This window comes from Canis lupus, chromosome X (assembly GCF_011100685.1).
Source record: "Canis lupus familiaris isolate Mischka breed German Shepherd chromosome X, alternate assembly UU_Cfam_GSD_1.0, whole genome shotgun sequence".
NCBI classification, from domain to species: Eukaryota; Metazoa; Chordata; class Mammalia; order Carnivora; family Canidae; genus Canis; species Canis lupus.
This window is the reverse complement of record NC_049260.1, coordinates 91,219,906-91,356,422: the sequence shown is the minus strand read 5'-3', so window position 1 is coordinate 91,356,422 and position 136,517 is coordinate 91,219,906. Positions and strand designations below refer to the sequence as shown.

Genomic DNA, 136,517 nt, shown 5'->3' with positions numbered 1-136,517 from the left:
TGTGCAACTTTGCAGCGCCATCCCACCCAGTAGAGTAAGTGGAATCTATTTCCCCTTTCCATGGACTTTGGGCTTCGTCATATGACCTTTTTTGACCACTGACTCCATTTGGCCCATATTCAAAGTTTTGAGCAGAGGCCTTAAGGGGTGTTGCATTTTTGTATTTTTGCTGTTGTATTCTTGTATTTCTGCTTCCTTCTCATGTTCTTGCCATCCACTAAAAGATGAGTAGGCTACTGGTAGCTGCTGCTCTTTGGCATGGGTCCTGAATCAAGGAACAGTCCTGAACTCATGCCTAAGAAGTTAGGCTCACTAAGCCTAGGAGGCCCACAGCCAGCCCACACAACCACAAGCAAGAGAGCAAGATTTGTAAGTATCTGAGATTTGTGAGCTTGCTACTGCAGCAAAGGAAAGAGTCCATCAGTTTATGAATATTTACTGAGTACCTACTATATGCCAGGCATTGGGCTAGAGGCTGGGATTAAGTAGTTAGCAAAACCTGACCATGTTCTCATGAAAATCACAAACTCCCTCTTCCTCTTGTTTGGCTCATGTATTTGTTTCTCATTCGTTCTGTTTATTTCCTCCTTAAGGTGGAGCCAGCACAATGTATCAAGAACATGCCTGAGATCCCAATGCTTTTTGGTCTGGTCTTGAGTTTCCACCTCCTACCAATTCCTCAGTATTTTTTTAGCCTTTCTTTGGGCTCCTAGAACAGAGGTATTACCCTCACATTTTCATTTCCAATGGCATGGAAAATCTGTCTTAAGTGGTAAAAAACTTGCCAGTAACTGAGTGCCTTCAAGATGTTTCATGATGGAAGCAGAGTATGCCTAGGGCCTGGCTGTTTTCCAGCTGATCCCAAGCATGAAAGTTAGAGGCCTTCCCACCTTTGTTCTGTGAGGAGACATTTCCTTACTCTTGAAGCTTTGATAGAACTGATAGGGCCTCTGCTCCAAAGTTGTGAACTCGTTCAAGAGTTATAGCAGGGGAGCCTGGGAGGCTCAATCCCTTAACCGTCTGACTTGGTTTTGGCTCAGGTCATGATCTCAGGAGGATTGTGGGATTAAGCCTCATGTTGGGCTCTACACTCAGCATGGAGTCTGCTTGCCCCTCTCTCTCTGCCCCTCTCCCCACTCATTTTTTTCTCTCTCTAAAAATAAATAAAAGTCTTAAAAGAAAGTTACAGTAAAGAATATCAAATGTTATTTACATCATCTTATTTAATCTTCCCAGTACTGCTAAGGTGTAAGTCTTCATGAAAAACATTAACTGAGCGCTTACTATGTGCCAGACATTATTTCAGATGCTTGGGAATATATCATCGAATGAAACAGACGAAGATCTCTGCCCTTGTGGGCAGTGGGGGAAGACAAAAAAGAAACAATTACCATGTTTAATAAATTAATTAAACAATATGTCAGAACATCATAATTACTACGTAAAAAAATATGACTAAGTATGATTACCTCCTTTGGAAATGGAGTATTAGTTTTAGATCTGTGTTCAAATCTAAGCCTGCCACTTAATAACTGGGTGATTTTTTTTTAAATTACTTATTCATGAGAGACACAAGACTAGGAGAGAGGCAGACACAGGCAGAGGGAGAAGCAGGCTCCATGCAGGGAGCCCGAGGCAGGACCTGATCCCAGATCCGGGGATCAAGACCCAAGCTGAAGGCAGGCACCCAACCACTGAGCCACCCAGGTGTCCCAATAACTGGGTGATTTTGTGTAAGCTGTTTAACTTCTCTGAGCCTTAGTTTCCTAATCCATACAACCAAAATAGAACCTCTCGTGAAGTGCTATTTTATAAAATGTTTATTCATTTAAAGATTTTTAATTTATTTATCTGACAGAGCACAAGCAGGGGGAGAGGGAGAAGCAGGCTCTCGACTGAGCAGGGAGCCCCATGTGGGTCTCCATCCCAGGACCCTGAGATCATGACCTGAGCCGAAGGCAGATGCTTAACCAACTGAGCCACCCCGGCACCCCTTGAAGTACTATTTTAAGAACTGAGATAATGCAGGTAAAATGCTTGCCGTAGTGCCTGACCCATGGTAAGTGCTCAGTGGCTGGTAACTGCCTCTGCTGTGAATTCATATATGTTGTCTGTGGTCAGAGAGATCTAAGGTGCGTGGTTAGAATTGGCAACCACGTCTTCTATTTTAAGCTTTGAAGTATAGAAATAATTTCAAAATTACCAAAAACTTGCAAAAATAAGAATGGAAATACCTATTATTGTTGTTATAGCTCATTTGTACCTGCTCTCTTTCTGTGTATACATATTTTTTTCTGAGCCATTTGAGAATAAGTTATATAATTTTTGACCTATTAACCCTAAATACTTCACTGTTTATTTCCTAAGAATAGGGATATTATTGGAGAATCCTGGATGGCGCAGTCGGTGAGGCATCCAACTCTTGGTTTCATCTCAGGGTTGAGCCCTGCATTGGGTGGGCTCCATGCTCAGTTCTGAGTCTGCCTCTCCCCATTGCTCTTTCTCTCTAAAATAAATAAATAAGTAAGCAAACTTTAAAAAAAAGAGTAGGGATATTCTTTTTACTTGACCACAGTACAGTTACCAACTTCAGTAAATTTAATATTAATACAATTTTTTTTACAATTTTATGTAATCTGTCATTGTATTCCAATTTTGTCAATTGACCCAATGATGTTCTCTTTTTTAAAAAAGATTTTATTTATTTATGAGAGACACACACAGAGAGAGGCAGAGACACAGGCAGAGGAAGAAGCAACTGCCAAGCAGGGAGCCCGACGTGCGACTCGATCCCGGCACTCCAGGATTACAACCTGAGCCGAAGGCAGGCACTAAACCTCTGGGCCACCCAGGTGTCCTCTCAATGATGTTCTGTAAAGAACTCCTCCCATACAGGTTCCAGGCTAGGATCAGGTGTGTATTTAATCGCCATATCTCTCTTATCTCCTTTAATCTGGAAACATTTTCATAGACTCTCTTTGTTTTTATGACATTGACATTTTTAATGCTTTTAAAAATTGTTTTAAGTAATCTCTACCCCCAATATGGGGCTTGAACTCACGACCCCAAGATCAAGACTCTCATACTCTACCAACTGAGTCAGCCAGGCACTGCATGACATTGACATTTTTGAAGAATACTGTCCTCATGCCCCCCCCCTTTTCCCTCTTCAACAGAACATTCCTTATTTGGGTTTTGGTTGAAGTTTCCTCATAATTAATTCGGGTTATGTGTTCTCAGCTGAAATACTACGGCAGTGATGCTGGGTCCTTCTCGGGGTCTCGCGTCTGGAGACACATGTCCATCTGTGCCACATTAGTGATGTTAATTTTGATCACTTGGTGAGAGTATTGTCCAATTTCTTCCCTGTATAATATTTTTCTGTGCAATGAACAAGCACTTTGTAGGGTAATACTTTAAGACCATGCAAAATTCCTACTCCTAATCAAAAGCCATCGATGATCCTTGTCTGACTAATATTTAACATGATGGTTGCAAAATGCTGATTTTCTAACTCCCATACTCCTTCACGTCACCAGCTGCATATTCACAGTAAATAAGATCTCTCCCTCCTCATCCATTTTATTGTTGTTATTTAGTTATGTTTCTTACTGGTATGGACTCACAGCTTTTCTATTTTTTCAATGTTTTGTAATTTATTACTGTACTTATTATTTTGATTCTCAATTTGTCACAGATTTGGCCCACGGCCCTGTCAAGCTGGTTCCTGTCCTTTTGACATATTCCAGTCATTTATTTTGAGCACTTCCTTAATTTCTGGCATAACAGTATGTTCCAGGCTCATCTTATGCCTACCTTGCTCAGTCCTGAAATCAGCCATTTCTCCTAGGAGCTCTGTGCAATACAACCCTTTGACACCAGTTTGCAGTCCCTCCTTTTTTTTTTTTTTTTTTGAAGATTGACTTGTTTATTTGGGGGGGAAGGGGCAGAAGGAGAGAAGCAGACTCACTGCTGAGCACAGGGGCTCAATCTCACCACCCTGAGATCATGCCCTGAGCCCAAACCAAGAGTTGGATGCTTAACCAACTGAGCCACCCAGGCACCCCTGTTTGTGGCTCTTTCTATCACACAACAGCTGGGTCAGCCCTGCCAAAAGCAAGGTGATGTTTGTGAGATTTTTGTGGAAAGATGTATCTCCAGGGGTCAGGATAATTTCTGGGGAGTAATGGGAAACAAAGTTGATTAGAAAGTTGTCTAGAGAGCTGGAACTTCTTGTGGTAAGCAAATGGAAATAAATGAAGGTCCCCGATCAAAATTCTCAATTGGAAATCCCAGTAAAAAGAATGTAAAAGGTTGATTTCATGAAGATTGAATTGTTAACTTGGGGATAGACTGTACATGGCATTATCAAACAAGTATATTCTTTTATTTTTCTAAAGAGTTTATTTTTAAGTCATCTCTATACCCAACATGGGGCTCAAACTCACAACCTCAAGATCAAGAGACTCATGCACCACCACTCCACCAAACTGAGCCAGCCAGGTACCCTGACAATTCGGTATATTCTTGATTTCCTTATTTGAATAAAAAGAACATTATGTAAAACATCTCTCTCATAATTTCCTTGTGTAATATAGGAGCACAACAGCTAAAATAAGTGAAACCAATAGAAATCCCTATTTTGTTTTTGTCCGTGTAAGATCATTTTTTGTGCCAACTGCTTTGGGGGCTGGGGTGGGCTCAGGACTAAACACAAAGAATACAAGTAACTGTTTGGAGCCTCATCTCCTTTCTCTGGCTACCCTCTAGTGGAGGTGAACTGAAATGATACAATGGCCTGAAAATCAATTGCTGGAGGAAAAAGAACCAACTAGGTGAACTAGGTGGTGCAATCATCAGTTAGACCTGGGGGGACTTAAAATATCACTGCATCCAATCCCTTATTTTGCAGGTAGGGAAATTGAGGTCCAGGGAGGGAGGAAGCTACTTACTTGCTCAGTCAAAAGCTAATGGCAGAGCCATAATATATGTTGCTTCCTCGTATGCACCATCATTTTAAAGAAATCCTTGAAACTTTTCTATTAAAAAAAAAAAAAAAACTTAGCCCATTTGGAACCAGCAGAATTGATTTAAATGTTGTAGTACTTTGTCATCCAATATATATTTTTCAGAAATTCAGTTTTAATTTTTTTTTTTTAACGTAGGCTCCATGCCCAGCACAGAGCTTAACATGGGGCTTGGACTCACAACCCCAAGAACAAGATCTGAGCTGAAATCAAGAGTTGGACTCTTAAATTGACTGAGCCACCCAGATGCCTCCAGAAATTCAGTTTTAGGAATGGGGGGGGGGCAGTCAGTAGTTATTCCAAAATACTATACATCTGATCCCATTCCAATTTTTTCTTCAATAACAGCTTTTTATTTTTTATTTATTTTCTTTTTTAAATTTTTTTTCTTTAATTATTTATGATAGTCACACACACACAGAGAGAGAGAGAGAGGCAGAGACACAGGCAGAGGGAGAAGCAGGCTCCATGCACCGGGAGCCCGACGTGGGATTCGATTCCGGGTCTCCGGGATCGCGCCCTGGGCCAAAGGCAGGCGCCAAACCGCTGCGCCACCCAGGGATCCCCAATAACAGCTTTTTAAAAAAGATTTTATTTATTTATTCATGAGAGACAGGGAGAGAGAGAGAGAGAGAGAAAGAGAGAGAGAGAGAGAGAGAGAGAGGCAGAGACACAGGCAGAGGGAGAAGCAGGCTCCTTACAGGGAGCCTGACGTGGGACTCGATCCCCAGAGTCGGGATCACACCCTGAGCCAAAGGTAGATGCTAAACCGCTGAGCTACCCAGGGATCCCCCAATAACAGCTCTATTAAGATATATTTCATGTACCATAAGATTCATACCATAACAGTTTGATAGCTACCACCATTTCTTTCAAAAACACATAGACAAGCTTCTCTTTTAACAGTTGAAAGCTATGGGGCGCCTGGGTGGCTCAGCAGTTGAGTGTCTGCCTTGGGCTCAGGGTGTGATCCTGGGGTCGCAGGACAGAGTACTACATTGGGCTCCCTGTTAGGAGCCTGCTTCCCCCTCTGCCTGTGTTTGTGTCTCTCATGAATAAATAAAATCTTTTTTAAAAGCCAGTTGAAAATTATTAGTTTTCTTTTCTCCTTGAATATATACAGCAGTTCCCCCCTTATCTGTGGTTTCGGTTACCTGCAGTCAACATAGTCCAGAAGCAGATGATCCTCCTGATAGGTCATCAGAAGGTCAATAGTAGCCTAACGCTGTCACCACACCTACATCATTCTCCTCACTTCGTCTCATCACGTAGGCATTTGATCATCTCATATCATCACAAGAAGGGCGAGTACAGCAGAGTAAGATAATTTGAGAGAGAATACATTCATATAACTTTTATTATAGTATGTTGTTACCAATTATTCTAGTTTATTCGTTATTGTTTTTAATCTCTTACTGATCCCAATTCATAAATTATACCTTATGATAGGTATGTGTGTATAGGAAAATATAGTGTATATATAGGGTTCAGTAACTGCATTTTCAGGCATCCACTGGGGGGTCTTGGGATATATTCCCCTTGGCTAAGGAGGGACTAACTGTACTTCCATTCCTCTTATCTCAGATTTTTCTCCTAATGCAATATATTTTTATTCTTGAAAGTGTTTATGTTGATCATCCTGTCATACCTCCTTGCAGCACATATAGATACACACATTAAACTTGTATTTTTTATTTTCTGTGACCTTAATGCTCTAAATGTTTAACACTTCTCTTCTGAATAAGTTAGCCATACAGTTATGTTGCTGCACACTTGATCAACATAAATGTAACAATTTTAATAAAAAATTAATAAACATGAAAAGAAAATTTTTATTGGAAATACAGCTCTAAATAAGGTGTATGGGACCATATTTAAATTAGCTCATATTTCTGTGGATGACTATTTCTTTTAAAAATTTTTTAAAAAGATTTTATCTATTTACTTGAGAGGGAGAGAGAGCTGCTGGGCCTGTGGGGGCGCGGCAGAGGGAGAAGCAGACTCCCTGCTTAGCAGGGGGCCTGAAAGGGGCTCCATCCCAGGATCCTGGGATCATGACCTGAGCCAAAAGCAGATGCTCAACTGACTGAGCCACCCCGATGCCCCTGTGTATGACTATTTCTTACTGCTAAAAGGAGACAGGGGTAAGCCTCAATTTTATTCTTATTTTTCTTTCCTTTTATAGATATAAGCACTGAGGAACCTTATTCACAATTTTAAGTAGGTGACAATTTTGCTAGAGCAATGCCACTCAATTCTTTGAACCTTTTCCAAGTATATATAAAGAATGCAGTGATCTATTATCGTTATTTTTTTTTAAGTAAGCTCCACACCCAGCATGGGGTCGAACTCACAACCCTGGGATCAAGAGTTGCATGCCCTACTGACTGAGCCAGCCAGGAGCCCCAGAGGAGGTACTCCTTCAATTTTGCGTTGAGCAAAGCATTAGAAACCACTCGACTGGCCCCAGCACTAGTATTCTGAATTGTCCCTCTCTTTGTCTCTAGGGAGTTTTTTATATCCTCGGGCTAGTCCTTGTAGTAAATTTTGGGATGGATGAAAAATAGGATTTTCTTTTGTCTGTCAAGGGGAGATACAGGCGCTCATGAAAGGGGAGGCAGGAAAGGAGATTCTGCATGTTGCCTCTTCCTCAGTCAGATGGATTTTAGGAAATGTGAGAACATATGGAAATAGAGAAAATGGAAATTGATTCCTTTAACACTCTGTGCCTATACATGCCTTGGAGAATCTTCATGTACCCTCAGACGTAGGTGTACTTATCTTTACAGCAGGTGCAACCCAGGAGTTCTCACATTTTAGTGCTTATTGGAATTGTTTGGCGAGTTTGCAAATAAGCAAATTCTGGGGCGAGTTGCTTGTGATGCTGATTCAGGAGGTTTGGGGTAGGGCCCAGGACTCTGCATTCTAAGCACACTCCGTTTCCTCCTTCCCAAATGGTGCAGGTTGTCTGTGCTTGACACTCAGGATATCCTGGGCTAGAGTATAGTATAAGATGCAGAGGGACAGTTTGCCTTTTGGCTGCAGGCATATACACATACCCAACCACCTGTGGCCTCTTTTTCTCAGCTCAGGGTCTAGGGCAGGCCACTGAATGAGGCTAAAATAGCCACCTAGTGGGTTCTGTGTGGCCACATAAGCCCCAGGAGAGTGGACAAGCCAATAGCAATTCATGGATGTTGGCTACTGGCAATATCTATCCCTAAATAGCCCATCCTCTACCCTCCCCACACTTTGCTCCTTCCTCACTGGGCAGATGGTAGCTTCTCTGAGATTACTCAGTGTGCTATGATGGGTCCGCAGGCTAACGTCAGGTTGTGTGTCTTTCAGGAATGGCTGTGGACCATGTTATGCTGGTGTCAGCCTATAATACCTATGAGAGCCCATCCTTAAATTTACAAGCTATTTGTTAAAGAATTCTAATTTAAATTGCAAAGAACAAAAATAACAAATAAAATTTAAACGGCAACAAATAAAAATATAATAAAAGCAAAGGTAAAAATACTCAAAACATATCACTAATTATTTTCTTACCTTTTACTGTCAGTCATGATCTTGTGATCATTTATATCTCTTACCTCTGTATGGTGGAAATACCATAGAAAAGTGCACTGCTCTGTGCCTCAGGTCCCCATTAATGTTAAGTCACGCTGATAGCTTGAAAGTGGCCATGGTGAACATTATTTGCACAACAAAAATGGCAAATGCTACAAATCTGGCTTTCTTTTAGAGAGCTCTCTGTTAAAGCACTTATCTGGCCACTCACCTCTGGTTGTTGGACTTGGGAAAATCCACGGCCTTACTTGTCTGCCTCTTAGCCTTTGCCCAAATGAGTTAGCTGGTCGAACTTTCATTCCTAGCTCAGGGATTTTTAAACTTGAAGGTCCAAACAATCTTGTAGAAAGTTTTTCAAAATAGATTCCTGATCGACCCCTGCCCCCATTTCTGTTTCAGTGTGACCCAGGAGTCTGCGTATTTAACAAGCTCCTGGGTGCTTCAGAGGAAGATGGACTAAGCAGACAGACCATAATTTGAGAAGCGCTGCCCCATCAGACTGGAGGAAGAGGAACAGGAAAAAGGAGAAACAAAATGTCCTGTTCTTGACATGATTGCATGAGAGCAAAATGCTTTCATGTAATTGTTTATAAGCTTAAAATAAACCCTTTCCCTAATGGAGATGCATGAGAGCCTGGCTGACTGAACCCTGCCTCTAATGGTTTATTCCTTTCATTTAGTGAATGCTCATGTCAAGGCAAAAATCAAACCAATATAGTCACACATAATTTCCCATCTCTCTTCTATTATTCCAACCTTTTCCACATTGTACTGCGCAATGCAGCAGATAAAATCAGATGGAACATTTGTTGAGCACCTCATACTTATAAGGCCCTGTGATCAATTTTCATACACATTCTAGGGGTCAATCCATAATAATCAACAAGGAAGAGGAATGATCTCTTGTCTTCTGTATTTTTAAAAAACATTTTATTTATTTATTCATGAGAGACACAGAGAGAGGGAGGCAGAGACACAGGCAGACAGAGAAGCAGGCTCCATGCAGGAGCCCAATGTGGGACTCGATACCAGGACTCCAGGATCAGGCCGTGGGCCAAAGGCAGATACTAAACCACTGAGCCATCCAGAGATCCCCATTGTCTTCTGTATTTATTTCACCTCAACTCCCAGGGTTATTTTTTTCTCCCAGGTTTTAAGGCTTTTCACCACCTTCCAGTCCCATTGCCACCTGTGTCTGTCCCAGGTGTTGCAGCCTGTGCAGTCTGCATCCCACTGGCCTCATTATTGGAGGTTCACTCTTATTACACACAGAGCTTCATTAAGACCAACTATACTTTTATTTTTAGCCTCATCCAAAACTTACCCTTTAGAAGAGTCTCCTAAGTATGGACTCTGACTTACCTAAGTGAGATTCAATTTAAGCTGTCTTTGGCCATTATTTTAATAAATTTTACTTATATTCAACAGTTTAAGAAAATAGGTTTAGTTCTTATTCTTTTTACAAAGCACTGCTTTACTAAACACTTCGTTTTGTAAGTAACTTAGATTAGTTTCATGGTCCACTAAAATATATGTAAAATTTGTTTTGGGGTTCAGCAGATTAATACAGTTCATTCCTGTATTTTGGCTCCCTCTGTTTGGTCTGGTCCCAGGAGAAGCACAGTATTGCTATCTGCCATCTGCTGCAATATTCCTCCCCATTCCCCTCAACTAGGGATGGTGAAAATCTAAGCCTTTGTTCTTCTAGGAATTTTAAGTCATGCTTTTGGTCTTCTTATCCAGATAATGAATAATATACACTGCAATGGTGAGTACCACCTAGGGAGACAATATTTATTGATTCTGCTGATGCATGTTTGGGGAAAAAAATTAGAGAAAATGCTTTTCGATATACTGATTTGGATCATGATCAGTTGAATTAGAAATTCTAGGGGTAGAACTCAGTCACTGATTGTGCCATTCTGGTGCCACAGGTCAGAAGTTATAATGTCGGGCAGCCCCGGTGGTGCAGCGGTTTAGTGCCGCCTTCAGCCTAGGGTGTGATCCTGGAGACCTGGGATCAAGTCCCACATTGGGCTCCCTGCATGGAGCCTGCTTCTCCCTCTGCCTGTGTCTCTGCCTCTCTCTCTCTGTCTCTCTGAATGAATAAATAAATAAATCTTAAAAAAAAGAAGTTATAATGTCAGCAGGAACATAAAGACATTAAGAACAAAAACAAATGAATAAACCAACAAAAGCAGACCAGACCTATAAAATACAAAGTGATGGTTGCCAGAGGGGAGACGGATGGATAAAATGGTTGAAGGGGAGCAGGAGATACAAGCTTCCACTTATGGAATGAACAAGTCATGGGAATAAAAGGCACAGCACAGGGATATAGTCAATGATATTGTAATAGCATTGTATGGTGACAGATGGGAGCTACACTTGTGAGCAGAGCATAATATATTAACTTGTCAAATCACTAACTTGTATACTTAAATCTAATGTAACACTGTGTCAGCTATACCCCCCCCACACACAAAGAAGCCATTAATAGCACAAAGCCTGACCTGTCCTGGCAGCTGGGTCAGGTAGGTGACAGGTTTGGTTGGCTCAATTGGGGTTCCTAGTTGCTATGGACCCAGCATAGCCAGCCCCAGAAGCAATTTCTTTCCTTTTTTTTTTTTTTTTTTTTTTTTTTTTTTTTTTTTAATTTTTATTTATTTATGATAGTCACAGAGAGAGAAAGAGAGGCAGAGACACAGGCAGAGAGAAGCAGGCTCCATGTACCGGGAGCCCGACGTGGGAATCGATCCTGGGTCTCCAGGATCATGCCCTAGGCCAAAGGCAGGCGCCAAACCGCTGCGCCACCCAGGGATCCCTTTTCCTTTTTTTTTTAAGGGTTTTAGTTATTTATTTGACAGAGAGAGAGAGCACAAGCAGGGGGAGCAGCAGGCAGAGGGAGAAGAGAAGCATGCTCCCCACTGAGCAAGGAGCCCGAAGTAGAGCTGGATCCCACGACCCTGGGATCATGACGTGAGCTGAAGGCAGACACTTAACTGACTGAACCACCCAGGCACCCCTCCAGAAGCAATTTCTATCTCCCATATCTGCTTCCCTTTCTTCCAACATTTTCCAGTGCCCCATTTTTCTAATTAGAAATTCTGACAAAGATATTTATGTCTATATCTACCATTGTTACTTACAGTAATAAAATACAGGTACATCTTGAATGTTCCATAGATTGCTTAAACTGTGTCCATATGATGGAACATTTATATACCATTAGAAAATGGAAACTGCACATATGTAGCATATCATTCAAATTACCTTGTATAATTGTATTAGCTCTTAAGAATATATATGCATAAAGTAAATATACTAAAATATTAGTATTGGTTATCTCTGAATTACAGTATTATCGGGGATTATTTATACTGTTTGGTATATGTCAAGTTTTCTATGATGAGAAAGTATTAAAGTAAAATAAATATAATTTTAAGTTAAAAGGGATTTCTTATGAATTTGTGTCAGCCTATACATCTGGTACACCAGCAACTGAATCCTCTCTAATGTCTAAGCCTTGCTACTAGTCCCAGCATATCAGCATATATAACCCAACTCTGCTCCCACAAATGCTGCCCCAAGGGTAATATTTTGCATGTAAATAGCCCTTAAATCATGGCTTCTTTATAGATTTTTACCAAATCCTCTTAAGATTTAGGTTTCTCACAAAACTGAAAGTTGAGTATACGTGTCACAGATCTTCATGTCGTTTATGTCGTTGCATTGACCTGAAGAGGCTTTACTATCAATTCTAATAGTGGGAAAGCTTTCTATTAAGGGTGTTCTGACTGTGACTTTTGAAGGAAAGGGCTGTGGCTTATTATCTTTCTATCCTTTCCAGTACCTGGTATAGTAGGAACCCAGAAAATAAGCAATAAAATGACTGAAATTGTAATTGTAACTCTTTCATGAGTATCTGAGATCCAAAGCATACATATTATAGATGGTTCAAGGCAACCTAGGTGATTATCTGAAAATTATTTGCTTTGAAATTTTCCCGTGTTGTTTTAGCCTCAACCAGCTGCTTCAAACTTGGTTCACGCAGTTTTGAAATTCTGGTGAGCTCTTCAAAAGTACATCAAAAATATATTTTGTCAGAGAAATTAGGGTTACGTTTGCCATTAAATACCAAAAGTTTTTACAGAAATCAGCAAGCTGATCTTAAAATTCCCATGGAAATGCAACTGGCCCAGAACAGCTAAAACAATTTTGAAAAGGAGAAACAAAGATAGAAGACTTATAGTTCCCAGTTTCAAAAGTTAGTACAAAGGTAGAGTAATCAAGGCAGTTTGGCACTGAAATATGGATAGGCATATAGATCAATGGAATAGAATTAACCTTTACATTATGGTCAAGTAACTTTCGACAAGGATGCCAAAACAATTCAATGGGGAAAGAATCTTTTCAAGAAATGATGCCGGGAAAACTGAATATCCATATGCAAGAGAATATATGTACAACATACATAAAAATTAACTCAAAACAGATCATGGACCTAAGTGTAAGAGGTAAAACCATAAGACTTTAATGAGAAATCTTAGGAATAAATCTCGAATTCAGCAGTGGTTTGCTAGATATGACATCAAAAACAACGACAAAAGAAATCGATATATCAAAAAATTTTTTAAAGATTATTTATTTATTCATCAGAGAGAGAGAGAGAGAGAGAGAGAGAGAATGGCAGAGACACAGGCAGAGGGAGAAGCAGGATCCTCGCATGGAGCTTGATGTGGAATTGATCCCCGGACCCTGGGATCACGCCCTGAGCCGAAGCAGACGCTCAACCACTGAGCCACCCAGGCATCCCTTGAAATATCAAAATTAAAAAGACTTTTGCTTCAAAGGACACATCAAGGTAAAAATATTTTCTTTTTTTAAAAATATTTATTTATTTATATAGTCACACACACACACACACACACACACACACACACACACACAGAGGCAGAGGCAGAGGCAGAGGGAGAAGCAGGCTCCATGCACCGGGAGCCCGATGTGGGATTCGATTCTGGGTCTCCAGGATCGCGCCCTGGGCCAAAGGCAGGCGCTAAACCGCTGCACCACCCAGGGATCCCGGTAAAAATATTTTCAAATCATATATCTGATAAGGGATTTGTATCCAGAATACCTTATATTTTTATATTTTTTAAGATTTTATTTATTTGTTCATGAGGGAGAGACAGACAGACAGACACACAGACAGACACAGGCAGAGGGAGAAGCAGGCTCCATGCAAGGAGCCCGATGTGGGACTCAATCCCAGGACTCCAGGATCACACCCTGGGCCGAAGGCAGGCGCTAAACCGCTGAGCCACCTAGGGATCCCGATGTATCCAGAATATTTTAAAGTCCTCTAACAAAAAATGAGTAGGAAATATCAGAAAGGGAGACAGAACATGAGAGACTCCTAACTCTGGGAAACGAACAAGGGGTGGTGGAAAGGGAGGTGGGTGGGGGGTGGGGGTGACTGGGTGACGGGCACTGAGGGGGGCACTTGATGGGATGAGCACTGGGTGTTATGCTATATGTTGGCAAATTGAACTCCAATAAAAAAAAAGAAAAAAAATAAAGTCCTCTAACAAGTCAATAACAAAAAGAAAAATAACTCAATTTAAAAATGGGCAGAACATTTGAATAGAAATTTTCCCAAGGATGTACAAATGCTGAGCAGGCACATGAAAAGATGCTCATCATTATTAGTCATTAGAGAAAGGCAGATCAAAACCATAATGAAAATGGACTTCACACCCACTAGTATAGCTATAATAAAAAAATTGACAATAACCAGTGTTCATAAGGTTGTGGAGAAACTGGAACTCTCACACGCTGCTAATGGAAATGCAAAATGGTGCAGCCATTGAAGAAAACAGCTTGGCAGTTCCTCAAAAATTAAAAAGTTACCATATGACCAGCAATTTTATTCCTAGCTTTATACCCAAGAGAATTGAAAACAAATATCCAGATAAATGCACAATGGAGTTGTAGAAATGAAATGGAATAAAGTCCTGATATATGATACAGCATGGATGAAGATATTAACTAAAAAAAGCCAGAGACAAAAGAACACATATTTAATCATTTATGTAAAATGTCTAGAATAAGCAAATCACAGAAATAGAAGTAGATTAGTGGAGCTGGAGCTGGTGAATGGAACTGGCAAGTGATTGCTATGGGTACAGGATTTTTTATTGGGGTGATGACAATACTCTAGACTTGGTGGTGATGGTTCCACCACCAAGACTATTGAGTTATACACTAAATGGGTGTATTTTATGGTATGTGAATTATATATCAATAAAGATGTTTAAAAGTGCATGAGACGAGGGGAACCTGGGTGGCTCAGTTGATTAAGTGACTGCCTTCAGCTCAGGTCATGATCCCAGGATCCTGAGATCGAGCCCTGCATCAGGCTCCCTGCTTAGCTCCCTTTGCCTCCTCCTGCTTGTGCTCGTTCTCTTTCTCTCAAGTAAATAAATAAAATCTTAAAAAATAAAAGTTCATGAGAAAGAATGACTTTTGATTTTAGACATGACTAAACACCACACACATATACACACACACACCTGACCCTTGAACAATGCAGGGCTTAGGGGTGCTGAACCCCCATGCAGTCAAAAATCCACTTATAATTTTTGACTCCCTAAAAATTTAACTACTAATAGCCCACTGTTGGCTGGAAGCCTTACTAATAAGATAAATACAGTTGTTAATCAAATAAATAGTTGATTAACACAATTTCTATGTTGCATATATTACACTTTCTTACAATAAAGGAAAAAGAAAATGTTAAGAAAATCATAAGGATTATTATCTGAGTATCTCTTTACTTTGGTTATTAATTGATATACTTGGCAGCTCTCACATTAGGGGCATAAATATCCATGGTTGTTAGGTCTTCTTGTTGGATAGACCCTTTAAGTATGATATAGTGTCCCTCTTCATCTCTTATTACAGTCTTTGGGGTAAACTCTGGGAAACAAACAAGGGGCAGTGGAAGGGGAGGCAGGCGGGGGGAAGGGGTGACTGGGTGATGGGCACTGAGGCAGGCACTTGACAGGATGAGCACTGGGTGCTATTAAGTTGGCAAATCGAACACCAATAAATAAATATATAAACATATATATTTTTATAAAATAGGATGGAAACAGGAAGAAAAAAACAAAATAAAAATCATAAGGAAAATACATTTATAGTACTGTATTTACTGTGCTTACAGGGGCACCTGGCTGGCTTGGTCGGTAGAGCATGTGACTCTTGATTTCAGGGTTGTGAGTTCAAGCCCCACACTGGGTGTAGAGATTACATAAAAACAAAGTTTTTAAAGAAAAAAAATCTAGGGGCACCTGAGTAGCTCAGTGGTTGAACGTCTACCTTTGGCTCAGGTTCTGATCCCAGGGTCCTGGGATAGAGTCCCACATCAGGCCCCTTGCAGGGAGCCTGCCTCTCTCTCTGTCTCTTATGAATTAATAAATAAAATCTTAAAAAAAGAAAATCTTGTATGTGGACCTGCACAGTTCAAACTTGTGTTCCCATGTTAAGAGCCAATTATATGTATGTGTATGTATATATAATAATGTACATGTACATTAATGTACATGTATATATAATGTATACACACACATATATATAAACTTATAAGCCGGGATCCCTGGGTGGCGCAGCGGTTTGGCGCCTGCCTTTGGCCCAGGGCGCGATCCTGGAGACCCGGGATCGAATCCCACATCGGGCTCCCGGTGCATGGAGCCTGCTTCTCCCTCTGCCTGTCTCTCTCTCTCTCTCTCCCTCTCTCTGTGACTATCATAAATAAATAAATTAAAAAAAAATAAACTTATAAGCCTTGACATTCTATTCTACACCATCAGTTTGTTTCATGTTTGTGATTGTTTTATTATTTTTTAAAGATTTTATTTATCCATTCATGAGAGACACACAGAGAGAGGCAGAAACATAGGCAGAGGGAGAGGCAGGTTCCCTGTGGGGAGCCTGATGCAGGACTCAATCCCAGGACTCCGGGACCATGACCCGAGCCAAAGGCAGACACTCAACCACTGAGCCACCCCAGGTGGCCCCTGATTTTGTTTTAGATGATTTTCAGGTATAACTCTATGTGCATGGCCTGAAAAAAACATAGCCAGAGGCTGATTAATATTTCTAATTTCCCTTTTCCTCTTTTTAGTATAGTTTTATCATTTTTAAGATTTTAAATAAAATGACTGTTGAGACCATGTTATGGACTGATTTATATTGCTCCCAAATTTATAGGTTGAAACCCTAATCCCTAATACCACGGAATATGACTATATTTGGAGATAGGGCCTTTAAAGAGGTGATTAAGTTAAAGTGAGGTCTTAAGGTGAGATTAATGCAATTTTATTGGTGTCCTTTTAAGAAGTGGAGATAAGGACATAAAGAAAGGCATCAGGGGCACATGTGCACAGAGGGATGCCCATGTGAAGAGGCAGCATGAGGGCAGCCATCTGCAAGCCAAGGAGAGAGGCCTCAGAAAAAACAAAAGTTGCCAGCATCTTGATCTTAGACTTTTAACTTCCAGAACTGTAAGAAAACAAATTTGTGTTAAGTCACTCAGGGTGCGGTATTTTGTTATGACAGAACTAGCAAATGAATGCAGGCAGACTCATTTGCAACTCAGTTATGGGCTGTCGGGTTAGCCTCTATGAAGATCCACAGCATGAATCCCAACCACCAATATACTCAACTTTTAAAAAAGCATCCTCTCTCATTAAGAGAGGATTAAATTATTTATGATTAAATTATTCATAACTAAGAAATGACTATCTTTGAAAGAATGGCTTTCCTATCTTCTAATGAATTACTAATTCTTTATGTCACTAAACTGTGTATTCTCAAATATTTGTTTTTTGACAATTCAGAATACTGCTTATATATAAGCAGAGTGTAATCAATACCTGTTTGCATGTTGAATTAGATAAGTGGGTTTTTACTAACCATTCTTTATACATAAATATGGATTTATATACTTTATATATATAAATTCTTTTTTTTACCTTATTTATATGTGAATATAAATATATCCCCCCTCTCTTCCCATAAATGGTTCGGCACTGAGGTAAGAGAAGATGACCCCTTTAATCATATAAACATAGTCTTAACAAAATTATCACTTTCCTGTTTCTATTAAGACTCCTGGCAAGACCTTGACACAGATTAAGCACTTGATGTTTGCTGAATGAGTGAAACCTCCACGCAATACCAGGACAGAACTGTAAAACTGCTTTAAGAAAATGCTTAGCATCTGAAAGCAACGCAGGAAGTGGTCTACAGAAAACTGCCACAGCTTGCTTATTAAATAAGGATGGCTATGTACATAATCAAATCCCAAATGATTTTAATTAGAGGGACAGAATAATATAATCTAATTATTAAAAAGATAATATGGGTGGGGGAAAAGGTGCTCACCTAAGTAACTTTGGAAAACAGTTCTGTGACCAGAACTATGACACCAAAGATAAAGACTATACAGAAAAACTGGACTCCTGTTGGTAAAGTTGTTTCTCATGGGGATATAGGTTACCAATTCTAAAACCATTGAATGTGTTGTGCTGGGATTGAATAAATAAGTAAATGGATAGTAAATGGTGGGAGCCAGGTTTCTCTGTTGGAGAAGGAGGTTATTAATAAGCAAGAGGAAACTAGAATGATCCACGTATTAATGGATTAGAGACGTCAATAAGAACTTATAATATTGATGGTTACATAGAAATGTTTCTAGATATTTATATATATATATATATTAGCATACACACATTTATTTCTTTGCTCTGCCAGATGAGAAAGTCTAAGAGAAATGACACCTGGGAGAAACGAGCACATCTAACACCCAGATCTTGGTTTCTAATATCCTTCTCCAATAAAGGGAACCAGGGCTCCTCGATTAAATGGCTGGGGCAGGAAAGATACAAGATGATCCTAGAGCATCTTGGAGTGACAGAAAGTAAGGAAATGCTAAAAAAAAAAAAAAATAGGGGATGCCAACTGGACACAGAAGCCAGCTTGAAAGAATTCCTAAATACAAGGCTGGAACAAGCTGAACAACAAAATAATACAGTATTGGTTTACAAGTCAAAGCATAAAATAAATACCCACAAACCCATGCTAACGTAAATAAAGGGTTGAGTTAAATAAATAAATAAATAAATAAATGAATGAATGAATGAATGAGAAGAGACCTATCACCCACACTTAACAATACCAAATAAGTTGTATAGTTACTTGCCCCAAAGGAGGTTTGGGCTGTGCTTAGTGATTCATTTCCAAAGGGTAGATTTATAGAAAAAAAGAAAAAATTAACTCTATAGTAGAGAAACCTGAAAAACACTACTACCTCAGCCAGGTTTTAAGTCATGTTGATAGTATGTATCCTTAGTAGGATGAAATGAAAAGAGCAATTTACCTCTGTGGTCTTCCTTCCAAAAGTCCATAAACCCAGTCAAATCATGAGTAAACACCAGACAAACCCAAACCCAGGGACATTCAACAAAATACTTGACCAATACTTCTCAAAACTGTTGAGGTTATCAAAAGCATGAAAAATCTGAAAAACCATAATGGCTAAGAGGAACCTAAAGAGACCTGACAACCACATGTAATATCATATCCTGGATTAGATCCCAGAACAAAGACATTAGGTTAAAAACCAGTGAAATCTGAAGAAAGCATATAGTTTAGTTAGTAATAATGTACCAAATGTTGGTTTTTTAATGTGAAAAATGTACCACAGTAACGTAAGATGTTAACAGAGAAAGTGGTACAGGAGTTACACGAACTCTTTGCCAACTTTTCTGAAAACTTAAAACTATTTTTTTAAACTTATTTATTTATGAGAGACATATATATATAGAGAGAGGCAGAGACACAGGAGGGAGAAGCAGGCTCCATGCCAGGAACCCGACACGGAACTCGATCCCGGGTCTCCAGGATCACGCCCTGGGCCAAAGACAGGCGCTAAACCGCTGAGCCACCCAGGGATCCCCTAAAACTATTTTTTAAAGAAAAAGATGTATATATTTGGGAGGAGGGAAGGGTCAGAGAGAGAATCTACAGCAGACTCCACGCTGAGGACAGCAGAGCCCAATGTCAGGCTCAATCCCACGAGCCTGAGGATCATGACCTGAGGCAAAAATCCAGTCAGATGCTTAACCTACTGAGTCACTCAGTTGCCCCTTAATATTCTAATATAAAATGTGTATTTAAATTAAGAAAGCATAATAGGCCTAAATGCAATATGGTATTCTGGGTTGGATCTTAGAACTGAAAAAGACACTAAGTGGAAAAACTGGTACAATTTGAATAGTCTGGAATTTACTTAATAATAATGTACCAGAGTTGGTTTCTTAGTTTTGACTAATGCACCATGGTAATATAAGATGTTAACATTAGGAGAAACTGAGGGAATCCTATATAGGATCCCCATATATTCTTTGCAACTTTCTGTTCATCTAGTTACTTTAAAATGAAAATTTTATTTAAAAAATGTAATGCAGGGTAGCTGGATATAGGAGCAAACTATCTGCTTGGAACACCCTAGCTAACTTACACGATGGCATTTGATTTGTTTGGGACTCTGTGATAGATCTTTTTCCCTTCAAGTCTATATCCCATCTCCCTTAATCCCCTCACATCGGCCCTGCTCCACCAACCTGAATGTATTTCATGTGCATAAATCTATACCAGAAAAGTGGCTGTGGTTAATAAGGGGAGCCTGAGTTCCCCAGTAGCATGGCGGACTCAAATCTAGAGAACAAAACAGGCAAAGCTTCAGAACTGAAGGCAACAGGACAGCAGTTGAGGGGGGGGGGTGTCTATTAAGCTGGAGTTAACCCAAAGAAGACAGTTAAGATTTTTTGGGGAATAAGACAAAGATTTCAGGCTGGGAGGAAAGGACCAGAGACCAGGGAAAATGTCACCATGGAGAGTACTCCATTTTCTCTGCCTTACTCTGGCTTACTTATAAACTCTGTTACCCATATTATCCTTGCTGCTTGTAATATTAGATGAACAAAGATTGGCCTGAGATCAAGTGGCTGCGATGAGTTACCAGGAAGGGCAGAACAGACAGGGGTTAGGGTGAGAAGGGGCATTTCTAGGTCCACAGCCACAAGACAGTTCCAAGCCTCTTACTTGTTTCTGTGGGAATCTTCTCCGCCAGACTGTAAGCTCTTCTGGCACAGGAATGTTGCCTTACTCTTCTCTAGTCCCAGCAGCGCTCTGTATATAGTAGGTGTTCAATAAACATTTGCTTAATGAATCAGTCAGAAAACTAGAAACAGTGAAACTGGGAGGGAATGTTTCTCTTTTGAAAAGTTATGGGGAAACATTAAATTTCAAACATGTCTCTACCTTGAATCCCCATAGTAATTGAGGTTATTTAAAAATATTCTACCCTTGGAAAAAGCTGTTTTTCTTTAAAAATAACTGAAATGCTTAAAGAATATTTGACGATTTTTTTTTTATGAGTGAGGCTATCTGACCTCTGATTTTCAAAATTACACAATTGAAATCAGGACTTGAGAGATAATAAATTGTTAAATATATATTTCAAAGAATAAAAAGTCATTGCCTAGTCATTGCCTAGTCATTGTATCATTTGAAGATCAGAGAAGGTGGCATGCTAAATTATGTTGAGTCATTAACAATTCCAATTAAGGTAAGCAAGAGAGAGAAAAACTCAAAATGACTTTTCAAAGAGCTTTTAATAAAAATCTTTTAAACTTGTTTTGTTCATCTAGCACAGTGGTTTTCATCTTGCCACATTAGGTCCATGATGAAATTTTCAAGGAAGGAAAAATTGGAAAATAAGGGAATATGGTTACTTTTTTGCCCAAAAGCTAGGTTTATTCACTTTAATAGATTGTTCACTGCTCTAAGATGATAAGATTGTACTTAACTTTTTAAACTATCAAATGTTCACTTTTCTGAAGAGGTGATCATAGATGGCTTAAAAAGTGTCAAGTTGGCAAAAAAAAATGTTGGTGCTTTATGTCAATACCTAAAATGATATTCATCTATGAAATCTCAAATGTCTAGAAAGCACTTCTATATACTTTTTTGTGGGGGGAGAAAGTCTAGAGGGCACTCAGGGATTTGGGAAAGGCTGTGAGAAATGTACATTTGTTGAATACACCTACTTGTGAGGCAAAAAGCTTTATACATACATGATTTCTCAGTAAATCTTTACAATTTCAGTTAGGTGTTCTCATATTATAGATAAGGAAATGTAAATATAAGATATATAACTTACCCATGGAATGTACTAATAGAGGGAACCAAATCTAAGTTTCTCTGATTCTATAATCTGTGCTCTTTCCTCCACACCACTTATTAAATTGAGTTTCTAATACTCATTTTAGGGAGAAATATTAATCAGTTTTTCTTTGTATATATCTTGATTCTGTGTTCCCAAATTCCCCTTCTGACTTAGAAATCTGCAGTGTATTTACATAGTGATAGCAAACATTTAAAAAACTAAATTTAGAGACATTTGTATTATTCTCTCAAAATAGCATCCCAACTATTTTTTTTGCCTTTTTGTTCCAGAAACTGCATAAAACCTGTCAGGAAATAGTCCTGTGGCAATGCTCCAAATATCTGCAGTTGAAATGATTAGCACCACAGTAGACTACAAGTCTTTGGACAGAAGTCAGTGAAAGCCAAGCTGCCTCAAAGAAGTTGAAGACATCAAATTCTCTGTAACACTAAACCAAACTCACTGCCACCCAGATTTTGAGATTAAAGAAACTGGTTACAAAGCCAATGGCATAACAATTCCATGTGTCAGGTAGAGTACAGAAGAGCGAGCAGGGGGGCGGTGGGGAGAGTACAGCACTGGAAAGAGAAAGCAAGGCAAACAATATGTAATTGTTTGTAATATGTAAAAAGCAAGGGGAGAAAGCAAGGCAAACAATATGTAATGAACCAGAATATCCAGAACACTCCAAGACCATGCTGATTAATAAGGATATGATCATGGCTCTCCAGCTTCTCACTCAGATATGGAAAACAAGTGGAGTAAAAAACACATAAACATACAGATGAAATCTTAGCAGTGTTCTTTTTAGAATTAGAAAAATTTTTTTTCTTAAAGGTATGTAGCTAATGCATTATAACTTAAGGGTCCAAAATCCAGTGTTCTGCTTGCTAAAAATCAAAGTATAAAACAAGACTTTATTTTTCTTCCATTCCTCAGTTTACCAAAGTCATTTGAAAATAAAGTCACATATTTAACAAGTGTTTGGCGACCAACTTTTAATAATACATATTTAATTTTCAGAAACATATGCTAACCATCAACAACATGATCAGGGTTCCATTGCCCCAGATGTTATTTCATTGGTACATTATATCAATATTTACAAAGGCTTTCAAATTCAACAACACAAAACAAAACAGCTTAATTTTTAAAACTACAATGCTTTAAAAAAATGTAAACAGTTCATTTTTACATTATTGTAAAAAAGAAGACTCACTCCTTAATGCGGCTTAATTTTTTTACGTGAGCAAAGCCTGGTGCTCATGGATAAAGAATGAAAAGAATTCTTTACATAGAAACATTGTGCTCCAGTGTGGCAAGAAAAAAAAAAGAAAAAGAGGAAAAAGAAAAAGAAAAGAAAAAAAAGAGAAAAGAAAAAAGAAAAATGATATATATACATACAAAGAAAAGAGTCTTAAGTCCACAATTTAGACCACAAAAAAAATCTTATCCCCAAATTGAGAAATTTATAAAAACCATTTATACATGGTTGTTGACCTATTGAAAACCTGTATAACATTTTCAAAACAGTAACTCAGTCAATACCACTTTCCTGAAAAATGAAGTTTTGTGCAAAAGAAATGGTTTAAGCTAGAAACAAGACTCCCCCACCACTCCCTGTAAGAGGCCAAAAGGGCCACTGAAATAATTTAACTCTGTTAGATTTAGTGCATGTAACCAAAAGGCACACACATGTGATTAATATATTAATATATTTTCATGCAGAAACCTGTGCATGTTCACAATTATGTAACAAAAACACAAATATAACAAAACATAAAGCCTAATGTCTGGCAATGTTATTCTAGCCACATTTCTTTCTAGTCTATCAGTCCAGGGTTTATAGATCATTAACACTGCCTCTCAAAAAATATATTATATTTGAACTTCCAATAAAAATTAAAACAAAAAGATGTTAGCCTGAAACACTATAATATACTTTTTTCAGTTCTGATACATATAGAAACTTACTGATATGTTTATTTTAAATGTCATTTCAAATTAAGATACATTTTTCCTTTTGTTAATAAACACTTTGATTGCTCCAGTGAAGTCAGCCGAAAGAAGAACTTCTGTATTATCTGTCTTCATAATACCTTAAAAGCATAAAAAAAAGGTTTTAGTTGATTTTAAAAGAATACAAAACCTGAGGTTATAAGTGCCACATGTCCATGACTCCACACCTTTCCCCCATGTTTATAGTCTTCTCCCACCTCCAAGATTTTTTTTTTTTAAGTAATCTCTATATCCATTGTGGGGCTAGAACTCACAACCCTGAGATCAAGTCACGTGCTCCACGGACCAAGCCAGCCAGGCACCCCTCAGTCTCTTCTTTCCAGCTCGCTCTTGTAATCTTTTCATTCTCTTGTACTCTCCTCTTTCTGAGGCTCACTTCCACTTACTGTGTGTTACCTGGTCTTTCCCTGGCTTGGAGAGATTACAGACCTTTGGGGCCTGGATGCCTGGATTTACTCCCAGGGAGCCCAGGCCTCTAAATTGTCCAATGCTTCACTTCATGGCAGGAGACTAGCATATTATTCAGCCCCAGGACTAGAAGGCTGACAAAACAGGATCAGCTGGGCCAAGTGTGTTGCTATCAGGGGGGTCTCTAATAAGGTTGACAGTAAGGTTCATTGTACAGCAGACATACTGCAATTGCCATGAAATGAAGTATACATGATCACTGTGTAAATACTGACAGCAACTTTTTGCCTCTATGTTTTTTTTAAAGAGTTATTTATCCATGAAAGACACAGAGAGAGAGGTAGAGACACAGACAGAGGGAGAAACAGGCCCCCACAGGAAGCCCGATGTGGGACTTGATCCTGGGACTCCAGGATCACTCCCTGAGTCAAAGGCAGACACTTAACCACAGAGCCACCCAGGCGTCCCCAGCCTCTATGGTTTGTATTGAAGAGCTATATGGCTATGCTGAATGGCAAAATGCCTACCTCTTATATTTGCCAGCAAAAATCATTTAACAAACAAAGTTTGTTAACTATTATGCATAGGCAAAAGCTGTAGATTTATAAAGGACTGATCAGTAAGGAAGAAAATAATCCAAATTGAACTGAAAAGTTGTGTACAGAATGAGTTAAGACAAAATGGCTTCATTTAGATTCGCTAAAAACCTATCCTAAGCCTGTGAACATTTCAGAAACTTACTGATATATCCTTTGATCATATCTCAAAGTTGTGCTATGCAGCAGCAGCAAAGGACTTGGAATATGAGATATGAGAAAGGCTAGAAGAAAATAATTCATTGTGTACAGATAAATGCTTTGTAAGATACGACAATAATGATGTCTCCTATGCAGCAGACGTTTTGCTAGACACTATATATTCTCTTTAATTTTTACTACAACCTTATAAACTGGGTATTAACACTATTTTACACATGCGGAAAATTGAAGCGTAAATTGCCAACTATGTCAGAAATAGAGAGGACGATCAGATAGGTTTTATGATCTCATACCATAGTTTTCAGAGTTTATTCTTACATTTTACCTCAATGGGTACAAAACAGCCATCACAAATCTGAGTATAATGCATTAAAAGTTGTGCCTCTTTAAAAAGGATCCAGTGAGTCAATTGAACCCTGTTAATATGGTGGAGTTTTGAAAAGTTTTTTTTTTAAAGTACTTTTTCATCTTTCCTCAAGTTGTTTTATTTTTTTAAAATTTTAAAGAGATTTTATTTATTTGACAGAGCGAGAGAGCACAAGCAGGGGAAGTGGCAGGCAGAGGGACAGGGAGAAGCAGGCTCTCTGGAGCCCAATGTGGGGCTTGTGATCATAACCTGAGCCAAAGGCAGACACTTAACCTACTGAACTACCCAGGTGCTTCTCTCAAGTTGTTTTAAAAGCTAGAATTTTCAGGGGCACCTGGGTGGCTTGGTTAGTTGAGTGTCTTGATTTCGGCTCAGGTCATGATCTCAGGGTCAGAGATCAAGGCCTGTGTTGGGCTCTGTGCTCAGAGTGGCGTCCCCTTGGGATTCTCTCTCTCTCTCTCTCTCTCTGTGTCCCCCTACCCCACACCATTCCATATTCTCTCTAAATAAATTAATTCTTAAAAGAAAAAAAGCTAGAATTTTCAGTGAAATGTGTAAGGGACATGTACAGAGTATAAAAAAGGTATCACTGGGAAAAAAAAACCCAAATGACTTAAGTTAAAAGAGAACACTAGATCTGATTCTGAGAAAAAAAAGAAAAAGTAAGTATTTCTAGACAGGCATTTAGTAAGGGTTTAATAATGCTGATTTGGTTTATTTTTAAATCTTGTAATTGAAGGACATACTAGACTGAAGTTTATCTATGCTGCCACAGAAGAAATAGTGTATTTGGTACAATGCACAGTGTAAATAATACTATAAGGGAAATTACTTGAGATTAAATGAAATAAAAATATTTATGAACTTTTAAGTATTCAAATACTTTTAGAAGCCCTGTTTGTATACTGTATCTTTTGTTGTGGCTTTAGAACTCTCTAAAAGGTCTGGTTGTAGTCTCTAGAGTGAAAAAGAACATTTAATAAACTATTCTGCAATTCATTTGAATAATAGATTTGTTTTCATTAACTAGTCCAAATTTTTTTTAAGATTTTTATTTTATTTATTCATGAGAGACACAGGCAGAGGGAGAATTAGACTCCCCATGGGGAGCCCGATGCAGAACTTGATCCCAGGACCCTGGGATCATGACCTGAGCCAAAGGCAGATGCTCAACCACTGAGTCACCCAGGTGTCCCGTAACCTGAGCATTTTATATAACTGAAATTACTCCTCATTTCTCTATGCATATGGTACAAATTGCAAAAAAAAAAATCAGAGGCTTGTAAATAGCTACAGATTTGAGAGGTTACAGAGCTATATATGTATGTGGCAAGTAGAAAAAGACACTGCTTTCATTTTGGTTTAATTCATTTGTTCAACACATGCCTATTAGGAGCGGCTACATGCAGGCAAGCACTGTGCTAAGCACTGGCATCACAACAATACATAGGACATTAGCAAGTCTCTGTCCTCAGAATGACAGTCCACTAGAAGAGACAGATAATAAAGAAATTTTGCATTTGTATGTCTTGTTTGCATTTCTCCAAGCAGAACTGCCCATAAAAAAATTATGAGCTTTTAAAATTTTCATTTTTAATTCCCAGGTAAATTTAAATGAAGTCAAGTTTGCAAGAAATAGGCCACTGAAATATTTAGCAAGGGATACTCCCAACAATTATGTTGTAAACAAGAAATATTCTTCATACACATGAAAACCTCACAATACCCTATGTAGGTCAATGAAGCTACTAAGTGCTGACTAGAAAAAAATGTAGGACAAATAAAATATGAGTACCTACCAGAGGGCACAGTATCCAAAACTTCAACATCTTCACCTTTTTCATTCCCTTCTGACTTTTCAGATTGCACATCCAAAGACAACATCAAACTTGGGTTTGGAGCAAAGATGGCTGATGTAACAACTGCATTGTGTGCTGGGGAAAAAGAATTTACTTCAGGATAACAAATAAATTTGATTCTAAACATCAAGACAAGAAGTATCATATGCAAAAAATACAGTAGTGTATGTTATATATGCTAATATCCTTTAAAATTAATACATAACTATTTAAAATCCAAAAATATATTCTAAAAAATATTACATATAGGCATACCTGAGAGACACTGCACATTTTGTTCCAGATCATTGTAAAAAAGTGAATATTGCAATAAAGCAAGTCAAATGAATTTGTTTCCCAGTGCATATATAAAAATTCTGTCTACACTGTACTGAAGTCAATTAATGTGCACTAGAATTAGGTCTATAAAGACAATGTACACATCTTAATTAAAAGGAGGTATGCCTGTACAAGTTCTGAGATTTCATGACTTCCCAAATTTTAGACAAGTTTTTCCTTGGTACAGAAAATTCAAACAAAGCCAAATACAAAGCAAAAGTGGTTATAACTGCCAAATTGTCTCTGAAATAATACCTGTACAAATTTACTTGTAATACATCTCCACTTTAACTTTATTCACTTTGGAAACACACAGAAGAAGGCATTTAGTTACCTTTAATACCTTCCCAAAAATCGTTACGGTCTCTCCTGACTGAAGTAAACTTGCTGAGGTCATGGTAAGTACTCCAGATATAAACATATTTATCTTCTGAGCCACTAACGAGGTAACTAAAATCATGGCTAAATTTGGGAAAGAAAGAAAAAAAATCAGTTTTTTTTTAGGTTTTCCTCTATCACTGCTTCCTACTTTAAAATACCTAAGCCAACACACAAGAGAGCTTGTTGAAATCTAGACTCCTAATCTTACTCCAGAGGTTCTGAACATGCAGGTTTGACATAGAGGCCAGAGGCACAAGGATGCTCATTAAAGCTCTAGATAACTGTGCTGCTAGTTAACCCACATTGAGAGAAATACCTACTTAACAAGATGAAAGAGAGAAGCAGAACACTTCACCAATTAAATTTCTCGGTAATTACTGGGTAATTCAAGAAGAAAGGAGAACTGTTAAGAAAAGGGCTGAAAGAGGGCTATAAGAAGAGGCAGTTATTTCAGGAGAGCCTCCAGACCCCAAATTAAGAGTTCAAATAATAATGTTCTGTAAAGGTGTAAATATAGGACACTGTAACTTTAGGGTGTTAAAAGGCTTTATTAGCTTCAGTAACTAAAAGGATAAAGACCATGGGTGGGTGGCAGGTAAATTTCCTCTTAGAAAGCTTACATAAAAGTACAAAAGCACAAACTCTGGAGCCGGGAGTGAGTCTTCTAATCCTAGCTCTGCAACACCTAGTGACTTTAGACAAATTACTTAATTTTCTGAGTCTTAGTTTCTTTGTCTGCAGAAAAGGGGCAATTCCAACTCCATCTACTAAATAGGTGGATAAGGTGAGTACTGCATGATAATAACATGAGATCAGTTGTAAAAGTGCAAAGTAACTAGAAACACCATATAAACATAAGGCATAGATCAAAGAAAATATGGGAGTAGATGAGAAATATTCTGATCTCTTGAGAATTTCTCATTGTCAATTTACCTGAAACTTGCTTTGATCTGGCTGCTGCTGTTGACATAACCCTTATACTTCATGGAGAGTGACAAATCTCTAAGATCATATAGTCTGATTCTGGAGTCATTTGAGGTTACCAGTATCTAAACATAAATCAAAGGAAAAGTTAAAAACACCACCTTTTACTCTAAGTTGTTTTTTTTAAGATTTTATTTATTTATTCATGAGACACACACACACACACACACACACACACACACACACAGGCAGAGACATAGGCAGAGGGAGAAGCAGGCTCCATGCAGGGGAGCCCAACGTGGGACTTGATCCCAGGACTCCAGGATCACACCCTGGTGTGAAGGTGGGCGCTAAACTGCTGAGCCACCCCTTTTACTCTAAGTTAACGTATAACCAAAAAGTGTATTACATATACATATACAGAGAGAATATACCTCAAAACTAAAAAAGACTGTATTCCATATGAAAGAAAATATAAGCCAAGACAGTAGGAACTTTCAGGAGTCTATTATATATAGTGTGAAAAGAGATGGTTCTGAATACTGAGTACCTTATTTTCTCCAGGTAAAGGTTCAATACCAGTAATTTTTCTTCCAACTTTGTTGCGTCCTCTGGTAGATCGGACATGTATTTGTGTGTGGTATTTCAGATGCTAAAATGAAATCACACATTTAAAATATGAGAATTAGAAGGAATCTCAAAGATCATCCAATCCAGCTTGCAGACAGGCATGGTATTACTTGCCCCAATTTATAATGCCCAGAGAGGATACACCACTTTACACAAAACTGCTAAGTATTCCATTATGAAATTTACACAAGATAATCATTTACCTCTGTATCATAGAAAATACATCTGCCATCATATGTCCCAATCACTGCGTATTTGCCATTCTGACAGAAATTTGCAGCTGTGATCAATTTTGTTTGACCGTCTACTTCATTCCATAAAGCAACTTTTTTGTCAGGTATGTTCCAAAGGCGGAGCTTTCCATCCAATGACCCACTTAGAAAATACCTGTCATCCTAAAGGTGTTGCAAAATAGAAAACTCTCATTTTACCAGATCAAGAAAAATTCATTAGGAAATCAAAACATAAACATATTAGAAATAATGTTTAAAATATGTAGATTCCATTTATAAAATATTATTCTTCAAGCATTATTTTTTTAAGATTTTATTTTTAAGTACTCTCTACATCCAATGTGGGGCCTGAACTCACAACCCCAAGATCAAGAGTCACGTGCTCCGAATGAGCCAGCTGGGTGCCCTCAAGCAAGCGTTATTAACTAAAAATAACAATTAGAAACTTCAGTATTCACTTTGGAGAAATGAATTTCTGACTACTTTATCATATCCTTAAACTGTTTTTTCCAACGTACGAATGTTAATGGATAATGTACTGGGAGCATATATTGTGTAGAATGGTTCAAGAAGTTTGAGGAATTCTGGGTTACAGAAAGTTAAAGACGATTCTCAGTTAACATGCATTCTCAATCTCCAAAAGAGGAATAAACTAGGCAGTGTTTTCCAACTTATATAAGCAGGGACCATTTTGGGGGAAGTGGGTGTTGTGGTTGAGGGAAGTTAGGCAGGAACACCTAGCAGGGCTAGCACCTTCAAGGAACATGCTTTGGGAAGAACTATCCTATAATGATATGTTTGTCCATATCCTCCTCTGGGATACATGTAATGCTTGGGTAAAAGAGTAACACCGGTTAGCCCACAGAACCAGTTATTTTGTGGGAACTTTGACACCAGGTCAGTAGGAAATCACTTCAGTATTCAAATTCTCAATCTCAAAGCAGGGGTTCTTGACAGGTGGCAAAGCTGGCCCCACAGGGGACATCTAGCAATGTCTGGAGACATTTTTGATGGTCTCAACTGGGGGTGGGGAGTTATTGGCATCTAGTGGGTAGAAGCCAGGAATGCTGTTAAACATTTTTCAACGTACAGGATAGACTTTAATCCTTTTACAACAAAGAATTATCCAGCTCAAGGGATGCCTGGGTGGCTCAGCAGTTGAGTGTCTGCCTTTGGCTCAGGCATGATCCCAGAGTTCCGGGATTGAGCCCCGCACTGGGCTCTTGCAGGGAGCCTGCTTCTCCTCCCTCTTCTGTGTCTCTGCCTCTCTGTGTCTCTCATGAATGAATAAATAAAATCTTAAACAAAAAAGAAAAAGGAAAAAAAAAGAATTATCCAGCTCAAAATGGCAACAGTGCCAAGGGTGAAAAACCCTGCTATAAACTAAACCAGGCCTACCACTAAGCTGGTCTAATTTTTTAGAAAATATTTTTAGTTTATTTATTTATGAGAGGCACACACATAGACACACACACACAGAGAGAGAGAGAGAGAGAGGCAGAGACACAGGCAGAGGGAGAAGCAGGCTCCATGCAGGGAGCCCGATGTGGGATTCGATCTGGGGCCTCCAGGATCAGGCCCTGGGCCAAAAGCAGGCACTAAACCGCTGAGCCACCCAGGGATCCCCTGATTATGCATTTTTAATTTACCAAAGTTCTTAACCAAAGTCTTCTAAGGTTCAAAATTATTATGGTCTTACACTATAAGCCTGCCCAGGAAGGGAAATTATATTGAGGGGAAAAAAAGTTCATTCTTCTCTCTTTATCTGGGGAAAAAAAGAGAAAGAAATGTAACTAAAATGTTCCATTAATATGACAAAGGTTCTTAAACATAGAGCGAAGAGGACATGAATAGAAATAGGATTTATACATTAACATAGGGGAGGGTAAGTCAGGTCAACTCAAATCCTCCACTTATTTAAATCTAGCTAGTGGAGCAGCACCAGCATGGGACTTCCCTTGTGCTTTTAGTTGCAGAGTGAAAATTAATTTAGCCTTACTCATTTGGTGGCTCTATCCTACAAGGACATAAGATAGGTCAGCAATTCCATGATGAATTTTCCTCCTTTAGTTGAAATCATACGAAATACTTCCTTTTCAGAGGAAAGAAACTGAGATTTTCTACATTGAAAATGAATTAAGATGGCTGGCTCATTTGGAAAAGCATGTGACTCTTGATCTCAGTGTTGTGAGTTTAAACCCCACACTGGGTGCAGAGCTCACTAAAACAAAACAAACGAAACAAAAAACCCACAATACCCCAAAACCAAACCAAAATCCCAAAAACAAAAAACAAAATATTTTTAGATGTTAAATGGGAATTCAGTATACCTTGTAATGCATTTTGGTCTTTGGCTCTTTCAGCCTTTTCTTCTTTGTCTCTTCCCACTCCACACCTCCCGCTATTCTTGCCTATTTGCTTCCCTATATTTAATTAATCTACCTGCTATCTCCTTTTCTTCCTCCATCTCCAGTCTCTCTTGTCTTTAACAGGACACGTTATTTTATTTATACTCAGCATGTCTTATTAAAGATCTGGGAAGGCTTTTCATTCTTACAGTTAGACCATAACATTTCCAGTTTTTCTAATACAGATTAGCAAAATATTTCCTTTCTCATTTTTTTTTAAAGTAGGCTTACACGCTAGCCCAATGTGGGACTTAAACACATAACTTGGAGATCAAGACCTGAATTGAGATCATGAGTCAGATGCTTAAGGGGTGCCAGAGTGGCTTAGTTGGTTGAGCATTCGACTCTTGATTTTGACTCAGGTCACAACCTCAGGGTTGTGAGACTGAGCTGCATGCTGTTACAGAGCTCTGCACTCAGCGGGAAGTCTGCTGGAAATTCTCTCCCTCTGCCCCTCCCTCTCCCTCTGCCCCTCCCTCTCACGTTTGTGTTCTCGCTCTCTCAAAAATAAATAAATAAATCTTAAAAAAAAAAAAAGAAGGGCACCTGGGTGGCTTGGTCAGTTAAATATCCAATTCTTGATCTCAGCTCAGGTCTTAATCTCAGGGTCATGAGTTCAAGCCCCACACTGGGCTCCATGATGGGTGTGGAGCCTACTTTAAAATAAATAGGGGGGCCTGGATGGCTTGGTCAGTTAGGAGTCTGCTTTTGGCTCGGGTCATGATCCTAGGGTCCTGGCACGGCCTCACTTTGGGCTCCCTGCTCCATGGGGAGCCTGCTTCTCCCTTTCCCTCTGCCTGCTACTCCCCCTGGTTGTGCTTGTATGCTGTCAAGCGAATAAATAAAATCTTTTAATAAATAAATAAAACAAAATGAAACACTAAATTAAGTTGTTCTTAACTATGTGGCTGTTAATAACTTTTTTTTCTGTAGTCCAAAAGCCCTCAGGGACACCAGGTTCCCTTGCCTTCTTCTGGTCTAATAAAAAATACATAAAAATTACTTACTCTTGGATGGAAAGCTATGGCAGTGACAAAATCTATATGTTGAAAACAGCAAAGGCATTCTCTTCTGGAAATGTGCCATAACCTGACCGTTTTATCCATCGAAGAAGAAAGCAGGAAGTAGTTCTATCAAGAAATTGACATTGATCATTTTATCACCCTATGAAAAAACACTACTTGTACAATTAAAGGCTTTTATTTTCAGTCCTATGTATTTCAATAGTTTTGTTATTATACTTAGCATCAGAAAGAACAAGATTATCCAATTCACTTGGAAGATCCCATTTTTTCCCAGTTACATACCATATTCCTTCAATTCTAAGACTTTTTTTATATTACCTGTTCTGAAATTAGGAAAATCTTACCATCTATGTCAAAAGAAATCTGCTAGGCAACAAGAGAGGACTAAGGTGTGCCTTAGTTGTTATAGTCTGCATGAGGCTATGAGTATAAGGCATCCATTCATTTGACTGTCACTTCAGTTCAGTTATTTTGACACTGGCAACACTAATTTATTTTAACTCACACAAATTCCCTAAGTGACACTTAAAATGCCTTCAAAAAGATTACCCTATAATGCAGCAGGAAAATGAAAAGTTATTGTGCACCTGTCATACCCTAGGCAAGAAAATGAGAGAAAAGAAATTGTCAAACATCTCGGAATAAATCACAGAATTTTCAAAGCTATAAGAGGGTAGTGTAACTGCTTTAGGCACTATGATGGCTCAACCCAGGAACCAAACATATATCTGTCAAAAGCTTCCAGCTGGCAGAAGTTCATTAACTTTTCAGCATAATCTATTTAAGGAGAGAACTATGAGTTATAATGAAGGAGAAAACACAAATGAGACCCTAGTGTTCTTTGGTATGTCTAAAGGTGCTAAACAAATCAAAGCAATGATGACATTTATTGAGTACTTGCAATGTGCTAAAAGTTTTTCTCAACACTATGCTATGAGGTTGGTTACATTATTATCCCCCTTTACAAATGAGAACACTGAGGGACAGAGATATTAAATAATTGTCTAAGACTACACAGCTCATCAGTGGCAGAGTGGAATTCAAACTTAGGGAGTCTGCCCTTCGGGCCAGGCTGTAACCACTACACTCTTCTGCAGAGTGCTTAAGTAGAACATGTTTTAAAAAAAGCAATAAGATGCTTAGTCATTTGCTAAAAGTAATAAAGAATCTTTAACATTTGAATGTAAAAAGGCTTAAGTGCAAATATTGATTTGGATACATTGCTGCACTAATAAATATGTGCTATTTGGGGCTAGTTTTAAAAGTGTATGCGTTATGTGGTATACCTGTTTTATTTTTTTTAAGATTTACTTATTTGAGAGAATGTGGCCATGTGTGCATGGTGGGAGGAGCAAAGGCAGAGAGTGAGAATCCTCAAGCAGACTCCTCACTGAGAGAGGAGCCCAACGCAGGGCTCAATCCCAGGACCTTAAGGTCATGATGTGAGCTGAAATTGAGAGTCTGACATTTAACAGACTGAGCCACACAAGCGCCCCTGTTTTTTAAACAGATAGCGTAACATACAATTAAAAAATAGAACTTTAGGGATGCCTGGGTGGCTCAGTGGTTGAGCATCTGTCTGCCTTTGACTCAGGGTGTGATCCTGGAGTTCTGGGATCAAGTCCCACATTGGGTTCCCTGTAAGGATCCTGCTTCTCCTTCTGCCTGTGTCTCTGCCTCTCTCTGTGTGTCTCTCATGAATCAATAAATAAAATCTTAAAAAAACCCAGAATTTTGATAAAAATGTTACTCAGACATCAAAAAGAATGAAATCTTACCACTTGTAATGACATGGATGGAACTAGAGAGTATTATGCTAAGTGACAATAAATCAGAGAAAGACAACTATGATATGATCTCACTCATATGTGGAACTTAAAAAAACAAAACAGATGAACATAGAGGAAGAGAAGGAAAAATAAAATGAGGTGAAATCAGAGAGGGAGACAAACCGTAAGAGACTCTTAACTTTAGGAAACAAAGTGAAGGTTTGCTAGAGGGGAAATGGGGTAACTGGGAGATGGGCATTAAGGAGGGGACTTAATGTGATGAGCACTGGGTGTTATATGCAACTGATAAATCACTAAACTCTATCTCTGAAACTAATATAACACTATTCATTAATTGATTTTAAATTAAAAAAATAAAGATGGTTTCTACATAGAAAAAAAAGAACTTTGAAAGATTTATAACTTTTGAAACATCTAATAACAATTATTTTTATTTTCAAGTTCCACTCAGTTCCAGAAATGTTCTGAAGAGTATGTACAGTTTTCTATTTTCAGTTCATTAATAAAACTGTATAAAACCCAAATCTATGTATATCAACAATATTCAGATAAAAAATAAAAATAAAAACCCCCAAATCTATGGTCTGCTCCCCATTAAACTCATTTTATTCAATTCTTGCAATACTCTATTGCTTTAAGCATATGAAAGAAATATGAAAACATCCCTAAAAGTGAAGATACTGAAGACTTATTAAGATTTGTTCTGTTATGCTAAGAAGATTCTGTTCAATAAATACTTATTGAATAAATGAAATTAAATACTTTTCTTGAACCAAGCAGTATCTTCAGAGTCAAAGAAATTAGATTTAAACCTAAGTTCCACCCATAATTAGTTTTGTGATCTCGGATAGGTCAGAGACCTAGTCTCCTTATCTACAAATGAAATATTGTCTACCTCACAGGTCACTTTAAGAATTAACAAGGTAGGTCGCCTGGGGTGCTCAGTCCCTTAATTGTAGGACTCCTCAGGTCATGATCTCAGGGTCCAGATCTGGAGATCAAGCCCAGTGGTATCGTTGGGCTCTGCACTCAGCAGGGAGTCGTTTCCCTCCTCCTCTCTCCCTTTGCCCTTTCCCCTGCTCGTGTATTCTCTTTCTCTCCTTCTCTTAAATAAATAAATAAATAAATAAATAAATAAATAAATAAATAAATAAATAAATAAATAAAATTTTTAAAAAAGAATTAACAAGGTAATTCTCATTACCTGGCACAAAGTAAGTCTTCAATAGATAGAACAATCACTATAAATACTGATTATGCTAGATACTGAAGAGAAACAAAAGTAAAATAAAATCTGGTCCCTACTTTGGCCCTTAGAATCCTGTTGCAAATAATATCTAGACATGTACATAAGTAAACAGGTAAAAAAGAAAGCAAAAGAAAAGAGCACAGAGACAGATAAAGGCCTTATGAACAAAACCAAGATTCCTGGAGAAGAAATTCTGCCCTAAGACTCCAGTGTGACTCCTGCTGAATTTCTAGCCTGCCAGTCTGCCCTACAGATTTCAACTTGCCTGCACCCACAGTTGAGTGCTCCAATTCCTTAAAATAAATCTCCTTATGTATGTATGTTCTCTTGGTTGTATTACTCTGGAGAACCCTGACTGATAAGTGGTCAACGGAGAGCTCATTTCTTCCAGTCAGGGTTACATCCCATAAAAAATATTGGGTTGTTTTCAGAAAGTAAAACGAGTGAAGGTTCCCAAATATGTGTGTACTTTGTACTTATCCCCAATGAGTATGATTATTAGATTCTGGAAACTTCAGATTTGTATCTTCTGACAACTCAGATTTCACACAGGGTGTGGGAGGAGTATAAAGATACAATTAGGGCTCAGTTTAAGACCAGACTACCAGGTAAGGTCTAAGTTTTTTCCAAGTTAGAAAAAGACATTATGACAGATGGATTTTTTAAAGCATCCAGAATACCTAAACAATTATGACGGGAGCAGCAATTCATAAATGGAGTGATTCAAAGTTGGAGCTCAGGGAAAGCCTGACTTGCCTATATATACCAGTAGTAACTTTGTGGTACATGAGGTTCACTTGACACAGTGAAAATATATGTGCAACACTGATATCCCTCTGCTGGTATTTTGTTAACTCAGTTGACTTTTCTCAGTTTAAGGCTTTTATATTTTTAAAGCTTTTTTATTCATTTATTTATTTGAGAGAGAGAGAGAGAGAGCGCACATGCAGTGGGAGGAGGAGGCAGAGAGAGAGAGAGAGGGAGAAGCAGATGCTCTGCTGAGCAAGGAGTCCAATGTGGGGCTCGATCCCAGGACCCTGGGATCATGACTTGAATTGAAGGAAGACTTAACCAACTGAGTCACCCAGGAGCCCTAGTTTAAGGCTTTTAAATATTACTTCCCCCTCCAATTCTAAATATATTTTAGATCCTGATTACTGACAAATGTTAATCACAAAGGAAATATAGGGTATTATGCAAGAATTCCAAACAATGCTTCATGCTTCAGACGCCTTAAATAAAATGTAAAGTATCCCTTTAAGTTTCTGCAAAACTGCTAAGATACTTGTTCAGTGGTGGAACAGGCCCCTCTACTTCTGAAATAATTTTGCTCTAAGGGAAAAAACCAAAATGATGACTTATTAAAGAGTTACATATTGGTAAACTTAATGATTCAATAAATATAGATTAGCCAAAGCAGTCTTGCTTAGATCAGACTTCACCATTGTAGCTGCAGTCATATCCACTTTGCGAGGATAGTTACATTGCAAAATTACTTCATAAAGAAGAAAAAAGTACAAATATATAGACAGTTCGGGACAGAAGCTGTTAAGTAATATATACATTTTATTAGCCTAACTTGATGTTTCTCCTCTTTTTAACCGATTACTTTGTAGATAACTCCCATGAAATATATATAACCATTCAAAAACTTGACAGTGTGACAATCATAAGAAGAAAACACTTGTTTTTATCCCAAAGTCATAATTACATAGAATTAATACACTCTTCAAGTAAGAATTTCTTACTTTAGACCATGAAAGATCAAGAAGATCAGCGGTGTGTCCTTTATATTTGCAAAATGGCCGCTGCCGAAAAGGTGCATTTTTATCATCAGGATCTTCATCAGCTCCACTGCATACCTATTTAGATATAAAGACAAAGGTTAAAACTAGAAAAACAAAAGCTTCATACTCTTCCTACCCCATCCATTCTATCATTTTGTATGCTGCCTAACTGAAATCTTGATCTACCAGTAACAAACTCCCCTTTACGATGAATCTACTACTTATCACTCATCCATCTCCTTGTTCTAATAAACCAGGATCATCCCTGAAGACTGTGCTATCACAATCTCTCCCTCCTTAACAGAGCCCCTACTTTGTCCTTTTCTGAGCATCTGTTCCTTCCGGAGAGGTGGGAGCCAGCACCAGGGGATGAATCATGATCGGTCTTGAGCTCATTCCCTTTCCCAGTGATGATTGATTTAGGCATGGGCATGTGCTACAGTTTTTGTCAATTAGACATGAAGGAAAGTGGTGGGGGAGACAGAGGAAAGGCTTCCAGAAAGATTTACTCACTCTTAAAATGGGCATACTAAAGGGATGTTCTTCTTTCCTTCCTCTGAACATTGCTGTCCGTATGACACCTAAGACTGTAGTTGCCATCTAACTACCGTGAGGGGAACAAACCAAAGAACAACAGACAAAGAAGAGCAAAGCAGGAGGATGGCAGGACCCTGTGTCCCTGATGACACTACAGAGCTGCTGAATTAACCAACCCTGGTACCGCCTTACCTCCAGACTTGCTTCCTCATTGTTTAAGCCATTTTCAGTTGGATTTCTGTTATTTGAAGTCAAAAGCATCCTGACAGAGGTAGGTAGAAAATAATGCCATACATGTGTGCCATGCATTTAGTTTACAACATGCTTTTGTATTCATTATCTGAATGAATCCTAACAACTCTGTCAGGTAGGTATTAACATTATGAAGATGGAGATATTAAGAAAAAAACCTGAGGCTCAAAGAGATCAAAATAACATATTAAAGCTCACACAGCCACCTGTAAACAGCAGAACCAAAGCAGAAATACAACCATATGTCCAAAAATTGTCCCTCAAATGTTTTAGAGGATGTAGCATAGGCAAAAATACAGAGTTGTTAGCTAATAGGCCTTGCATATTTAGGTAGGATGATGAGGATGGGGGAAAAGCGTCTGGAGATATAACAGGGGATTAGGGTAAAAAGGTACTTTGAGACCAGATCATAAAGAGCCTCACATTTGTGGCTTAAAAGTTCAGATATTCTAAGGCAGTGGAGAGCCAGGACAGGCTTCTGAAAAGAAAAAAATAACACGATGTGACCAGTGCTTTGGAAAGAGAAAGCTGGGCAGTAAGGTAAAAGATGGTAGGGAGAAAGAGTTGGAGGCAGGAAGAGCAGTAAGTGTAAATAAGAATGAGGAAGGCTTAAACTAGGCCAGTGGCCATAGGACAAATAAAAACTACTACTACTATTTGCCTAGAACTTTACAGTGTATAAAAACATCTTTATATCTACTGCAAAGGTAGAACAGCTACAAGAGATGCTGTGACCTTTTGCCAAGCACTCCTAATCCTAGAGGACTACAGCTTCATCCTCTAGTTGTGTGTCAGCCTAGAGAGCACAGAAGAACACATAAAACTAAACAGGGTTGCCCTACTGCATAAAATTCAACCTTTTGCTAAATAACCATTTACATTTCATTAATTCCTCAGCATCATTCCTCTAGCACTGATTCCAGATCTTATTTTTCTCTTCAAACATCCATGTTCTTCTCCTTGTACTCTACATTTTCTTTCAAAATACTTTAATACATCTTTTTGATTATAAATACATGACCAGTGTAGACAATTCAGAAAGCATTGGAAGCAGAAAAACTAAAATTAAAACATAATTTGCTAACATTTTGATGGCCTTCATCTTTCATTTCTTAAAAAACATTAACTGAAATCATTGCACACATGATTCAGTATCTTCCTTTCCATTATACCATGAACATTTTCAGTAATTCACTCTCTGAAAACATTTACTAGCTGCATATGGATGTGCCATAATTTAATCATTCTCTAACTGGTCATTTAGACATTGACAATTTTTTGTTAGAATAGCAATTCAATGAACATCCTGGAACATGCATCTTTATCCCTATTTTATTATTAAGAGTATTACAGTTAAAAGGTTTAAACCCAAGACTTTTATACTATCTTCTGTTATTTGTTTTTAATAAAAGCAGGTATGTTTACTAAAGAAAATTTTAAAAGTACAGACAAGTATAAAGAATCAAATAAAAATGGCCTAAAATCTCATCATCTAGAGATGACTACTACTAATAATTTAGTAATTTCTTTTTCCCCCCAAAGATCTTATTTTCAAGTGATCTCTACACCCAACATGGGGCTTGAACTCACAACCCTGAGATCAAGAGTCACATGTTCTACTGACTGAGCCAGCTAAGTGCCCCAACTTTAGTGTATTTCTTTGAAAAAAAAACTTTTTTTATAAGATTTTATTTGACAGAGAGAGTGAGTGAGAGAGCACAAGCATAGAGAGTGGCAGAGGGAAAAAGAGAAGCAGACTCAGGGAGCCCGATGCAAGGCTCCATCCCAGGACCTTGAGATTATGACCTGAGCCGATGGCAGACGCTTAACTGACTGAGACACCCAGGCACCCTTCTTTGAAAATTTTTTTAACCTCACATTTTATTTTGAATATTTTTAATGTCATTAGTCTTTGAAAATAATCTAAGGACTCCATAGTATTCTACTTCAAGAATTATACCATAGTTTTTATTTTCCAACTGTTAAAAATTTAAATTGTTTAAATTTTAACTATTGTTAGAATACTAAGATGAAAATCCTCTTACTTACATCCTTGAGCCTGATTATTTTTTTTAAAAAAGATTTATTTATTTGAGAGAAAAAGAGTGAGCATGAGCAGGGGGAGGGGCAGAAGGAGAAGCAGAGGCCTCGCTGAGCAGGAAGCCCTATGCAGGGTTGGATCCCAGGACCCTGGGATCACGACCCCAGCCAAAGGCAGACACTTAATTGACTAAGCCACTCAGGCACCCCCGATTATTTCTTCTTGACAGAATTTTTAAAAAAGATTTCATTTATTTATTCATGAGAGACAGAGAGAGAAAAAGAGAGAGAGAGAGAGAGAGAGAGAGAGAGAGGCAGAGACACAGGCAGAGGGAGAAGCAGGCTCCATGCAGGGAGCCCAACGTGAGACTCGATCCCGGGTCTCCAGGATCACACCCTGGGCTGAAGGCAGCACTAAACCGCTGAGTCACCTGGGCTGCCCTCATGACAGATTTTTAAAGGCAGAATTATTAAAGGTAGACTCAACCAGTAAAATGTTATGTATTCTATCTATATGTATTCTCTATAAGCAGATATCTACATCTAGAGAGATATTTATATCTCTAAATAAATATATATAAAACTTTATTATGGCCATTTCAAATATACATGAAGTAGAATAATGTAATAAATAGAATGAACTCCATACATACATCACCTGCTTTAATGATTATGAATATTTTACTCATCTTGTTTTATCAATCCTTGCACGTTTACATATTTGCTTATTTTTGCTGGAGCACTTAAAGCAAGATCTAAACACCAATGATTTTACCAGTAAATAATCTTTATGTATTTCTAATTAATAAGCCCTCTTAAGTATAACTACCATGCCATTATTACACCTAAAAAATACCATTTGTATCATCTAATATCTAACCTATATTCAAATATCTGGTTATCTAAAAATGTCTTTTAAAGTTGGACTGCTATGAAAACTTGTAAGCCTTTTGATATTTATTAGCACTATTTACCAGTTATTGTGTTAATTATTTGAGATAAAATAAATAATATAATTCTTATCATTCTTATATTCTAGTCTCAGTATTTAAAAGCTAGAATGAATCTTTTAAAATATGTTAGATTATATTATTCTGTGTTCAAATACCCTGGCACAGAGTCAGGGCTCATAAAATGTTAGCTGTTGTTACATAAATTGATGTAGTACACTAAGTGCCTTTAACAGAAATATGAGCAAAATACCTTGGGGGCAGTGAGGGAACATATGAATAATATATACTGGATGCAGCAAGAAATGCTTCAGTGAGGACTCTTGAGTCTTAAACCAATTGGCAAGGCAAATGGGAACAGCATATGTAAATACATGCAATCAACAAAGAATCTGACATTTTTGTTGGGGTAACAATGAACATCTGAGAAATGGCTCAGAACACAAGGTTTGTGAAAGGGAAGGGTGAAAAATAACACTGAGAACTAAGGTCAGGCTGATCTCTGCAAGACTGAGCCACAATAACGAATCTGGACTTAAATCTATAGGTAAAAAAAGAGAACCCAAAGCAGTGCTTTAACAGGAAAGGAACTAAATCAGGTATGTTTTATAGGAAAGTAATTCTGTTAGCAATGAGGATGAAAGACTGGAATCTGGAAGAATAGCTATTATGATTCAAAGTAAGAGGTAAAGGCCCAGATTACAAACAGTGGAAATGAAAGGCCAGATTCCAAAGACATTTCTGAGATCCAGTTGGCAGGATCTGGTGAATGAGCAAACGCTGAAGGAGAGAAAAGTAAAAAGTGATCACAGTTTCTAACTCAGAAGATGGTATGGCTTTTAACTAACTGACATCAAATACATTATCAAAGGAGGGGTTATCCAGGGAAAATTATATATTTTTTTAAAGATTTTATTTATTTATTCATGAGAAACTCACAGAGAGAAAGGCAGAGACACAGGCAGAGGGAGAAGCAGGTCCCACGCAGGGAGCCCGACTTGGGACTCGACCCTGGGGCTCCAGGATCACGCCCTGGGCCAAAGGCAGGCGCCAAACCACTGAACCACCCAGGGATCCCTGGGAAAATGATATTTAATTCTGCTTTGGATATATATTATCATCACTGATGCCTGTTTTTCCCCATGCAGAGCTCCTTCACATAAACTGTCCATCGCATCTTTATACTTCAGTGCCTAACACGTAGTAGAAATGTAGTAATTGTTGTTGACCAAACCAAATCTAAATCAATGCATATTTTTGAAAGATTTACTTATTTTAGAGACATATTTTTTAAAATTTATTTATTTTAGAGGGCATGCATGAGGTGAAGGTCAGGGGGAAAGTCTTCAAGTAGACTCCCCTGAGCATGGAGCCTGATCTCACCACCTATGAGATCATTACCTGAGCCAAAACCAAGAGTCAGACATTTAACCCACTGAGCCACCCAAGAGCTCCTGAATGCACTTTATTTTTTAAAGATTTATTTGAGAGAGAGAGAAAACACGTGTGTGTATGTGTGCAGGGTTGGGGGAAGGGCAGAGGGGCAGGGAGAGAGAATCTCAAGCAGACACCCCACTGAGAACAGGGCCTGATATGGGCCTTGAGCTCATGACCCTGAGATCATGACCTGAGTCGAAACCAAGAGCCACACGTTTAACCTAAGCCACCCAGGTGCCCTTCAATGCATATTTTTAAATAAAATGCTGCACATGTACACTTTCACAAAAATTACCTCTCACCTCCATATAGCTAACTCCTTTCATCTAAATTTTAGATTTTAATAATCTTGAAGGAGATCAGACTATGTCACCCCAAAATATTCCCTTCGCATAAAGATTATTTTGAACTGGAGGCAACTGAGAAAGAACAGACACAAGAAAAAGTCTCTGCCCTCCCTGCTTCTACTCGAAAGCAGAGCAAGAAATTCTTTGTGAGGGTGTCTCCCCTTCATCTCTTCCTTGCCAAGAAGGGGAAAGTACATCTTACCTCTGGAGATAGTTACTAAATAATCCTTATCCTCCATTAGTTTCCCCCAATATTTTTACCTGGTCACAATTTATTCCCTTTAGGGGAGTAAATTTGAGCTTTAGGCCCAACCCCTTTCCTTCTGGCCTGGTCACCTCTCCACAAACTTACCACCTTTGTTAAAATCATATATAAGCCCCTGGGTCTAACTGCTTCTTTAGGTATTCAGTATTTTTCTATGAAGGCCTCCATATACATATATAGTGAACTGTTTCTCCTGTGAATCTGTCTTTGGTCAGGTTATTCGTGGATCCCAGCTACAATCCTGGCTGTAGAACCTAAGAGAGTAGCAAATTTTTTCCCTCCTTAAAATCTTCTCTCAAAAATTCAAAGCAGCAGTTAAATGCTATAACACCCATAATGATGTCCCACTAATCAAGCACACCAAACACAGATTTAACCCAAGAAAAGCACCAATTCCTATATAAACAACATAGTTACAACTTCTACTTTCAAGCAGAAATTTTACAAATCTCTACCATACTGGAGCAAACTCGGCACATCCTCTTCCTTTCTTCCATTTCTTCCATTTACAGAGCTACTTTTGTAAATCAATAGGAATGGAGAGAGCATAATAGGCAGAATTCTAGGCTTGGCATGACCAATGAAGAGGTTAGGGATCTTGGGTGTGTCATTCTCTATGCCCAGCCATAGTACAGGTAATTCTTTTTTTTTTTTTTTTTTTAAATTTTTTTTTTAATTTTTATTTATTTATGATAGTCACAGAGAGAGAGAGAGAGGCAGAGACATAGGCAGAGGGAGAAGCAGGCTCCATGCACCGGGAGCCTGATGTGGGATTCGATCCTGGGTCTCCAGGATCGCGCCCTGGGCCAAAGGCAGGCGCCAAACCGCTGCGCCACCCAGGGATCCCAGTACAGGTAATTCTAAGTACTCTATTTTACATGAATGCTAACAAGAATGAGGATGTAGTTCAGAAGAGATAAGTATATCACTATCATAAGAAAAAAAGAACACACACATCAGGAAAGTAAATCAATGAATACACTGTATATACTGCCCCTCACTGTAGCTAGTGCTATGATAAAAGATAATATCAGATATCATACTCCAAAGGCATATGAAATCGAGGCCTCTTCTAACCACCCCCTAACAAAATGACAGAAGTGAAAGAAACACCAATCTTTTCCTGAAAACAACAGATATAAACGATACTCAACTACTATAGGAAAAAAACCTCAATACTCCAGGGGGTCACTACTTTTTGTATCAAAGAAATACTATGCTCCTCATTTTGAAAGCCTATATTTTGGGCACCTGGGTGGCACAGTTGGTTTAGTGACTGACTCTTGGTTTTGGCTCAGGTTGTGGTCTCAGGGTCGTGAGACTGAGCCCCCAGTCAGGCTCTGTGCTTGGCATGGAGTCTGCTTGAATTTCTTTCTTCCTCTCCCTTTTGCCCCTCCCCACACCACATACTTGTGTACAATCTATCAAATAAATAAATCTTTAAAAAAAAGGCCTGTATTCAAACAAGCTCAGGAATTACTTAGGTTTTCTGGGGGGAGGGGGAAATGAGGTAAGGGTGGATGGATGTAGTTAAGAATATGGGGGTGCCTGGGTGGCTCAGCCAGTTAAGTATCTGTCTTCAGCTCAGGTCATGGTTCCAGGGTCCTGGGATTGAGACCCGCATTGGGGTCCCTGCTCAGCAGGGAGACTGTTTCTCCCTCTCCCTCTTCCTGCCACTCCCCCTGCTTGTGCTCTCTCGTGCTCTGTCAAATCAATCTTTTTTTAAATTAATTCATTCATTCATGAGAGACAGTGAGAGGCAGAAACATAGGCAAAGGGAGAAGCAGGCTTCCTGTGGGGAGCCCGATATGGGACTTGATCCTGGGACCTGGGACCATGCCCTGAGTCAGAGCCAGATGCTCAACCACTGAGCCACCCAGGTGTGTGTGTATGTATGTATGTATGTATGTATGTATGTATGAATGAATGAATGAATGAATGAATAAATAAATAAATAAATAAATAAATAAATAAATAAATAAATAAATCTTTTAAAAAATCTGTCAGTAGGGGGGGCTTTTGGGTGGCTTAGTCAGTTGAGATTCCAATGCTTGATTTCATCTCAATCAGGTCATGATCTCAGGGTGATGGGATTGAGACCTGCATAGAGCTCCAAGCTCAGCACAGACTCTGCTTGGTATTCTCTCTCTCCCTCTGCTCCTCACCCCCCCGTTGCAACTCACACGATCTCTCTAAAATAAATAATAAATGAAATCTTTAGAAATACATTAAAAAATCGGTTAGTAGGACTGTTGAAATAAGTATAATACAAGATGGTACAAATAGTTCCTGTTTTTAATAGTAGTCAATGCCTGTAAGATTTATGGTGAATTAAACTAATAAAAGCAAAACCTTCTCTCTAAAGCAAAGTGGTTAAATTTTTTACCACTACATTAGTCAGTGAAGGCTTTATAGAGGAAGTGAGCCTTGAAGAAAGGGCAAACTTTGAATAGAAAGAAGGGAGGTTACAGGCATCCAGATAAGGAAGATAGGAACAAAGGCACAGAAACAGGAATTCAAAACCGATTCAGGCCCACCACAGTCAGGCATGCGGTTAGGTTCCAAGGGCACTAAAATCCATAGTACAGATTTTTGCCTTAAATCAGCCCAGAGTCTAGTCAGTGAGAAAAACTGCCAAAGAACACACAGTAGTGGTATCAGTGTCAAAGTATCTGTAAAGTTTTGTGAGAACACAAATGAGGAACAATTTTGCCTGCCTGATTCAGGGAAAATAATGAGAGAAGATAAGATATTTGAATTGAATCTTTTTTTTCCTTTTTGAACTGAATCTTGAAGGATGAATAGAGTTCTGCCCTGTGAGAAAAGGGGACAGGGAGGGCACTGTGGGCAAAGCAAACAGCAGACAAAGGCAATGAACGTGAAATAATGGTTAGGGTACAGTACAGACAGACCTAAGTCCAGTGTGGTGAGCAGGGTGCACAGGCACCAGGGAATTAGAACTGAGTTAAAAAGGTAAGATGAGGGGGATCCCTGGGTGCCTGCCTTCGGCCCAGGGCATGATCCTGGAGTCCCGGAATCGAGTCCCGAGTCAGGCTTCCTGTATGGAGCCTGCTTCTCCCTCTGCCTGTGTCGCTGCCTCTCTCTCTCTCTTTCTCTGTGTCTGTCATGAATAAATAAATAAAATCTTAAAAAAAAGGTAAGATGACAGGGTGCCTAGGTGGCTCAGCTGGTTGGGCCTCTACCTTCATTTCAGACCATGATCCTGGGGTCCTGGGAAAGAGCCCCACATCAGGCTCCCTGCTCAGCGGGGAGTCTGCTTCTTTTTCTGCCCCTCCTCCAGCTCATGTTTGCACTCTCTAATAGAAAGTCTTTTTAAAAATTTGCATTTACTATCATAAAATATACATACATACACACACACATATAAAGGTAAAATGAGGCAATATCAGGAAGGGCCTTATTCTGTAGGCGACAAGAAGCCATCAAAAGATTTTAAACCACAAAATGGCATCAGATCTGGATTTTGGGAAAAAAGCTAATGGTAGTATAGAAAATGAATTGGGTAGAGACCAAAGACAGAAAAAGCAATTAGGAGGCTATAGCAAACATCTCAATCAACATTGAGGGCTGAGATATGTGAGTGACAATGGAGAATGAGGGGACAGATTCCATGGGGATTTGTAGGCAGAGTAGATAGAAATGTATAACTAATTTGATATGTGGGTAAGGAAAAAAGTAAGGAGTATTTTCTGATGGAGTTAAAAAAGTAAGGAAAAAAAGGTAATGGAGTATTTTCTGATGGAGTCAGAAACGTAACTTATGGATAATGATGCCATTAAAGAAGGCTCAAAAGAGAGAAGCAGGGCTGTGGGTAGGTAATATAAATATTTACATGAGTGACCATTAATATCTAAGCCAGTTACTGAAGCCAGCCAGCTGGGGATAATCCTAGGCTACTCATCAACAACCCCAGCTAGTCCATCACCAAGTGCCAGAGATCCTACATCTTCTACATCTCTCAAATTAGCTCATCGTTATAGTTTCTAGACCCACTGTTTCATAAAGTATTTGTTTCTCTCCTGGGTTAATAACCTTTTAAATGGTATCTCTCTCTGTAGCCTGGACCCCATCTAATTGATGCTTTACAGGGTTTACCAGAATGCTCTTCCTGAAACAAAAATCTGAACGTTTTAACTCAGCTCCTGACTGAAATTTCTCAGGACCTCTCCCCTCCTCCCCCCGACCCGTAGCTTGCAGGACAAAGTCCAAATATCTTGGTTTAACACAAAGGGCCATTTAAAATCCTAATCCTGCCTTCCTCTCCTCCAACTCTCACACATGCCTGCTCTACTCTAGCAACACGGGACTTCAGGTAGCAGCACCGTTAACATGCCATCCTGTTTCAGCCTCCAGGCTTTTCCACTGGCTGTTCACTGTGACGCTTTCCTTTCTTCCTTCTCTCACACACTTAGCTCCTGGCTCACAAACAAAGCCTCCAGGAAGATTTTCCCTCATGCTCTGATTTGTAAAGATAACTCCTATACTTGGGTAGTACCTTCTATAGAATATTACCATCTAATACTAGAATTGTGAATGTATCTATTTCATGAGTCAGCATAGTCTCTGAGGGCAAAGACTATGTCTCATTTGACTGCAGAATCTAGCAGTATCTGGCACACGTAACAAGCACTCAAAAAATATTTGTTGAGGGAATTCAATTTTAGACCTATTAATTGATGTGCTTGGTGAATACACTGACAGAGAGACTCTATAAATACTGCTACGTGAAAAGGGTAGCATGCCCAATAATATCTTATTGTTTAAAACCCATAAAGCTATTCAAAGGAAACAAGAATTATGAAGGTAGAGCCAATTCACTTGAGGCAACAAATGAATATGTCATATAAGGATGGGCAAGGATACAACCCTGAAAAACAGCACCATTTAAGTGGAAGAAAGAGACAGCAAGGGTATAGGAAGAGAACAAGGAATAACAGAACCATAGAAAGCTGAGAGGAATATGTCAAATACTATAGAGACAATGAAATTTCAGGAAAATACTGTTGAGCAGGTGAACATTTTAGGTTCTTTGTTTACATCCCCTTGTCTAGATCAATACACAAGGAGCACAGGGAACAGCTTAGAAAAATATTCTCCATTTGGCTTTTTAGGTTTAACATTGGTTATTTTTAACCTTCCAGCTATCAGATCAAATGAAAATCATTAAGATATTTTAAACTACCTGAAACTGTCATAAAATATTTATTAAACCAATAAGATAGAAAAATTAAAATATTTCAATATCTGTTTTTCTTTTCTTAATCACCCCTTATTCAGTATCCAATGTTTTTTTAAATTGTAACATGGATTTGAGGGGAGGGGATTTTGTTTAATTCAAATTTGCATTACTAGTTTAGTAGCTGGAATAGTATCATCCACTGTATGACAGCTTTTAAATACCACAATTTTTCATTTACCAATTCTAAAAGAAGAAACTCTTGTTTCTAATGTATCTTAATTTACTGCTTTCATGTAACTATAATTGCTGCTAGACAATAAGGTACTTCATGGTAAACAAATCAAATTATAGCAGTTAACAAGAGTAATCAGAAAATACTGAACATACCCCTGTATCTGTATCAGACTTTGATGAATTCAGACTTTCCTGAGAAGGGGATGGGGACACACGTCCTAAAAACAATATAATAATTATAAAAACGTATGTAAACACACTTACACAAAACATCAATCAGAAATAATGATACAGCAACACCTAATTAATAGTCATATAATGTAACATTCTGAAAAAACACATTTTCTAAATAAGTGAAGCATTAATTCTTTGGCCATCAAAATATTGGTTATCATTTTTATCATAACATCTTTATAACCATATAACCAATGTAATAAAATATTTTAAAATCCTCATTATTCATAGTGAATACAAACAAGATGAACAATAAAGGGGCACAAAGGGCCTGGGGTGGTGTAAGTCTCAATGGCCACTAAAAACGTCTTTCTGCTCCAGGCAGGGCAATAAAAGAAATGTAAACATAGTTTAACTTTTTGCGAACCCATTATCTTAAATTATGTATAACACAATGCAAGCTATACCCACAGGACCACTAAAGTATGTGAGGCCTCATTTGCCAGTTTAGTGGATCTTCCTAGATTTCTATATTCCTCAAATTGGTGCTTCAGATATACTCTATACTCCAGCCCATGGCTACTTATTCTTTCTCCCATCCCTTAACTTCTTGGTTTCAGCCCTGGTTGACCGGAGTGAGGATGGGAGTGAAAGGAAGGGGTTTGTGAACAAAATTTATTGAAGTTAAACAATTATAAGAGAAGGAACCCATAAACATAAAACTCTCATTTCCATCAATTCTAACTCTCCTGGTAAGTTATCAACATACAGAACTAGTTTACATAGCTGTAATCACGTGTACATGTATCACATTCTGAGGTTTCCCTCTGCCATTTAACCTTTTTTTCATATACCTCTAATGTACTGACAAATCACATTTCCTTTTCATAGATGGGTCTCCTTTAGCTTTCTTTACGTATTAGATGGATATTATTATTTTCATTCTTTTTCTAGATTAATTAGGTTATTTCATTTTAAGCCAGGGGAGAACTAAAGGTTGTCAGGGGAAACCAAGTAACTTTGTTCTCAACAGCTGATGAAATAAACTCTGCACTACACTTCAAAAGGGATAAAGTCAAAAGCTTTATGGTAGTATTTTCCATGGGATTTATATGCTTTTTTTGGTGTTGACTTCTGTCCTACTTTTAGGTTTGTGACCATTATGAAAAATAGTGGTTATTGCAAATGGTTGCCAGAGAAAGACATTATTATACCTAAAATATAAAAACAACAGATGTCTCTAGAGTTTTAAAGCCCACAGGTGAATGAAAAATACCTTCGGTATTGTATTTCATTCTCATATTGTTGAAATAGTCAAAAGCATTTTTTAGAGCCCATATTCTCACTACGTTATCTTGTCCAGCTGAGGCAAGTAATCGGCCACAGTGAGAAAATTTCATGGTCCACACAGCTCCCTATGAAAACAAAGAAAGGTTCAAAGTTATTACAAAGGGTGACGGGCACTGAGGGGGGCATCTGATGGAATGAGCACTGGATGCTATACTATATGTTGGCAAATCGAACTCCAATTAAAAAAAGTTATTACAAAGTTGAAACTTTTTTTTCAAATACTTTATTTATTCATGAGAGACACACAGAGAGAGGCAGAGACATAGGCAGAGGGAGAAGCAGGTTCCCCACAGGGAGCCTGATGTGGGACTCAGTCCCAGGACCTCTGGATCATGCCCTGAGCCAAAGGCAGAGGCTCAACCACTGAGCCACCCAGGTGCCCCTAAACCTTTTTTTTTTTTAAGATTTTATTCTTAAGTCATCACTACACCCAATATGAGGCTTGAATTTATAAGCCTGAGATCAAAAGTTGCATGTTCTACCGACTAAGCCAGCCAGGCACCCTTAAGAGTCGAAACATTATTTTAAAGCCAAAGTAAAGAATTATTCCAAATTATACATCCTAAGATAATGCTCACATTCTGATACGACCTGAGGCCAACAGTTCAATGATGCAACAGCACAAAGAGGAACTTTTAGGAGAAAGGCAGAATAAGAAAGCAGCATTTTACCATAATCTAAATTAACAAGGTCAAAGCACAAGCCTTGTCTACAAATTAAAGGAAATGGAGTTCCAAGATGGCCAGAAATCATTGTAAAAACACAAATAAAATCTCAGTCTCCTAGCTGAACATAAGGGGGAGTGGCATCAGAGGAGACAGAGCCCTCAGGATACCACTGATACTCTTGATCAGGGCTGAGGGAAATATAAGTTCACATTAGCAGTGACTTTCATTGCATTGGGCATTTATAAAGTGTTGGAATCATGTGGTCTCATCCTGTTTTTTTTCTCCCTAGAAACAATGTTTCACAGTATATGGTCAGAATTCCCAGATACTGGGCACCTGGGTGGCTCAGTCAAACACCTGCCTTCAGCTCAGATCGTGATCCTGGGGTCCTAGGATGAGCCCCAAGTCAGGCTCCTGCTCAGCAGAGAGTCTGCTTGTCCCTCTCCTTCTGCCCCTCCCCGCTACTCATGCTTGCTCTCTCTCAAATAAATAAAATATTAAAAAAAAAAGAATTCCCAGATACTGCTAACAAAGGGAAGTATGTATGTGTTGGGGGGTGGGGGTGGGGTGATTAAAGAACGTGAACCCTTAAATTGGAAAACCCAAATGCTATTACAACAAATACTGTTAAAACTACTATTGTATTATAACACATATCTATGCAGATCAAAAAGATTATCCAAGTTATGGGGTGCCTACTTATTTGGGAGACCATGCAACTCTTGGTCTCCAGGTCATGAGTTTGAGCCCTATGTTGGGTGTAGAGATTACCTAAAAATAAATAAACTTAAAAAAAGATTATCCAAGTTAGAGGCAACAGCTCATTTACTGAAATAACATTCATTTCCACAAAATTCCAGTATATTAAGAAATTTGTTATTGGGAGCCTACTAAAATGAGACTTTAGTTAAAACTGGAAATAATGAAAGTGAATCAAAACAGTACAAGGGTGAGTGGGTGACGGGCACTAAGGGGGCCACTTGACGGGATGAGCACTGGGTGTTATTCTGTATGTTGGTAAATTGAACACCAATAAAAAATTATTCTATTAAAAAAAACAGTACAAGGAAATTCCTCAAGGAAGTTATCAGAATCAAATATTTTATGTGGAGATCATAAGCACCAAAGTCTAAATTCTAATCTGGCTGCCATCTAATATGTTTACAGTTGTTTCCTTCTAGTTAAGCCAAATTTTGGATTTAAAATCTAAATAAATAAAATATTTTTAAGAATAAATAAATAAAATAAAATAAAATCTAAATAGACACAGATTCCCTGATCAAAAACTCATAGCATCATCTGTCCAATCTAGGAGTTTATTACCACCTTCCCTGTGTTCCTAGCATTTTCAAGGGGTAACCTACAATATCACTTGTGCACTTTATAACTACTGTGGTACATTTTAACTCTGGTAGAAAACATGTACCTGTCTTCCCTGGTTTTAGCTGCCATTTGACAAAATACACTGACCTACTGCAATATTTGTGTTAATTATTTAAAATACACTCAGGGAGGGGCAGTTGGTTAAGCATAAAACTCTTTTATTTTGGCTCAGGTCATGACTCTGGATAGTGAGTTCAAGCCCCACATCGAGCTCAGTACTCAGCAGAGTCTGCTTCTCCTTCTTATTCTGCTCCTTCTGCTGCTTGCTCTTTCTCTCAAAAAAAAAAAATAAATAAAATAAAATATCTTAAAAATATGCCCAGGAAGCATTTTAAATGTCTTCTAAAGACACAGACCACCCTGTAAATTTAACTGCTTTAAAGTTTGGTACCTTTACACAGCTTTCTTAATGATACAGGCCTAGAGTTTACTTATTCAATAACTTTCACTTCTTGAGGGATGCCTGGGTGGCTCAGTCAGTTAGGAGTCTGACTTAGGCTCAAGTCATGATCCCAGGGTTCTGGGATTAAGCCCCATGTCAGGCTCCTGGCTCAGCAGGGAGTCTGCTTGTTTGTCTGTCTGTCTCTCTCTCTCTGTTCCCCTTCCTGTGATCAGGCTTTTTCTCTCTCAAATAAATAAAATTTACAAAAATTCAAAAACTTTCACTTCTTGATATTTGCAAATGAAGTATCTGATAAAGGGACAGTATCCAAAATATATAAAGAACTTATCAAACTCAACACCCAAAAAAAGCAAATAACACAGTTAAGAAATGGGCAAAAGACATGAATAGACATTTTTACAAAGATATCCAGATGGATAACAGACTCATGATAAGATGCTCAATATCACTCATTATCAGGGAAATACAAATCAAAACCATGATGACATATCACCTCACAACTGTCAGAATGGCTAAAATTAACAACACAAGAAACAACAGGTGTTGGCAAGGATGCAGAGAAAGGGAACCCTCTTGCACTGCTGGTGGCAATGTAAACTGGTGAAGCCACTCTGGAGAATGGTTTCTCAAAAACCTAAAAATAGAACTACCCTATGATCCAGCAATTCCATTACTAAGTATTTACCCAAAGGATCCAAAAATTGAGATTCAAAGGGGTACATGAACCCTGATGTTTATAGCATTATCAATAATAGCCAAACTACAGAGAGATCCCAAATGTTCATTGACTGCTGAATGATGAATAAAGAAGATGTGGTATAGGGCAGCCCAGGTGGTTCAGTGGTTTAGCGCCACCTTCAGCCCAGGGCCTGATCCTGGAGACCCGGGATCGGGTCCCACGTTGGGCTCCCTGCAAGGAGCCTGCTTCTCCCTCTGCCTGTGTCTCTGCCTCTCTCTCTCTCTCTCTCTCTGTGTCTCTCATGAATAAATAAAATCTTTTAAAAAAAGATGTGGTGTGTGTATATATATATATATATATATATATATATGTACATATATATATACACACATATATATATATATATACACACACACACAATGGGATACTACCCAGTGATCAAAAAGCATGAAATCTTGCCATTTGCAATCACATGGATGGAGCTAGAATGTATAATGCTAAGGAAAATTAAGCCAATTTGAGAAAAACAAATACCAATATGATTTCACTCATACATGGAATTTAAAAACCAAAACAAGGCAGCCCTGGTGGCTCAGCGGTTTAGCGCCGCCTTCAGGCCAGGGTGTGATCCTGGAGACCCTGGATCAAGTCCCATGTCAGGCTCAGGCTCCCTGCATGAAGCCTGCTTCTCCCTCTGCCTGTGTCCCTGCCTCTCTCTCTCTGTGTCTCTCATGAATAAATAAATTTAAAAAAAATAAAAAATAAAAAAATAAAAATAAAAACCAAAACAGATGAACATATGGGAAGTGGGGGGGGAAAAGGAGAGGGAAACAAAGCATAAGAGATTTTTTTTAAAGGATTTATCCATTCATTTGAGAGAGAGAGAGAGAGAGAGAGAAAACACACATGAGTGGAGGGAGGGGCTGAGGGAGAGAAAAATACAATCTCAAGCAGAGTCCCTGCTGAGTGCAAAGCCCAAACACAATCCAAAACCCCCGAGATCATGACCTGAGTTGAAATCAAGAGTCAGATGCTCAACTGACTGACCCACCCAGGTATCCCAAACTGTAAGACTTTGAATAGAGAACAAATTGAAGGTTGATGGAGGGAGGTGGGTGGGGGATAGGCTAGATGGCTAATGAGTAATAAGAAGGAACTTGCTGTCATGAGCACTGGGTGTTGTACGTAAGTGATGAATCACTTAACTCTTATTCCTGAAACCAATATTGTACTGTATGTTAATGAACTAAAATTAAAAACAAAACAAAACAAAAAACCTTTCAGTTCTTAAATAATCCAGAAATAGACTGTATTACCTAGGCAATAAATCATTATTAGTATTAATTTACTCTTCTTTTTTTTTTTTAATTTACTCTTCTTGAGTCAGGTTAGCAAAATTATATACCTAAGAGATTGGCTTTATAGAAGCCAATATACTTCTCTCAATGAAAACAGAGTCAATCCTGAAAAAAATAAAGGTTGCTTACCATATGCTCACCACTAAGATCTTGTACCACTTTGATCTGATCAAAATCATAAGGTCCTTTGAAACCATGTGCTGCTTTGAATTTGACTGGTCTTGTATATGGCATTCCTTCATCATCACTTGATGAAGGATCATCTTGATCAGTATGAAACACTGAATAGAAAAGCAATATAGAAATAATCACTAGCTAATGTAGACATAGCTATCATATGTCCATATCTACTCTTCACCAAGAAAATTCATTAAATGGAAAAGCAGTATCTATTACACCAAATAGCATATTGGTTAAGAACATGTGATCTGGTGCCAGACTGTCTGGGTCCAAATCCAGCTCTGCCATTTATTTGTCTATGTGACCATAGCCAAAGCACTGGACCTTTTGTGCCTTGGTTTTCTCATCTATAAAATGAAGATAATAACAGTACTTACCTCATAAGGTTTTTATGAAGGTTAAATGAGTAAATACTGGTCCAAGTGCTTAGAACAGTGTCTGGCACAAAATAACTACTGTATTAGTGCTTATTAAAAAAAAATAAATGAGTACAATTCCCACAAAGGCATAGGAAGTTAAGATCTGAGCAAATTTAGAATATATTCCTAATTTTGAAAATATTCATAAAAATGAAACAGCCTTACAAAACTAGCTTACAAACTGATCAATGAATACTCATCGCTTCCAGGTTGTCATAGTTATAGAATATGTAAAAATTCATGTTTAAGATGAACAAATTTATTTTTCTTCCTCTCATAAAATTAACTGATACCTACAGTACAGTAGTATTGAAGTGCTAAGATGTTTGCTAAAAGGCTCCTTACTTTCAATAAAACAGAATGCTTCTTATAAAGTATTTGAATGATTACAAATCAATTAAATATTCATTTGTAATGTTCTATTTCACTTACCTTCATCTCTAACACTTTTAACTTTATTCACAGCACGCTCACCATATTCCTCTGCAAGGTGCTTTGCTCTCTTTACTGATTTTCCTAAGAACTTCTTCAATTGAGTCCTTAGCAAAAATGCAAAAAAAAAACAAAATTATTTTTAAGATATTACCTATTTGAGACAGAGCAAGGACATGAGTAGGGGAGGGGCAGAGGAAGATGGAGAAGCAGACTCCCTGCTGAGTCTGCTCAGTCCCTGTCCAGTCCCAGGACCCTAAGACTGACCTGAGCTGAAGTTAGACTCTTAACTGACTGAGCCATCCAGGTGCCCCCCCAAACCAAAATTATTTATTAACTAACTATAAAAACTCAACAACTAACAAATAATCTCATCAGCTGTGATTAGTGTATTATAATGGACAGTATCATATACTCTAGAGTATTTGTTTTCTTTCTTTGTTTTTGAGGGAGAGAGCAAGTGAGCGAGCTCAAGCAGGGGTAGGGGATGGGCACAGGGAGAGGGAGAGAGAGAATCCCAAGCAGGCTCCTTGCCCAATACAGAGCCCGACGAGGGGCTTGATCTCAAAACCCCGAGATCATGACTTGAACCGAAGGCAGGTGCTTAACTGACTGAGTCACCCAGGTGCCCCTCAAGCATTGGTTTTCAATGGTGAATAATAAATTGGCAGGGATGGGGTGGGAGGGGAGTGTTTAAAGTGCATGAACCTGAGACCCACCTGCAGATCATATGATTTAGAGGGTCTGAGGTGGAGCTATTAATCTACAGTGAGAATGTCTTTGAGAAGACTACTTTAAAGAGCAATCCTTGGGACACCTGGGTGGCTCAGTTGGTTGAATGTCTGAATCTTGCTTTTGGCTCAGGTCATGATCTTGGGTCATGATACTGAGTCCCACATTGGGCTCTTGAGCTCATCAGGGTGTCTACCCCTCCCCTCCCCCTGTTTGCACTCATGCTCTCTTTCTCTCTCCTCCTAAAATAAATAAAGAACTCTTATAAAAAAGTAATCCTTAAAAAAACATTTTGCCAATATAAAAACTATAGGGGTGCCTGGTTGGCTCAGTCAGAAGAACATGTGGACTCTTGATCTAGAAGTTCTGAGTTTGAGCCCCATGTTGGGTATAGAGATTACTTAAAAATAAAATCTTAAAAAAGAAGCAAACTATAAGGAGGGGGCACCTGAATGACTCAGTCGTTTAAGAATCTGCCTTCAGCCCAGGTCATGATCCTAGAGTCCTGGGATGGAGCCCTGAGTTGGGTTCCCTGCTCAGCAGGAGTCTCCTTTTCCCTCTTCCTCTGCCACATCCCTGCTCAGATTCACTAAATCTCTTTCTCTCAAGTAAATAAAATCTTAAAAAAAGAAAGAAAGAAACTATAAAGGGATATTTACTTACAGAATAAAATGTTTGGTACCCTATGATGGCCTTTTGTCTCTTCTCTTTCAGTTTGGGTATTTGCATGCAATACAGTTAGGCTGAGCTTTCCCAGGAAGTATTCCCAAACACAATGTAATACAAGTATGCATTTCAACTGTCCATAAACAGGACTTATTTATTGCTTTTTAAGTAATCTGTCTCAAATTTCATATATTAAGATCATAAAAAATAAAACACAGTACATAAATGATATTTAAAACCAAAACAAAATTTACAGGAGGCAATTTTTACCAATTCATGGAACTCATGATGTTAAAGGGTAGTATTTGAAAGAGTTGCTAAGCCATATATAGAAAGATGTTCACTGCCACATTATTTACAAAACATAAAAAGTAGGGAAAAAAGGCATAAAAAGTAGAGAAAAACTGAGTTTTCATCAACAGAAGAATGAATAGGTGCTGGTATATTCTTACAATGGAATGCAATAAAATAAATGAGGCAAACCTCAGTTCTTCAAATGTACCAAGCTCTTACTCATCTTGGGGCCAATGCCATGTTATTTCTGCCTGGAACATTCCTCTCATGGTTAATTTCTACTCATCTTTTAGGTCTTGGACCAAACAGTTACTTCTCAAAAAAAGCCCTCAAATCTTTTTTTTTTTCTTAATGATTTATTTGAGAGAGAGAAGAGAGGGCAGTGGTCGGGGGAGAGAAAGCACAAGAGCACAAGCAGGGAAAGCTGCAGAGGGAGAGGGAGAAAGAAGAAGAGTACCCCACACAGGGCTTGATCCCAGAACCTGGGATTATGACCTAAGTTGAAGGCAGATGCTTCACCAACTGAGCCAGCCAGGTTCTCCCCTCCTTGACTCTTTAGAGCAGATTTTCCTGTTTTCTACTCCCACAGTACCCCATACATTTCTTTTATTGCAATTACTACAAATGTAGTTAGATTTATGTTTCTCCTACTTAACTGGGAGCTCTAGGAAGGCAGGGACTACATTTGTCCTAACTATTGTATCTGCAGCACTGAATTCCCATATCTGGCTGATAGAAAGGCTACAATATATTTATTATTGGTACTGATATAAAGAGATGTTCATTACAAATCAGATATTTTTTTTTTTTACAAATCAGATATTTTTAAAAAGCCAGCTGACAAGGGCACCTGGCTAGCTCAGTCAGCAGAACATGTGACTCTTGATCTCCATGCTGAACATGGAGCTTACTTTTGAAAAAAAGGCAAATAAAGCAAGCCAATAAACTATAGGCACAGTATTAATCCTGCTTTTGTGAGGGAAAAAATTCTAGGCAGAATACACCTAATTATTAACATTGGTTATTTCTGGATGAGGAGACTTTCATTTTCCGTATTTCTGTATTAGTTTTTTTGTTCTTGTTGTTAAAGGAATCTTTATACCTAAGATGGGGCTTAAACTCACAACCCTGAGATCAAGAGTTGCATGCTCCAACCAGTCCAGGCATCCTTGTATAAGTTTTGATAATAAAAAAACACAGATGATAAACCATTTTAAAAATTAATATAAGAGGTGCCTGGGTTGTTACGTGCATTGTGGGTAAATCTTTTCTGAGAGTTCTCAATGCTTTCTTTGATACACTTCCCATACTAAGGAAAGATCAGACTATAGTGAAGAATTTGCTTTGGGGCCTTAGACTCATCTGCCTTTGGCTCAGGTCATGATCCCAGGGTCCTGGGATAGGGCCCTGTGTGAGGCACTCTGCTCAGCAGGGGAGTCTGCTTCTCCCTCTCCTTCTGCCTCTCCCCCTGCTTGTGCTGTTTGTCTCTCAAATAAATAAAATCTTTAAAAAATCAGAAAACACATTAAGATAACATAAAATAAAGGTAAAATGTAATTTATGTAGACTGTAGGTGTCACTGAAATTGAGAAAAGGAAATTTACCATGAACTGGAGTAGTATGGAAAATTGTTTAGTTGGATTTGAAAGCAACGTCAAGAATAATCATGTTCTACTAACATTTCTGGTCCCTACCATCAGAAAAATAATACAGGCATGATGCAAAATTTATTGATCATTTACTATTTGTCAAATGCTATAAAAATGACCACCAATACAGCCTCAAGCAACTCCTGTTCCTGGGAACAGGAAATGGTGGTGGTAGATGGACATATAAACTAGATAGAGCACAGACTTAAAATAGTATGGCAATTCTCTTATTTTTTTAAATAAAAGCTTGAAATAAAGAAAAGGAATGTACTGTAACTCACGTTTTCTGTTTTAACCTTCCACCATCAGTATCTGTTGTCTGAGATTGTAACTTCTCTTCATCATCTGACTGTGCTGCGTCATTACTACAAGAGGGGGAAGAAGTCATTTTAAAAGAAGCCATTTCCCCCTACACCTCTCAACAATCTCTATGTATATTTACTATATATTTACTATATACTCAGGTACTCAGAATAAGAAAAAAACTATGTTAACATACTTTATAGAAGTTTAATTTTAATAATGATCCTGAGACTGTAAGAAGTGAAAGGTCAAAGAATAGAATCTTTAAGCATGGTATAATGTACAAAATGCAAGTGAAAGCAATTTAGGAACTTATGGAAAACCTACTACCAACAAGGCTTCTTGCTGGACAAAACATGCTGCACAGAAATGACAAATTAACTTCCTCTTTGCTTTTCAGGCACATCATGTATTACACTTTATCAAGAACTACTTTCAATAATAATCACTTCTTTGATCTACATACATCTCAAAGTCAATCATCGCACTGTAAAGTCATTTTCTAGCCTACAAAGATAATACAATTACTTATAAAATTTGTAGTACTTAAAGCCAGGTTTTAGAAAACCAGGTCTTCATTCCACATGGCTTTTTACCCTCAATATGTTTCAATAATGTCTCTAGTATTATATAAATCATTTTAAAAGTGAAACAAAATACTATGAGATTCAAGAGATATTCTATTTTCCTCAAGTAACTTTATGGTCTTAAGAGAGAACAATATTGAAGAATTCATATATTAACTCTTTTAAATCCAAATTTTAAAAAAGAAGACTGCATGAAATCAAATTAGGGACTGCTATAGTTCATAAACACAGAAATCTTCACCACTCTGAAATATTACAAATGATAAATAATAACAATAGGCCATACCTTACATATTCCTTAGTCCTTCTCATGATGTGTAGAGTGAGAGGATTAATACCTGTTGGCAGTTTCTCTTCTGCAAGACTCAAAGGTATTTCTTCTCCAGTATCTAGGTTCTTAATCATGACACTGGCTAAAATTTCCTGAGATAAATAAAAATAACACCAAGAGGACCTATAATTTAATTATCTTTTTGAGTCTGCAAAATTCTCAATTAAGCTAAGGACTTTCTAGATATATTTAGTACTGTGTACAATAATTTTTAACTTTAGTGAGATACAATTCATACACTGAAAAATGCACTCATTTAAAGTGTATAATTCAATGATTTCGAGTAAATTCAGAGTTGTGCAACGATTACCTTTAAGTTTAGAACATTTCCACTACCTCAAAAAGAAACTCCATATCCATTAAATGCCATACCTCATTTTCCTCTCCTCTCATCCTCTCATCCCCTGGCAATGACTAATCTACTTTTTGTCTCTATGGTTTGCCTATTCCAGACATTTCATATAAATCAAATCATCTTGTATGTTTGTCTTTTGTGACTGGCTTCTTTCACTTAGCACCATGTTTTCAAGGTTCATCCATACTGCAGCATGTGTCAGAATTTCATTCCTTTTAATTTCCAAAAAAACAATCCATGTGGTTTGGATATACCATATTTTATTTATCCATTCATGGGTGATGAATGTTTGTGTTATTTCCACACTTTGGTTATTATGAATACTTGTGTACATTTTTTGTGTGGACATATATTTTCATTTCTATTTGGTATATACATAGATACAAAGGAGTGGAATTGCTGGGTCATGGTAATTCAATGTCTAATATTTTGAGGAACTGCCACACTGTTTTCCAAAGTATAATAATTTTTAAAAATATATTGCTTAAAAGAAATGAAAACTGGGGCACCTGGCTGGCTCAGTTGGTGAAGCATGTGCCCCTTGGTCTTGGGGTTGAGTCTGAGCACCATATTGGGTGAGATTACTTAAAAATAAAAAAATCTTTAAAAAAGAAAAAGAAAGAAAAAAAGACATGAAAAATAAGATTTTTGCATCAAAACTTTATTTGGAGTAAACTGGCCAATCGATGTATACTAAATTTTAATGGTAAGAAGTAAGCACTTAGTCTGTATACTGTGCATCACTTAGCAAGTATAAAAACATATAACATATAAAAAGAACATCAAGTTCTTTTTAAGCCTACCTTCTATTAAATTTGGACCTTGTTTTCAATACCACGTAATGGTATAAAAAGGTAAGTTTAAGTTAGAGTTGCAAACTCCAGAATATTAAAAAAAAAATCTGGGGTGGCTGGCTGGCTTAGCCAGTAGAGCATGGGACTCTTAATCTTGGGGTTGTGAGTTTGAGCTCCATGCTGGGTGTAGAGTTTACTTAAAAATAGATAAAACAGGGACACCTGGGTGGCTCAGCAGTTGAGCATCTGCCTTTGGCTCAGGGCATGATTCTGGGGTTCCAGGATTGAGTCCCACATCAGGCTCCCCGCAGGGAGCCTGCTTCTCCCTCTGCCTGTGTCTCTGCTTCTCTCTGTATCTCTCATGAATAAATAAATAAAATATTTTAAAAAATAGATAAAACAATAAAAATGTTTCTAAAAACTAAGAAAATCATCAATTTTCATTTTTTTCTTCTACATTTTTTTGCCTAACAGCGATAAACTTTAAATTTTTTTAAAATCATGGTAAAATATTTTTAGTTGTATATTCAGTGGTATTAAGCACATTAACAATGCTGTGCAACCATCACTACCATTCATCTTGAGAATTTTTTCATCTTCTCATTATGATTTTTATATTTTATGTTTTTAAGAACAAAAATAAAATCTAATTATACCTCATCAGTAAGCTCTCTTCCAGAGTTGGATCTAGGTCTCTGAGGGCCCATCACCTCACCTGCTACAGTCTGCCCATCAGGTGCTTTTCCATTTTCCTAAAATTACAATTTTATAAACAGAAAGTGACTGAGTCGATTTTTATAAACACTCAATTATTCATTACCACACACAGTTCTAAAGAATTCCATAATTCACATAATGGAGCCTACTGAAAATTTAAATGAAACACTCCATTTCAGTCTTTTATTATTCCCAGCATGCTGAAAAACACTAAGTATCAAAACCACTGCTGCCCATGAAATAATGTCTTAGTATTTGAAAGCAAATAAATGTTCTATTTGAACCTGACCCAAAAGCAGTTCTCTACTACCAGAATGCCAGCACTAAGACTGACATTAATCAGGACTATACTTGTGCTTATCTCGAAGGCAGGGATTGGCAAACTTTTTCTATAAAGAGCCAGATAGTAAATATTTTAGGCTTTCTGTTTCACATGTAATGTCTATCATGTATTCTTTTTTTTCACCCTACAATCCCTTAAAAATGAAAAAACCATTCTTAGCTCCGGGACCCTACAAAGACAGGCTACTGCCAGTCTGGGCTCTAAAGCTATGACAAGATTGAAGTGGCATATCTTCCAGTCTGCTAACCTGTCCCAACCACAGCTACTACACAAGTAAGCCTTGAGTCCCAGAAATTGGGCTATGGTAAAATTCATGCTATCAGGTGCTTTCTATTGCCTCCATATGGATATATAACATAGTATATGAATGTTTTTTTCATGATCAGGTAAAGGAAATTATAAATGAAAGTCCTCAATTTTGACCACCATAGGTCAGGTAAATGAAGACTGTAGTTGATGCTTATTAACATTATAATAATATTACAAATAGCAGCATCTTCCTTTTTTTATATTTCCTACTGCATGCCATGTACTTGGCATAGTTCATTTCATCCTTACAAAACATCTTCAAGGAAGGTTGTTCCCTCATTTTATCACAGGGACATCTGAAAGTCAGATATTAAATAGTTTGTTAGAATCACCTAGCTATGTAGTAGCAGAGCTAGAAAGGGGATATAAGAAGGCCAGGTTTAAGGACAAAGAAATATTCTGCCTGGAGAAGAAGGAAGGTTCAACAAGCAACAAACCAGCCAGCTGTGGAAAGTTGTTAAAGCCTATGTCAAATATAACATGAATTTACCAACCTGGGCAGTAACTATTTTATCTCCACTGGTAGCACTTGCCAAGTCAAGAGAAGGTTGAGAATCCTTGACTGTATTCTCTGAAGCCATGTTCGTACTTAGGAGAGTATCAGATGTAATATTCTCTTTGGGAACTGCAATGACAATGATGATAATAATAATAATGATGATGATGATGATGATAATGGCAATAACTAGTATTTATATTTGGAACCTTATATAGAGCTTGAAAGCACTTTAACCTTTGTCTGATTCTTACAACAATCCCATGAGGAAAGTGGTTTTATTACTCTCATTTTATATATGACAAAACCAGGATTCAAACAAGTTATTTCAATTTCTCAAAGCTATACAACTTATACACGAAGAGATCTATCTCTTGAATTCAGATCTTAAGTCTCCAATGGTAACAGATTTGAAAATTTGAAGTCTACTAAAATGTTCAAACATAGTAATGTAACTTACTACCAATGTAAACATTTTCTCTTTTCATTACTAAAATAACTTTTATAACTTGGTCATGGTCATCAACATGGTTATATATAGCATAACTGAAACAAAACCAAAAAGTCAAATAGCTTCAGCTCCAAAATCTCTCCACAAGTTATTTCTCAATTAAATACTTGCCGTCTAGATCAGGTGTTTTAAGGGCCTCAAACTCCAATTCACTTTTCTTTTTTCTTGGTGGTGGAGCAGGTCGAGATGGAGGTGGGGGTCTAGGAGGTGGGAAATTAGTTGGAGGGGGAGGGCGTGCTGGAACAGGCTTCTTTGTACTTGCCACAATGTCAGGTTCTGGAGTAAGCTGTCTTGGGGGTTTGGCGGGAGCCACTTCTTCCATGGCAGCAAAATCTTTAGTAGATAAAGAGTTTGAGGACACAGGTTCTAGAACCTCACTTCCTTTGGCTTCCACAGCTTCCTTGTTCAATACTTCTGTTTCAGTTGCAGGCACATTATGCTGCTCAGTTGAACCTATTTCAGTTAACTTAGTGATTTCATCTACTGACTTCTCATAGATGTCATCAGAAGGAAAACATCTTTTTGATTCTAATTCAGTTTCTTCAATTGCATTCTGACTTTCTGCTTCTTTGGAATCTTCCTGTAGTACTTGATCTATGGCTAACAGTCCAGGTATATTGCTAAGATCTGTTCCAGCTACAATAGAACTGGCAGTAGCCTGATCAGAGTGTCTTTTTCCTTTGGAATCTGAGGAGTCATCTTCCAGCTGTAGTACTTTCTGACTCTCCTCAATAATACTTTCAATAATCTGATGAAAGGTTAAAAAGAATTTTTTTTAAAAAAAATGAAGCTATTTACAAGAACATAGTAACAGCTAATCATTTACATAGTACTTACTATGTGCCCTGGGAATGTACTGTTCTTAGCACTTTACATTTTTTAATCTCTACAATAACCATATGAGTTAGCACTCTTAATATCATCATTACACAAATGAAGGAACAAAGGCATAGAGGGATCAAGTGATTTGTCCAAGGACACACAGCGAGTAAGTGATGAAGCTGGCAAAAATCCCAGGAGTTTGGTTCCAGAATCTGTTCTCCTAACCATTATAATAGGGAATCTGTTAGTATGCATAATCACAAAAGTTCAACCAACCCCGTAAAATAAAAGATCAAACCTAAATTTACATTCAGACTCTTCATACCCTTGTCCATTTACATATTTATGCCAAGTTAGTTGCAGTAACAACCTGCTGCTTTAGTTAACAAAACTGAGAATTAAAACCACCTAGCACAAGAATTCGAATTGTTTAGTTCTGAACTCAAGCCTATGACAGAAAAGAGATGCAGGGAGATTAACATCCTTTTTTTTTTCAAGATTTTATTTATTTTTTCATGAGACACAGAGAGAGAGAGGCAGAGACATAGGCAAAAGGAGAAGCAGACTCCTCACAAGGAGCCCAATGCGGGACTTGATCCCAGGACCTGGGATCAGGACCTGAGCCAAAGGCTCAACCACTGAGCCACCCAGGTGCCTCAGAGGTTAACATTCTTAAACTATACCAAATGCTCCACTATTCATCGAAATGGCAGAACCATGAGTTCAAAAGCTCAGCTCACCTTGCCTTTTCCCCCCGTTTACTTCTTTTTTTTTTTTTTTAAAGATTTTATTTATTGGGATCCCTGGGTGGCTCAGTGGTTTAGTGCCTACCTTCAGCCCAGGGTGTGATCCTGGAGACCCGGGATCGAGTCCCACATCAGGCTCCCCGCATGGAGCCTGTTTCTCCCTTTGCCTGTGTCTCTGCCTCTCTCTGTGTGTGTCTCTAATAGAGGGAGACTATTAAGACCTAGTCTTAATCATACTTTGACCAGAGGAATATTAACTAGAGTCCACCTACTTTGTCAACTAGGTGGTTACTGAGCACTGAATACCTTAGTGATAACAGAAGCCAGTGGGTTGAAGAATGAGTAAGAGTGACAACACAGAGATAGCACAATCTATGTTTTCAAAAAGCTTGGCTATAAATGGAAGAGGCTGCAAGAAAGTGACCCAGCATTTTTACAAGCTGAGGGGAAGGAGCCAACGGTAGAGTTAGATAAAGTTCTGGAGAAGAAAGGAAAGAGGACTATTGTGTATTAGACCAGTACACATATTTTCCATTTAATCTCTGCACAGGCTTTGAGGTAGCTAGATTATCTCCCTCCTACAAAAACAAGAATCTGAGGTAAAGGCATTAAGAATTTTGTCCAAGGTTCCACCACTAGTAAACTACAAGGTTCAAAACTGAAATCCAGATTTTTCTCAAAAATCCAGTGTTTTTTTTATATTACACCATGCTACTTTGGACAGGAAAAAAATAAGTTCTCAGACTTGAAAAAGAGGCAAAAGATGAAAACAAGTCTGCAGGTAAGGGAAGTGAGAGCAGATGAAAAGGAGTAAATTCAGGCTTCTTAGTCTTTAATGTCTATGTGTGGTAGGAAACAAGGTTATCTGCTTTTGAAAGCAAGCAGGATACTAGTGGGCACAGTGAGCATGAGGTGACTATTAAGGTCTGGAATAATCACTATGCATAATGGAAATGCTAATACCAGAAAAGGGGTTAAAATGAGCTTAAAAATCATAAGTCTTCCCCAATCCCTTATCCCTTCACTGAACTCCTATCATTCTTACCATTCACTATAGTGTGAATTATAATATAAACACAAAGTAGTATATGGGCTAGCTCTATATAAATACTTTCCCCATAACAGATAATTAGTTTTTTAAACACAAGGCCCATATTTTATCCCTCTTGTTATGCCCTCATAGCACCTACTTACAATACCTAACCCTGTATTCCCCGCCCCAACCCTCAGGTTTTAGAAGGTAGCAAACAGGGAAAGACGAAGAGAACAACGAGAATCAAGACCAACACAGAGATGAACAGGCTAAAGCAACTGTTCATTTCACATCACCTTCCTGCTTCAAAAAACTCACTGATTTTCCAGTAACTGTAAAATAGAAACCAGATGTTTTAGTATAACATAAGATGCATTCCCATAGTTTGGGCCTAACTTTGGGCTCTAATGTCATTTGTAACCATTCTGCACATTTCTCTTTTCCATGCCTTTGGTTATGCCTTTCAACTGTCATCTTTGCCTGTCCAAATCTTAACCATTCATCAAGAACCAGCTCAGATGTTACTTCTTCCATTAAGTCTTCCCCATTCCTATCTTCAAGCAGAAAGTAAAGGCTCCCTTTCTGCCCTTATAGTTTGTAAGTTTATACAAACACATTTTACACTCAGTTTTGTGTTTAACTAATTTCTTCTACTAAAACGTAAGTTACTGGGGACAGGGATCGTCTTGTCTGGTGCACTGTATATTCCCACAGCTTTTATCATTCATATGTGATACTTAAATCAATTGAAAAGACTAGAACTTAAAAAGTGAGACCTAGTCTTAAGCTTCACTCAGCTGCTCCATAGTGTTTACTATTTTTTCAGTTTCTAAAGTCTCCTTAAAAATTACCTTTATTGGCCACTATTAGTTACCCATTTGTATCCTAAGAAAAAATTCTTGAAAAGGAAAACTAGTGGAAAAAATAGAAACATTTCAAGTTTTCAACAATAAGAATAACTAGATACATTGTAATATATTTGCTTCATAGAAAACTGAAACATCAAATGAAAACTGAGTATTGAAACTGTAGAAATACAATAAAAACTAATGATGATAAGAGGAAAAGGTAAAATATAGAATTCTATTTACACTATTATTAGACAAAACAAAACAAAGTCATGCAAATGGGTGAGAACCAGAAAGCAAAGCTGAAAAATTAAGATAGCTGTTTGTTACAGTGTGAACTATGGGCTATTCTGATTTAAAAAGAAAAAACTGGTTACTACTTTTGTTCCCTTATTTATGCTGATATACAATAATACCATTTCTCCCCAAAAAATCCTTTTGAGGGAAAAAAGTATGATCAATATTAAAATAGAGAGTTCACTGGGCACTTGGGTGGATCAGTAAGTTCAGCATCGGACTCCTGATTTTGGCTCAGATCATGATCTCAGGGTTATAGGACAGGCTCCATGATGGGCAAGGAGCCTGCTTAAGATTCTTGCTCTCTCTATGCTCCTCCTCTCTTTCTCCCTCCTTCTCTAATAAATAAAATAAAATACACTTAAAATATGGAGTCCATTAAATTTATAAATTCCGGGGCACCTGGGCAGCTCACTTGTTTAAGCATCTGCCTTTGGCTCAGATCATGATCCCAGGGTCCTGGGATCGAGCCTCGCACTGGGCTCCCTGCTGAGCGGGGAGCCTGCTTCTCTCTCCCCCACTCCCCATGCTTATGCTCTTTCTGTGTCAAATTAATAAAATCTTCTAAAAAATTATAAATTCCATAAGGTTAGAACAATGGATTCTCATCAAGGGTGATTTTGCTCAGCACTCCTCCCCAGACATTTGGTGATGTATGTAAGATATTTTTAGTTGTCATGATAGGGTGCAAGTAGGGAGGAATCTATTGATGTCTAGTGGGTAGAAGCCAGGGATGCAGCTAAATACCCTACAATGCACAGAAACGTCTCTCCTTCCCTCCAGAATGAAAAATTATTCAGCCCAAAGTGTCACTATTGAGAAACTCTAGGATAGAGAATGCGTCATTTTGCTGGTCTCTGGAAACCCACCAGCCAGAACAGAGCAAGGGGTACAGAAAATACTCACAAGTAGGAGAACTAAATGAACACATAGTATCCTTTCTCCTCCCTTTTTATCCTGATACTGTGAACTACTCATTGTCAAAATTTTTATCTTGTGTTCAGTTTCTTCTAGTAAACCAAACTCTGAAGCTTTAAAGAATCAAATTTTTAAAAGGTATCAAAGGCACTATTACAGTAATGACTTTGTGCAACCTCTAACTCTTAAAGGCATCAGAATTTGCTGCACTGAGCCTTTCAATACCTTTAATTCTTGGTAGTTACCTCAAGAATAGCTACAACTTAGGGATGCCTGGGTGGCTCAGCAGTTGAGCACCTGCTTTGTGCTCAGGGCATGATCCTGGGTTCTGGGGATCGAGTCCTGCTTCGGGCTCTGCCTGTGTTTCTGCCTCTCTCTCTCTCTCTGTCTCTGTCTCTCATGAATAAATAAAATCTTTTAAAAAGATAGCTAAAGCTTATTCTAATAAAAATGCAAGCATAAAAAATCAAAATACATTACAAAACAATTTTGTACTGTTTCAAGGAAAAATTATCAATTAGTGTGTTTATGAAATGACCTCTAAAAAGCATGATGTGTCTTCAATCTCAAATTCAAGATTCAAGGAACATTTAGTGAATATCCACCAAGTATATTGCACTACAAAAAATATAGAAAATTTTCCACTTTAAATATACCATATGTATATGACATCTGTTAAACCAATACTGACATTGTATCTTACCAACCTTTTTAGACACATCTTGTTTCAGTTCTTGTACAGGAGACTCATTTCCAACTTTGTGTGCAGTGTTCTCAGTTTCCTATATTAAAAAGAAAAACAGATCAAATGATGACACTTTTTCTTTAAAATTCTTTTTAAGATGGGTACAAATTAGAAAACATAACCTTAATAAAGCAGCGGTCCATGAAGAGCTTAGATGTTTGTATATGGAAAGATGCCCAGATATTTTATGCCAACAGGGATAATGTGATTTGCATAAGGTTACGAATCAGCAATTTTCTATATTTCTTTTTTTTTTTTTTTTAATTTTCTATATTTCTATAGCAATAGGTTATTGCCCCATAAATGTGCCCATCTTTTTAATATTAAAAATTGTACAGGAAGATAAAAACCGCCAACTACCTTTGTAGCTTAAAAAGATGAAGGACTTAAAGCAAAGGGTTGCATCAGGATTGCTATCTTTCCCACAGTATTGCACCATAAATACACATAAATATAAAAGTACATAATACAGAAAATCACATTCAGAGAATAGTTTTCTTAAAAATACTACATGCTTTAGATGAAAGGAATCAAGACAACCAGAAGTTAAAGTTCCGCAATAATAGATGAAAAAAATTAAACCCACCAAAAATACATATATATCTACGTATACATTCATATACACATACGTACATATATATATATATTTGGGAGGTTAGAGAAGGTAGAGAGGGATACAGATTTTCTGCTGGGAAAAAATTCTAGTAAAATAAGACAATTACACATTTGCAAATATAAACATAGTATTCATCTCCATCCTAAATTGTCATTATGTTTATATAAAAATAGCAATTTGAATGCTACTAATGATACTGAGAAAAAAACTTTTCATATTTTTTGGTACACATCACAGAGTTAGAGAAGGTTCATAATAACCATTTTTGACAGATAAGCAACCTAAGGCACATAACGATGTATCTAAGTATCAGGGTAGCACTTATACAAGTATTAGGATATGACCATGACAGGTACTGTGATAAAATTACTCCAGACCAGTATAATGCTAAAGATTTAATGTGCTAGAGAAATTTCTGTAGTACTTCTGTTATCTTCAAGCTGAAAAGCTGTTTCATGGAATTTTCAGTGTCAGGTAAAATCCAAACTCTATCACAACCCATGAGGGCCTACATCTTTGACCTCATCTATATTTCTCACTTCCCCTGTCCACCACAACCCCACATTCACACTTTGGCCAATCAGATGATTCTTTACCATCTTTAGGGTGATAACTCAAGCATTATCACATCAGAAAAGCCTTCCCTGACCACCTTAAAATAGCCTTACCTGCTTAACTTTCTATCACATTATCTATATTTTGTTTCTTCATTGCACTTATTACCACCTGAAATGACCATTTACTTGCTTATTCTTTTGTCTCTTCCCTGCCCCACTAGAATGTAAGCTTCATGAGATCAAGGCCTTTGTTCCATCTACCACTATGTACCTAATACCTAAAGAGTGCTGGGCAAAAGTAATTATTTGCTAAATGAATGTTGAATAACGCATGGCTCTGGCTTTTCTTCAGTAAATACACGTATCTTAAGTTTATATATCCTTTAATCAAATCCTGGTTTTAAACTAAAAGAAAAAGAACTCTAATCAGAACCAGTTAGTAAGATAATCTTGACAAGATGGAGAGAGAATACTTGAAAGCTGATAGTCATTAAGAACAGTTAATGCATATTAGAGAAACACCTGTAATTATCTTACGAATTAAGTATATTTATCCAATTATCCTCCAATAACTGTTCATTAGTAGGAAAATCAGAAGTACTATACAACATTAATTCCATGGGTATGTTCCTTAAGTTAACCTAAGCAAAAATGCACACTACTAATTCCTCTACCTCAATATAATTTGTTTGAATTAAGTACTTAAAATCATCACGGATTAACATTCTCACATTGATCAAAACTGCCAAGCACTGATTAGACTTCATTTTATTTGGCTTCAACAAAACTCTCCTGGACTTTGAACCTTTGAAAGGTATCAAGAATCATTGGGCTTTTTCTGTTGTCAGTTTCCTTCCTTGTTGGAAAAACAAAAGGGTCTACAATTGGTACACCTACCTCATGGGGTTGTAATGTACACTAGAATACTGCTGTAAAGTTAGGAGCAAAAAATAAAATGGCACATGCAATTATATAATCATTACTTTATAATAAAAAAACTTGTATTATATATCTACTAGATGCTAGGTTTTATGCTCTAAAAGAACTCTAATCAGAACCAGTTAGTAAGATAATCTTGACAAGATGGAGAGAGAATACTTGAAAGCTGATAGTCATTAAGAACAGTTAATGCATATTAGAGAAACACCTGTAATTATCTTACGAATTAAGTATATTTATCCAATTATCCTCCAATAACTGTTCATTAGTAGGAAAATCAGAAGTACTATACAACATTAATTCCATGGGTATGTTCCTTAAGTTAACCTAAGCAAAAATGCACACTACTAATTCCTCTACCTCAATATAATTTGTTTGAATTAAGTACTTAAAATCATCACGGATTAACATTCTCACATTGATCAAAACTGCCAAGCACTGATTAGACTTCATTTTATTTGGCTTCAACAAAACTCTCCTGGACTTTGAACCTTTGAAAGGTATCAAGCTCTGTAAGGTAAACTGTGGTTAAGTCACAAGTTTGATGGAGTGATATGGCACCTACCAGAGGATCTAATCTCTAGAGAAATTAATCAAGATTTCTTAGTAAAACTTGATTTAGTACATATATAGTCATCTATGATCCTCTCTCAGTGATGTCAAAGGTCCAGGTCCTTCCCCTAGCACCTTGATCAGGCTGTGGAGGTAAAGCAATGGAAGCCAAGAATATGCCTGCAGACGACACCAACTCAGACTTCAGACACTCATTTATTACCTCCTTCTGGAGATGGACTGCCCCATTACTAAAGCACGAGGCCTACCAAATCCCAGCTTCCCACCATCAGGCCATTTCTTTAACCCATTTCTATCACAACCCCAGAAATATACTTCCTTAAGTAGTATGGTGGGGGGGGGGGGCGCTGGGTGGCTTAGTTGGTTAACCATTTGCCTTCAGCTCAGGTCATGACCTCAGGGCCCTGAGATAGAGGCCTGTCAGGCTTCCTGCTCAGTAGGTGTCTGCTTCTCCCTCTCCCTCTGCCCGGCCTGCCACTGCCGCCAAGTGTGTTCTCTCTCTCTCTCAAATAAATAAAATCTTTAAAACAATAGAAGTATGGTAGGATCATTCAATTTCTAGCAATTCAGACCACTGTCTCCCTCCATCTCTGTTGGATATTAGAGAACTGCCTGTACTTTCCAGAGTATTCAGTTCTACAGTTTGAGCTTTTGAATTTTAATAAGCACATCCAAAAGACTAATCATTTTCACAAATAAGTTGCACAAAAGTAATCTACACTCAGGGAAATCTTATTATCTACTAAAGAACAGTGAGCTAAAAATTTCAGTGTTTTAAAAATTCAGGTCACTTCTAGTTTTTACTAGTGAGGAAGGGGAAACTATTAACAGTGACCAAAGTGAAATTTTATGTATTTATTTATTTACTTTTTAAAGTTTATTTATTGTGTTTTTTTTTAAGTAATCTCTACCCCCAAAGTGGGGCTCGAACTCATGACTTTTAGATCAAGAGTCACATGCTCTTCTGACGAAGCAGCCAGGTGCCCCTAAAGTGACATTTTAAAAAACACTTTATAGAGATGTGATCTCTACTCTCTTTTGCTAAGAAGGGGGGGGGGAACCCACCACCACCAAGAAACAACTGTTAAATAATGGCCACAACAGTCCACTGATTCCTATCAACACAATCCCTTTGTTCAAGTCTTGACCTTCTAACTGCCTCTTAACCATTCTCTGTGCACTTAGTCTCTTGCCTCCAAACCATCTCCCACCCTTCCACTCACTCCATACCTTTAGTTAATTCCTCAGCAAAAAAAAAAAAAAAAAAAAAAAAACCTCTGAAGAGCACAACTGGTAAGACAGATAAAAATTGACTTTTAAAATATCTTAAAAAGAAAGAAAGAAAGAAATAATAAAATATCTTGCTTCAGGCAGCCCTGGTAGTGCAGCGGTTTAGCGCTGCCTGCAGCCTAGGGCATGATCCTGGAGACCCTGGATCAAGTCCCAGGTCAGGCTCTCTGCATGGTGCCTGCTTCTCCCTCTGCCTGTGTCTCTGCCTCTCTCTCTCTCTGTGTGTGTCTCTATGAATAAATAAGTAAATAATCTTTTAAAAAATAAATAAAATAAAATATCTTGCTTCAAAATTTTAAAGCTCAGAGTTTTTTGAAAAAGATTTTATGTATTTATTTGAAAGCGGGGGGGGGGGCAAGGGAGAAAGGGACAGGCAGACTTCATGCAGAGCTGGAGGTGGAACTCGATCCCATGATCCTGACATGGGCTGAAACGAAGAGTTGGATGCTCAACCAACTGAGCCACCCAGGTGCCCCAAAGCCCAGAGTTCTTTTTTTAAAATTTATTTCTTTGACAGAAAGAGAGCACAAGCAGAGGGAGCAGCAGAGAGGGAGAAGCAGACTCCCCACAGAGCAGGGAGCCTGATGTGGGGCCCGATCCCAGGACCTTGGGATCGTGACATAAGCCGAAGGCAGACGCTTAACTGACTGAGCCACCCAAGGATCCCTAAAGCCCAGAGTTCTTAAGCTGACATTCAAAGTTCATTGAAATCTGCCCCCACCTCACTTTTCCATCATTTCACTGCTGAAACATTTATATTGGTCACACCAGTCTTTCAATGCTCCCAGCAAATTCTGTACCTTTGCATATTAATGAGCTCATACTATTGCCTAACATACAATGCTTTCCCAATTTTTCTCTATCTGCCTATGCAGATCTCTTCCATTGCTCAAAGCCCAGCACAAGTTCTACCTCCTCCCTGAAACTTTTCTCTTCTATTCCAGGTACCCATGCTCTCCTATTGTTTTATCTCCCCCAAACTCCTTGGAGCACTTAGAAGTCTATTCTATTCTACAAACACCAATATCTCGTATACATCTCTCTTCTGTGAGATTGTAAAATCATCAAAATCAGGACTAAACCAAATTCTTCTTTGGATTGCTTAAAATATCAATAGATATGCTGTTATACATGATATTCACTCAAGAGTCTGAGTACATTCATGCTACAAAGGAATAAACTGTTGATGCATGCAACAACTTGGATCTCAATCCTTTGAGGCAGTCTCAAAAGGTCACACACTATATGACTGCATTTATAGGATATTCTTAAATGACAACATTACAGAAATGGAAAACAGCTTAGTGGCTGTCTGGGGTTAGGGATGATGTGAGGGAGGGAGTGTGTGTGAATTTATAAAAGGGTAACACAAGAGATATCTTTGTGGTGATGAAATAGATCTGTATCTTGTGGTGGTAGTTATACAAATATACATATGTAATAAACTGAAGCAAAACCATATACTCATATTGTACCAATGTCAAATTTCTGGTTTTCATATTGTACTATAATTAAGACATAACCACTGGGTGAAATGGATGAAGGATACATAAGAGTTCTCTAAATTACATTTGCAGCTTCTTGTAATCTATAATTATTTCAGAAGTAAATAGCAATATCCAACTTTGTGTTTATTTACTAAATATGTATATTTTCTATCTAATTTTATTCAAGTTAAGCACAATCTATAATTACTGAGATAAAGTAAATTTCACAAACCTATTTCTTATAACCAATATAAATATCTTAGAGCTAAGTGGCTTTAAAAACCTACAGGCATAAACAGCAATCATCTCTGGATATGGGGATTGGGAGGTGGACAATGAGGAATGAGAGGGAAGCTACATTTTCAACCATCTACTTTTTTGTACTAAGCAAATTTTAACCATGTCCATGCATTATTTATAATTGTTTTTATCAAATAAATACAAGAGAACTTTTATAAAATACAAGGAATGAAGAATTATGATTTAATCTTAAGTACTCAGTTTAAGAAAAAAATTATCATTAGCTTTCAATCTCTTGCATATCCTCCTCCATTTTTATTATATTCTTTCTCCCTCAGACATGATTGATACCTTCAACTTTGTGTTTGTCACTCCCTTGCTGTTCTTTATACTCTGTGCTTCTATCTCTAAACAACACATTATTTCGTTCTGCATGTTTTTGATCTTAATATAAATGGAATCTTACTGAATGTATCTTACTGTGACTTGTTTTTTCCCCACCCAACACTATGGTGCTGAAATCCATCTATGTCATTGTATATAATCAATTCATTCATATCTACTGCTATAGAATATATGCCACATGAACACACCACAATGTATCAAAGAGATGAATATCCAACGTGTATAAACAGAAAGTAGGGACACTAAAAAAATACAGCACGTTTGAGATTATACATACATTATATATAGTAATACACAAACATACACATACAGTATATACTCTATTTGATGTAAATAGTTCTGTTTGATGATATTCATGGACTTAAAATGGCTTTCCCTAGCATAACATCTCAATACCAAACTCCTTTGCTTGGAGATAAGGCTGGGGTTGATTTTTATATATAGTAATGATACTAAAGCATGTGCCCATAAGAAGTATACAAGTTTTTGGTTATTCCACATTTTTGTCATGCAAATATTACTTTTTCAATTAACATACACACATATTTTATAGTATTCTTCTATTCTAAAAATTATAAAACAAAATTAGTGGAAATCTAAAAAACTTACAGTCCCTTCCTTGTAGCACAGCATTTGTTTAGAAATAACAATCACACCTAGTAAGATACAATGACAATATTACTTAGCAAAAAATAACAACAAAAGAAAACCAAGATTTACATAAAATAGAAAAATGAATGAAAAGTGTACACAATTTTTGGAGATATAACTCTCAGAAAACAAAACTTACCTTTAATGTTGAAATTCCAACCTTTCCTGGAGACCTGTACAGAAATAAAAGGAAGGAGGTGTTGAATAGTGGAGGCAAGAAGGGAAATACTTCTATACATTTATTAAAGACACTTTATTAAAGCCCATATTTTAAAAAACATTTATACATTTTGTGATTGGAAAAAGTCTTCTGTGCACATAGAAAATGTAGACAACACAAAAAGTAGAGAATAAAATACAAGTAACCCATAATCCTACCATCTAGAGATTTGAGTATGTACCTTTCATCTTCTCAGATACATAGAACATAGAATACTATAATAAGCATCCTTGTAAATAAAATTTTGTGCTCTTCCACGATAAATTTCTTGAGAATAAATATTCTAGGGACGCCTGACTCTTGATTTCTGCTTGGGTCATGATCTCAGCTTTGTGAGATCAAGAAGGGTTCTTGATGGTAGGGCTCCACAATGGGCATGGTGCTTGCTTAAACATTCTCTCCCCCCTTCTCCCTCTGCCCCTCCCCCACCCAGGTCATGTGCCCTCTCTAAAAATAAGTAACTCTTAAAACAAAAACAAAACAGTAGCTATATAAAATAGTGCCCACAATTTAATTGTAGTGCCTAGACAATATAATTCCATGTTAACAAAGGACAACTTCCAAGAATGAAAAATATATTCCCAATTATTTGGCTTCCCTGGCAAACAAACTGCTATGTAACAAAGTCCTCTTTACCCAGAGGTGATTAGACCAAGGCTATTCCGATATTTAAAAAAAGAAAAAAGAGGGTGCCTGGGTGGCTCAGAAGATTAAGCCTAGGACTCTAGATTTGATTCAGGTGATGATCTCGGGGTGGCGAGATCAAACCCTGCTGAGGGCAGAGTCTCCTTCTCTCCTTCTCCCCACCCCCCCTCACTCTAGTGCACTCTCTCTCCAATAAATAAATCTTTTTTAAAAAGAGAGAAGGAGAGAAAAGATTCCAAACAAAGGATGTCTAAAACATAAGTGCAATCAAAAGAACATAAAAACAAAAAACCTTGAAGAAGCCTGAATTTCTATGTAGCACATATTCTGAATGCCAATTAGGAAAAAAGAAATCATCTGCTTCAGAGGTGTAGCAGCAAAAGGAAATAAGATTTAAAAAATGTAGCCCCCCCCCAAAAAAAATGTAGGCCCCATATGAGGTAGAGAAGAGAAGAAAGAGAAAATCCGTCTTCCTCATGAGCCTCACTTTGAGCAATCTGGCCAGGTTTTTTAGCTGTCAAAAAAAGGAAAAAAACACAGAATGGGGAGTCACATTTATCTGTTATGTAACAGATTTCATAAAGAGCACTTTCTAGCCATTGATTCACAGGATCTAAATTATGGGCCAATTGTTGACATATGTGGAAATATTCCAGCTTGGTTCTAACAGGACTTTACATATAGTCATGTACAAAGTATAAGGAGTAATTTATTACTTCCTTTTGAGAGCCAAGGGGACATAGTGAAAAGAGCAAGACCTTTCAAGCATATGGACCCTGCTTAAATGTTCTACCATTTACTCTACGTGCGATCTTGATCAAATCATTTAATTTTTCCAAGCTTCAATCTCCTCCTCTGTAAAAGAGGGTAAAGAGGGTAAAAGCACTCTACTTCATAGAACTTCTATAAGGATTAAGTGAGAGCACATGGGGCATGCACAGTTAAGTGGTAGTTTCTTCAGAAGCTTTAAATTAAAAAAAAAAAAAGCTTTAAATTGCTTCATTGAAACTCACAAATGAGCTTCAGCCAGTTTCTCCAAGATACTGTCAGCAGTGGGGAGCCTGAGATCAATTTCTGAAACTCAGAAAAGATAACCCACAGGCTGTCATCAAGCTCCAGCCCATTTACCAACAGGGAATATGAATAAAATCAGATTATATTGAGCTGGTGATTAAAATGGAATCTGGTTTACATTTTGAGATGCCATTGAACAAAAAACTAGTAACAAAAAAACACTCATGTTTGAAACATTTTAAATGTTACAAGGTTGTTATGGTCTTGGTTAGCAGTAAAATGTCAGGCTACTATACCTTTTTCTAGGCTTATCAAGCCTAAGATTGTCTTTAACAGGGTAGCTTGTAAGAACAGCTTGTTTGTTTGTTTGTTTATGATAGTCACACACACAGAGAGAGAGAGAGAGAGGCAGAGACACAGGCAGAAGGAGAAGCAGGCTCCATGCACCGGGAGCCCGACGCTTGTCTTTAACAGGGTAGCTTGTAAGAACAGCTAGCTTGCTTGCTTGCTTACTTACTTATTTATTTATGATAATCACACACAGAGAGAGAGAGAGAGAGAGAGAGAGAGAGGCAGAGACACAGGCAGAAGGAGAAGCTCCATGCACCGGGAGCCCGACGCGGAACTCGATCCCAGGTCTCCAGGATCGCGCCCCAGGCCAAAGGCAGGCGCCAAACCGCTGAGCCACCCAGGGATCCCTGTAAGAACAGATTTCTTTTGTGATACATTTTTGAACCATTTATAGAACACTGGCATCTAGTAAAAGTGAAAGCGCATTTGTAATTTGTGAAGTTGGCTAAAATGATGTGTATCATGTGCCAAGATGAGAAAAGAACAATTCGTTTTACCCTAAGAAACAGTAAATCATTATTTAGTATTCCCACAGGAAGTGTTCCTAATGGGGCATTGTAATAATAATAAAACAATGGCCATCATTTATTAAGCAAGTGCCCAAAATCTTGCTAAGACTTGCCTTGTTTTAGCTTCTTTTGTCCTCACAACTTTCCTATGAGGTAGTTTTATTACCTTCCTTATTTTACACAACAAAAACAACTGAGGCTTGGGTCAGATTAGGTCATTTAAATTGCACTGCTAGTAAATAGTAGGGCCAGAATTAGACCCCAGGCAGTCTGACACAAGAGTCCACTCTCTAAAATACTTTGCAGTATTGCCTCCTTTCTGGGTAAGGCCTTAAAAGATGATTATGAAAATATTCTAATTGGTGCTAAGAATGTACGAACACTAAAGTAAAGGCAATTAGTGCTGCTTCTTGGGTTGGACTAGACTGATTAAAGTCAAAAGCTCTGAATTCTGATCTGCCTTTAACAACTACAATTAACACCTAATTGATTTGGCACTGCCAGGGAATAAAAATAATGAAATGTTCCATATATAAAATTTCAAGAGAGACGAAGCTTCTCTTTTAGTGCCAAACTTCTGAAAGTATTTTAATTATTTTTGAATTTCCATTTCAAAAGCTGCTTGTAAATAAGTACATTATAGGCTAAGCCCTGCCATTCCAGTAATCTTTCCCTTGAAAATACCTTCTTAAACAAAGGATATAAAATTTTCCCTTTCTTACTGACTCAGAGTAATTATGCTCAAATACCACACTACATTTTAATATAGTAATGCCCTTCAGGGACATTTATTTGTGGGGAATTTATTTGCCTTCACACTACAGGACCCTAGGCTATTATGCTTGGAATGTCTGTGTTTTACAGTTTTGTGTCTCTTTCCTCAATTTAAGTGGTCATTTTAATTGGTCAGTTCTTACAGTTGGCCGTGTGCCTGTCTTTAAAAGCTTCTCTCCCCATCTCCTTCTAATTTTTGCTTCTAATCTCCATTGAGCTGGGAAACCAGGTTTTTAAAAATGGAATTGTATGCTAAAGGAAGAATCCAGAGATTCTGAGTGAGGGTCTCCCCATGAGAATTTTTGTGCATGACTTTACTGTGGACTTTGTGGCACTATTTTTGATTGGTTAGAGGCTGTTTAAGTGATTATTTCTTATTTTCAGCTGTACTTCAGAATCCATTAGCAAAGTAGTAGTTGCCCAGTAAGCCAGGTATCACTAATCTTTGGTATCCCTGGACAAACACTCAACTCCTCTGTTTCTGAGTCTCTAACTTCAAAGTCGAGATAACATTATACTATTTCAAGCTGATTATGTGCCTAAAGAAAACAATTCATGTTCAAGTTTGGGGACAGGAGAAATGGGCATCTAGAGGTCAAGAAAATTGAGTTTTCCCAACAAACTAAACTGCATGACCTTTAAAAGCAGAAGTTTTTAGAGTTCCTGTAATTTTAGGAAATTTTAAGACCCCTCATTAGTTCAGGAGTGAATAGGTTAATTTGTACCACAACTAATGATCTAAATTTTATACCCTTTGATTTCCCTTAAACTTGAGATATACTGTAGGAAACACTGACATAATCCAACACACACATCCAGAAATGTCCAGTAATACTTTTTCTAGTTAACTAGAAAAATATTCCTTCAAAATGTCTGTAGATACTAAATATTGGAAATTAGATTCCTTCTTTTTACAGGTCAAGGTCAGTAATTTTTCCTAGAAAAAGTCCAAATGCCTACATAAAATAACTTTTACTGCACCACACACAAGTGAAATCTTTAAAGAATTCTGAAGTGGGGTGCCTAACTGGCTTGATCGGTAGAGCAAAGGACTCTCAATCTCAGGGTTGTGGGTCCAAGCCCCACATTGGGTATGGAGCCTACTTAAAGAAAAAACAAAACAAAACAAAAAACTCTGAAGTACCAGGTAGACATATTTAAGTATTGGTGGTATACTTCACTTAAAACCTAACAAAGCAAAATAAGGTCTTCAAAAGTTCATTTAGAAAATTTTATCATAGGATATTTTCAAATGAAATATTTTCAACGTATTAAATATCTGATTGACAAAGCTTAAATAATAAATGTGCAAAAAAATGTACTTATGAAGGTGAACAAAAATATAAAGGCTAAACTTCCTTGATTATCTAATAGCAAAAGAAAAACTTCCAACATACTAATACTAGTTACAAACACAGAAAATCTTTGATTTTGTACCAGTTTCTGAAATTGAAGACACTATCTACCAATGGCACTATTATATTTAAACATGAAAAACAAGTAATTTCTAAAGCAGCTTCACAATAAAATCTGTTGTAAAAAAAGTATTGATACTCTACTTAAAAAAACCACATTAAAATTATTTCTACTGTGGCTTCCACTTAGATTTTGAATATAAAAGCCATTTTCAAATTAGTACTTCAGTAACTTTCAACACAGAATATCTTAATTCACTATATCCTGTTTTTAAAAAGGTTTTTAAAATTTATTTGAGAGAGCAAGAGCAAGAGCCATCACAGAGGGAGAGGAAGAGGGAGGAGCAGACTCCCTGTTGACCAGGGAGCACAGGTGATGTGGGGTTCCATCCCAGGCCCTGGAGATCATGACCTGAGCCTAAGGCAGACACTTAACAGACTGAGCTCCCCAGGCACTCTTCATTATATCCTGTTTTGGGTAAGAAAGTTGTTTTCATACTTGTTGAGTTTATACTAACAAAGCTCATGTTTGAATATAAAATAATGTGTGACAGATGCTTTCTCAAAGTCCCCATCCATCTAGCATTTTAATTATCGTTTTCCTTTTGCAGCTAGGGTATTTGTGTTTAGAACAATTCATCTTAATGTCTGCACAATAGAATTTTTAAAATTTACATGGCTTCCAAACATTGCTTTGGTGATTTGGCAAGACAGTATAGTAACTATTTTTCTTTTATAAACTCTGACCTGATTTGGCAATAGCCTTCATATACCTCCAGCAAAATTTCATTAGAATAATAAGGTCACTACTCCCAAAGGTAGGTGCCTAGTCACTAGACTTGGATCTGATGACAATGACCGCAACTTACCTAAAAGTTGCCCAAGTTTCCATAGGAAGCACAATGTTTAATCCTTTATAAGCTCTGACATAACAATACTGCATTCAATACAATTTCAATGAAAGCTAACAAATATGTAAGCAACACAACGTTTTATTAACCCCTTTAAGATAGCTTGACTTTGGAACTTACTAAACCTGACTCTCTAGTAATGTTGAGAACAGTTCTCATATACTTCGGAAAAACAAAATCAATCTTATAGAAAATGCATAACAGTAGCCTACTTTTAAGAGATTTGGATGCACCACAACTGTGGGTTTTCTGTCACAGGTGTTAGACATGAGTCTATATATCTATTGATGTTACCTACTGTTAAAGGTATTTACAATAATTGTTTTTAAAATACTGAAAGGAAAACAAAACAAAACCCCAAAATCCTAAAAGGACTTTAAAAAAAAAGGACTCAGAAGGGAAAAATAACAGTTATTAAAGATTTTATTTGAGGGATGCCTAGGTAGCTCAGCGGTTGAGCTGCCTTCAACTCAGGGCGTGATCCTGGAGTCCCGGGATCGAGTCCCAGACGTCGGGCTTCCTGCATAGAGCCTGCTTCTCCCTCTGCCTGTGTCTCTGCCTCTCTCTCTGTGCTCTCATGAATAAATGAATAAAATCTTTAAAAAAAGATTTTATTTGAGAGAGAACCAGGAAGCAGGGGGGAGAAGCAGAAGGAGAGGGACAAGCAGATTCCTCACGTAGCCGGGAGCCTGAAGTGGGCTCTATCTGGAAAGAAGCTTAACCACTTAGATCAATGAACTCATTTCACATGTGAGGAAAATGAGGCTAAATCATTTCCATTCATGGAAAATGCTAGGCACTGGGTGTAAGATTTTTTTAAAATTTATTTATTCATGAAACACACACACACACACACACACACACACACACACACATAGAGAGAGAGAGAGAGATATGCAGAGACACAGGCAGAGGGAGAAGCAGGCTCCATCAGGGAGCCCGATGCGGGACTTGATCCCAGGTCTCCAGGATCATGCCCTGGGCTGAAGGCAGCACTAAACTGCTGAGCCACCCAGGCTGCCCGGCACTGGGTGTAAAACAGTGAACAAAGCCAATATGATCCGGACCATCCTAGAACTTAAGATCAAAGGCCTAGTTAGGATTAGGACACAAGGCTCTTTGCTGATTTTAACAACCCATGCAGCCTGTGAACTTCCCTAATAATTCTAAAAAAAAAAAAAAAAAAAAAAAAAACGGGTCATGGTTTCACATGGGTAGGTAGCCAATCAAGTAAAATTGGCCACTTATTAAGGCTTTGAAAATCCAAAGCTTTAATAATCCAAATCCACCACAAATTGCCCAGGGAAGAACAGGGGACCCAGAGACTGAAAGGGCAACATGACATCAATTTGGAAGTAGAGGGGCTAGAAGTTTAGCTATATAGTAAAATAACATGAGGATTCAGGAGATATGGGGTTTAGCCCTGAATCTGCTAGTAACAATGAATGTGACCACAGAAATATATTCTGGGGGAGTTTTTCCAGCTTTGAATTACGGCCATTTCAAATGTATACAAAATTGGGAGAACGTTATGAACCCACATAGACAACATATTGACAATGTTCAATAATGGTATCAATATTCTTCCCTCCACACCCCTGCCAGGTTATATTAAAGCAAATTCCAGAAACTGTTTTATTTTTACCCATAAAAATGTTATGTATCTAAAAAAGACTTCTGGGCAGCCCGGGTGACCCAGCGGTTTAGCGCCGCCTTCGGTCCAGGGCGTGATCCTGGAGACCCCGGGATTGAGTCCCACATTGGGCTCCCTAGAGACCCAGGATCAAGTCCCACATCGGGGTCCCTGGAGTCCCGGGATCAAGTCCCACATCAGGCTCCCTGGAGACCCAGGATCGAGTCCCACATCGGGCTCCCTGCATGGAGCCTGCTTCTCCCTCTGCCCATCTCTGCCCCTCTCTCCGTGTCTCTCATGAATAAATAAAATCTTTAAAAAAAATAAAAAAGACTTCTATTTAAAACATCACAGTACTACTATCAAATTTAACAATACACTATTATACAGTCACGAATTCATATTGCCCAGATTATCTCAAATTTTTTTTTACAGCTGGTTCCTTTCAATTAATACCCAAATAAGGTCCATGTGTTACAATCAGTCGATTGGCTCTCTCAATCAATAGGTTCCCCTTCAATCTCTTATTTCTTGCAGTTTATATATTGAAGAAATAGGTTTTTCATCCTGAAGAGGATTTTTAGGGCAGTGAAACTACTCTTTATGATACTATAATGAGGGGTACATGTCATACATTTATCCAAACCTGTAGAATGTACACCAAGAGTGAACCCTCAGGTAAACTATGTACTTCGGGTGATTATGTCAGTGTAGACTCATCAACTGTAACAAGTGCACCACTCTGATGTGGATGTTGATAATGCGGGAGGCTATGCATGTGTGAGTGGGAGGAGGTAAATGGGGAATCTCTATACCTTCCTCTCAATTTTGCTGTGAACCTATAACTGCTCTAGAAAAAAATTAAGTCTTGGGGCACCTGGGTGGCTCAGTGGTTGAGCATCTGGCCTTTGGCTCAAGTCGTGATCCTAGGGTCCTGGGACTGAGTTCCACATCAGGCTCTCCATAGGAAGCCTGCTTCTCCCTCTGCCTATGTCTCTGCCTCTCTCTCTCTCATGAATAAATAAAATAAATTAAGTCTTAAAAAAACCCAACCAAACAACAAAAAGAAACTAGGTTGTTCATCCTGTAGAAATTCTCATGGTCCGAATTTTGTTCACTGCATCTCCACAATGTCATGTCATAAAAAATATTTTAAAGGAAAACATGCAGAAGAAATTGTAGGGATGGAATGGGCACATATCCAAAGAAAACTGCAAAAACCTGTAAGAACAATATCAGAAAGATTGGTGCTCAGAATGTGCTGGTATTTAAAAAAAATACCAGCTTTGATTTATATTCAGAGTAAGAACAACAAAAGGTACAGGTCTGCTTATATGTATAGGCAAATATTAGAATGGAAAAGGCTGTCTCAATTCTTTCTTTTTTCCAATTAAGATTACTGAGAGTCAAACCAGAAAAGGAAAAACAAATCATAGAATGAGGAAACTGAATCTCAAAGCATTCAAGGAGATAAAAGTACTTAGATAATCTAAATGAGTTCAGTTCTCCTGTCCTAGACAAATTATATCCCAGCATACCCTGAGAATTTACACAGCTTACTCCCTTATCTAAAACCTTTAAAGAATCAGAGTCTGGAAGAAGAAAATGAAAAAAAAAAAAAAAACACTCAATGGTTAACAGTGGAAAGTAGATGTAAAAACTATACACAGATTCAATTCTAAGCAAAATTCTTAAGTACATTAATGGTTTAAAGGCCCTAGGTGTGGGTAAAAGATAATCATTAAGAGTAAGTATTCACAGAAAGCCTGTCATATGAGATTAATCTAATTTCCTTTTCTGATAGGGTTACTGGCCTATGATATAAAGGGAATATTGTACACATGCAAAAAAAAATATCTGGATTTAAGCACTAAATTTTATAATACTCTCACAATATCCTTTTTTAAAAAAAATATTTTATTAAGTAATCTCTACACCCAATGTGGGGCTCCAACCCACAACCTAGAGATCAAAAGTCACATGCTCTACTGACTAAGCCAGCCACAGATAGCCTTGTAGACAACAAACAGATGTAGGCTAGAATATATTCAGGTAGGTTTATAACTGGTTGAACATTACTCAAGGTAGCTGATTAGTGGATCAATGAAAAACCATAAGGAACTATTAAATAATTTCTCCTGTGTTCTATTCTACTTTTTTTCTTAAAGATTTTTTATTTTTTCTTTTTTTTTTTTTTTTTTTTTTTTTTTTTTTTTTTTTTTTTTTTTTTTTTTAGATTTTTTATTTTTTCTTAAGATTTTATTAATTTATTCATGAGAGAGAGAGAGAGAGAGAGAGAGAGAGAGGCGGAGGGAGAAGCAGGCTCCATGCAGGGAGCCTGACGTGGGACTAAATCCCAGATCTCCAGGATCACACCCTGGGTTGAAGGCAGTGCTAACCGCTGAGCCACCTGGGCTACCCATCTTAAAGATTTTTTTGTTGTTGTTTTTTTTTTAAAGATGTTATTTATTTATTCATAGGGACACAGCTAGAGAGAGAGGCAGAGACACAGGCAGAGGGAGAAGCAGGCACCATGCAGAGAGCCCGACGTGGGACTCGATCCCAGGTCTCCAGGATCACGCCCTGGGCTGCAGGCAGCGCTAAACTGCTGCGCCACCGGGGCTGCCCTCTTAAAGATTTTTTAAAGTGATCTTTACACTCAATGTGTGGCTCCAACTTACAACCCCGAGATCAAGAGTCTCATGCTTTACTGAGTCAGCCAGGTCCCTCAATCCTACTTATTCATTTATTTTTAAAGATTTTATGTATTTATTCATGAGAGACAGAGAGAGGCAGAGACATAGGCAGAGGGAGAAGTAGGCTCCCCCTGGGGAGCCTGATATGGTATGGTACTCAATCCCAGGACCCTGGGGTCATGGCCTGAGCCAAAGGCAGATGCTCAACCACTGAGCCACCCAGATGCCCCCCTTATTCTTATTAATGTCTTGAATGTGGACACAGATGGTACATCTACCAAATTTGCAGATGACACAAAGTAGGAGGGATAAGGAATATACTAGCTGACAAGACTCATAAGTATTTTAATACATTAGAACAAGAAGCCCAATCTTAACAGAATGCAATATAGTAGGGATAAATGTAAAATGCATGATTGGAGAGATATGACTTAACAGCAAACCAGATCAAAACATTTAGACATTTTTGTTGATTGCTCACAGTAGAGGCTGTAATAGGGTGGCTGAAAAAACTAGTGTAATCTTAAACTGAGTTAACAGAACTACTATGCCCAGGGCAAGGGGAGTGGTAAATTCTGTTCTACTTCACACTGATAAGAACACCCTTAAGAATACTGTGTACCAGTGACGCCTGGATGGCTCAGTCATTTAAGTGTCCGACTCTTGATTTCAGCTCAGGTCATGATCTCAGGGCCGTGAGGTCAAGTCCCATGTCAGGCTCCATGCTGAGCAGGGAGTCTCCTAGGGATTCTCTCTCTCTCCCTCTTTAAAATAAACAAATAAATAAAACTATGTACCACTGGGATATCCACATTTTAAGAGAAATACTGATGAGATAGAATATATCTGAAAAAGAGAAACCAATTTAGTGAATGTTCCAGAAACCAAGTAGAATGATATATAGAACTAAGGATACTAACTATCCTGGAGAAGATAAGGAAGAAATGAATGCCTCTTTACTTTTTGGATTTGGGATTTATTTTGCAAAGTATAGGCAGTGAAACTTTGCATATTATCTAATTTTCTCATTGAAACATATTTTTTAACTTCTAAACTGTTATTTTATATTTGATATGTACAAAGAAGTGTATGTAGTATATGCATGTCATTATGAAACATAACAAATAAAAGGAACCGAGATTTACCAAGTCACCTGAAAATGAGTATAGCATCAAGACCAGTATGGCTACTGTGTTGCTCTACTCTATCTGCTGCCTTTCCCTTAGAGGAAACCACTAGCCCAGATTTGTTTTTTGTTCTTTCTTACTTTATCATTTAAAAGCGTAAGTTATCCCTAAACAATACATTGTTAAGTTTCGTTATTTCTGAGCTTTGTTTTCACTGATGCACTTTCACAGAAAAAAGTGTTGGACTCTAAAATAAACACTGCACTCAAAAAATTTTAGTATTCCTGTCAGAATAAAGGCTACCTTTATCATTACACAATAGTTGTATTTAAATCTCACAACTATGCCCATATCCACCAGTCTCCTTCCACTTCTTCCCCACCTAGGCCTGCCAAATTTAGCAACTACAAATATAGGCTGCCCAGTTAAATTCCAATTTCAGATAACAAATACATTTTCTGTATGTTTATCTAAAATTGGAATTTCACTGGCAGTTCTGTATTTTATCTGGCAACTCCACTCCACACCCAAGTTAATTAAGTGGACAATTAACCCTATGATCTGTTAGTGTGTAATAAAGAGAAAAAGTGGGAGGAATTGCCTGGTCAATGTCATCATATAAATATTCATCTAAGTATTCAATAGTGTTCACTGATCAGGAAAAAAAATTGCACTTGTGTGAATTCAGTCAAAGCTTTCCCACAGTGCATTCAGTATATATGCCTAAATGCAAATACCACTGTATAAATGCAGTTAAGTACATTTTTCAAAAGCACTCAGTGAAGAGTAGGAAGGTATATTATTAGCTTAATTATGTTGGCTTATATTGTCCCCTCACAAAAAACAAGAACAAGATGGCTACTGTAACAAACTGACAAAATCTCTAGATATGTAAATTGACTTATAATCATTATTTAAAGATATCTATATCATTTTGAAGCTGTCCTCAGTCAACATGTTCAAAATGAGGTTAACTTATATAGGTCAACGTCAATAGCCAACTTTCTAGATCAATATCAATTAAAATTATGTTGTCATTAAAAGGGGATTCAACTAGCACCTACCTGGCTAAGTAGGTGGAGCATGTGACTCTTGATCTTGGGGTTGTGAGTTCGAGCCCCACATTGGGTACAGAGATTACTTAAAAAACTAAAACCTTTAATAATAAATAAATAGGGAGTGCCTAGGGGGCTCAGTCTGCTAAGTGTCCATTCTTGATTTTGGCACAGGTCATGATCTCAGGGTTGTGAGATCAAGCCCCTGTTGGGTTTGGCACTGAGCATGAAGCCTGCTTAAGATTCTGTCTCTCAGGATCCCTGGGTGGCTCGGTGGTTTAGCACCGCCTTCGGCCCAGGGCATGATCCTGGAGTCCCTGGATCAGGTCCCACATCAGGCTCCCTGTGTGGAGCCTGCTTCTCCCTCTGCCTGTGTCTCTGCATCTCTCTCTTGGTGTCTCTCATTAATAAATAAATAAAATCTTTTTTTAAAAAAAGGATTCTCTCCTACCTCTGCCTCCCCTGTGCCTACCCCTTTCACACACTCACGCTAAATAAATAAATAAATAGAAATTCAATTACTATATATACAAAATCTTTTTAGGGCACTCTTCATGTTATAAAAAGGATACTAGAAATATTTCAGATGTAGTATTTCTCAATCAAAATACTGCAATATGAGGTATGTGCTTCCCAAGTCTGTCATTACATAATCTCAAAATCCTTCCACAACCAGAATCACTAATAGCTCTAGATTTGGATTTAATCACTTAATTAATCATTTAATCACTAATAGCTCTAGATTTGAATGGCAATCAATACAAGTGTGTATTAAGAACCTTTATAGGGATGCCTGGGTGGCTCAGTGGTTGAGCGCCTGCCTTCGGCTCAGATCATGATCCCAGGATCCAGGATCAAGTTCCGCATTAGGCTCCCTGCAAGGAGCCTGTTTCTCCCTCTGTCTGTGTCTCTGCCTCTCTCTCTGAGTCTGTGTCTCTCATGAATAAATAAATAAATCTATAAAAAAAGAACCTTTATAAATTCCCCCAAATAGAAGCTAGTTGCATGCACTGTTTTGCCTGGCTTACTGCAAAACCCACGTTTTGAAATCAGGTATTGACATGTCTGACTATAGGTAGGATTCTTGGTTTTTCAGAGCTTCAGCAAGTGGTTTCTCTCCAGGCAATCATTGGATCACCTTTCCCAATTTTAAAATTAAATCTTCAGCACTCATATGATGAGGCTCTAGGTTAATGAGGCCTTAAAATCATGGTGCATGTGCTTAAGTCTACTTTTGAAAAGAACACTGCATTTCTGTGGTTTCAAAGAGCCAGATCCCATAAACCACCCTACCTCTAAGGTTCTCACCCTTTAGCTACAGACACATCCTTCTGCCTTTTGGGCTTGATGTTCCTTTACCTCTTACCTGAGGGTTGTTATCTGAAAAGCAAACAAACACAATCTGTAAGCCTTTTGAGAATAGGGAGGAAGGAGAGTGCAAACTAAACCTCTATTTGCCACCTGCTTCATAGTCAACTAAACAACAAGGAACTCAAAGACCCACCTCCTGCAGTACACAAATAAAATATTAAGAGCAATCTCACACTTAACATTCACATCTCTAGACTTCGTACTATACTAGGTGAAAATATACCAAGATAATTTGGCAACACACAAAAACATGGACAAAGTCTTCTTTTTCTGTCAGTAAGAGGACGCACCTTTTTCTAGGCTCCGAGAAAAAAAAAGGTGGTTGGCTCTTGAAGGAGCCTCTTGCAAAATTCCTGACAGACTCCTAAAGAGGTAAAATGGAACAATGATATGGAAGAAGGAGTATAAGTGAGTCAGCTGGAATAAAGCTGGGGAAACATTTTTTTTTTAATAAGAAGATGACTACCAAGGGCTTAACAGAGAATTACCCTACAGCTTGATTTTGTTTTTATCCTCTTCTTTTTGCCTTTGCCATCAGGAAACTATAAAAGTAAAATAAGCTTATGCAGTTTGTCAGAGAACTGAATTGAGCAGAACAAAAAAACAGCTTGCCTGTACAAAGAAGGTGCAGGGATTCTAAGGTTCTTGAGGTGAATAGGCTATGAGCACAGATAAGGCCTTACCAAGTCATTAAAGTAAGCAGGTAATTAAAGAGTTTTGATTTCTAAAACCCAGTAAGTTGAAATAGGAAGATCTAATGGTAAACTAAGACCAACACACAAGTGGCTAAGTCTAAGTTAGGAATCAGAAGGGTTCTGGTGATCAGAAAACCCTGGCATGAAGATTTTCTCCCCACTTAGGCCAGGCAGGAAAACAACATCAAACACAAAGCCAAAAACAAAGCCAAAAAACCACAGAGTTGAACAAAAATTGTAAACAGTTCAAATTTAGATAAGATACCGTTTTAGCTTTTAAATCTTGCTCTAAGTGCCTTGTTTTTAAAACTGGAATTGAAGTGTTATATACTGATTTTATTATATAAGATTTTATTTCTTTGAAAGATAAAGAGAATGCATGAGCACATATGAACGTCCTTGAGGAGGAGCAGAGAGAGACAAGCAGACGCCATGCTGAGTGTGAAGCCTGAGGTGGGACTCAATCTCATGACTCTAACTAAGATCAGGACCCAAGCCAAAATCAAGAGTTGGGCATCCAACTTACTTAGGTACATTTTTATGGTAAGTTTTATTAATCATATATGAAGGAGTAAAATCACTCATAGAAAGTGGTAAGTCAAATAACATCTTCAAGTAATAACAATACTCAAGTTAAAGAAATGAGATCTAAGAGAAAATCATTTGCTGGCCTTTCAAAATCAAATCATTTGTAAAAATAAACAAATTAAATAATTTGTGACAGTACCACACCTATTCTCACAACTCTAAGTTGGCTGCTACCAAAAGTGACAATCCCAACTCAACCTGAAAAGTCTAGGAATAGCAGGAAAGAAAGTGTTAGGCAATCACAAATGACTCTTATTTTCCTAGTACAGCCTTAATGTCATGTTTTAACTAAGCTGTTGAAAACGGACTCATTCATATTTCCCTAGATATATGGCAATACTAATTTATTAACAAGATTAACAAAAAGCCAAGAATATAGTTATAATTATCAAACAGGGAACTAACTGAACCCTAGAGATGTGAATTACTACTTCTATTATTCTTTGAAAGGCCATTTTTAGTTTTAAATACTATGAAAGCCATGAAGTAGAATATATCTAAAATACCTAATAACTGGGATCCTGGGGGGGTCAGTCAGTTAAGCGTCTGCCTTCAGCTTAGGTCATGATCCTGTCCTAGGATCAAGTCCTATGTCAGGGTCCCTGCTCAGTGGGGACTCTGCTTCTCCCTCTGCCCCTACCTTCTGCTCATGCACATAAACACTCTCTCTCAAATAAATAAAATATTTTTTCCCAAAGATTTATGTATTTATTCATGAGAGACAGAGAGAGAGGCAGAGACATAAGCCGAGGCAGAAGCAGGCTCCTTGCAGGGAGCCCAATGCGGGACTTGATCCCAGGATCACGCCCTGAGTCAAAGGCATACTCCCAACCGCTGAGCCACCCAGGTGTCCCACCAAATAAATAAAATCTTAAAAAACCCTAATAATGATTTTATCCATATTAATGGGAATAGGTGGTGAAAAAAATTTGGCACAATAGCTGTTTTTTTTAAAGCAGGTTTTGTGGCAACATTTATAAATAATCTTTAATAAAATCAAAGAAAACTTCATAAAGAAATATAAATCTAGTCACATATTTTTGTTTTTTTTAATCACATATAAATTACAAACTTAAAGGAGATCCTTAAGCAATGATGTGCATTCTGTCTAAAATGACAATCTGATTTTTCAAAACTGATTTATATAATTCATGCAGCTTTATGCCATATTCCTGAAAGAACATCTTGATAATCTATTTACTAACAAAAATAACAGAAAAATATATCTGTTCCCTGGGCCTACTCAAGAATTCTTTTTTTTTTCTACTCAAGAATTCTAAACTAAAAACATTCTAGTTTGCACATTTACAGACATTTAATAAATACCCACATTAAAAACAACTCCAGGAAAAGGCATCTATCTCACAATGTCCCAATTTGCCCAAGTGGGTTAGATAAAAGTCACATCTCTTAATGATTTTTTTAAAGATTTTATTTATTTATTCACAAGAAACACACACACACACACACACACACACACACACACACACAGAGGCAGAGACATAGGCAGAGGGAGGAGAAGCACGCTCCATTCAGAGAGCCTGATGTGGGACTCGATCTTGGGACTCCAGGATCATGTGCTGAGCCAAAGGCAGATGCTCAACCATTGAGCCACCCAGGCGTCTCTCTCTTAATGATTTAAAGTAATTTCTAGTAAAATCATAACAGAAACAGGTAACTAAATTTATGACTGCCTAGAGAAGTCAATACTAACACAGTCATGCTAAATCACTTTGTAACTTACTCTTTAAAAATAAACAAGAGGCTGGGTGGGCTATGGGCCATATCTGAAGCTTTAGCAAGTTAATGTGCTAATATGATTTTTGCAAGTTATCTAAAACATGCAATAGTGTATTAATCTTAGAAAGGAAAAGGTGGGGGCGGGGCGCCTGGCTGGCTCAGTCGTTGGAACATATGACTCTTGATCTTGGGTTGTGAGTTCAGGTCCCACACTGAGTGAAGAACTTACTTAAAGAAAAAAAGTAAATGCCAATAGGATCAGCCTATATAAAAATTTGAACTTTAAAGAATCTGTCACAATCCTCCTTTAAAATTTTTTACATAAATCAATTCTATTGTCAGTGAACTTATTATTCAGACTTTGAGATTCTTCCTTTTTCTCCTTCTGAGTTTACTGCTCATTACCAAAGATGGGCAGAGGAACAAAAATCAAACCAAACCATTCTTTTTTTTTAATTTTTATTTTTAATTTACTGCTGTCTATGATAAAAGCCTCGATGGAAAAAGAGGTTGTAAACTAATGACTGAACTGAGGTTTTGGTGTAACTGATAGCTTTTAATTATTCATGTTCTCCTTCCATGTCATGAATAGAAAAATAAGCATACTTCAGTACATTTAATATTAAGCATTTTATTTTATAAATTTTATATTATATAACTATGCTTTATGTATTTGAATTTCTATTTCTGCATACTTTAATGAATATGTATTAAAGACTCAATACTCTAGAAAAATCTCAAATTACCTTAAATGCTTATTTACATAAAACATTCTGAGTGGCACATTTATTATTAATTATAAAAAAGGTTATTCAATCTTAGATCTTAAATAGTAATTACTGATAATGTTATTTTTCTAATTAGCTACGAGGAATGCATTTTTTCCTACTAATTTGACAGCCAAAAGAGGTTTGATTAGGTGGAAAATATTAATAACTACCACATGCATTCATTGTGACTGCTAGAAAACAGCTTTCAAGGGGAAGAAAAAAAAAGAAGCATTGTGTTTCCAATTAGTGGCTTGTAGCCAAAAATATGATCAGTTATACCAAAAAAGCAAAACAACGCCCCCCTCGCCAAAACTGTGGCCTAAGTAAACAAGTGACAACAATCTCCAAAACAAACACAGAAAAAAAAATCCAGGATCAAGACTTTTTGATGAAGCACAGAAGCCCAATCAGCAATAGCTCACATCTTGAGGGGTTTTCTCTTAGGAACAAGGAACATACTCCACGAAATGTAGTTAGAAGTATCTGGGATTCCAGCTCTTGCAGCAGCAAGGTCATTTTCTGACCCAGCTACTGTACCATAATCAATTCCATCAAAGCTTAAAAAGAACATGAAAAATACTGCTTATTGTTTTATTTTTTTTTTAGAGATTTTATTTATTTATTTGAGGAAGCGAGTGAGCGCACAAGCAGGGAGAGGAGAGGGAGAAGCAGACTTCCTGCTGAGCAGGGAGCCAGATGCGAGACTCTTATCCTGGGACTCCAGGATCTTGACCCAAGCTGAAGGCAAATGCCCAACCGCCCGAGCCATCCAGGTTCCCCTGCTTTTTATTTTTCTAAACAATAAATTATACATACCCAAATGGCAGGAGAGTTAGTCTCATCACTCTAACAATTCACACTTAAAATATAACATCACAAATGTTTACAGTTTAGAAAAGGAAAGTAGGGAGAGACCTAACGTTTTATATTTTCATTCAAAACCATTATCTAATTACCACAAAGTAGTGAAGTTCCACTTCTGTTGGCTAGCCCTTATCTACCTTGGACTGAGTTTTATTTGCAAAATTAGGATAAAAATTGTCCTACCTATCCCACAAAAATTGTCCCTTCTGCCTCATAGAGCTGCAGGATAATCAGAAGAGATAATGTGACTAAAGAAGTACCTTTGAAAACTCATGCCCAACACTGGTTGACAGCATGGCATTATTCTTTACACATAACAACACACAGGACTATAATACTTATTATGAACCCATTCATCCCTGGAAGAAAAAATTGATAACAAGAAATTGATATGACTACGGGATAACTGACAACACCTCCCAAGGCTTCACTGTTCACATTTAATATTTGCTGAGTACAGGATGTCCTCAAGTTACAAAGGTTCCATAAATCCAAACCACTGTCCTTGCCTCAGCCCCCTCCATTTCCTCCGTCTTTACTCTTATAGGAACTGGGGTAGGAGTGGGGGTGCAGATTTGGGAAAACCAGGAAGTTCAAAAGTAGAAGAAAATGTGAAGAGAAGTGGACCACCACAGAGCATGCCTACTCACCATCCCTATTACCATCTAAACCTTTTGTTGCTACTACATAGCAGCTGTGAACATCTCTCTCTGCTGGGAAATAAGGCAAAAGTTAAAGGTCAACAGCCAAGAGCTATGGCCTGGAACAAAATAGGGACAGTAAAGTTCACTTAAAGGAAAAGAGACTGATCTCAGTCATTAGCCTTAATCTCTAAAGCCAACCCAATATAGATAAAATATCAATTGCAAAGTATTGACAAACCTACTCACTTCCACTCACAAATGTACTAATTTTATCAAGCTACTACCTATTCATTCTGCTCACCTGTCTTCCATTAACCCAATAAACCTACCCCCACAAGTGGAATGCTAACCAATCCCACTTACCAACACATCTGCTATATCCGATTTAACCAATCTTTCCCTAACTCTTCCCAAAGACCCAGCTGTTATAGTGGCCATCACAGTCCCTTCTCAGTTGTAAGGGACAATAAGTTATTAAATGCTAGTGAATTTCTGTAGTAATGACACTGGGTAAACGAAGGAGAAAGCTGGGGGTAAATGAGATGGATATTAAGTTCATCCTTGGCTAGTTTTTCCAGTTCGAGAGCAATGCCAGAAAAAAACACTCCCACCTCTTCTCTTGAGCCTACTTAGTAACCAGGATGCTTGCTTCTGAGAAAGTGGGTTTGAATACAGCTTCTACATTCTATTCATTGGTTCTCTAGAAAGTTTGACCTGTGGTTCATAAGAATGCCTACAGTTCAACGAGTTTGTACCGGAATAGTCTATGACAATTAGTGGTCAAGTAGGTTTTATACAGGTATGGCTTGCTCTGTACAGGTTACCCACTGGAAAATATTAAGGTTTTCTGTCAGAAATTTCCATTTAAAAAATTTTTTTATCTTCCCCCTCACTCCTCACTTTCTATATAAAAATGATCAGGATTAGGGCCCTATGGAAAAGTAAAGCTTTTATTGCCCTTAAATCTATTTGTGGAACTAAAATAAAGTTCTCTTTTGAGCATTATCAGAATTTCACCACAGTTTTGATTAGGATATATTAGTCTTAAAACGAAGCCATTCAAATCATGATTTCAACAAGAATTCAAGCCAGGAACATTTATTAATTCACAAACTTACAATCTTAGTACATAATCTTCTAGTTTAACAAGATAAACATGTTTTGAAAAGTAAAAAAATAAAAAAAATCTTAAGATTAAAATTCTACTTTGAGTTTAAAAAGACATTATTGTTATGTATAGAAACAGGAATACTGGCTAAATCTTTAGCAGATTAATAACCTTGTCCAATTCAGTTAACCTGAGATTATTAATTGTGCTTATTTGGAAGTTACATCATACAATATTAATAAGCATGAGCACCAAACAGTAACACAAATACTAATAATGCACAAACCAATTTTATAAATCCTAAATACTTCTTCAATGTTTTTAATTTTTTTAAAGATTTATTTGACAGAGAGAGAGAGAGAGCGCGCTGCTGCAGGGGGAGAAATAGAGGGGAGAGGGAGAAGTAGGCCCTCTGCTGAGCAGGGAGCCCGATGTGGGGCTTGATCCCAGGACCCTGGGATCATGACCTGAGCCAAAGGCAGATGCTTAACCCACTGAGCCACCCAGGAACGCCCCCCCCCTTTTAAAAGTAACCTCTACATCCAGCGTGGGGTTCCAACTCATGATCAAGAGTCATGCTCTTCTGACCGAGCCAGCCAGGTACCTCTTCAATATCCTTATTTTTAGCAAGACAAGTAAACATTTACTGAGGTTTTTAAGAGATTAAAAAGTACTTGTCAAGTAAATAGAAAGGCTTATAATAACGACCTCCACTACTATCCAGTCTTTACCTTTCCCTTCCCATTTATTCGAAGGCTGCAAAAGAAAGATAACCTTTCCTAATTTCTAAACAATTTTCTCAAGTTAGAATGAATTAATCTAAGAGTCATTCTTTCTATAACCCACAGAAATCATTATTGTTAGAAGTCAGATTGCTTATTTGGTAGCTGCTGATGAATCAAGGTGCTTTTATGTCACTTCAGCTAGTTTGTGATGATTTGCAAATTTATTTCTTAACTGATCACTCTTGATCTTGAAATTTATTCTAGCTGATATTACAAAAGGATGGCCATTGGATGTCAGTGATGCAATGTATTCAATCTTCAAGACAATGACTAACAATGGAACTGGGAACAGTAGTGTGAGGAACTGTTGCCTAAATGCATTCTTTTTAAATTCTGAAGGCTTAAAATGTTTGGAGACAAAAAGTTTTTGCGGACTTAAAACTAATTTACCCAGATGGAATGCCAAACTATAAACTGCCAGACAGCTGCAGCTGGCAATAAAATACTAAAACCTGAAGAGCTTTAACAGAACCTGATTATATGGTAATCCTAGTAGCTGAGACAAGGCAAAGGAGCTAGAAGAATAACTGATAGGCTGATTGCTATGGCAACCAAGATAAATTTGTATACTGACTGGGGAAAAACATAGGGGTTGCCATCAGGTATGAGGCCCACATTAAGTTTCACATGCTTTTTCCTCAATTTTAAATCATGAGATGACAAACTAACACAAAGCCCACTCAGTCTGAAATAAGAGAATGGGGGTTCTGCTCTAAAGAGTAAGGAAAGCCCCCAATTAAAGGTTTATCTGAATAATATCCCACAGCTAAAAGAGAACAGACCGAGTGAAAGTTTGTAGAAATTAGTTTAGCTCTGGGTAGAAAAACAGAAATGTAGGTTATTTATCAATTTAAGTTAGATATCAGGAGGACATCATAAAGTACCTACAGTTTTTGTTACTTTAAATTTTGTTTAAGGTATTTCTTATGGGCTATTAATCTCTTACAAAAAGGATTATTTAATTCACACTGTGTAGATGCGAATCTAAAACAATAGTAAATGGTGTGCTTTGTTTTATCTCAATTATCTACGCTCCAGGAAGCAGCCTTATAACCTGGTCTCTATATTGGCTACTGGGGCTATCCTCACCCCCTGTGCCTCAATCACCACCCCCATCAACCAAACCCTTCCTCCACCTACACTACCCCAGGAAGTAATTACCAGAATTGCATGCAGAGTATGAGGAGGAAACAAACAGCATCTTTAAGGGGTTTGCCTGGTAAATTCACCTGACTTTGTCAAAGTTAAAACAATGAAGAGAACACAAGGAAGGTTGTATAATGTAAAGGTTACCCAGTAAGTCTCAAATACCAAAAATCAGAAATTATTTACTGTTCAGTAAGCCCACCACTGAATTGCCAACATCCTAAAACTACATAGGTTTTCAACATCTTAAAAATTAAATTTTATCTACTCTATGTTATGCAGTAGGTTATCACAAGAGCCAAGTAAGCTTTTCAGTTTACAGGAGTTTGTACAGATTAAAAGTGAGCCCCCAAACTGCCATACTAATACGAACTGTCCTATCTCCATGAATCACCAATTGACAGTTGGAGGTCACTAAATTTAGAGCCTGAATTTACCTTACATGTAGGTCTGTCCCCCCCCCCCCCCCCGCCCCGCTTCAACATGAAATTACGTGGGTGTGATAAACAGCTTTTACAAATATATTTCTATCAATCCACAAAGCCAAAAGCAATCAATAATAATCTGGGATTTATAAATATAATCTGATTAAATGCCAGTCTATGAACAGCCATTTTAAGGAATCTTTCCTAAAGTAACCCATATTGCACAAATGTTTTTAATCGAAATTTGTATCTATTTTCACTTCAGAGGGAAATATTTCTGATGCCTAAGTAAAGTGAGAAGCTTAAGTTTTCAACAAAGGCGGCTATGCAACTTTTTGTTTTCAGATTGAACAATTCTTCAGGACAGTCTGATCTCAGTTCTCATGACTTAAAAAAAATAAAGACTTCACCATTACTCCAATCTAAAATGAAAGACTAGTGGGGCACTTGCCTGGCTCAGATGGTAGAACATGCAACTTTTGATCTCAAGGTCCTCAGTTCAAGCCCCATGTTGAGCATGGAGCCTATTTAAAAAAAAAAAAAAAAAAAAGACTGGGGCTCCTACTAGACTCCTGAAACTAAACTGAGTAACAATCACTGTTCTTAGATCAACTATTCTGCCACCGGTTTTCATCCTGATCTGGAGAAAATTAGTGGGCAAAAGCTAGAATCCTAGACAGAACAGTCCATGTCCTCTGACATCAGGGCATGACAAAACAGAACCACCATAGATAGGAGACCATCTTAATACCCCACTAATAGGGTAAGTGCCAGTAACCTAGAGCAGGGATAGCTAGCAATACTTTCCCTCCTTCCACAGACAAGGCAGCATGGTACAAATGAAGAATCAGGAGACCTGGGTTATAGTTTCAAGTCTGCCACTAATCAGCAATGGGTTGACCTTCCCTCTCTAAACCTAGGTTTCTCTCAGTTAAATGGGAGGGTATGGGACGCCTGGGTAGCTCAGCGGTTAAGTGTCTTCCTTAGGCTCAGGTTGTGATCCTGGAGTCCCAGGATCGAGTCCCATGTCAGGTTTCCTGCATGGAGCCTGCTTCTTCCTCTGCTTATGTCTCTGCCTCTCATGAATAAATAAATAAAATATTTTTAAAAAATCAGAGGGCTGCATTGAATGATTTCTCATCCTTTCCTATCCTAAAAATGTTACCATTCTATCCATCCTTTCAAAGCCTCAAAAATATTTTGGTTGCCACTAAAAAATAAAGAATGCTCAAAATGTCACATTTATTTTTATAACATGTTCTTACTGCCAGTCTTTAGTGTATGTATGATCCATTCAACTAGCAGGAGCATTCATCTTGAAAATCATGGAAAGATTTCCCAAGAACAAAAGCTTACCAATAAAAGCACACTATTAAACCTCAACACGATGACAGACTTTTAGAGTTGGAAGTTCTCAGGCTGTAATCTCAATTTAAAGATGAGGAAATGAAATGACTCAGAGTCCAGGGCTTTTTCTACTATACCACACTTCCTCCTCCCTTTCCTGCTTTATCAAAACATAGCAAAGTAGCAAAAAGAATGAAAGACTGCAAAACTGACCTGGATTCTAGTCCTAATTGCCATTAATTTGCTGTGGCACCTTGGACAAGTCACTTTCCCTCGTTAGGCTTTGGTTTTCTTATTTATGTATGTATGTATGTATGTATGTATTTATTTATTTATTTGGTTATTTATTTATTTAGCAGAGAGAGAGTGAGTGAGTGAGAGAGAACAAGTAGGGGGAGCAGCAGCGGGAGAAGCAGGCTCCCTGCTGAGCAGGGAGTCAGATGTGGGGCTGCCAGGCTTGAACCCACCAGGGTCCTGAACCCTGAACCCAAGGCAGACACTTAACTGAAAGCACTTAACTGACTGAGCTACCCAGGTGCCCCCACAATAATTTATATGCAGAAATTTAACTAGATGCCCCTTCTAGCTGTAACATGGTATGATGTTATTAAATCCCTATCTTAGGGAACCCTCTTGGGTCCCCTCCCTCCTCAGAAGCTTTGTACTCTCAATAAATTTTGCTTTCTGCCCACCAAAAAAAAAAATCATATCTGACAAAATAAACATTCCTGAAAGAGAAAAGTGGGAATTTCTAGCCAAGAGAACTGAAAAGTGGGCTGCCAGTTTTAAATAGATGCATCAGTTCAATTCAGCAAGCTGGTCCTAAAGCATTCTACTCCAGAATCTCTACACACACTTACACACAGTGTGGCATAGCTATGATGTACTGGAAAAAAAAATACTGGACTATGAGTCTGAAAAACTGGCTTCAAATCCCAATTCTATCACTTACAAGCTGTGTTTCATAAGCCAATTCATTAATCTCTCTGAGTCTAAGGTTCCTCATACGTAAAAATGGAGAAAACAAGGAAATCTGACCTAAAATATCAATCAAACTTAAGCATTATAAATGTGGTGTTATAGGGGCGCCTGGGTGGCTCAATTGGTTAATCATCTGCCTTCAGCTCAGATCAGGATCCCAGGGTCCTGGGATCAAGCCCAAGTTGGGCTCTTTGCTCAGTGGGGAGCCTGTTTCCCCCTCTCCCTCTGCTGCTCCCCCTGCTTGTGCTCTCTCTCAAATAATAAAAATCTTTTTGAAAATTAAAAAAATACAGGATCCTTGGGTGGCTCAGCGGTTTGGCGCCTGCCTTTGGCCGAGGGTGTGATCCGGGATCGAGTCCCACATCAGGCTCCTGGCATGGAGCCTGCTTCTCCTTCTGCCTGTGTCTCTGCCTCTCTCTCTCTCTCTTTCACGAATAAATAAATAAAATCTTAAAAAAAGAAAATTAAATTAAAAAAATATAAACATATGTGGTGAATATTGCAAAGCTGGGCAATTGGAGAAGATCTGCCACCGTGGAAAAGTAGGCAGTACTGGAATGAAGTCTTTCTATTAAGAAACTGGGCTGATCTTTAACCTATAAAGAGTAGAACAAAACTGAAGACACCACTGAAGGGAACAGAAGAAATAAATCAATTTCAGGAAATGGACTGTGTATTTGGATTCTGATTAACAAAACATGAGATAACTTTCACTTGTGAATCAGTTTACTACAATTTGTTTTTCTTTTTTAAAGATTTTATTTTATTTATTCATGGGACACACAGAGAGAGAGAGGAGCAGAGACACAGGCAGAGGGAGAAGGAGGCTCCATGCAGGGAGCCCGACATGGGACTCGATCCCGGGTCTCCAGGATCACACCCCGGAATGAAGGTGGCGCTAAACCGCTGAGCCACCGGGGCTGTCCGGTTCACTACAATTTGATGAAATGATCTATGTACTGTGGTACACCCGTCAGCAAGGAAAATTTCTTAAAGTTTGCAAACTCAGCTTGTTAAATTCTTAAGAGTCTGTATGGTGTGCCACTGCAGTTCAATCAAGGGACAGAAGATATTTCTGGTGACCAGATATCTAGTGATACCATCTATTTCCACAAATCAAGATTTCTCATTGCATTTCTCTTCAAGGTATCTTACACGAAAGACAAAACCTGTCACAACAGAGGAAATATCAATGATGCCACAACCATTTTCAGTCCTCCCAGTACTACTAGTTCTTTTCAGATGCAACTGTCCGGACGAACCTAATTCTCTTCCAAATCCCCCCTACTAATACAGATGGGAGCCATGAAATTCACAGACTGACACTATAGCTTTACCCATAGAGTTCAACACCATTAATATTTGGAGAAGTTAGAGTTAAAATTAGAAGGTTAGGTCCCAAGAGACGTTTTTACTTTTCACCTACTATCAAAGGATCAAAGTACTTGAGAAGCTCTATTATCCCAAGAGGCAAGAAGTGATTCTATCAATTCTATCAAAATGACTCACTGGATTTAAATAAGTTAAATAGCTCCAAGTTCTGCATACTTCCTCTCAAAGTAACCACTGTGTGAAGTTAAATTTGTTAATTCCAAGAAAGGACAAGGGAATGGACATTTGGGTTCTTTCTGTGCCAAGTACTAGACAAAATAAACTCCTGATATAACTGTTCTTCAAAATTAAATGTTTCGTTCACTGAGAAGGAACAATATTCACATATTTCTAAAATGATTACAATCATATACATAGTTATTTCCTTCCCCACTCCACACATACTCAAAAGCATTAATCGATTAGGTATATCATTCAACCTAAATCGACAGTTCAAAGGGAAAAGCAACAAAAACAAAATTTAATTTCAAGGGAATCCAAACATTTTGGCGCCAAAAGTATTTTCAATCCTGTACCATCTAGCTATGAACTTGTTTCAGATACTGAACTTGAAGGAGACTCAGTGCCAACTCAAGATTGGGCCTTGCCACCCAAAAATCTCGTAATAGTGATAGGAAGGCTGGTGGAAACACATCTGCCATCTACAACGTACATTTCTTTCTGATTTTGCTGCTGTGACTTTTTTGCTATATGTTATATATAAAATATATTAAGCTTTAGAATGACTTCTAGAAAGTACAAATAACTTTATTTGCATCAAGCAGTGTTTCTTCCATGGGGAAAATTTGGGAATTGAAGGCAGCTAAATTCCTGTAACCGTATAAGTGTCTACTTACATTAATATACAAATTTCACTAATTCTCGAGTTCTTACAGCATGAAAATATATTTCACTGCCTCAATTTCCACCCAAGTCCGTAGAGGAGTTCGGCAAAATAGCTTTAAATCCTGTTTCAACTTTTAAAAGTGGAGGAGTCGGTAAGTAGAAGTCCCAGTCAAGCAGTCCCAGACAAGCAAAGCATTCCAACTACTGCACTTTCTTACTCAGAATCTCTCAAACTAATCATCATTAAAACATTTTGCAGAATTAGATAAACAAGACAAAGCTGTGGCTCTTCCAACGAACAGATTACTCAGCACTTGTTTGTATTTCTGTAGTTGGTTATGTACAACTGTAATTGTGGCCGGCTATCCTTTTAAGACGGCATTCTCCCTAATGGTAAGGACCGTGTCTTCGATTTCCTTTGCCTCACGGTGAGGTGCTATTTTAGTAAAACACTGTTGATGTAGGTACATCAGCTAGAGGACTTTCCTAAGTAAATATCCAACCTTTCCCTCTGCCGCTCCTTTTCTTTCTATACAACGAAGAGGGCGGTGGATAATTAAAGCTACCTTCGAAACGAATAGGTAAGTTAGCGGCAAAAGAAGAGAACCAGCGGGAAGTGCAATTTCTTCTGTTACTGCTCTGTGGTCCCCAAGGCCAAAACGGATGTTTCGAAGGTAAAACGCTGAACCTCACAAATACAAATCGCCGGCTCTCGGACACGTAAAGTGTCCCACCTCGAAGAAAGCAGGGCAAGACAAGAAAGGGGCTCCTTAGCCCCAGGGACCGCTCCCCAGGGAAAGGAGGAGGTTTTGCCAAGGTGGGCCATTCCCCCTCCCCCGAATCCCTCTGTAGTGCGGGAGTGAGAACAGAGAAGCAGCGGTGGCGGACACAGCGAGACCTGGGAGGGGTGCCGGGGGGAAGGCACAGGGGAAACCGGGGGACCGGAGCGCCCGGCTTCTGGGCCATAGCTCCAGTTACTTACCCTACAGGGTAGCCGCCCCCTAGGTGCACATCTTCAGGGGCATCAAAGAATTCCTCGGTGTCGCTTTCCGACGCCATTTATAGGACACACCCGCGGGTGAGGGGGCCGGCGCCGCCTGGAGGGAGGGTGACTTTCGTCTCCTCCTTGTCGTCCTCCTCCCCGGCGAGACCGTGAGGAGGTGGGTCCCGGGCGAGGATAGGGACGGAGGAGACGATCTAGAGTGAGGAGCCGGTGAGGAGCAGGGGGCCGCCGTCAGCTGCCGCGCTGCGGGAACGACCAGTCAAGCGGCAGCCTGAGGAGGTGGCGGTGGGTCCAGGGACTGTTGCAGCCGCCGCTCCCGGCGATAGGTGTACAGGGAGAGTGAGCGAAGAGGCGGTGGCTCTCTGTGGGGGAGGGCGGGCGCGCCGACGACAGCGGCTCCAATTTCTCCCGCAGCAGCAATTACAGCAGCTGGGAGAGCCAGATGCCCGCAAAATACGGACGCGCACCTAACCTCGCGAGATTTCGGGAGGGGCCGGTTAGAGCGTGGGCGGGGCGAAGAGGAGGCGGGGGCGGTTCCAGAGCGGCGGCGCTCAGATTTCTGCTACCCGAGAGGCCTATCAAAACGGCGCAAGCGCGTTGAGGGCGTTCGGTGACGGACGGAAGTAGCCGAGGAGGGTGGGGAAGAGCCTCCTGGAGGGAGGAGCCTACAACCTGCGCAGGAGCGGGGTGGTGCCTCGGCTCCTAGGGAGTGCGCCCAACGTAGGTGGGGTGTGGCGGATTGTCTTACCCTGTAACCCTGGAGTTCGGAAGACCCGCATCTTCAGAGGGGTGGTTTTGAGTCTGCTTTTTTTCCTTGTGAGGAAATGATGTCGGGAAACCTTGGCGTTGTGGTTTGCATTTACGTCGTCTTCATTTATCCAAGCCCAGAGTATCCCACCCTAGGGCATAGGCAGGTCCACCACCGCTAGCGTTACGGGAATAACTCGAGCTGTTTACTACAGGATCTCTGATTGAGGTCCCTAGAGACGATCCTGCCGGCCAGAGGGTGGGGTCCATGAGATCGTGGGGAGTGTGCCAGTTCCATGAAGTAATGATGGATTCATTGCTGGAGCGGAGCCAGCATAAGGCTTCCAGTTACTCTTTCTCTAAACAAATATTTGTTGCTGCCCACACTTAATGTGAGAGAAATTCTTACAGACTGGCCAAGATGTGGATCAGTCAGTGGTAAATATTTATTGAACAGATACTACTGTGGCAGAGCTAAGAGCTAGTAACTTAATTCTGACCCTAGATTGTCCAATGTCCAGTGATAAAAATAGATAAGTACTTTTTGAAAGACCAAGATGTTCTTTCTTGACGGATCATTGACCACAAAAGTGATAACATTGACTTTCTAGGTGGTCGCTGAAACGCTTTAGTTTCCCGTTGACGTCATGACTGGCGGGCTCTCGGAACTGTTTGCTCAGCCTCAACTACTTCTCAAGATGGCAGCAGGAAAGACTGAATTGGCTCTGGGCTCTTTGCCTTGGAGGCTAAAATGGGGTTCTAAATTTCTCCTTGTAAAGCAACTGGGAAAAGATCTAGCGTTGTCTGGCGTGCTTGAGTAAAACCAAATGCCATATACTGTAACTTCTGTAACATCCCAGGGAATTCAGGGGAAACACTGCATGTTCAAATATGGTAATATTTTTTGTAGCAAACCGTATGATTATTCATACGGGGTAAATGAATACCAGTAAATAGCCTCATCAGTTCAGGTTAGATAGTACTGCCAAATAAGTTTAGGTTAGATCAATTTGACTGTCAAATAAGTTCCTAAAAATACAAAACATTTTCAGTTTCCAGGACTTTTTGGATTTCAGAATTGCACGCAAGGGATTTCTGAGTCCTTGTGAGGATGTGATTTTTGTTACAGTCCAGTAATTATTAGCTTTTATGTGTTTTAAACATGTTAATTTCCCAGGTATAAAACGGTATCTCCAAATACTAACTTATTATTTTTGTTGCTCACTAGGAGAGATATGCTTATTTTCCTTATGGATTGTGAAAAGAGCAAACAAACTCCCTGAATTTATTCTCTTCCTAGTCATCTAATAGTGAATTTATGTTTGCCTTAAAAATTGAGTTTGGTGTTGGGGTGCCTGACTGGTTCAGTTGGTAGACCATGTGGCTCTTGATCTTGGGGTCCTGAATTTGAACCTCCCCTTGAATGTAGAGATTACTTAGAAAAAAGACAAAGAAGATAATTTAGTACCTGTCTTCCAGGAGCTCACAATCTAGCAATGGATCCAAATATGGATTCTTGAATTGGTGCTTTTTTTTTACTATACCATATCACATCTCTTGGGTCTTCTTTTTTTTCCCTCTATCTCTCGGACCTTTTAAGGTACCTTAAACATTATGCTTAGAAAAAGTCTAAGTGGAGAAATTATAAGCAGATAGCATTTTTAGAGCTATTAAAGTTGCCTGTTTAAATGCTTTTATCTACTATGTGAGAAAGTAAGTTTCTGGTAACATCAAAGCATATGTGTACTGCATGTCATAATTTTTAAAACAGATTTATTTATTTTAGAGAAAGAAAGCATGAGTAAGGGAGGGGGCAGGGCCTTAATGCAAGACTTGATCCCATGACCCTGAGATCATGACCAAAACCCAAACCAGAAGTCAGATCCTCAACCCACTGAGCCACCCAAGTGCACCTCATAATTTTTTTAAAAAGATTTTATTTCTAAGTAATCTCTATACCCAACGCGGGGCTTGAACTCATGACCCTGAGATCAAGAGTCACATACTCCACCAACTGAGCCAGCCAGGCCCCTACTCCCTATCACCTGTTACCATTTTTAAGAATGTTTTGCCTGAATCATCTAAAATTTTAAAGCAGCAGGTTTTAGATTTAGTCCAAGGAAGTTAAAGTTTTTCCCTTTATTAGAAATGAAATTTTTTAATCAAATCTAATTTCAGGTAAAATTCTACTTATGATAAAAATAATAACTGCACCAGTTGAAGCCGAAATAGTTCAGGTCTCTGAGCGTAAAGAGACTGCCCCAAGGTGTCATTAAAAGAAATTGGAGGCTATTGGTCCAAAGCAGGGATTGGCAAATTATGATACACTGGACAAATCCATCCCACTGTCTGTTTTTGTAAATACAGCAATTCCTCCTTATCTATGGTTTCGCTTTCTGCAGTTTTAGTTGCCCAAGATCAGCTGTGGTTCAGAAACAGATGCTTCTCCTTCTGACATGTCATCTAACAGTACATCAGAACACCTAAATCAATTCCCTTCCTTTATCTCATCACATAGGCATTTTATCATTTCATATCACCACAAGAAGGGTGAGTACAGTACAATATTCACCACATTCACATAACTTTTATTAGTCTATTGTTATAATTATTCTGTTTTATTATTAGTTATTGTTAGTCTTCTACTGTGCCTATTTTATAAATTAAACTTTATCATAGGTATGTGTGTATAGGAAACAACATAGTATATATAGGGTTCAGTACTATCTATAGTTTCAGGCACTGCAGGGTTCAGTTTCACTGGGGGTCTTGGTACATATTCCCCAGGGATAAAGGAGGACTACTGTAAAGTTTTATTGGAACACAGCCAGACCTTTTTGTCTATGTATTGTATGTTTACTTTTAGAGTTGAGTAGTTGGGACAGAGACTGTATGGTCCACAAGGCCCTAAAATATTTACTATTAGGCTCTTTACAGAAAATTTTACCCACCTTTGGTCCATAGAATATTATTTTATGAGGTGCCCCAGAACTGAAAGTACATGCATATTAAATGGTTATTTGAATTAGTTTCACAACAGAATTGTATGATGCCACAAAATCATACATAGAGATAAGAATGAGAATAAAACCTTTTCCTACCTGACTCCTTTCTAGTGACTTTAAAAAATACCCAGGTCTGAGGCTAAAGTGAGTTGAGGAACATTTTTATGTCTCCTTATCTGAAAAGCATAAACTCTACTTAGGAGTTCCAAAGGCAACAGGTCACAGCCAGTGTATGGAACAATTTGTCTATGGGATGTTCACTCTCTTCTCTTGGCAAGAATAATACAAACTGGCAGTATACTTGAAGCCAATTTTGCTCCAAACTCAGGTACTCACTGGGAGCATCAGTGACAAGACTGTCACAAGTGTAGGCTTTAATTTTTTTTTTTTTACAAACAAGAGCTAAAGTGATAAATCAGGGGAAAACTTTTTATATGCAGAGTTAGATGATTTGAGATACAATATTGACATGAACTGATTTAATATTGTAATCTCTGTGAGAGTTTTTATGGATTTTGAAGTATCAGAATCCATAAAAGAAAATTATTCTGAAACTGGCCAAGAATTCTTAGGTCCAAGCTACAATTCTGTAATCAACCTTTGATTATGTTTGAAAGGTCAGTTGTGTTGTAGATTATGATGTTAAGTATTATTTTAAAAAAATCACTTCTATTTGGCTTTGGAATCTTTATGTCTTTTTAGGGTCCATATAATCTTCTTAATGATCTTTTCTTTTCTTTTCTTTTCCTTTCTTTTCTTTTCTAAGATTTCATCTATTCATTCATGAGAGACACACAGAGAAAGGCAGAGACACAGGCAGAGGGAGAAGCAGGCTCCCTGCCCGGAGCCCCATGCAGGACTCCATCCCAGGACCCGGGGATCATGACCTGAGCCAAAGGCAGATGCTCAATCACTGAGCTGCCCAGGTGCCTGTTAATGATGTTTTCTTGATATTAATATTGAAATGACTTTCAATCTTTGAGTATACAAAAACCAAAAGTAGAGAAAGATAGTCTAGAAATTTGTTAAGAGATTCAGGAAAAAAAAGAGATGCAGAAAACTAGTTTGGGATTTAAATTGTCCTACTATGTAACTGAATACTAAGTAGCCATGTATTACTGTTCATATAGACTATGGAATAAAACAGATTATTTTAAACAACAACATAAAGAGAATTTATTCATTTGCATAATCAAATATGGACTGCTATAATACTTGTCTATTCCTTTGTAATTAATGTATTAGAGAAGAATTTGAGCATAAAGCAAATTTTGTATTTGCTTTAGTGTGATTTTTGTCAGCCAGAAACACTAGGTAAAAGCAGAAAAATACACTCAGCTGAATCAAGTCACATAGGAATGCACAAAATATACTTACATCTACCTCAGTTCATTGTGTGTATTTTGAGTTACACCCGTCCATATCTAAGCATTAGAATTTTCCTTCAGAGTCTGATTTCAGATAACTCTCCCACCACTTCACAATAACAAGCCACAACTCCTCTGACGCCTATTTCCACAAGCAAACTTCAGGTCTTCAAAATATAGTGCTCTATTTATTTCAGTATTTATGTGTTTATTTCATAACCACTTAATAGGTATAAAACTGTGCTACTACCATTTTTATTAGGTTTGTATGTTTTTGTGTATGTGTCACGGACAGAAGTTTTTGATTTTGGGTTTTTGAGGGTTTTGTTTTTTAGAACAGTCAGGTGTTATTCGGTCTTCATAAACACATAATATTTTCTTGGTAGGGTTTTTAAAGATTTTTTTTATTTGAGTATAGTTAACATACAGTGTTATGTTAGTTCCTGCTGTATAATATAGTGACCAAGTTTTTGAATGTTGTACTCCTAGCCTCATTTTCCACATAAACCATGGGGTTTTTATTGAACAACTTTGTGTAGTAGAGTGATTTTTAGGAAAGCATATGTTACCACATGGCAGCACTGACTAGTCCAGATGAAGTAGCTTTAGGCATGGCTGGATCCAGGGTCCAGTATATCAGTCTCTTTCTTCTTGCCCATCTCACATCTTTGCTTATCTCTGCTGCTTTTTGTGATTTGGTTTCAATTTTCCTATCACAGCTTCCTTCTTGAAGTCAGTGAAAAAGGTTACAGGCAACTTTAGTTTATAATGTCCTAATAATTCTCAATCCCAAGGGAAGTGAGACTTTTTTTGTCCCAGTGGTCATATATTAAATCTCAGAGATGATGTTGATTGGCCTTAGGAAATTCCTCTAGCTAAGGGCATAGAGAACTCTTATTTGTCAGCCTTAAGTCAGCTGATTCCTTGATATACACCAAGTAGGGAGAGACTGCTATGAATCTCTTTCTCACTAGGACCACATGGAATATGCAATGGTTGCTTTTTCCAAGAGAGAGTTACTAGGAGACAGGAACAATGTGCTAACCACAGTCATTAATGGTTCAGTCTCTGTATTCATTGACGTGACAAAAGCTCATGATGTGTTAAATAAAAACAGATGTTATAAAATATTGCATATGGAGTATAATCTCATTTATGTAAAATCATTTATCTACGTATATGTGTGCATAAGCATGGAGGATTCTGGAAGAATATTAACAAATGATTGATGATAATGGTCTTTGGCTGCTGATTAAATATTAAGAGATGTGTGCCTTATTTATACCTTTGTATAATGATTGAGTTTTCTACAGTGAATGTATATTACTTTTTATTTTTATTTTTTACTTTTTAAGATTTTACTTTTAAATAATCTCTACATCCAAAGCCGGGCTTTAACTCACAACCCTGATCAAGAGTCACATGCCCCATCCACCGAGTCAGCCAGGTGCCCCATATTACTTTTTAAATGAGGGAGAATAGTAAAAGAAAATATATAACCAAGCATATACAAGGTACACTAAAATACAAAATAAAGGCCTGAGATTTGTTGCCCATATAGTACACGACTGTGAGTCTTGGGCCTATTGCAAGCATCCCACTTAGCTTCTAGAACAGTTCAAATAAGTGCCACTAAGAGGCTGAACTTGGAAAAAATACCCACAAAGCAAATCTTGGAATGTAGTTGAGTCTACCAGTAAAAAGTATTATTTTTATTTTTGCGCTGCAGGCCTAACATCCAGAGAATGGTAATGATAATTTCCAAAGGCACTGTGAAGCTTCTAGAGGCAAAGCATAATATTCAAAGTTCACTTCTGGGACACCTGGGTGGCTCAGCGGTTGAGCATCTGCCTTTGGCTCAGGGCATGATCCCGGAGTCCTAGGATCGAGTCCCACATCGGGCTCCCTGCATGGATCCTGCTTCTCCCTCTGCCTGTGCCTTTGCCTCTCTCTGTGTCTGTCATGAATAAATAAATAAAATCTTTAAAAAATTTTAAAAAATATAGGTTCACTTCTAATAATATGAACTAACCGTAATTTTGTTTTTCAAAACAATAAGCAATATATATGGCCTGATCTAAACAGGGGTAAACTAAGACATATGAACTTTATGCTTCAAAATATTACTTCATGGGACACCTGGGTGGCTCTGCGGTTGAGCGTCTGCCTTTGGCTCAGGGTGTGATCCCGGGTCTGGGGATCAAGTTCCACATCAGGCTCCCTGCATGGAGCCTACTTTCCCTCTGCCTGGGTCTCTGCCTGTGTCTCTGCCTCTCTCTCTCTCTCTCTCATAGATAAATAAAATCTTAAAAAAATATATTACATCAGACCAAAAACTGGGGTTTTTGTTTCCTGTGACGTTTACATATATTTTTAATTGCTAAAGCTGACTCAAATGGCAAACATTTATATAGAAATATCAATCATCAGGCTAATACACATGTGTGCATACACACATGAGACATGTATTTAATAGCAAAAATTAGAATTTCATGGACTCTTAGAACTAGAAGGGATTTTAAAAATGGCTTGTCCAAACCTCATATCTGAAATAGGGATTCCTTTTACAAGCTTTCCTGATAAGTGGTCCTTCAGGGACATGGAGCTTACTATTTACCCAATCCACTTTTTAACTATTGTTTTTATTTTATTTCATTTTATTTTTTAAGTAATCTCTATGTCCAATGTGTGGTTCAAGAGTCATGTGCTGCTCTACTGACTAAGCCAGCTAAGCACCCTTACCCAATTCACTTTTTTCTCCTTCTTTTTCCCAATCCACTTTTTGATAAATGTAAACAAATTTCTTCATTGTATTTAGCCCAAATCTGTGTTTCTAGTTTACATCTACTGGTTATAAATCTGGTTACTAAGTCTAACAAAACCTTTAATCTATTTAAAGATGGTTACCAGTCCTCTTTATTATTTTTTATTTTGAGAATATACACTGATGTGTTTACACTAAATGTGTTAAGAGACAAAGACAAATGGAAATTTCAAATGGCCAAATGTACATTAAATAAGTATGGGATAATATGTGTACATACTAAACATGTTAACCTATGTATAGGGTACCTGCCTAATGGTATGCTCTCTGTGTGTACCTAGTAATATTGCATTAGAATAGTTCTTTATACTTTCTGAGATAGTTTCAAATATCTTATGTCATTCAGTGATAATAAAATAGTAATAGTTGCTATCATTAAGTTAGTGCTAGGTACTTTATTAAGTACTTTGCATATATTATTTCACTTAATCCATGTAATATGAGGAATATACTATGTTTTAAGTAGGGAAAAAGATCTAAAACAGTTAAGTAACTTGCCCAAAGTTTCACAGCTAGCATTTAGTGGTCAAAATTTGAGCCTAAGTTCACACTTTTATTTTATTTTATTCATTATCTCCCCAGAGTTTGCTCTAGTTTTACCAGCCTGTAACAACTGAGGCATGTTAATGAGTGAAGTGTCAGAAGTGATAATATCATAATAAAAAAAATTAAAGCAATTGGTTGATATTCCTTTTTTTCATTTTTGTAATGGTTTTCTTTCTTTGTGTGTGTGTGTGTGTGTGTGTGTGTGTGTGTGTGTGTGTAATGGTTTTCTTAACCTCAATGGGTGCATCTCAACATTGGGAGTTGTGGTAGGCAGAATTTTAAGATAGACCCCAAGATTTCCTAGCTCTTAGTTTACTCACCCTTCCTCCCAGTTATTCAGTTCAACACGAATCTAGGTGCGGCTATGATGGGATTTTTGCCGATGTCATTAAAGTCCCAAATCAGTTGACTTTAAGATAGGGAGATTATACAGGTGGATTTGACCTAATCACATGAGCCCTGTAAAAGCAGAGTTTTCTCTGGCAGATGGGGAAGAGGAAGTCAGAGAAATACACTCTGGCTGGCTTAGAAGAAAGCAAACATGCTGTGAACTGCAGATGAGGTGTGGAATGTGGCCTCTAGGAACTGAGAATGGCCCCCTGCTGATAGGAAGGAATTGGAGCTCTGGATCCCGCAGATGCAAGGCACTGAATTCTGCCAACAGCCTGAATGAGCTGGGAAAGGGAGCCCATGCTCCATATGAAAATGCACCATGGCCAACACCTTTATTTCAGCCTCATGAGGCCCTGAGCAGAGTCTGGCCACACTGGACCCAGACTTCTAACTTACAGAACTGTGAGATAACAAATTTATATTTTTTAAAGCCACTAACTTTTGGATCATTTGTTATAAAGCAATAAAAACTATTACAGGGAGGGCCACCTGACTGGCTCAGTAATTAGAGCATGTGACTCTTAATCTCAGGATCCTGAGCTCAAGCCCTATGTTGGGCATAGAGAAAGAAAAAAAGAAAGAAAGAGAAGAAAGAAAGGAAGAAAGGAAGAAAGAAAGAAAGAAAAAAGAAAAGAAGAAAGGAAGAAAGGAAGGAAGGAAGGAAGGAAGGGAAAGAAAGAAAGGAAGAGAAAGAAAAGAAAGATGAAAGAAAAGAAAAGAAAAGAAAAGAAAAGAAAAGAAAAAAAAAAACAACTACAGAGATAAATATCCCTACCCTCCCTCTGCCAATTAAGAAGGACAGATCTAGGAGCACCTGGCTGGCTCAGTTGGCAGAGCATGCAACTCTTGATCTCTGGGTTGTAAATGCAAGCCCCACATTGGGTGCAGAGATACTGAGAAATAAAATCTTTAAAAAAATGGATGACAGATCTAAGTAGGTCATGGTAAAAAAAAAAAAGTGTAATATGTCAACAGATGCTGTTTGCTTTCTCAAGTCCTTAAGTGCACTTGGGAATACATGTAACAGTGGAGTGAACATTAAGGTATAATGTAACAGAAGAGAAAAACGGTGAACTAAAAAAAATAACTAGGCAGCCCAGGTGGCTCAGTGGTTTAGTGCCACCTTCAGCCCAGGGTGTGATCCTGGAGACCCAGGATCAAGTCCCACGTCCGGCTCCCTGCATGGAGCCTGCTTCTCCCTCTGCCTGTGTCTCTGCTTCTCTCTCTCCCTGTGTCTCTCATGAATAAATAAATAAAATCTTTTAAAAAATAATAAATAACCTACCATGCATTTGTAATATGAGAGAAGTATCTTGCTTCACATACACTCATACAGAGACAGACTACACCCCAATTCACCTCCATTTGCAAAATATCCTCTGAAGCCTTGTAATCCTGCTACTCAACCATATATTAGAGACTGTTTGATCCCCTGCTTCTATGGTCTTTTACCCTTGAGTGAACCTGCTTACATCCAGAATTTGGGTTTAGTTTCAATGTTAATCTCACTACTGACCTTACAGTATTGTTATCCTGTTACCGGCTTCACTGTGGTTGCTTCATTATCCATTCATTCATTTAACAGATGTTTATTAAGGGCTTACTATACGCCAGGCATTGTGCCATGTAGTGGGTTAACAGTGGTATGGCCCAATCCTTCTAGGTTGGGCTTTTTATCCTTGTCATCTTAGTTCTTGATTTGCAGGATGCAAATTTGCAGGTGGCTCAGCGGTTGGATGCCTGCCTTCAGCTCAGGTCGTGATCCCAGGATCCGCGATCGAGTCCCACATCAGGCTTCCTGCAAGGAGCCTGCTTCTCCCTCTGCCTGTGCCTCTGCCTTTCCCTCTCAGTCTGTGTCTCTCATGAATAAATAAATCTTTAAAAAAATAAGTTCTTGATTTGCTTCAGTACTCTGCTCCTGGAATCTGACACATATGACCCATCATCTGGGAATCAGGCTTCCAACAGTCATTGCTCAGCCCCTTAATAACTAAATCTAGCTTTTCACTTACAGCTTTTGCTTATGTTCCTTATCTTTGAAGACTGAACTTCTGGACATCAGCCTTTTCTAGTTTTGGAGAAGCCTTGACCACAGTTTTCCTATGTTACCTGGCTAGTGCTAAGTAATGGACTTGAAATTCTAGTTTGCCATGCCAGATCTGTTCACCTACTTCAATTGTCCTGTCCACCAGAGTCTTATTAGCTGGCTGTTCTGGTTTGTTAATAACTATTCAATCCTTAGACCTACCATGCCCACATAGATCTTGGGGTTGAGAAACAGTAGATATACTTTTAACTTTTCAAATTTTCTAACAAAGTTTTATACCCCAAATAATCATTTTGTCAAAAGTAGACAATCTGTTTAAAAACTAATCATTGGGGCACCTGGCTAGCTCAGGTCAGTAGAGCATGCAACTCTTAATCTCAGGATTGGGAGTTCAAACCCCATGTTGGGCAAAGAGCTTATATTAAAAAAAAAGTTAAAAAAATCATTGATCTGGTCTCAGTCTTAGGAAAAGTTTGATAGTCATGGCCTAAGAAGAACAATGGAAGATGGAAAGAGAATGATCATTTGTTTTGTACCAGTGATCTGGCCGACATTTTACATCTTATTTTAGTCATTCAATTTTCAAACCTTTCCCCACTGTGTTTTTACTTTTATTTTATAGGTGGGGACCTGAAGCACAGTAGCTGGGTCAGAATTTGAACTTAGGCAAACCTGACTTTTTTTTAGGATTATTTATTTATTACTTTATTAGAAAGAGAATAAGCATGAGGAGGGGCCGAGGGAGAGGAAGAAGCAGATCCTCTGCTGAGCAGAGAGCCCTGTGTAGGACACAACTCTAGGACCCCATAATCATTACCTGAGCTGAAGGCAGATGCCCAACTGACTAAGCCATCTAGGCATCCCTGAACCTGTCTTTTATTTTTAAAAAATTTTTATATTTTATTCTGAACCTGTCTTTTAAATGTATGCTTTTTCTAGTATACCCCACCTATATACATATATATATATCTGTGTGTCTCTCATGAATAAATAAATAAAATCTTTTTTAAAAAGTAAGTTAGAGAGAAGAAAATGTTATTAAGAAAATCATGAGTGGCACCTGCCTGGCTTAGTGGGTAGAGCATGTGGCTCTTGGTCTTGGGGTTGTGAGTTCAAAGCCCCATGTTGAGTGTAAAGCTTACTTAAAAAAGAAGAAAGAAGAAAATCATAAGGAAGCGAAAATAACTTATGGTACTATATTGTATTTATTGAAAAAATATCTCCATATAAGTGGACCCATGCAGTTCAAACCTGTGTTGTTCAAGGATCAATTGCACTGCCAATACAAACCTATTTTAAGCTACATTTCTGATATGAGGTGTTTTGACTGTATAAGTAATGTGAATTCTGGACCCAAACATGCCTGAGTTCAGGTTTGTGGTTATGATGTCTAAAGGGAATTTATCTCTCTCTCTCCCTCCTCTTTTTCTATTCTGTGCAGAGCCAAAACCAAGCAAGCATGTATCTCTACCATCTGCTTCTAGGTAGTGTTTTTTTGTTGTTGTTGGTTTGTTTTTGTTGTTGTTTTTACTCTGTTCCTCCATTAAGAGCATCATTTCTGGGGCTATGACTTTAAGCAGAGGAGGGAGATGCTGTGTGCCTGATCCAGCTTGTAACCTTGGCTGGACCCCTGGATTTGTTCCTTTTGTCCCTTGCTTGCACTTGATTGGCCCATTAAAACTACTCTCTGGGGTTTCTAAGAAGCAGTAGCTATCCCAAGGTAAGTGCCAGCTTTATAGCTTTCTTTCTTTCCTCTACATTAGTGCTGACATGTTCTTACTGGCTCTTATTTTCCCACCATCTCAACCATCAGCCCTGCATTTAAAAGGACATGATCTGGGGATCCCTGGGTGGCGCAGCGGTTTGGCGTCTGCCTTTGGCCCAGGGCACGATCCTGGAGATCCAGGATTGAATCCCACGTCAGGCTCCCGGTGCATGGAGCCTGCTTCTCTCTCTCTCTCTCTCTCTCTCTCTCTCTCTCTGTGCGACTATCATAAATAAATAAATAAATAAAAAAATAAAAAAAAGGACATGATCTGGGGCACCTGGGTGGCTCAGTCCGTTAAGTCTCTCTTTTTCTTTTAAAAGATTTTATTTATTTATGAGAGACACACAGAGGCAGAGACATAGGCAGAGGGAGAAGCAGACTCCCTGTGGCAAGCCTGATGCAGGGCTGGATCTGGGACCCTGGGATCATGACGTGAGCCGAAGGCAGATGCTCAACCACTGAGCCACCCAGGTGCCCAAATCTCCATCTCCCTCTCTTTTCTTAAAACACCATATTTTATTTATTTATGAGAGACACAAAGAGAGAGGCAGAGACATAGAGGGAGAAGCAGGCTTCTCTCAGGGAGTACAATGGGGGACTTGATCCCTGGACCTGGGATCACACCCTGAGCTGAAGGCAGATGCTCAACTGCTGAGCCACCCAGGTGTCTCCCAAGTTCCCAACTCTTGATTTCGACTTAGGTCATGGTCTCAGGGTCTTGAGGTCAAGCTCTGGGTGGGGTTCCTCATTGACCATGGAGCCTGCTTAAGGTTCTCTCTCTACCTCTGCCCCTCCCTTTGCTTGTGCTCACTCTGTCTCTTGAAATAAAATCTTTAAAAGGACATAGTCTATCTGTCCTCTTGCTGTCTGTCTCTCTCTCTTATCTGTCATTATAAGATGTGCTATACTAGAGATATTTCTTCAGACATCTCTGCTGATGTATTACCTCAATTCAGTCCTGCTCCACAGAAAGATAGGGCTTTGGGTAGGTAGATTGGTAAAAAGACAATTCTACCAAGACAGGAGGCTGTCAGAGAAGAAGTAAAACAGACTGTACAGAAGCTCTGCCTTTGGGTTTATATTGATTAGGTTATAACATAGTTGTTGTGGTGGCTATGTTGTTACCAGATTTATAATGTCTTTGAAAAAATAAGGATGTTTGAGGTTCTGGAGCAGGTAGTGTGTCTTATCTAATACCAGCAGCAGGTCCTGAAGAGGATGCTTTCTGGACTGGAGAAATGCAGAAAGGGGATCAAGCACTGTTTGGGCAGAAAGTGAGACTCCATTCTCTCTGGAAGAGTATAAGGCTATCAAGTCTGCCTAGGAAGTACAGAGGTTCAATCTGTTTGGAACTTGTTTTAAAAAGGAAATCTTAAAAAAAAAATTCACTTAAGCATCTGACTCTGGATTCCTTTGTTAAAAAAAAGATTTTATTTATTTATTCATGAGAGACACAGAGAGAGAGGCAGAGACATAGGCAGAGGGAGGAACAGGCTCCCTGCGGTGAGCCTGATGTGGGACTCAATCCCAGGACCGCAGGACCACATCCCAAGCCAAAGGCAGACACTCAACTGCTGGACCCAAGGGTCCCCCGACTCTGGATTTCAACACAGGTCATGATCTCAGGGTCCTGGGATCAAGCCCTGTGTCAGGCTCTGTGCCCAGCACAAAGCCTGCTTAAGATTCTCTCCCTCTCTCTCTCTCTGTCACCTCCTATCCCCCCACTGCTTGTGTGTATACGTGAGCACAGTGCCTGCTCTCAAACAAACAAACAAAGAAACAAACAAACCTCTACATCCTGTTTTGGGTTCCTCATCAGATGACCACAATCAAGATCCTGACACCTAAAGTAAAGAAAGCTATGTAAGCAGCATGTCGTACTGCAGTGATTTTCAAACTATATATTCATGTGGGGAGCCTGTTAAAATATACATTATGGGACTTTACCCTAGACCTGTTGAATTCTGATCTTGGGGAGGACCCTGAAATCAACATTTTATTTATTTATTTTGAAAAGCTTAAGAAGTTTATTTAAGTAATCTCTACACCTAGCGTGGGACTCAAACTCACAGCCCCAAGATCAAGAGCTGCATGCTCTACCAACTAGGCCAGCCAGGCACCCCTGAGATCAGCATTTTAAGAAGCTTCTCCCAAATGACTGTGATGCAGGTAGTGCTTTGGCAACACTTTAAACAAAGTTGATTTGAAGAAGCTTCACATTTTGTTTTTATACCTAAGGATTGCTGTTTGGCCATTGGACTGAAGATTTCAGCCATAAATACTCAGGGGCATTTATAGAAAATAAATTCCTTCCATTCTCAAAGTGACTGTGACATTGGGGAGGGGAGGTCTAAAAGTGGAATTATTTAAAAAAATAGATATATTTTGGTATACATTTAAATACATATTTCTACATATGTAGTCCCACACCCAATGTGGGACTCAGACTCATGACTTAGAGATCAAAGTTGCATGTTCCTCCAACTGAGCCAGCCAGGCACCCCAGGACTATTAAAATATAAATATAAGAATTTTAAGCAGCCCGGGTGGCTCAGCGGTTTAGCGCCTCCTTCCGCCCAGGGCGTGATCCTGGAGACCCGGGATCGAGTCCCACATCGGGCTCCCTGCATGGAGCCTGCTTCTCCCTCTGCCTGTTGTCTCTGCCTCTCTCTCTCTCTGTCTCTCATGAATAAATAAATAAATAAATAAATAAATAAATAAATAAATAAATCTTAAAAAAAGAACTTTAAGCCTTTGTAAATGCTTAATGGCAGTTAGTGTATGTATGTGGGATGGTTCTGAAGATACATGTTGTTCAAGCTGGAATAGGGAGAAAAATTGAACTGGAGGGAGGGAGGTAAGGAAATGCAGCCCTATATGTTGGAGGAGGTGGGTGTGATATCTAGAGTTAGGTTTGTAAAAAAAAAAAAAAAAAATCCAAAATTCTAAAGTGTTTACTGCGAAAGAGAGAAGAGACAGAAAATGTGTGGGACAACCAGAGTTGGGGACAGAAAGAAGCTTAAGAAAGAATATATCATGAAGTTGGAAGGTGCAGCAGCCAGGGAGTCTAGAGAGAGACAACAGAGAAAGACTGCAGACCATTTAGGATGCTATGATCCTAGGGGCAGGGATAGGAACAGTATGGGATTAGAGCCGCAGGGAGGAAGAGATAGTAACAGGACATCCTGGGAGCAACCATAAGGAAACTAGCCCTGTTTCAGGAAGTTAGTGCTATTTCAATCTGAAGCCCCAAACCATGTCTGCTGAAGGCTAGATAAGAAAGGACTTTGCTCCTCAAAAGACCAAAAAGTTTATATTGTAATCTGGGATTAGAAGGTGCAAGTAGGAAAAATTAATTAGAAAGACTAGACTTCCAGGTCAGAGTCTACTCATGATGGAGAGTCCTCTATGCTATATAGAATGTTACCATGACTACCAGAAGGACCTAGTTAGTAGCTGAGGCTGTGCCAAGTTGAGTGGTACTTTGCCATTACTACAAATGTAAACACCTTTCTCCCAGATTTTCCTCTCAGTTCTTCAAGTTAATTTGTGTCTGGAATAGACCAAGGGAGTGGGTCAGTAGATACACAATGATGATCGCATTTCATTCCATCAGCAGCCCCCACAGATGTTTCACTTGAAGAACAAGATGCTCATCCTCTAAATCCTGAAAAGAGTAAAAATGTTTGCCATTTTCATCTCCAAACGGCCCTCCTTAGACCAGGGCCAAGGCCAACAACTAGCCTCCTGGCTGTAGCTTTAGCTTATGCTTCTGCGTAAGTTTATCGGTACATATTCCGACTGCTTCTAAACCCTGGCTTTCTTGTTCTAACTACCCATACACCAAGGCACTTTCTTGCTGCCAGCCTATGGCCTTATCAAATATTCAAGTCTCTGTTCTTTTAGAAAGGTTTAATGGTCCCAGTCCACGAATACTCTATGTGTGTCCAGGTCAATGAGGCGAACAGTGAAGACCCTTTAATGGGACACCCCTGCCAAAGCAGGACACAGATTAGGGGACTCAGACCCAACCCAGATCAGTACTTCACATTTCCCCGTGGCTAAAGACCTCCCAATCATGGTTAGGCACTTCTACCTAGGATAAAGGCCCAAGTTTTCTGGTGTCATCTTTGTTGTGGAATGACAACAACAGATGTCCTCTATTTCCATAGTCTCTCAACTATCTCTCTTCTAATCCCAGAAATATCTTCAGGTTCTTTGGGCTAGGCTAGCTGAGCGGTCCTCAGGAAGTTTTAGCTAAGCAGCTGTTGATAAGAATGTGATGGTGTAATGAAGGCATCTGGGGAAGCTGCTCTGGGGATAAATTGTCCTCAGTCTCAGGATCAAGTTCTATCTAAAAAAGAAAATTTTAGGTGGCTTCATTGCACTCTGTATCTAATACCAGGCCCTGGAATGTTTCTGCATGCCAATAGTAAATCTATCCCCATAAGATAGGCCTAGCTAGAATTATAAATAGCTTTTGAAGAGATTTATTAATTTGCCTACAATGGCTTTATGATAAATTATTATAGGAAGCTAAATTTATTTACAGATGGTTGTATCTTTGAGCAGATTGACATAGTTGTCAGTGAGGACAATCATGTTCTTTATACTATTGGTGACAATATTTAGTTTAAATCAGCAAGACAATTCTTACATTCTTACAAGGTAGTGTTGCATCATATTTTTACAAAAGAGAACTTTATGTGGTTATAACAAAAATATTAATGGAAGGGCATCTGGCTGGCTTAGTTGCTCTTAGGGTTATGAGTTGAAGCACCACGTTTGGTGTGAAGCCTAGTTAAAAATAAATATTCATGGAAACTGTGTTTTTATATTACTTATAAAGTTTATTCATTCATTTATTTATTCTCCATAAGATTACAAAATTGAGTAAGATATGTTTTATTTCCTCAAAGACCTTAGAGTTTAGAAAGGAGAACAAATATGCTAAAACTGATTGAAATATAGTATAGTGATAGAGATATATGGTGGCAGTGGTTCTCAACTTTGTTTTTTTATCAAGAGTTTATTTATTTGAGAGAGAGAGAGCGCGTGCACATGAGTAGGGTGAGGGAACAGAGGGAGAAGCAGACTCCCTGCTGAGCAAGGAGCCCGATGCAGGGCTCGATCCCAGGGATCATGACCTGAGCTGAAGGCAGATGGATAACTGACTGAGCCACCAGATGCCCCTGGTTCTCAACCTTGGATACACATCAGAACCACCTGTGAGCTGTGGAAAGTTCTGTTGCCCAGAGGGCACCAGAGGGATGGCCTTTGCCTGAAAATAGAAGGAAACTCTATAGCTGAATTCTGAAGGATAAGTAGTTCATCAGGTTAAAAAGAAGAGGAAGAGCCTTATAGGCAGAGGAAACTGTACTTGTAAAGGCACAGATGGGGAAACTGCAAGGCTGGAGACATCATATCCTAGTATGCAAAAGAAAGGGCTATGAAGGATGTATTTGGGGGTGTCCAAGTGGCTCAGTCGCTTAAGCATCTGCCTTCAGGTTGGGTCATGATCCCAGGGTCTTGGGACTGAGCCCCGTATCTGTCTCCCTGCTCAGTGGGGAGTCTGCTTCTCCCTCTCTGCCCCTTCCCCACTCATCACATGCTCTCTCTCAAATAAATAAATAAAAATAAAATCTTTTTAAAAAATAAAAATATATTTGGAGAAGTAGGAAGGGGCCATGTCTTTAAAGGCCCTAGAGATATGTACTTTATTATATATGGAGCTACTGAGGGTTTTTTAAAAAATATATTTATTTATTCATGAGAGACAGAGAATGAGAGAGAGAGAGAGAGAGAGAGAGAGAGAGAGAGAGGCACAGACACAGGCAGAGGGAGAAGCAGGCTCCATTCCATGCAGGGAGCCTGACGTGGGACTCGATCCCGGGTCTCCAGGATCACACCCTGGACTGAAGGTGGTGCTAAGCCACTGAGCCACCCGGCCTGCCCTACTGAGGGGTTTTAAGCGGGGATTGCCATGATCATGGTCAGCTTTTCAGTTTTATTTATTTTTAAAAATATTCTATTCATTCAGAGAGAGGAAATGAGCAAGGGGAGGGGCAGAGGGATAATCTCCAGCAGACTCCCTGCTGAGTGTGAGCCTGATGCCTTGCTCACTGTGGGGCTTGATGCTCAGTGAGAGCTCAATGGGGGGCTCAATCCCATGACCCTGAGATCACTACCTGAGCTGAAATCAAGATTTGGACATTTAACCAACCGAGCCACCCAGGCGCCCCAGCTTTTCAGTTTTATAAGCTTGTTCTGGTGGCAGTGTTAAGGAAAGGAGGAGATGACCCAAACTGGGTCATAGAGACCTATTAGGTAGTTATTACAGAAATCCAAGTGAGAAGTCCTGTGGGGTTAGACCAAGGCCGTGGCAGTGAGGGTAAAGTAGAGGAAATGGACATGAGAAATACTCAGGAGGTAAAATGACCTTGGAGCACGGAGGCAGGGGATACATGAAGAAAGAGGCACAGGACTGCAGAGTTTCTCATTAGGGTGACTAGAAGAATAGAAACATCATTGACAGAAACAGAAGTTAGTCTGGGGAGGCACACGTTTGACTTCAGTGTTTGGTTAAATATGAAGGGACCAACAAGCAAGAAGAAATTGCCAGGACGTGCACTTGAATGTACAGTTCTGGACATTTGAAAAGTGATCGAGACAAGCAATAGAAAGTTTAGATTTGTACCCATCCAAATGATAGGAAACAGGAGTAAATAGAGGCTCTGAAGTTTGAAAATTTTGTTTCTTCACTTTTGCTTACCTTACCTGACAGCCCTCTAGTGACAGTAAGCACACACTGCATGTCTTTTTTTTTTTTTTTTTTTAAAGATTTTATTCATTTATTCATGAGAGACACACAGAGAGAGAGGCAGAGACACAGGCAGAGGGAGAAGCAGGCTGCACGCAGGGAGCCTGATGCCGGACTCATTCCCAGGACTCCAGGATCACGCCCTGGGCTGAAGGCAGGTGCTAAACCGCTGAGCCACCCAGGGATCCACCCCCCGCCCCCCCACTACATTTCTTAAAAGTGCCTCACCTCAGTTAATGCAATCATGAAATGGATATTCAGAACCCTGGTTTGGTCAAAGTATTATTGTGTCAATATTCCAGTATTCGTATGTGGTAGCACATCTATGCAGCAAGGGTCTCAGATGGAGCCTGATGTTGTTCTTTACACTAATTCTGGGAGAGTCAAGAGGATTTGAAATTGACCTACCGGGGATCTATTTGTATGAGAGATCAGGGAGTCCTCCATGAAAAAATTCATTCTTATAGCAGTGGTTGTCACCTTCCACTACAAGTCAAAATCACTTGGTGAGCTTAAAAAAAATTTCTAATGCCCATGATGCATCCCAGACCAATTAATCAGAATTAATTGGCTAGGCATTAATATTTACTTTTTTAAAAGATTTTATTTCTTTATTTGACAGAGAGAGAATGCACAAGAAGGGGAAGCAGCAGAGACAAGGAGAATCAAGCTCTCTACCGAGCATGGAGCCTGAGGCAGGGCTCAATAACAGGATCCTGGGATCCTGATCTGAGCCAAAGGCAGCCACTTAACCGACTGAGCCACCCAGGCGCCACCCCCCCACCCCCAGGCATTAATATTTATTAAACCTCCTCAGGTAATTCTTTCTATAGCAGAGATTGAGAACTGCTGCTCTAGAGGTTGAGAAAATATCCATTTACAGGGTTGTCAAAGATATTGGCTGAAGGCAGCCAAGGAGTGGTTTTGGGTGCCATGTGAGTCTACGTATCAAATTGCCCTTGGGTTCACCCCGAAGGGAGTCCTACCTGTGGCCCCACCTGAATTGCCATACTTGAGACCTGCATCTAAGGAGCTACAAAAGAGTAAACAATGAGGTGCCTGGCTGGCTCAGTGGAACATGCAACTTTTGATCTCAGGGTTGTGAGTTCGAGCCCCATATTGGGCAAAGAGATTACCTAAGAATAAGACTTTTTAAAAAGATTTTATTTATTTATTCATGACCGAGAGAGAGAGAGAGCTAGAGAGAGAGAGAGAGAGAGGCAGAGACATAGGCAGAGGGAGAAGCAGGCTCCCTGCAAGGAGCCCAATGTGGGCCTCAATCTCAGACCGTGGGATCATGCCATGAGCCGAAAGCAGATGCCCAACCACTAAGCCACCCAGGCATCCCAGGAACTTTAAAAATAAAAGAGTAAAAGTTAAAATACAGCGTCCTATAAAACTATGTAGGATAGTAAGAACATAAGGAGTTAACAGTTCTGACATTGGCAGCAACATTGGTCATGTTGGTGAGGGTGATTCCTTTAGCAAAATTTTATTGGGAGCCTGTACTATGTGCTAGGCACTCGGCTAGGTGCTAAGGATACAGTGGCAAAGAGGACTGACAAAGTCCTTTCTCTTTTGGATCATGGATTCTAGCAGTTTTGTTGGGACAGATGGACTAACAAAATGCCAGGCAGTGAGAAGTGATGTGCAGGATATTAAGTAGAATGACATGATAGAGAATGAATATCTATTTGGATTGGTAGGTCAGGGCGGTTGCTCTCTGCAGAGGGGACATTTATTTATTTTTAATTTTCTTTTTTAAAAATTTTATTTATTCATGAGAGACACACAGAGAGAGGCAGAGATACAGGCAGAGGGAGAAGCAGGCTCCTTGCAGGGAGCCTGACGTGGGACTCGATCCCAGAACTCCAGGATCACGCCATGGGCTGAAGGCAGCACTAAACCGCTGAGCCACCCGGGCATCCCCAGAGGAGACATTTAAAGTAATGAGTGGGGATCCCTGGGTGGCACAGCGGTTTGGTGCCTGCCTTTGGCCCAGGGCGCGATCCTGGAGACCCGGGATCGAATCCCACATCGGGCTCCCGGTGCATGGAGCCTGCTTCTCCCTCTGCCTGCGTCTCTGCCTCTCTCTCTCCTCTCTGTGCATTCTCATGAATAAATAAATAAAATCTTTAAAAAAAATAAAAAATAAAAAAAAATAAAGTAATGAGTGAATGACAAGAAGGAGGGAGCTATAAGGAATGCAGGGAGAAGAACATTGTAGACAAAGGCAATAGCAAATATAATGCCTGCAAGGCAGGAACAGCTTGGCGTATTTGAGGAACAGAAAGGAGGCAATGTACTGTACCTGATTGATTGAAGAGAGAGTGGCACAAGATGAAGTTCTAATGGTTGTTGGAAGTCAGCTCTAGGCTCATGTCGAGCCTAGTAAATCATGGTAAAGTCTGAATTTTGTTGGTGTTGTTAAGTCTGAATTTTAATTAAGTGTAGTGGAGAGGCCCTGAATGGTTTTGAGCAAGGAAATGATTAAAGCTAATTTATATTTTAAAGGATCATTCTTACTATTGTTGTGGAAAATGGATTGGATTGGAGAAAGAATGGAAATGGGGGGAACACTTAGTAGGGTATTTGCAATAGCAGAAATAAGATATGATAGTGGCTTGGGTTAGGATGATAATAGTGGACTTGGAAAAAAGTCAGCATATTTGAGATATATTTTGGAGGTTGAATCTTTACAATTTATAGATTAATGGGATGTGGGGGCAGGAGAGAGGTATCAAGATGATGGTGATTCGCAGTAGCAGCAACATTGGCAGTGTCATTGTTGAGGACAGTAGCTCTTTTGGTAATGGGACTAGTACAGGTGGCTTCAGCTAAGACATCAGCTCACGGGGCCTTCATGGGCATTTTAGCATACAAGCCACTCTTGGTCATGAAAGGAACAAGAGACATCAAAACTGGGGAAAATAGTAGGCACCACATAGCAGCAAAGCAAACTCATTTATAGAGCATATTGTGATGGCCTCTGACGACTTAACTGCCAGAAATATTTGGGAAACACTTAAGAAGGGTTATTTATAACTTCGGCAGAACAGAAGAAATGGAGTCAGAGCTATATTATTATTTTGTGATTCCATAAGCTGCTTTGACAAAATTAATCTGGATTACTCTTTTTTTTTTTTTTTTGGATTACTCTTAAAAGAGGTCACAGTTGGGGTGCTTGGGTGGCTCAGTCGGTTAAGTGTCTAACTTTGGCTCAGGTCATGATCTCAGGGTCCTTGGATCAAGCCCCATGTCAGGCTCCCTGCTCAGCATGGAATTTGCTTCTCCCTTTCCCTCTATTCCTCCCCTCTCTCACTCATTCTCTCTCTCTCTCAAATAAATAAAATCTTAAAAAAAAAGAGAGATCCTAGTCAAAGCTATAGTAAAATAAAAATCATCAAATATATTTTTTGTAAAACTTTTCTCACCAACTATGCAAACATTAAGATTTTGTATTACAATTATGCAAGAAATCTTCAGGTACATGCTTACGAAGATTCAAATAATACAGAAGTTAAATGTTATAATTGTTACTCTTCCTCCAGCTGTTTTCTGGTCATATTCCCCAAGAAGAGGTAACCATAAGAGTTTAGTGAGTTTCCTTCAAAATGTTCTATGCTTTTATATATATATATATATATATATATATATATATATATATATATAATATGTATATATATTAAAAAGTACATACATATATATGTATGTGATGTGATTTTTAATATATAAATATGTAACATTATATATTTTCTTATATATTGTGATATAATATGTTATATATACATGTATAAAAGTATATTAGAAAAGCATATATATGTACACATATACAAAGACATAGAAAAATATTTTGAAGGAAAAGCATATAGAAAAAAAGCATATAAAAATAGCATATATGTAACATTTATGTTACTTATGTGTATAAACACACATATAGATTTTTAAATTTTCATTTATTGTTAAGGAAAATAATTAAAAATAATAAAGATAATATAAGAGAATTTTATTTTTTATTTTGTTAAACATTTTTTATTTCTAACTAATCTTTACACCCAACATGGGCCTCAGACTCACAACCCTGAGATCAAAAGTTGCACACTCCATTGACTGAGCCAGCCAGGCACCTCTAGTTTTTTTAAATAAATAAAATCATACCATTTTTAAAAAGATTTTATTTATTTATTCATAGAGACACAGAGTTTAGCAGTGCTAAACCGCTGCACCACCGGGGCTGCCCAAAATCATACCATTTTAATTGTTATTATTTATTTATTTTTAAAAGATTTTACTTATTTATTTGAGAGTGAGAGTGAGAGAGCACGAGCAGAAGGGAGCAGCAGGCAGAGGGAGAGGGAAACGCAGCCTTCCCTGCTGAGCAGGGAGCCCAATGTGGGGCTTGATCCCAGGACCCTGGGATTATGACCCAGGCCGAAGGTAGACACCTAACTGACTGAGCCACCCAGGTGCCCCAAAATCATACCATTTTTAGTATATATGCTGCCAAAATGAGCACAAAATTATACCATAAATATTGACCTGCATGGTTTTTTTTTTAAGATTTCATTTATTTAATCATGAGAGACACACAGAGAGAGAGGCAGAGACATAGGCAGGGAGAGAAGCAGGCTCACTGCAAGGAGCCCAATGTGGGACTCGATCCCGGGACTCCGGGATCATACCCTGAGCCAAAGCAGATGCTCAACCACTGAGCCACCCAGGCGTCCCCCTGCTGGATATTCTACATTAAATCCTGAGACTAGTTCAGATTCTCCTTCGGTCAGGTCGAAGGGGGCTCGGTTAGTTTCTGCTAGGGTAGAGGTAAGTCATATTATGGCTAAGGGTCAGGTGGAGAAGATTGGTCATATATGTTCTTGAGTAATAATAAGTGTGGATAGTGTAAAAGATCCATTTATTAGTAGTACAGAGAGGAGGATAGTTGCTAGCGTGACTTCATATGAGATTGTCTGAGCAACAGCTCGAAGGGCTCCAATTAGGGCGTATTTGGAGTTTGAAGCTCATCCTGACCAGAGAATGGAGTATATGGCGAGGCTTGATATTGCTAGCATAAACACTACTCCTAAGTTCATGTTAATGAGGGGGTAAGGCATGGGGAGGGGGATTCATATAGTCCAGGGCCAGCGATAGGGCTAGGATGGGTGCTAGGGTAAATATAGAGGATGTGAGGGGTTGTAGAGGTTCTTTTGTGAAAAATTTTACTGCATCAGCAATGGGTTGTAGAAGGCCATATGTACCTACAATGTTAGGGCCTTTTCGGAGTTGTATGTAGCCTAGGACTTTTCGTTCTACAAGGGTAACAAAAGCTACAGCAAGGAGGATTGGGACAATTAATGAAATGATATTAATAAAGAACATGGTGTTAGGGAGAGGAGTTGAACCTCTGAGGATAAAGGTTTAAGTTTTATGCAATTACCGGGCTCTGCCACCCTAACAAAGTCCTCTTTCTTGGGCTTATGGGGAGATAAACTGGTTAGATTGAGCTTATTCCATCTATTAGTTTTAAGGCGCTTTTATAAGGTGGGCCTTATTTCTCTTGTCCTTTCGTATTGGGAGAAATTATTAAATAGATAGAAACCGACCTGGATTACTCCGGTCTGAACTCAGATCACGTAGGACTTTAATCGTTGAACAAACGAACCCTTAATAGCTGCTGCACCATTAGGATGTCCTGATCCAACATCGAGGTCATAAACCCTATTGTCAATATGGACTCTTGAATAGGATCGCACTGTTATCCCTAAGGAAACTTGTTCTGTTGATCAAAGACTATTGGATCAATAAATGATATAATATTTTGACTGGTAAGTCTAAATTATAATCACTCGGAAGTTTTTTTATATTCCGAGGTCACCCCAACCTAAATTGTTAACCCATAATAATGGTAACATGTTATACCTAATAGGTTAATAAGATCTATGAATTTGGGTTAATTAATTAAAGCTCCATAGGGTCTTCTCGTCTTATTATGTTATTCCCACCTCTTCACGGGAAGGTCAATTTCACTGATTGGAAGTCAGAGACAGTTAAACCCTCCTGTAGCCATTCATACAAGTCCTTATTTAGAGAACAAATGATTATGCTACCTTTGCGCGGTCAGGATACCGCGGCAGTTGAACAGATGTCACTGGGCAGGCAGTGCCTCCAATACTGGGGATGCTGGAGGCGATGTTTTTGGTAAACAGGCGGAGCTTATGTTTGCCGAGTTCCTCTTACTTCTTTTAATCTTTCCTTGGGTGCATACTTGTGTTGATTAACAATGGGGTTGATAAGTATTTTATTTTTGGATTAATTTTATCATATTGTTAACTATCAGTGGTCTATCTGTTTCAGATATAAGCTTATGCAGGGAGAAATAATTCTTGTTACTCATACTAGCATTGTTGCTTCTATATTTAAATAGATTAACCCAGTGTCACATTGGAAGTTAATTTAATACGGTTGGAATTAAGTCATATTAATTGTTGAGCTTGAACGCTTTCTCGTGATCATGGTATCTCCCCTGCCAGGTAAGTATTTGAACGCTTTCTCAATTGATGGCTGCTTTTAGGCCAACTATGGTAGCATTAATATATACTCTCTAAGAAAGGTTGTATCCTTATTCTAAAAAGCTGTACCTTTTTAGATTATATATTTTTTATTTTTTTAACTTTTTTCCTTTTTAGATTATATTTTAAATTTACATTAAAATTTTAATTTTTTTTTTAGGTAAATTTAAAGTTGAACTAAAATTCTGGTTTTGGGTAACCAGCTATCACCAGGTTCGTTAGGCTTTTCACCACTACCTATAAATCTCACTATTTTGCGACATAGATGAGTTGATCCTTGTAGATTGTTCATAGGTAACTCATCTGGTTTCGGGGGGCTTAGCTTAAGTTCTCTTTGTTAAGTTATTTCTGGCTAATTCATTATGCAAAAGGTAAAAGGGGTAATCTTTGCTGTTTTGTACTGTTAAAATATCTTTCATCATTCCCTTACAGTACTATCTCTATAGCTCCAATTAAAATTTCTATCTCCTATACTTTTATGGTTTAACTAATGTTTTGTTTTATAATATTGTAGTACTTTAGTTTGAGGTTTAGTTGGGCTAGCTTTTGTTCTAAGTGGTCATAATGTATGAAATCTTCTGGGTGTAAGCCAAATGCTTTGGTTAAGCTACACTTTGGTTAATCCAAGCACACCTTCCGGTATGCTTACCTTGCTACGACTTATCTCCTCTCGTGTTTTGGTATAGTTAATATGTTATGTGTGAAGTTTTTACTTGAGGAAGATGACGGGTGGTGTGTGCATGCCTCATGGCCCTATTCAATTAAGCTCTCTATTCTTAATTTACTACTAAATCCTCCTTCGGTTTTTAATTTCACAAAAACTTTCATAAGATGTTCTTAAAGTAGAAAATGTAGCCCATTTCTCCCCATCTCATGAGTTACACCTTGACCTAACTTTTTTATGCGACATGATTGTGCTTACTACTCTTCCTTTTAAGGGTTTGCTGAAGATGGTGGTATATAGACTGCATTAGCAAGAGATGGTGAGGTTTATTGTTTTTTTTTTTTTTATCGATTATAGAACAGGCTCCTCTAGAGGGGTATAAAGCACCGCCAAGTCCTTTGAGTTTTAAGCTGTTGCTAGTAGTTCTCTGGCGAATTATTTTGTTATAGAATAGCTTATGTTTAGGGCTAAGCATAGTGGGGTATCTAATCCCAGTTTGGATCTTAGCTACCGTGTAGTCAGAAGTTTTAAAGTCACTTTCGTAGTATATTTTATGGTAACTGTAGCTTTTTCTGGCTTAGTTAAGTTTTAACTTTAGTACGGTATTATCTTAACCACGCTTTATGCCGTGGGCCTATTTGGGTTAATCCTATGACCGCGGCGGCTGGCACGAAATTTACTTTTACCAACCCTCTTTAGTATAGCTTAGTCGAACTTTCGTTCATGGCCTAATTTTTATCACTGCTGTATCCCGTGGGGGTGTGGCTTAGCAAGGTGGTGTGAGCTACTTTAGAGTGTGCTTGATCCACTCTTAAATGCTTAGTGATTTTTTTTTTAAAGTTCTTATTTATGATAGGCACACAGTGAGAGAGAGAGAGAGAGGCAGAGACACAGGCAGAGGGAGAAGCAGGCTCCATGCACTGGGAGCCCGACGTGGGATTCGATCCCGGGTCTCCAGGATCACGCCCTGGGCCAAAGGCAGGCGCTAAACCGCTGCGCCACCCAGGGATCCCAAATGCTTAGTGATTTTGAGGGCATTCTCACTGGGGCGTGGAGGTTTGCATGTGTAAGCTTACTAAGGACTAGTAGGAAGGCTAGGACCAAACCTTTGTGTTTATGGAGTCTTATGACTCATCTTGGCATTTTCAGTGCCTTACTTTATTTATTAAGCTACATTAACAGGTGTTTTATGGTGTTATATATTATGTTGATGAGAATGTGGGATTGGATTTTTGTGAGTTGAATGGAAGGGGTGTAGTCAAGGAAGTCCTATCTATAGATTGTGAAATTAGGCATATGAAGTTATTTTGTTGAATTAACTAGAGTTGTGGTGTAATTATATGAAATTTAGATGTGGCTTATGAATGTTGCATTTACTTAGTCCTTTTCTTGGGGTTTGGCGGGACATAAATAGGTATATTGTAAATAAGATGAGTTTATGGGGGTAAGGGGGGTTTAGATTAGTTAATTTAATGTTTTGTGAGTACATGCATATGTGTGTACGTGTGTACGTGTATACGTGTGTATGTGTATACATGTGTACGGGTATACGTGTATATGTGTGTACGCGCATACATGTGTATGTGCATACGTGTGTAAAATCTGCAATAAACCAGAGGCATTTTTCCATGTCAGTACATTTTCTTTTTTAACATATATTCCATTATATGAATATCTTGTAATATGTTTTATCAGTCCTGTATTTTTTAAAAAGTTTTTATTTATTTATTTATTCATGAGAGACACAGAGAAAGAGGCAGAGACACAGGCAGAGGGAGAAGCAGGATCCCCACGGGGAACCTGATGCAGGACTTGATACCAGGACCCTGGGATCATGCCCTGAGCTGAAGACAGATGCTCAACTGCTGAACCACTCAGGCATCCCTTATCAGTCCTGTATGGGTGTTTTGTTTTGTTTTTTTCATCTATACTTTGTCCACTTATGCAAGTGTATCTGAAGGCTACCACTCTAGAAGAGGAATTGCAGAGTTGAAAAATGCATTTAATATTTTTTAGATATACAATCAGATTGTCCTATAAGAAGAATGTACCCAATTATACTCTCACTAATAATATTGGAGATACTCTGTTTCTCTACACCCTCACCAACACTGGATATCATTAGCTGTTTTTATTTGCCAGCCAGATGGGTAAAAATTCGTATTTTATTATTGTTTAATTTGTTTTTCCCCAAAATATTAGTGAGGTTGAATATTTTCCATATGTTTACTATTTGCATTTTTTCTATGAATTGTGATATTCTTTGTTTGTAATGTTTTTTTGTTTTTAATTTTTAAGTAATCTCTAACCCAATGTGGAACTCGAATTTACAAAGCCAAGATCAAGAGTTGCATCCTCTACTGACGGAGTCAGCCAGTTGCCACCCATCTGTTGATATTCTTTACTCGATTTTTTTGGTGGGTTGCTTGTCTTTTTCTCATTGATTTGAAAGGATTCTTCATGTATTTTAAGTATTAACTTTTTTCTCACGTAGTAGAAATCTTTCCTTTCTGCTCTATTACTTGCCTTTGAATTTTGTTATCCTTTTTTTAAAAAAAAAGATTTTATTTATTTATTCATGAAAGAGAAAGAGAGAGGCAGAGACAGGCAGTGAGAGAAGCAGGCTCCATGCAGGGAGCCCAGTGTGGGACTTGATCCTGGGACTCCAGGATCACGCCCTGGGCCGAAGGCAGGTGCTCAACCACTGAGCCACTCAGGTGTCCCTGTTATCTTTTTCTGTACAGAAATTTAAAATCTCGATATAATCAAATCCATAAGTCTTTTGGACTTGGGGTTTGGAATCTTGCTAAGGAAGGACCTCCTAATTGAGGATTAGATAAAAGTATGTTACTGCATTTTGTTTTAATCCACCATTTTTCTTTTAAGTGTTTTTCTTTCCTATTTCACTACAACTTAAACATTTTATTTTATTTTGTAAATAGCTTATTTTTTAAAGATTTTATTTATTTATTGACAGAGAGAGAGCACAGCCCGGAGAGAGGCAGAGGGAGAGGGAGAAGCAGACTCCCCACTGAGCAGGGAGCCCAATGTGGGGCTGGATCCTAGGATCCTGGGATCATAATCTGAGCCGAAGGCAGATGCTTAAATGACTGGGCCAGCAGGTGCCCCACTACTCAAACATTTTAAACTATTAAATGTATGTTATATAAAAAATAGTACAGGGGTACCTAGATGGCTCAATGTTGAGTGTCTGCCTTTGGCTCAGGTCATGATTCCAGAGTCCTGGGATTGAGTCCCACATCGGGCTCCCTGCAGGGAGTCTGCTTCTCCCTCTGCCTATGTCTCTGCCTCTCTCTTTGTGTCTCTCATGAATAAATAAATAAAATCTTAAAAAAATAGTATAGGCATAATAAAAATAAACACCTGTGTACCTACCATCCAGCTTAGAAAACAGAAATCATTAATATCTTAAAAGGCCCTTGTATTCTCTTCCTCATTTATGTCCCCTTTCATTACTGCCAGGAGTAATCACTATCTCTCTATTTTAAACATTTCTTTGTTTTTTTTTTTCTCCCTTGATATATTAACCACCTATGTATCATGTATTTTGTTTAATTTTGAAAAATTGAGTAGTAAGCACTAATCTCCTTAGGAAAGGACAGACACTATTATTGCCATTGTTTTTTTAAAAAAGCTTTATTTATTAATTTGAGAGAGAGTGTGGGCAGGGGCAGAGGGAGAGGGAGAGAGAAAATCTCAAGCAGACTCCATGATGAGTATGGAGGCGGATGCAGGTTTCCATCTCAGTACCAGGAGATCACTATCGGAGCCAAAATCAGGAGTTGACTGCTCAACTGACCAAGCCACCTAGGGTCCCCTATTGCCATTATTAAATAAAGGCTTTCAGAAGAAGAGTCCCTGGGGGCTCTGGCCAACTTCCCTGAGTGTTTATAAGAATTCCCACTGAGGGAGTTCATGGGCAAAGTCATAAGTGAGTGCTGCTGTGTTACATGATGGTGTGTTGGAGCTGGCTTGTACTGACTGATGATTACATTTTTGGAATTTTTTTAAAAAAATTTATTTATTTATTTATGAGAGACACACAGAGAGAGGCAGAGACATATGCAGAGGGATAAGCAGGCTCCCCACAGGGAACCTGATGCAGGACTCAATTCCCGGACCCCGGGATCTTGACCTGAGCCAAAGGCAGAAAGATGCTCAACCACTGAGCCAACCAGGTGCCCTACAATTTTAGGAAATTATGTCATGTTTGCACCTTGAAATTGGCCAGTTGGCCATAATGGGAATATTTGCATCATGAAAATTGACAAACTCTAAATTTTGGGCTTTTGTTTTTGATTAAAAATATTTTGGAGTTGTCTGGCTTGCTTAGTTGGAAGAGCGTGCAACTCGATCTCTGGGCCATCAGTTCAAGCCCCACATTAGATATAAAGATTATAAACAAACAAACAAACAAACAAACAAAAGACTTTAAAAAATAATTTGGAGAGCCAGCTACCCAGCAAAGCACCAGTCCTGAGAAACAGGGCCCACAAGAGTCAGGATATTTGGCAAGGCTGTAGTAGTGTGGACCAACTTTTGTACATTCTGCAGAAAGATGACTAGAAAGAATAGGCTGCCCTATATTTTTTAAGCTCATCAGAGTCAACCTCTAGCTCTTAAGGTGAAAACATAACATTCTGTGTTTGTGTGTTGGGAGTACGGGGAGAATCTTTATCTGATCTAGGCATCAGAGGTTTTTAGAAATCTTGCCTGTTTGAAATATTTTTAATTTACCCTGTCACTTGATTAATGGTTTGACCAGCATAGAATTTTAGTTTGGATGTAATTTTCCTTCAAATTTTGAAGGCATTGCTCTAGTGTGTTGCAATTTCCAGTGTTACATTGGGAGGTGGTTCAATTAAAGTAATTATAAGATTTAGGTTATGGTGGTGGAAGTAGGCAGTTGAAGTAGCCTGGAGAAAAACATTACTGGATGTGAGCAGGTTAAGGAATTGATTGACTAGAGGGGTTCAGTGACGATCCACGTGAATATCAAAGGCACCAAGAATGACAGTAGTGGTTTTGGACAGCAGGATGTCATATTGATGCCAAAGTCATAGGTGACAGAGTGCTAGATGTGTGGAACTGGGGATTTTAAAG

General features: G+C 38.4%; 1 protein-coding gene across 1 annotated transcript; it reads right to left on the bottom strand.

Moving 5' to 3' along the window:
- Nucleotides 1-22,871: 22,871 nt before the first annotated feature.
- On the bottom strand, nucleotides 22,872-105,118 carry WDR44 (WD repeat domain 44). The gene is made up of 20 exons (XM_038588148.1): nucleotides 104,626-105,118; nucleotides 76,752-76,785; nucleotides 69,817-69,891; nucleotides 64,557-65,193; nucleotides 63,933-64,063; nucleotides 62,726-62,821; nucleotides 60,876-61,012; nucleotides 59,981-60,064; nucleotides 56,359-56,465; nucleotides 55,457-55,608; nucleotides 50,763-50,901; nucleotides 49,466-49,530; nucleotides 38,012-38,125; nucleotides 33,207-33,329; nucleotides 29,762-29,953; nucleotides 29,479-29,580; nucleotides 28,938-29,053; nucleotides 27,958-28,085; nucleotides 27,246-27,380; nucleotides 22,872-23,993 (listed from the first exon to the last, which is right to left on the bottom strand). Exons 1-20 carry the CDS (start codon nucleotides 104,700-104,702, stop codon nucleotides 23,899-23,901), a joined length of 2,739 nt encoding a protein of 912 aa, XP_038444076.1. The 5' UTR covers nucleotides 104,703-105,118; the 3' UTR covers nucleotides 22,872-23,898.
- Between the last annotated feature and the right edge of the window lie 31,399 nt (nucleotides 105,119-136,517).

What these genes read in the sequence shown, in the direction of transcription:
- WDR44 (XM_038588148.1), bottom strand. Translation starts at nt 104,702, where the DNA reads ATGGCGTCGGAAAGCGACACCGAGGAATTCTTTGATGCCCCTGAAGAT. An exon ending in AATGAAATACAATACCGAAG is followed by an intron (nt 49,531 to 50,762) that starts GTATTTTTCATT and finishes TATTGTTTTTAG; the next exon opens with GACGTGTGTCCCCATCCCCT. An exon ending in TTTTTGGGAAGGTATTAAAG is followed by an intron (nt 27,381 to 27,957) that starts GTAACTAAATGC and finishes CTTTTTCCCCAG; the next exon opens with CACACAATGCAGTTGTTACA.